Raw genomic sequence first — 113,025 nt, forward strand, 5'->3', positions numbered from 1 at the left:
GGATGTAAGTTAGGGCATTACTACTAGATCAACCTGGTCAATTCAAAATAAAATGTACAAAAGGCATTTATATATATGGTTTCAGAGTAGCAGGATGTAGTGAATTTAATTGATGGAACAGTTAAAATATTCTATTTCACATATGTTTCATCTCTCCACACATTTAATATTCAAAACCACATGTTCAGTTTCTCCACACATTTAATGCTCTAAACCACATAACAGAATTTGATGAAATGTGGCATGGGAGGAGTGTACACTAAAAGTTGGTTGGTTGGTTTCCAATGGCTGCATTTGGGATCATTTAACCCATTTTGCTTCATGCTTCCCAATAGAGAGCACTCAAGTTCTTGCTTTGTTGCATCTTGAAGAAGTTTGCACTTTTCTTTTGGGAAGCTTTGCCAGGTTTGCTGCTCATTTTGCACTACCCAGGGGACACATATGACTCCATTTTATATCAAGTTCAGATAGAAGTGTATCATAATTCTCAAGAACTCGTTTAACATGAAAAAAGCAGAAGTATGTACCTGATTATGTGAGATTCAAGGTTCTCACTGAAGTGCATATGAAGAATATGGCCTTTTAGGATGTAGTTTGAATGTAGGCACCAATATTTTGGAACAAAATGCTGCTTCTGTCTTCAGAGTATAAGAAGAAGGCAGCTGTTTCCTCTGAAATGATAACTGGTCTACCAAATCTCATGGTGGTAGGCCACGCCATAGCTCAAGCGGTTAGTTGCTGGCTTCCTACCACGGCGGCCTGGGTTCGATCCTGGGTCTGGTCAAATGGGATTTGTGGTGGACAAAGTGGCGCTAGGGCAGGTTTTTTCCGAGTACTTCGGTTCCCCTGTCAATCTTCATTCCACCAATTGCTCTACAGTCACCCTCACCTATCCTCTGGGGCTAGTACAATAGGCCAGAAGTGGCCGCAGTACGAGGGACTTAGTCCCACCCCACCATTAAAAAAAAGTATTGGAAAATGTATGCGTCCAAATTAGGATATGCTATTCATTTTATTTTGAATTTGTAGAGAAGTACTCATAAAAGCAGTGCTGCCTAAAGGGGACTGGGTTAGCAGACTTGTGTGCAGATATAAAAGAGAGAAACCTAACCTACAGTAACTTGTGTATCTGAAGGCAAGAGATTATAATGGAAGGTGCAGTGCGTACAATCAAGTGCGCGCCGCGGCTGCAATTTGCCGTGAGTCATACCACCGCAGAACGGATGCAGTCGCAGGGAGTAGTTGCAACTCCTCCCCGCGACTGCATCCGTTCTGCGGTGGTATGACTCACGGCAAATTGCAGCCGCGGCGCGCACTGTATTACCATCAGCACCCACTTGTGTTCATGGAGACCATTTGTTTCAAAAAGCATATTAATAAATTCATGGCTAAGAAACAGTCTGAGATTCAGAATCAACCCTGGAAATAAGTTATGGTACAGCTGCATGCAGCAAAGAAGATGAGTACATTATCAGTAAGTCTTCGTACAAACTCTCTCTTTGAAACACACCTCATGCAATTGTAATATGGAATATTTTTCTTTCCTTATTTCATGATTTCAGCTTGCACCTTTCTAGTTTCCGAGCCTTATTTTTCCTTGTACAGTTCAAAATCGTCCCTCCTTCTCCTCCTGTAGACATTGTTGCTCACAGTTTACTTGGAGAATTTGGCCCTTTAAAATACTATTAGTCCTCAGATGATTACCTTCAGGAACCACTATCATATAAATTTTAGATCAGTTTATTCTCAGTAACAATCTGGAGCTCTGTAAAAGTAGTTAATAATGTGTTATAAATAAGATTTCCTATTGATCACATTAAATAACACTGATCTTATCCACAGTGACCAACCAGTCTGCTTAATAAAGCAATACAGAAGGGAAACTGACCAAAAAGATCTTCAAATTCCGAATGAGAAGTTTCATTAGAACTGCATAAAAATTTGTCACGTTACCTTCGGTACATATATTGTCACGATTTATGTGTGACTATAGATGGGGTATGGATTGGATATTGGATTTATTGACCAACTGTATACACCACTGAACTATACTTTACAATCACTGATACACATAGACTAGTGTCATTAATCTGTTACAGTCCCCACTAACATTTCCTTGCAGCAGATTTAACACAGTGGAGATCCTTCACCTTCCCATGCTCAGGTACTCTTGTCACAGCTACCCATGCAGAACGCTTCTCAACTGACAACTCAGCTAATTGGTTCTCAGGCTGGTGGCCACTTCAAAACAACCTCCTAGTGTTATCTTCACAGGCTGACTTTCAACTGACCCACTTCACTTCACTCAACTGAACTGCTGAAAACTCTACTTCAGAACTCGACTGACCGTGCTTATAACATTTCAGCATGAACCACATAGAAAACACCGTTTCCATTGTTATAGTCCAACAATACCTTGATCTTTGCTGCAGGACCCCATTTACCAAGCAGTTGCCCAGCAATATGCTGGGTATGTTGACATGTTTACTTGCCGTTTCCAAGCAACGTATATTCCTTCTTACAATAGTTGCATAGCAACAGCTGTACACGCTACAATATGATAATTCACAGTAGTCTTGTGAAATCAAAGTGACTTACCTAAGTATCTGTAAATTTAATGTTGAAGTCTGATGTTTTTCTTCCTTATTTTGTGTCAAAATCATCTTCCCATTCAATGATACATAATATTTAGAGTTGAAAAACGTTAAACTAAGAAACAATACCCAATTTCTATGCACCAACAAGTTAGTTTACACTCTTCAGTTTCTGTATCAGTATTTGTGTCTTACTCTTCAGTCATCAGATTTTGTCATATATGTAGTAATTCCCCTTCCATGGCCAGATTCTCGTTTCATACGTCAGCTCACTTACATTCTGTGTTGCATAATACTTCAGAAATACAATTTTTCATCAAAACTGTTAATATCACTAGAGACAATAGATGAAATGTGTCAAAACACTGGCCCTCTAAGTTTGTCAGAATATTTTGGGGTGACTTGAGGACAAGGTTTGGACTAGAGTGAACTTGAGGATCTGATTTGGCCCTGAATTGTAAGGGAAGGGAATATTGCAAGAAATGAAGCAGTGGCATACAGCTCACCAGAATACCAGAGTGTTTTGACTTGTCCTATGTCATGTATAATGATCCATGGATGTGAAGTGAATAAATAAATACACTGGAAGGAAAATAATGAGTAAAACTGGTCATATACGAATGAATACAGAATGATAAAATATCTGCATTAATTCCCTTGAATGGCCTTTATATAAAGAATTATTTGTTTCCCTTTACAATCATCTGCCATTGAGAAAGTCTTTATTACTTGTTCAGTTTGCAGACAGATTTGTGCCTTAAGTTTACTGAGTGAATTTAGGAGTAATACATTTACATTTTACCAGAACACTCAGAGGATATGGATGTTTATTATTTGTTTCCAGACCTGAACTCACATGTTCCATATGCAGTTTCTTCAAAGCAAAAATGAAACCATTTGGCCGAAACATTAAAACATATTTTTAAATTTGTATGCAAGTGGATTTCATATATAAAAATATTTTAAGTTATAACAATAATGGAATGTTTTGATAGTACTCTTAGTTACTAAAATTGTGCTATTGTTGCATATCTAATCATGTAAATGGATTGCTCTCCCAAATGTATTCGAGCCCTAGTCTATATTTTTGTTGAAACTTCTCTCATTCTCCTCCTCAAATTAGGAGAATCTTTTCTATATATATGAGCCCATATAACAACTGTGCATATCAGAATATCTGTGTCTAATTATTATATCACTATTTCACGGGATGCTGCTGCATGTGGTTATCCAAGTAAAAATTAACTGCTAAATGTAATTCAGCAGTAGTGATACCCACATTTAAAATGACTAGCAATGAGAAAACTTTCTGAAATATATAAAGTATTACTTTTCTTCATCTGAATCTGAATCTGCTCCATAGCATGAGTTCTAGATATATATTTTGTAAAGTATTTCATTTTCATATTATTGTTCACTTACCATCATTTGTAATGCCCAAAATCATTGGTATTTAATGCAGCACATGTGGGAATCACTAATAAATCTGTACCATTGCTTGTGTATTCATTTAGAGTTTTAATGTGTGTTGTATCGATTTAAAAAGGCTGAACAGAAAGTTGCTTGTATTTAATTGACAAATACTTCTGCTTGATTAATTGTGAAAACCTAGGATTTTAATTGGAAGCTTTTAGGGCTTTGTTTACATGTCTGGCAGAGAAAAATAAGTGGTTTAGGGAGAAACATACTACTAATACTGTGATAATTATGAATATGGAGGGAGATGTTTAAAGGAAGTCATTTTAAATGGAAATGAACTATCTTAGAAGGCATGAATAGTTTTAAAATTAAAATTAAAATTACTAAGTGCCTCATCAACATAAAACACCACTGCCGAAACCTCCCAAGACACAGAAGTTGCTAACAACAGACCACAAAATGAATAGCCTGCGTTTTGTATAATGACATACCATTTTCTTATCATCTTGGTATTAACCATTTGTATGAAGGTTCATGGTTTTAATTTTGTAAATGTATCTCTTATTACCATTTATGTGTCTCATGTGAAATTGTTTATGTCATTGTTCTTCTGGTAGTATTTAAAAGTTTAACTAATTTGCTGTAATATAAAATGAAGCATTATTTTTCACTTCAAACATACTGTTTATAAGAGTTGCCATTTTACTTGGCTCAAATAGCCAAACTCCCATACAGCATTAACAGAAATGATTATTTCTGAGCTTGAATGGTAACACACTCAGCAGACAGATCACACAAGTTGTTGTGGAATTGCTTAGTAGAGAAAGAGTACTTTAGAAAGTAATGCCAACATTTTTTGTGTGTCCATAAGGCCTCAACCGCTGGATGTCCTATATTTCTCAAGTATAAGAAATGCTGCCTTTTCAGCTATTAAACATGGGAGCAATGTAATATTAACTGTATGGTAAATTTTCTTTAATGATATATTTTCAAAGTTTGTGTTTGTTTATTCAGAATACAGACGTGGCTTACGCTTTTATTTTCTGACAAGTTAACATTGTGGTATAGAATATATGTGCAAAGTCAAAGATACTTTTTTTCAAATTTAACTTTCATCACTTTCATCTGTAAACAGGAAAAAATCTGAAGAAGGGTTTTATTAGTATGTCTGCAAAGGGTTGCCAGTGATAAATTATAATTTATTATTCAGACCCCAGGTGTGTTTGTTGGTATGTTTGTAAAGGGTTCCAATATTATAGTGATAAATTATATGCACTTTAGAACCTATATACTTTTTTAGATTTACATACCACTCAGGAATTATTGTGTTATGTAATTTATAGTGTTTACATATTGGTAGATAAACTGTTGTTTACCAACCAGTAAAGAATGGTCATTACAACAGTTACTTGTAACAACTGTTTATAAGTAATTCCCACTCATATCAGAATTTCAGGAGTATGGGTAAATTGCATTTCCTTATGGAATCCATATTGTAAGATTTTAGGTTGTCATAGCAGTGAAGATTTGTGTTGTGGGATATGGCACTTGAGTACCATTGTTTTTGAGCAACATGCTGCTTCTATCTTCAAGGCTGAATTTGGGTTCAGTGTTCAGTCCTGAAGATAGAGATGTCATGTTCCTCAAAACCATTGGTACCCACCTACCATATATGACACAGTGTCATGAGCCAGATGACAGTATGTGTAATTCATGTAGATCTATTCAGAGAAGGACCCCACAGGCTAATAGATTTTCAATCTTTGGGTGTGGTTCAAAACAACTTGGTAAGAAACCATTTTATGCAGACAAGTTAAGACATCGAAGTATCTGTTACACCTAGATAAAAAAACTCAAAACTGGGGGAGGGGGAGAAGAACTGCAATACAAGATGTGGAAATTTGAGATGAGTTACTGATATAAATTGTCAAGCACTTTTATCATCTTTATTATTCACCTTTACATAAGAGAAGTGTGCTGCCATTATAATAAAATGAAATCATTCTACTGCCTTCAGAAATGTTTGTGTGTTTATATTGTGTGAATGCAGCAAGGAGTAGTGTTTCAGTTTGTATATATTACTGAGAGTAAGAATATAGTCTTTTGTATTTGTAACACATTATTTTTAGTCTTGTATCCACTTAGTATTGAATTAGGAGATATTACTAGATGACAGGTTTACTCAGAAAATACACCATATAATAATCCCTGAAATTAAAAAGGGAATAAAGTTAGATGTTTAATTCTTCTGCCATTAGATATAACAGACTAGTCATAATATATATTTTTACTTTGGTTTGTTTACAGGTTGGAGGTTGCATTTACATCTGTACTTTCAAAATTGGTAACTGTAGGGTAGTCCTAGATTCATTTACATCAGTGAGAGCAGGAATTTTGATTTGCCTCATATATTATCCCTTGTTCCTGGGTGGTGTACTTAATGAAGATGGTTACTTCCCCTTTTCAGGATTTATACTCATAGTGGATAAATACCCTATCGTGATTGCCATGCAAGCCAGTAATACACGTATAGTGGTACCATCTTTAAATGTATTTGGAATGTACATCCCTCTGAAGGTAGAAAAATTATATAAAAATTTTTTAATATAATTAGCCTTTAAATGGTTACCAGGTTAGATCCTATGTTATATAATGATGTATGTCATCTACAGAGGTTATTTAGCATTAACAAGAGGGGGTTTATGCATAGTGAATAGGAAAGAATTGATGAGTTAGTACTCGTGGGCGGTATTAAACTGCTGTTGTTTTTCACCTTCACAGAGAGATTGATAAAACCCATGAAACTCTTCAAGGTAGCTAGTTATAGCCCTGGGATGAAACTGAAACCTGGTACCTCAAAATATGAATTGCATGCTGTACTGCTTCAGCTGACTTGTACATTGACAAACAAAGTCCATTAATGTGAATTTGTATTTGACATAGGTAAAATGGTAAAGTTGTTTCTGTACTTAACTAATTAAGCCGTACTCCATGAAGGCGTGTGGGGGAGTGGATGTATAGACCCACATTTTCTTGACCTCGGCACTAGTTGGAGGTGAGTTGTCAGTTTCACACCCCATCCACTTTATCCCCAGGGAAAGAGCCCCTGGTACCCCTTGGATAGGAGGTTGGGTGGGCCCCAGAGCCAGTCTGGATGACGTGAAGAAGTGAGAAATCTTGACCCCCTTGGATTTGACATAGTCAAATCTTAAAAATGATACCATATTACTGTGAATATAAGATGCATGTTTTGTACATTTTTCCCCTTAAAAATGGAGATACATCCTACATTTGAGGAATATGCACCTTTCTGTTTTTCCTAACTCATACGTTCAAAAAGTGGATGTGTCTTATATTCATAGTAATACAGTTTTTGGCCTAATTGGGTGACTGAACTGTAGCGGTTTTGTCATATAGATGCTGCCAGTAGAACATCTCTTACAGTTTCAATGTTACATTATTTTAGTTTCAGAAAGAATTTTTTCTTTTTCTTCAGACATACTTTCTTTGCAGACTGTACTTATTTGTGTTAAACTCTGAAAGTAATGGTATGGATCTTAGGCCGCGCTATAGCTCAAGTGCTTAGTCGCTGGCTTCCCACTGCAGTGGCCCGGGTTCGATCCCGGGTCTGGTCAAGTGGGATTTGTGGTAGACAAAGTGGCGCTGGGGCGGGTATTCTCCGAGTACTTCGGTTTCCCCTGACAATCTTCATTCCACCAAATTATCCATCATCATACTCACCCAGGGCAGGCTACAATAGGCCAATCAGTGGCCGCTGTGCCAAATGGACCCAGTTGGACTCCATCCCCCACTAAGCAAATGGTATGGATACTTAGATGAACAGAAAATGGTATGCAGCTTAAAAACAAAGCACTGACAGTTTTAATTTTGCTACAATCTGGAACGTCAATTTTCTATGACCTCATTCATAGTGTGATTCTTTTTATAAAGTGGAAGAACAATATATGAAACGACTCATTTTCAAGATGAAAGTCCTAGACATGCACATTTCATCTAAGTTTGTATATGTGTCTGTGTGTGATTTCTGAAAATTGTTTCATTATATTTTATTGCTAGGAAATATCTAGTAATTGAAATGTTATAGTTTTTATTTAAATTAATCTTAATTTTTTTGTAATTTTACAGTTGTCAAAGGTCGAGATTTGTACGTAATATTTACTATATATATGATGTTATACTTTTCTAGAAAGAATTTTGCATAGGAACTGAACATCATAAATGCTGAAATACATTGTTGTTTATAAGAAATCTGAAATAGTAAGAATGTTGTGATATAAATTTCTGTAATATAGGTATCTTTCATTCTACCATTTAAGAGTTACTTAAAAAAAATGTGTATATAAGCTTTCACCTAGATGGTAGAGAACCAAAAGACTCAAAAATTTGAGAGACTGCAAACAAAATTAAGCAAAATTAGAATGATATACCCATAAGAGAAGTCGATAAGTGTCACCAGGGTTCACTGTAGATGCCAGATTTTGAAGTTTAAAAAATCACAGTATAACTACAGACATTTAAATTTGCTAAAGATGAAATTATTTCGAGCTGTTACACTGTATTTTATTTATAAACCACAGTTAAAATTAGCACTTACCAATTTCCAGAAGCTGTGGGTTTGTTTTTAAGTCTTCAAAGAACTTAGTTATCTTATTTTACAGATCATAGTCCAGGTACTAAAATGTATTTAATTTCAGTGGAATGCTGTGAAAATACTCTTTTAAAAGAACATAAATAAATATATACAGCTAGGACTTGATTCCCACATCTTGGAGGGAAACTGAATAGCCTAGTAAGCAAATGATAACAGAAATGGCATTTTATATGGACTTAATCCATTGTCTGCGATTTAAAATATAAAGGTGTAAAAGTTACTATGTCCTGTAAATTTGTCTCCCCCCCCCCCAGTCTATTTTAAGTATAATATTGAGAACGCTGGCATAGAACAGTCAGAAAAAGTGAAGATATATGGGAACAGCAACCAGTTCTCATTGGGAAGTAAAAATACTAAAACAAGCTACCATATTTTAAATCAGACAGTGAATAAAGTCCAAATAAAATATAGAAATACTAAGAACAATGATATACCATTTTAAATCAAATTTTTAGTTATAAAATTATTGCTCCATCGTGCTCACGACTGTTTATATTACCAGTTGTCAAAATTATTGCTGGCAATTATTTGATATATCATTTTACTACTTCATGTGGCATTTGTCTCCATACTTTAACTCCTCCTTATATGACAGAAGAAAGAATTTTGTTTGTGGCTGTCTTAATGTGAAGGGAACTGAGGAGTGTTTTATACCAGTCTAGGAGTTCTCAGATTATGGTACTCACACCAGACATGTTATGCATGTTTCTTTCAAGCAGCATATTGAAGCTTTAATTCTAACTTCCCAGTGGAATATTTTATATAAGACACCAAAGCAGTAACTTTTCTTTCTGACAGTGTGTTGTGATGATATAGCATGGTACACATATTCAGAATATGAGAACTCCTGAACAAGGTGGAATAGTGGATAACTCAGTGAAATAATGTGAACTTTGCATATCTTCTGTAGTATATCTTTTTTGTTAGGTGCAGATACTTGTGAAATAGAAAAGCATGTATGAACCAAAAAATTAAATTTTCATACTCTAGATTTAATACAGAAATTGTGTGCAATGCACATTTGTTAATATGTCTTTTTAATTATGACTTGGTGGTGAAGAGAATTATGACAACCTGTATTGTTACTTTGTTTCTTAATGAATAGTAGTAGTTTAGAATTATTTCTTTTTGGACACATAGCTGAGTGAGATCAGAAAATGTAAACAAAAATGCCTCGCAAACTGATATATTGTTGTAGACTGAAAAATAAAATAAGATGCACATTTTCTTGTATCCTGATTGCTAGTAATAATAAATGGAATAGTTTCCAGTGCTTTCTTTACTTAGCTGTTGTAAATAGGTGTTGTCCTGGTACATGTTAAAATTTTCTTCTTTGTATGCACAACATCATTTCACAGTACCTCGCTGGACATAAGTAATTTGGGAGATTCTGTTCCTTGCCTGTGCAAAACACTTTCTCCACCACAGACACTACTCTCTTTGCTTTCACTGTGGAAATATACTTCAGTCTCCTTTTCGTCTGTGACATTATGTGTGCTAATAGTATTGTTATTTATAACCATTCTATTACCAGACATGTTTGAATTGTACTGCACATCAGAAGTTCACATTTCCAGCATTAGATAGTGTCTGTGTGGATAACATGTGTGTAAGATTAGAATATGAAGTAATTAAAAGAAATTTAGAATGACAATAGAGTGAATCACAAGTTTTAAAGAAGGCAGTACCCCTCAGTCACTGCTGTGAGAACCTCACATCCAACATAGATTTTATGTTTGTGTATTATAAGTAAAAGAAGTCACTTTCAGGCACATGTTTGTTGAAATTCTGTTTTCTCTGTTTAAATTATCTTAGTTGAATACAAAATTATGGATACAGTTGTTACCATGGCACATAAACAGGTATGCATACTTAGGCTCATGATCTTCAGAAACTGCATATTTTGAGTACTTCTCCTTTTACATTTTGGAAGTGATTGAATCATAAAAATCCTCCCCATTGGTACTCGTGATTCCCGGACAGGATTAAACTAGAGATCCTTCCAAAGTAATTATATATGCATACTTTGTGTTACTGACAAAAAGATACTATTAATGACTCCATGAAGTACTTAGTCTATTAGTAACTGTGCTGCAAATTTTATAATTTTGGTTTTATGTTACAAAAGAGATAGTAGCCTTTCTTCTGGTCTCACTCATAAATATAAATATAAATAATAATAACCATAATTATAATAACAATAATAATAATATGGTGTTTGGTTATGTAGGGAAAAAGATGTATTAATGTGTATATTGGTACATTTTTAAATCATTATTTTATTATATTAAATATTTAAAGCAAAAAATTATATTATATAATGACAATTTTTCTTGGTTATTTTGATATAAATAAAATGAACATTGTGGTTTGATAGCCATTCATCATTATTATCACATACATCGCTGTATAATATTTAACCTCTTTATCTTAAAATATTCGTGCCGTACATTGGGAATTTTTCTTTTGTTTGTGTGTGTGTTGCAGGTATAGTACATAAATATTTGGCCTTTCGTATTCACAGTGGTATGATGAAAACATTGTGCTCTAATTTCATTTTGTGCCGGTTAATGACAGTTAACAAAAAAAGTGTTCATATGAGAAATAATTTGCATTTTTAATAGTTATTATCGTAAAGCAGATTTTGTGTATTGCTACAGAAGCACCAATAATGCACGTCATTAAAAATAATGTAACACAGTCGAGGACAGATATGGTTTTGCAGAACTGAGTTTCAGTATTGCATAGTCATATGCCCCTTGTATGAAAGATGGAAATGTTCATATATGCCAAGCCAAAATAGAACTGTAGCCTAGGCCACTGATATGCCAAACCACTACCCATCAAGTAACCAAGTGAACAGTCGAGCTAGACCATAAGGTCTGTTGCAAGATGATGTAGCTGCATCATTTAACTTTAGTAAAGCAAGACTGTAGTATTCCAAATGAATTCCTGCATTTCATATTAAAATTTAAAAATCAGTGCTTGTTTGTCACCACAAACTGCACATAGCAATTTCAAAATTGGTGAGTCTGTTGGTCAGTGGATAAGGTCAGTGCTTCTTTGCAGCCGGTACTCATGCTGGCAAATAGTTGATGTGTACTTACATTCTTGTCAAAAATCATACATATGCTATTGTACCGTATGCTTCAACCTTGAGGATACACCATAGGATGAAAGTACTGGAATACATGTTTTGAGAAATAAAGCAGCGAGTTTGACACTGAACTCCTGTTCCAAATTTCAGACTTGAGACTGACCATACCCAGCAACTGGTTTTTCTGCATCTCTTCCTCATCTCTTATAAGTCACTGGATTTCTGTGCCATAGGTCAGGAGTTCAAGATTGGCAAGATCACTGCAGGGTTTTCCTCATGCCATTCTTATTCTTCACTTCTGATGAAGTCAGAACTGTAAATGTGTGTGATATTGGGTCTGTGATGTGGCTTGGAGTCAGTGTTCAACTGTTGGTCACCTTTCTGGCCATAATCGTCGGCACTGCTTTACAAGTAAACACAATCCTGCTATGGGGGCTTTCACACTTCAGAAATGGATTCTTTTGCTCTGGTCAGAAGACTGTAACTGAAGGTATCAGAAACATAGAGAGAACTGAGCAAGTTAAGGCCCTTTAAATTTGATTTTTCATTCCAGTATAATTTTATATGTCAGATACTGGTTTGGCTATCTGATATTCTCATTATCAATCTACTTCTTGATCTAATATTTAAACATATCACAAATTTCCATCCAGTCATCAAACATCCATTTGATGGCTCCAGCGTAGTGATAGAACACTTCTCACAGGAAGAAAGAGTTTTAACTAGTTTAAACTTTTACTGCTGGGCAGGATAAATCATAGATTATCCTTGAAACAGGAGTAATGCAGCAGAAAATGAAGGAAGAACAGCAGTAGTATTTTTAATTGTTATATTACTTGTTTTCGGAACAGTTTGGAATGTTCAGCTCAGCATATTAAGGATATATATATATATATATATATATATATTGGCTATTTAGTTGTGGTTCATATGTTGTGAAGGTAGAGTTTACATTAAATTGATGAAGGAAAGAGTACAAGCTTCATTCACAGTTCAACATTCATATTACAGTTTCAATTAGAAAAAAAAATGTTGAATTTCTTTCACATAGGAGAAAATATTGAGGTGTAATGAAAACCTCACTAACTCAGGTATATGTTGACAACAGATACATGACTGCATTATTACATGATTATTAAAGTGACCTTGCTGAATATGTGTTTACATTAAATTCACTAATGCAATACTTGTGATAGGACCAAAACATGTGACAAGTAAATTATTTCCCTATTTAAGTTTGAAAAATGCTGCAGTTATGAACAAAGTATATTGTGGAAATAAAGTAGTGTTTCTTCCTGTGATTGACATAAGGTCTAAAAGTTTTTATCCTTTTCCCCTTAAATATATGTATTTGTCAAACTTAGGTTCAAAACAGAAACCTAACTGGTCACAAAATCCAGTGCATATATTTCAGATTTTACAATTCATAAACCCCCATTTTTTTCAAATTCATGGAATCCATTTCATGCCATATATCATTTTTAAGGAATGTATGGATTTCCCAAAATACTGCCTATTGTGCAAGGCACTCATAAAGTAATAGTATTAATATTTTGTATGATTGGACTAATAGCCTAAATGTATACGAAAGGCCAGACTTATATTATCACATAGCAATTTATTTAACCAACTATGACATTTGTACATTTAATACATAAGTGGCACTACAGAACTGTATAAAAATATGTTTATGTACTCCATAGGTAATATGTAGAAACAAATACAAGAATTAATGTAAATATATCATCACCCTCTTTGTTATATTTTACAAACATGCACTCTTTTACATTTCAACATTGCAATAATATATTAACATTATTCCTTTACATTCAGAAAAGAATCTGAATACATTTCCTTTCATGCAATTAATGGTATTATAGAAGTTTATACTAAATATTGTTTTGAGAATACTTTATTTTGAGGTATGTAGAATTTACAGATAAGCAATATTATCTGTACTGAAGACATATTTCAGTGCTTTCACATAAATCTCGTTTAATAGCAGGCATTTATTATATTTAGAAATCACCGTCTACAAGGGGGAGAGAGAGATACAAAAAAGAGTGTGTCTGGAACATAGCTGTATATACATAAACAATTTAAGACACCTTTCCCCCCCCCCATACCACAGTCTTGGCTGAAACAGAACTATTGGCAAGTAGTGAGGATATATTATGGAACAGTTAATCCTTCAACTGCTATGCCTGTGCTGAAGATTTATATATGCCACATTATGTTCATGGTGGTAGGGTTCATTTTATACCCTTCACCTCCTACTAAACATTGTATGCAGGAGTTTCTTTTATTTGGGTTTTAGAAGGAGTACATTAGCTTGGTGTATGTTCTTACAAATGTTACATGTTTCTTGTTTCTTAACAGATGAATTTTCAAGCAGCTTTGTTACAAAATTAATGTTTTAGTAGATAAATTTTTAAAGCAGTTTTGTCACAGTCATGTTTTAGTTGGCTGAGGCTTTAGTCGCGTTCATTTTACCCTGCTTACTGTGCATAAGACGACATCTATATGGCATAGTCCACAATTCATACTGAAGTTAGTCACAATTGTGTGGAAAATTCTGTGGTACATATACAAGTGGTAATTATGTATGTTCTTAGAAAAGAAAACCTAGCTACACAAAAGCACTTCAATCCGAATGGTCCCATTGCAATTTGTTTCAGTTCAGTACTGGAAAAAATAACTAACATAAACATCTGTATCATAGACAGTTTTTCACATTGAATCTGATCTGTCTTTTCTATGTTGTGATTTAATTTCAAGGGAGCTTAATTTTAATATCCTGTGACTTTTTTTCAAAGATGTTCTGCTGTTTTCTTTTTCTTCCTCTTGCCCATGCTATATTGTGCTGCATTTTGATTTTTAATAGATAGTTTCATTTTCATTTAACCACCATATCGTACTGTGACTTTATTTGGTCTCGGATTCATTTCTGACCTAATTACCAATGGAATATATAATATAATTAAGTGACAATTTCAATAATTGTTCATAATTGCTCATCCCATCTAGTGCAATATTACCGAGGGCTCTTTCCTTCGGGATAAAGCGGCTGCGGCATGAAGCTGACCACTCACCTCCAACTAGTGCCGAGGTCAAGAAAATGTGATGGATACATCCACTTCCCAGTAACTCACATTTTATTCTAGTGACGTTTAAGTACAGATTTGAGCTGTCAAATGGTGTACTTTTTCTAATAAGTTTCATATATTTTACTTAGAAACATAAAATATTTTATGACCTGCCTCTATTCATAAATGAAAATAAAGAATTTTAATGATTATATAAGATTTAAGGTTTTCACAGCAGGGACTATGAAGAATACCATCTTCTGGGAAGTTGCAGTGTAGATCTTATGTGACCCGGTGTTCTGGAGACTGCAAACTGACTCAGTCTGCAGCCACCTGCTCTCGGGTTCCTTGTTCAAAGATTTTTCTACCCTGAAGATGGAGGTGATACATTTCTCCAAAACATCGAGTCACACAAGATCAACACAGCGCCATACCCCAGAAGATGGCATTCTTCAGGTTTAATGATTGTCCATAAAACTACTGTAGCTTATGTAATTCACTGGAAAGAATTCTGCATCTCAATTATGCTCTAGTTCCTAGTTTTAAAGCTAATATAAGAGTATAAATAGTTTAAAGAGTTTTGCATATTTTTCCTTATGGTGTTACTAAAAATAAGAAACAGAGAGGTGTAATATTAAGTCTGCATATAGCGGCCTCCGTAGTCTAGAGGTAACGTTCCCACCTCATGACTCGTAGTACGCGGGTTCAAAAACCCGGCGGAGGTCATGGAATTTTTAAGGGCGGAAAAATTCAGGGAACAAGTCCTCTGGGAGGGACTTTAAGCCGTGGGTCCCGTGTCATAGATTTACGGCATGTAAAAGAACCTCATGTCTAATTAGGCAACATTTCCCGCCCAAGTAGTTTCCAGTTCCTCCGGTAGATGGGGGAAGTATTAGGTACCACTGCCAGAGGAGGGGGGACCTCTCTGACAGAAAGGGACTAAATATTAGATACCACTGCCAGAGGAGGTTGGAACCTTGCTGGCAGAAAGGGGCTGATAGTAAGCACCAGTACCAGTAGGGTATGGAGACAGTAGAAATTAAAGGGGGACGCACAATGGACCATTAACCAACCGGCCTAAGTGCATGGGGAAAACCACCCCCTCAATACGGAATACAGAAGTCTGCATATGGGTATAGTTAAACTTAAATCTACATACTGATTCAAACTAAAATCTAGAGTTAGATTCAAAGCAATCCCCCCCCCCAGTTAATTGCCATAATAGTATTTGTTTGAGCAAGACAGATTGGCACGCATTTCGTTACCTCCTCAACAACAAGCTTCCACTAAAGGTCCCACTCAAAACCAACTCTGATATAGAATCGGCCATCAAGATCTTCAATGACTCTATTCAATGGGCAGGCTGGAGCTCAACACCAGAGAACCCCACCCCTCACCAAATCAAGACTTGCCCAATACTGATCACCCAAAAGCTACAAAACAAAAGGAGACTCCGGAGGAACTGGCACCGCCTACGGACACCGGAGAGTAAACGTCTATTCAACGCCGCCACACGGGAACTCAAGCAACTCCTCACAGACTATAACAACTCAAGTTTTCAAGACTTTCTGCTCAACCTCTCCCCATCGGCATCAACCAATTACTCTCTGTGGAAAGCGGCCAGGAAAGCTAAACAAATCCCAATTTCCTCCTATCCACTTCGGATTCCATCAGGATCATGGGCCAAGACCAGCAAGGAAAAAGCGGAGGCCTTCGCAAACCATCTAACGGCCGTATTCCAGCCACATCCAACTACAAACCCACCAGAAGACGAAGAAGCACTCACCCACCACCTAGAAGAGCCGCATCAACTCGAACTCCCCCCCATCCGCTTTCGCAAATCAGAAGTCAACTCCATCATCAAAGGCCTCAAGTCCTCTACCTCCCCAGGATACGACCTTATCACGGGGAAAATGCTAAAAGAACTACCTCCTGTTGGAATACAGTATCTCACCCAAATCTTTAACGCCTCTCTCCTCACTGGCTACTTCCCCGCTCAGTGGAAAGTAGCAAAGATCATCCTTCTCCTAAAACCAGGGAAACCCCTAACGAACTCACCTCCTATCGACCAATTAGCCCATTACACATCCTATCCAAAGTCTATGAGAAACTTCTCCTAAGTCGCCTCCTTCCAATAGTCGAAACAAACAGCTTGCTACCTAACCACCAGTTTGGATTCCGCCAACGGCACTCCACGATTCACCAAACACACCGATTAGTTCACAAAATCAACGAAGCACTGGAAGCCAAGGAATACTGCTCTGCGGCTTTTCTCGACATCTCGCAAGCCTTTGATAAAGTATGGCACCCAGGACTTCTTTATAAGCTCCGACAGTCCCTTCCACTCAACTACTATCTCATCCTCAAATCCTATCTACACAACAGATTCTTCCAAGTCAAAATAGAAGAATCTTATACTAACCTCCACCCCATCAATGCAGGAGTGCCCCAAGGGAGTGTACTTGGCCCACTGCTCTACCTCCTTTTCACCGCGGACCTACCAACATCCCATGACTCCATCACTGCCACCTTCGCAGATGACACTGCGATCCTAGCGTCAGACCCCAATCCAACTGTAGCCTCACAAAAACTGCAAAACAACCTACAAGCAATCCATGAGTGGCTAACCAAATGGCGCCTAAAAGTCAACAGCATGAAGTCAACACACGTCACATTCACCACCCGAAGTCAAACTTGTCCCAAGGTCAATATCAACAATGAGGATCTCCCACAATCAGATGATGTCAAGTACCTCGGTCTACATCTGGACAGACGCCTCACTTGGCACAAGCATATCTTTACCAAAAGAAAACAACTTGGTCTCACACTTTCCAAAATGTACTGGCTTATAGGCCGAAAGTCCAGTCTCTCAATACACAACAAACTTCTGGCATACAAGGTCATCCTCAAGCCCATCTGGACCTACGGATTACAACTCTGGGGGACAGCATCCAACTCCAACATAGAAATACTGGAACGCTTCCAGTCAAAAGTACTGCGCCTAATAACCAACGCGCCATGGTACGTCCCAAATACGATCATCAGGCGTGATCTTCAAATCAACACAATCAAGGAAGAGATCAGCCAATGGAGCTCCCAATATAGAGCTCGACTACATACACACCCCAACGAACTTGCAGCTCAACTACTTCAACCACCAGACCTAAGGCGCCTCAAACGACACCAGCCAATCGATCTGATCACCAGATTCAAAATATAATCTTAGTTAGTAGTTTAGTTTTAAGTTTAGCTTAAATCTTAGTTAGTAGTTTAGTTTTAAGTTTAGCTTAAGTTTCTCCCCTTCTCCCACCAGGCCCCAACCTATTCACATACGGAGGGGAACTAATGAGCTCCCCTCCACACGTCATTTCACACAACTCACAACAATTTGCTAAATGTATTCATACAGATTGCAAATAAATTGGGATCTCAAAAAAAAAAAAAAAGTATTTGTTTGTCGTGCATGCACAAGTTTCTGCACAAATCAGAACACAAAGTAATATTGATATTAATAATTATCAGGTTATGATTAGTATAAATTCCAGATAGGATGGTTACAGTCATTTGTTATAACATAAACATCAGCTTTGAAACTTTGTTCAACTGAATTAATTTTTTCAGTTTACCTAATCCTTCCAGCAGCACTATGGCCCTGGGGCCGAGTCAGCCTCTAACAGAAATGAGTACCAGTAATCTTCCTGGGGGTGAAGGGTGGCAGGTGCATAAGGCTGACAACCTCACTGCTATCTGTGAGCTGACTGTCTAGAAAATGTGGCAGCCTCGATGACTCACAACCCTTTGGGCCTCAATGGCCTGTTACAGGCATAGCTTTACCTTTACAGTTAAACCAGGGACAGGTCATCCTTAAGGGCTGGGCCCCACAAATATCTAACACCTCATTGTATACAAAGTAGGTTGATGAATTTCTAATTTGTTTTCATTTCTTATTACATAAAATATAGTTTGAGAGATCTGTAATTATTCACACTTTATGTGTAATAAGGTTTTTCAAAATCTGCAGAGATGTTGCTTCAGTTGCAAGAAGGATCTTGCATTATGATAACTGCAAGCAGTAAAAGTCTTGACTACAGGGAATTAAGAAAATTAACATATCCTAGCTACTACAGTAAATCTATATTATTATGTTACTGCTTACAATAAGGTTTTGACAATCTTACCCTGTCTCAGAATCATATTCTTGGCAGTGTTCTGCATTTCTAACTAATTTTATACACCATGAATATAATAATATCATTGCTGATATATCATACAGCATTTGTATGTTGACTTAACATGATAAATAGTAAATGATGACAATGTTTTGCTGATTACAGCTCTGTTCTGGAGATTATTGGGGAAAATCTGCCTCATTTATTCTCATTAACAAGATTTAATAACACATTATTATAACTGAGTGATTGCAAATGAAGTGTCCTTACTTGTAGATATTAAGCGTTGAGGCTTGCTGATTCTGTGTTGACCGCTGCCTGTGCTGATAACCTCACTTTCATCACCACTTTCTTCAGGTGTAGCAATATGGCAATTCTGAAATAAATTTCCAGGAAATGTCTGTTGTACACCAATAGGAATGTTTACATTATTCTTGGAGCAATTTTGAGGTTTCTGGCACAAATTTAATGTTCAAAAAGCTAAACCGAATGTCACTGATGGATTATAAGTTTATAATATCTAAATCCGATAATAAATGTTTCGCGGGGCAATCTAAAAAGGAGTGTATGCTTTATGCGTTCTACACGCAACATCATTTTTAGTCTTCGTATACATGTAGTGTTCCTTGCTACATGTGCTTTAAGTTCTTTAATGTAGTCTCTTGAAAGACAACCGACGTTTCGTAGGAATACATCGCCTCCATCCTCAAGGTACAGGCCGAGCAATAAGCCAGTGTAAAACTAGGTGGCCAGCACAGCTCTGCTTGCCACAAATGTGTAGGACACACGTTTTCAGGCTGGGAACCAATTCAAATTTATGTAGCGACTTTGTGATTGGTTCAGTTTTTTATTACGGAAAAAATTATTGTAAATACAAAAATGGCCTAGGCAATGTCCACGCAACCTTCCATAACACATTCTTACCGTTCTTACCTTTCTTATCTTTCTCATGTATAGTACCTTCGAAAGTTCAAAACGTTCAAAGCTGATTGGTTCAAAGGTTTCAAATGAGCCGTGGCCACTAGTGACATCTTTCAGCAATAATTTTAATTATTTGCATGGACTTGGTTCACCTAATTAATTGCACTTCTACCTAGATATCGCTAGTGCATGTTCCCCCCCCCCGCACTGAACAAGACACGTGACATGGTGGTGAAGTGGTGAACGGTGGTGAATAGGTGAATAGTACGTTTACAAATTCTTGGTAGACTGAACTCAGCCGTAGAATAGCGATGTTTAGTAATCCGCTACAGATCTGCGAAGATCTACATTCCAGCGCAAAAGTGTACGTTACTAATCTTAGAAGAATTATGGCACAATTTAGTAATCCCTGGTGACACTAGCACATATCAGCTAAGTAACTTCATGGAGCTCAGTCCATAAGAAGCCGTCAGCTATTCAGCTACTGCTCAAGAATTTCCCAACATCTCATGGAGCCCAGAGGTTCATTGCTATGTTTACAAGAGCACGCCACTGGCCCCTACCCTGAGCCACACGAATCTAGTCCATACCACCTCAGCCTATTTCTCTAAGAACCATTTTAATAGTAATCTTCTATCTATCTATCTAAACATCCTCAGTCTACGTTCTTCCCGTAATATCAGAACCTAAGTTTAACATGCATGCGAAACTATGTACAAAAAGATTATTGTTTTGTATACTTAAATTTTTACGGTTTTTAGACTGCAGACGGGAATGAATTATCGAATTTGGTCCGGTCGTAATTTCCTCATTAATTAAATTTTGATTCATTGCTGTCGTTCTAAAATATTTGAACTTTGAAGAAAGCTTGATCTTTGTTACTTTTTCAAAGGAACTATTAGCTATCGTGATTTTGCCTTGAATTCTGGTGACGATACATATTCTTTCGATTGGGAATTAAATTTCCTACAAGAGGTTTATGAAATTATAGGTTCTCACGGCACTGAATATCAAGAAGGCGAGTTTTCTGCCCGTATTCCAAAACGTCCACGTTATTCGTAGGAGGACAGCAGGGGAAAGCTGTTTAAAACGAACCTATACTTCTTCGGATGTTTTCGATTAGACGTGAACGATTATACTTGTGTAATAGTGCTTCAAACTTCGATGTAGGGTTTCATTATGAATAATATGACTAGCCATATTCTTTCCTAGCAGCAGATGTGGATTAATTTTTTTTCTGATTTACTCTATATTCTTTTTAATTGAAGATCTAGAACATTTTGTATATTCATGTAGAGGAGTGATCTCCAGATGTCCATACGAGTACAATAATTGTGTCTAGGGGGAGAGTACAAAAGTCTGTAACGTCTGTAACCTCAGAGACCTTATACACGAAATTACAATTGCTACTATTAGTAGCAGTTATTTTAACAACAGCTCATCAAAATGTATTGTAAATTGTGCTAGTATCAATTTTCAGGGAGGTGACTTGATGAATTACGTTCGGAAATTATTGCGATCCCTCGATAAAATGAACACACCCAATGTTTGCCTGTAGGAAATGGCTGACCATAAAGCAAAGTGAGGAGTGACGGTCGGAAAATGGTTATTGTACGGTAATGTTGTTTGGTGTTGTTGCGATTGTATTTCATTATAATTGATATAGTTGAAGTCCTAATACCGACAGTTCCTAACGTCCAATTGGATACACAGGAGTCTAGCTGGTTGCAGGATATTACAAATTTCATTTTGTTTACAATGGAATATTTTTGTCCCTTTTTTATATGCGTGTTTATGTGATATATCCAAGGCAAAATGAAAGAAAGAGTAAGTCTGTAATAGTAAGCTGGTTAATCCGCTCTAGTTTGTTTAAAAGCTTTATCATCCCCACAAATGCCATATTATCCTCCCAGCAATGTAATAATCTATTCAATGCATTTATTTATAAAATTACGAAAGGAGGATGAGTGGTCTCAGATTTGTATAAATTGAGAAGTTCCTTCAGGTGTTGTACTTCTGTGTATCTTAATTGGAACATTTTACATTTATATTAAGGTGCATTTAAGTAGAGTGGAGTGTACTCATAAATTCTCATTTTAAATACCCATTATTGGACAAGGAGGTAACGTTACAGCATTCATACGCCTTTTTTTTGTTTCTGTGAATATATTGGTATCTCTTATTTTTGTTATTAATGTCGAGGTGTTTGAACACCAGAACTTATTATAGTTTGAAAGATTGTTTAGTATTGTTATGCTGATATTGTTTCCAACTTCAGTATCTGATGAATTATAGACAGTTATTTGTCACTGATGTATGGGAGAGGCAAATATATTGTGTTTTATTACAAAATTTTTATTATCTCTGTTTTTGAACAATGGATAGCCAATAAAAAATGTACCCAATATGTATGCAACAGTGATATTTTCTTAATTATTAGTTGATGCAATGTTTTGGCTTTGTTTGGTTCATCCTTGTTCTGAAGCTTTTTCACCTCCTTACATTGTGTTGTGTCTTACTTGTCTTATTTTATGGATTCTAAAATATCTATTGTACTGTTTTATATGTATTGGAAATATATATGTTCCACTGGTATTGTGTGTTACAATTTAACATATTGGCTCAGATTAAGATACTATCAGAGTTCTGAGGAGAATATTTGAGTCTGTAGAGGTCACATAACAAGCAAATGGAGAGACATGGGATATTTCTAAATTTATTTTTTAATACTACTGTTAATGTAAATAAATTGAGGAGTCTTGAGGTGTTGGGACATGTTACATACATATGGGAGAAGGAAGAAACGCAGAACATAATTTTGGTTTGAAAACATGAAAGAGCATGTTAGGACCATAGATGGAGGATTATAACATTTTATGGAAATTTTGAATGTAAGAAGGATGGGTTCAGGATAGAGTTTTGTGGCAGGCATGTGTGAGGACAGTGATCACTCTTCAGGTTCTATGACAGCAAGGATTATCTTAAACTCCTGATGCCTTGCAGAATGTCAGGTGTGAAAAATATTGTTGGATAATTTCTGAAATAACTTTTTATCATGCCATTCCCACTCTTTGTAATATTGTTGATCTCAAGTAATGGTTGTAGTTTATTCATTGGTTCTATGTCTGTTTCAACATTTTCTGCAGTGTCTGAAGGCCTTTGGTGTATGATGATAAACTTGACTCATTATATGGTAAAAGATATCTCCTGTAATCTTGGATGTAATTGTTTTCTTGTAATCTGAAATTCATTTTCTCTAACAGGCCTGCTGTTATAAGCCCTCCATCTCCAGCTTATGAATTTACTATGATGTTAATATTGTATGCTAGTATTATATGTTTGCTCTGTGTGTTCTTTAAAATCTATTCTAGTAATCCACACATAAAACCACATATGGCAGGAATTTTATATTTTCCTATAGCAAAGTTATTTTTTTTTTTAATTTTCATGTTAGTTAAATTATAGGTGGTAGACATGAGGTAACAAATAAAAAGGGTGATTTTTTTTTATCATATCGAGCTTTGAGTGCGTAATAATTTACAGTTGTTAATTTTGTAACAAGCGAAGAATATTGGCTCATATCCTTCCATTGTCACAAGAGTTCAAGTGTTACAAATTTTTTGTTCAGATTATTTAATAGACCATCTGGGGCAGATTATTGCAAACCCTTCCTTTCATTACCATATGTAGTGTTTCAGACTGTGAATGATGGAAGCCATTTTCATCATATTGGAAGTGTGTTGCATTATTGATTTCTTGTTTGATGCATCCATGAAAAAATAAAGTATGGTTATTTATATGTTTACAGAAAATAAATTAGAGCTATGCAAGAAGGCAGGTATAGTTTTAGTTTTAAGATAAATAAGGGTTAGTGAAATACAGCACTTCATATAACTAGTAGATAATCTTTTGCTCTTGAATGCTGCTGAAATCAGTTGTTGAGTAGTACTTTATCCTAGTGCGGGGACATAAAGTGGAAACTACTGCTTCCTAGAAATATTAATGCAAGAGTTGCTGTTGTTGTGTAAATAGAGGGGATTTTTTTTTTTTTTACTTATACTCTGTTATGTGTTTTCATTGTACAGACAGCAGATCACATTCTTAGAATATGGATGATGAGAGGACTTGTAATTATAATTAAGTCATAAACTTTCAAATTTAGATCTGCTCAGCATACATAGAACTTATTTCACTTACGGAGACTTAACTAGAATTGAGGATGATTTAAAATAGGCCTGCTCAATTTCTAGACACTAGGTCACCATGATGTTGAAATATTCATGATGGACCTTATAATCATCATCTTATATTATTACTATTCATGCATTCATTCATTCGTTCATTCTTAGTTACCTCCTTATTCCCTCTTCCTTTCTTCCTTCCCTCCCTATTCCCTCTTCCTTTCTTCCTTCCTTATCTTTTTCTCTCCTTTCTCCCTGGTTTTTATGACCGCTTTTGTGTTATCATTATCTCCCCCTCCCCTTCTCCTTCTCATCTTCACATTAAGACAGTTCCATTATACCAATTCTTCCCTTTATCTGCCTCCCTCCTTTTTTTAGTATTCCATTGACGTTCCTTTTATTTATCTTACTTGTCCTTGTATTATGGCAATAACAGGAGGCAATTTAGGTTCTTTCCCATATGCTAGCTCTCCCATAGGTAGTTTATGTTTTCCATGTATCCTAGCAACAGCATATTGAATTCCCCCAAGCATGACAGTAGATGTTTCAGTTGCCTCTTTATTGATAATGTCGCATGTAGGCGGGGTATGCGTGACTAAAGTAATGGGTTCTAGTTAGGATTATTGGATTTATTACCACTTATTACCAAAGTTCTCCTAAGTAAAACTAATACTATCTGTGATTTACAGAATTTACAGTTCACTGTTGCACACGCACTAGGATTATCAGTTTCCACTAATTGTGTACTAGCAACAGATCTGAACACAGAAACTAGCACTTTAGATCACAATGAAGTCTTCTTGCCATTTCTTATTAAATCACCTTGGTACCTTGGAACTCAACTAAAAATTCTGGTCGACTCTTTTAACTCCACTGCACTACATTAAACTGAGCTACAGCAGGTCTTTTGTTATATAGGCTCTGCATGGACAACGCAGAAAACACAAGTCATATGATTCGTAGCCGGTAATTTCATTGGCGTGCTGACTGTTGCCTAGCAGTGAGCTCTAACATTGTCCACTGAGACACATCTTCCATTGTTGCACGTTGGAACATGTTTACTGTGCTGTTGCCAAGAAATGCTTTGAGCAGGTCCATTGCAATAATAACACATTTCTCGTCCAGGTTTTTTTTAAGGTCCTAGTCTTCTGAGTTGGCTCCAAGATTTATAGGAAATTTTATGCATTGTTGATTTGATTTCTTTTATTGTTAATATTCTCAGAAAATCGTTATTGATGTAACTGTGGATATATTTACTCTTACCGGCTCATTGGAGCACAGTAATGTACCCCGTTGTTTTGTCAGATGTCCAAGTTGTCTGATCCTCTTGTCTTAAACGTGTACGCAGGTTATTAATCAGAAAGAGGCATAAATTTATATCAAGGTTTTGGAGGTTTCATCTGAACAGTAATTTACATGTTTGAGGAAGATAAAGGGAATATTGTAGCTGGGATATCACATTTGCAGTGAACTGCAACACTACTCAGGGATGTCAGCATTGTACAAAAGGTTTCACAGCAGTTTCTGATTCAGTTGTTCTTATGGGATGTTACACATCTATGGCCCTTTTCTATTGGTGACCTATCATGCCACAGATAATGTTATGTTTCACCATCTTGTTCATATTCATCCAGGTTTCTTACAGGTTGCTTTCTTTAGTGTTCATAAGTTCGAAACATGCCCATACTGTTGTTGAAAAGGAGCTAGCATGATGCATTTAAGATATAAAATGAAATATAAAAACTATTACACCACTGATGTTAAAAGTTTCAAGTGCAGTGTATATGACATTGCATTTTGCCTGTTTCTTTTTCTTGTTTTTTTCCACATGGATGTGAAATTCATATTTTTCTGCTTTTACATCCAAGGAAAAGTAATGTATTTAATTTATTCCTTGAATATCCTCATATTTATGTACCACAATTTGCTTCAATTTTAGGCCTAAGATACATACATTTGCGTGTGATCCATTCCTTTTACACCATCCAAACTAACATGAGTAATTGAAACTAATGACAGAATATTTTTGAAGATTTGTGACATGTATTTAGAAGTAAATGTTGTTTTAAAAAAGAGGCTTGGCATTCTGAGTGGAATGTTCAGTTCTTTTTGGCTTAGTAGGAGGGATCATTCATGTATAATTTCTGCCGTTCGTAATTCTGTTAAATAATAATGACTTTTTGGCTTTCCAGTCATAGTAATAAAAGATATAAGCAAGTACTGTCTCATTCCTAGAGTCATGACTTCTGATGAGTGATCACAGTAGGTACATAGCTTGCCTGGAGGTAGAATGTCCCTCAGGAATACTGTCCTTCCAGATGGCACTAACTCAGAGAAAGGGTGCCGATCACCATATGCTGAGTGAAGAGTCATGGCTACTAATACTCTTGTCATTGAAACAATAAATTAAAATGATATAAAGAAAGGTAGGAACCACACATTTAAAGAATTTTTAATCCTCTTCCTAATTCTGTATTTTTTTTTATTATTGCTAGTGGGGTGGGACTAAGTCCCTTGTACTGCGGCCATTTCTGGCCTATTGTACCAGCCCCAGATGATGGGTGAGGGTGATTGTGGATCAATTGGTAGAATGAAGATTGGCAGGGGAAACCGAAGTACTCGGAGAAAACCTGCCCCAGCGCCACTTTGTCCACCACAGATCCCACTTGACTAGACCTGGGATCGAACCCGGGCCGCCGCGGTGGGAAGCCAGCAACTAACCGCTTGAGCTATGGCGCGGGCCTAAACTGTTGTTGGTTCCGAACCTCGGAACTTCTCCTCACTACGCCGGTGGTTTACCAATTGGCCACCAATGCCACTTGTAATTCTGTATGTATTAGGAAAGTTCTTTCTAGGTATGGGATTTTTTGTTTTTAATGCGTTTTCTGGACTGGCTGTGTTTTACACACCAGCACTAAGTCATGGTATTACTTCATTGCCATACCAATGTTCTTTGATTATTTTATTTTTGTGTGAATAACCTTACATGGTTTATGAGTTTTCTCCTGTTGGCATTACTTACACTTGAGTTCTGAGGAGGATATTTATACCTGCAGTCTGTCCATGATTTAATGCTCCCTCATATCAGTGCTCAGCCCTGTCCAGCTTGAATAGAAGACAGTGACTTCAGTGGTTTCCATCTCCAGACAGCATTGGCTAGCATTCATATATATTGCCAGATATATGTTTTATTTGTGAGCTTTCATTAATCAGACTTACTGGTATGTGAAGAGTTCTGTCTTCTGGGATATAACGCCAAGTGGTCTGTTGAATGTCGTCTAACATTTCAGAGAAACTTGTTGCCTCCATCTTCATGTTCAAAGAATAAACCAAGTGAGAAACCAGTATGAAGCAGTAGCAAGTTTGCTTTCAATGGAATCACAGCGTGATATCCCAGAAGCACCACTGTGAGAACCTCAAATCTCACATGCCGGTATGTACTGTGAATGCTCCAAGCTTGCAACTCCCCTCTTTGACATCTGGAGTTGAAATGAAGATCCACAGTCTTATATTTTTCCACCTGAGTTGGGGTTTGCTATATCACATACAGAGGTGAGACCAGTGATGATTAAAGTTTGGCATCACTGTAGGGAATAATAACAGGACAAGAAAATCTTGCTGGGGTGTTTCAATCAAATCAAGGAGGTTGGAATATGGTGGTGCATGTGGCACACAAGGGGTGTATGAGGAACGAATATAAAATATTAGGAAATCTAGAGAAGTTCGTTGGGGGAAATAGTAGTAGGCATACATAGGAGGATATTATTGAAATGAAGCTTAGAGAAGGAAGGCACAACTGAGTAAGCATTAGACCTTTTGGTGCCATATGTGAATACTATAATAACCAACTATAATATTTTCAAGAAATATCCTGTACCATGTGTTTAGTTATGTACTTTTTTCCTTGTTAGATTTACTCCATATTTTGTACACCAAGTCTTCTGAAACTTAAAAGTATGTTAGATGTCTGCTGCAGTTCAAAATGTTCGTGCTGTTTTGATGTATGCACATCAATAAATCTGAAGCGTTTGAAATAAAAGTAACCTTTTTCCTGAGTCCCTACAGGTAAATGCTGGAATGGTAGCATGAAGCATGGCTGCTTCCTTCCACACCCTTTTCCGTTTATACTCCTGCCTTTTGTTGCTGTATAGTCTGAGCTATTGACAGCATTGTTATATAAATATAATTTCCATTTTAGCAGGTGTTGCGCAAAGTGGATACAACCAACGTCATGACAGCAGTGTAGCTGTAAAATACTACCAGATATATTTTGCAATATCCATTTTTCTTGTGTTTTGTCATCACCGTAGTTAATCAAATGATTAATATGTAATTGAAATATTGTTGTTTCTTCTGTATTTTACAGTGACTTCATTGAATCATTGTGGCGATACAGTATTCAATGATTTACCACAGGATCAAGGGACCTGGATCATTAAAATCCAGGAAATGGGAGAATCAGTGTAGACTGACTTCCTAAACTTGCATTTCTCCAGCACTGCCTGTCAAGTTATTTGCTCAATAGTTACACATTACATAGGTCAGCTACAGCATGTAATGAAATTAGGTAGGCCTGCATTTTGATGTATAGAATTAAGTAGGAACTAGGTTAATTTTATCTGATAATAAGTACATAGAACTGCTGTTTGCAGCCAAAAAGGAAGGACACATCACAGACACGGTACACAGAAACTACTCCCATAGTGGACGAACCATACTATATGCGAGTTTGAATTTAGACATATAGATGAATAATCTTAACAAGTTTTAGTATATACAAATTTTATTATAGTTGACGAATAATGTACTTTTTAAATAACTTTATGAAAGACACAAGATGGCAAACAATGTAATAGCTTAGCGTAAATAACGAACCTGAAGATGGCACTATGTTGCCGAAACATGTAGTAAGAAGCGACATGAAATTGAGTGCACTACAAGACGGCCATTACATATGTATCATGGATGTTAATCTTTTATCCTTGACATGTTTTGGTCTTAGAGAGCATCTTCAGAAGGAAGATTTACAAATCATGTGTCCATTGAGGTCAGCATATTGGGTTTCTTTTGTTCCTTCCAATGGCCAAGGGACAAGACATGTGTTATGGTTTAAATTATAAAACCAGACTGGTATACAGAGTTTCTGTTCTCCAGTTTGGATTTGTCAGCTATAAAAGAAACCTCCATGTTGGCAACTGCTTCAGGAGGAGAAGTATCAACATTTTTATCTGTACTTTTTAGTGATTCCAAAATTAATTTTATTTTTAAATTAGAATATTTGAGGCTTAAAGAATTTAAGCTTTATATCCTGATCATTTTACAGTTGAAGTAGTTTTGTTAGAGAGTCCCACCTCCCAATCAAAGATTTTTTCAGCTATGATACAGTTAATTGATTGTTGATTGTACTTTACCCTAATAATCTTTATATATATATATATATATATATATATATATATATATATATGCTTTGAAATAACAAGGTAATAATTTGACATTTCTTATACACAGTGATGAAGTTTATATTGTTTGTTATTATGGTTTGGATGACTATTTTTGTAAGAATCCAATGAAAGGTGGCCCATCCTGCCATTTGAAATCCCTTAGTACCTTTAAGAGTACCCCCAGGGGTGGGTTTATCCCACTTTGTGAAACCTCAGGTTATGGTACTGAGTGCTAAGAAGTCATATGTTTCGGGGATGAAAGTAGTAATACATTAAACCCCCATTTCTGGCAAGTAATGAAATGGGGTGTGTCAGTTGCATGAGAAAGGCCTTAATAGAAACCTGATGCAGAATAAAACAACAACATGAAATCTTATTCGACTATCATCTGTGTCAGTTATTTTAAAATTTTATAATTTCATGGACCATCTCTGCCCTCATCATCAGGGTCCGATGTGACATAAGATTCAAATTGTCCCAGGTTCCAGCCTGCGCCCTGTAATTGGAACTGGGTGCAAGCCGGTAGAGTGCTAGTGGGTGGAGTCATAAGTTTGTGTGTCCTGGGCCAACACTTCATTTGCTCACAGTTCCTATCACGGGCTGTCGGATACAGATGGGGCAGTCTGAATATACCTTGATGAAGGGGGGCAGAGATAGTTCCTGAAATGGTACTGACATGGCAGGTAGTTAGAGAAGATTTAATTAACTTTGGCCACTGTGAAAGCTTCAGATCTTGAAGGAAAAATGCTTTTGCTTTTACTCTTGCATTGGAATCTTCCTATTTAACATTGGAATTGAGTGGGTCTGGAACAGGGTCCAATCAGCCTCGTGAGAATAATTGAGAATCTATTTTAAGGAAATATCAGCTCCAGTCTAGAAAACTGAGATTAACAGCTGTGGGGATCTGTTGCACTAACCACGCAACACCCTCTATCCACAAAAGTTGACACTGATTTCTCCGACAAGTGGCAGTCGCTTGGTCAGTATTGTTTGCTTGCGGACTACAGGCCACGGAGTTTCTTTTAATTGATGTAGAAGGATTTTGGATGCATATACCAAGATGTGATCACAGATTCATATAGCTTCTACTGTAATGGCACGCACATACAGGAGGATGATGTCACTGCTAGAGCTTGTTGGACAATCTTCCATGTCGTTCATGAACATATGCACCTTGCAGAGTTTTTTTTTTTAATAATGTTGTAAAGTGGTAATTTTTCTTTAAAATTTTGCTGGTTGAATGGGAATTCTGGATAACTTGGATATTACTATATATGGTGATGCACAAATAATTTCATTTTATCAGGTGTAGATTTTTGGAGCGTTTTTGTCTTTTAAAATAGGAACTGTTGCCAATTTTAAATGCTCTATGAATTATTACTTTCAACTCTTGATATTGAGCCTTTTAAAATTACAGTAGGTTTGTTTGTTGTGCTTTTTAACAGTTGTAACATCTAATAATAGATGTTAACGGAATTCCAAACTAGAAGGATGAAGATCAAAAGGCAACTGTTCGTGTGACTTGTGCTATTGCTCGTGACCTCCCATTCATCTGCAGATGGCGCCTGCTGGAACCCTACTTCTGTTCCTCTGCACAGCATCTGCCTTGCTACGCCCAGCGTTACTATCTTCTGGGACTGATGTTTCATTCCTGGACCGTACTTTACTGGAGAAAGACATTGCAGCAGTGTTCAACAAGGTAAGTTCTGGCTTCAGTTGTTGCAATATGAAATTACATTTTATTGCCTCCTATAATTGCACAACATATGGCTATTTTCCAAGGGAAGGTGCTTTATTCAAGAGTTCTCTACATGCCAACTTCACATTAATGATGCATGCTGTCATACTATAGGAACCAAATGAGGAGCAGTGAAAAACTACCACAAAGTATAATTTTCCTCTTTTAAAGGTTGTCAGAAGTATATGAATATAGGAATTAATTGCCAGTGTGGATTATATGACTGGCTTCTTCATCTCTCTGAAATTAAAATGCAGTACAGTTTCTGTTTCCCATGATTCATATGTGAGATTTATTCAGTTGATCACATATCTTCTGAATTTTCTAAGTTTGCCTTTTTTTTTTAAATTCATACAATGTTCACAAGAGCATGCTGCAGGGACCCTGCCCTGAACTAGATTAATTCACCCCTCACCTGCCCACTCTGTTTCTTTAAGATTCATTTTAATCGTATCCCCTCATTTATGCCTAGGTCTTCCAGGTGGTTCTTTGGCAAAACTGTTCTGTGCATTTCTGATCTCTGCTGTGCATACTCAATGGCCTCACCATTGCTTCCTTAATTTTATTTTTCTGGTACTGTTAGATGGAGAGTACAGATCATAAAGCTGCTCCTTATGCAGTATTGTCCAACCTACTGTAACTTCTAAATATTCTGCTCAGCACTGATTTCTAACACACCCTAAATCTCAGTTCTTCACTTAGTGTGAGGTACCAGGTTTCACACCCATACACACTAAAAGTAATATTGTAGTTTTATGTATTTAGATAGCAGGTGGGAATTGAGAAGATTCTGAACTGAATAGGATTGTGCATTCCACAAATTTAATCTGCTCCTGACTTCTTTGTGAATGCGATTTTTATTTGTTACCCTTATTGCAGAGTATCTGTACTCTGCTGCATTTCTTAAGGTTCTGGTAGTTGTCTTTATAATGTTATATCATCATGGATCCTCATGGTGAGACAAGAACATGCACTTTGTTTTCTCCTAACTACCTACAGACCAACCTCCTTACCAGTATTTTTTTAGGAGAATTTATGTTTTTCAAAATTAATATCAGCATAGATCAGAAGCTGGGGATATGAAAATATTGAAGAATAATTCAGTGTTCTCGTTATTAGTGTATGCGATTTCTTTAGATGTTTACTTTATATGCATATAGAAGTGCATACAGAGTTGTAGTCCGAAAATCTGAAGGGAAGAAACTGCTTATAAGACATAGGTGTAGATGGGGGGATAATGTTGAAGTGTATCTTAAAGCAGTAAAGAAACAGGGGCCATTGTTGGGCTCTTGTGAACATATAATTAACCTTTTGATTCCATAAAACATGGGAAATTTTTTGTTCTGCATGGAAGACTGTTATCTTCTCAGTAAGTACTCTGCTCCGTGGAGTAACTTAGGTAGAAAACTTGGGCTTGTGTATTTGAATGCATTATAATTGAAATCTGTATGAAACCACTTCTGTTCATAAAGTATAACATTAGTATTTTTATTTTCCCAGGTGGCGTATGGCGGAGCAACGACTACAAAACGCAGCATCTCATCAAAATACTTTCCCGCTTCAGGTTCCCCTACAACTGTACCTCCGCCATTCACAAGTATTTCTCTACCAACAGTACCACCAAAGATTGTAACCCAACCCACACTTCCGTACACTAATCCGTCAAGTCATAAATCTCTTCCACCTGTTCCCTCTATGCATCCAACTACAATGCCTCCATTTATGCCGCCCAAGACATTATTTCCTCCTCCCTTTACAACTCCATCACCTCGTGAGGTACCATCATATATACCTCCAATACGATCCTATTTTACTCCACCTCTGCCCCCAGATTATGCAAATCCATTTGCTGATAAGCCAACACTCAGGGGGAGTAATTCTGATGGTGGAATTCCGAATGCAGGAAGGAGACCAATTCCACCACCACCTAGGCCTCCATCAGGAAGGGATCGTATTCCTTGGAGACCACCAGACATGGTGCCAAATTTAGAACGAGATGGGAGTGGGTAAGGAGTTCAGTTACACTGTATGAGGAAGCACATTCCCAGCGTAGTACTTATGTGTAGGTTGTATTGGTACAGCATCTTTTGTTGTTTTTCCTAGTGTTTTTATTGTTCCACATTGCAGCTGCATATCAGTTTGTCCTTTCATTCAACCATACAGTGAGGCCCAATAGTAGTGGTAGATGGAGTTCATCTAATCGGTGTACTGTAGAAGAAAATTCACATCAATGTGGTTCAAGGTTAACTTGAACATATTTTTTCCCCCCCTAGAAAACTCATGGATGACAGAATCACCAAAATATCATTCCTTTTTCTGTATATTCTTCTACACTGGTACATTTTTGTTATTATTGTGGCAGAGCACTGATGCTGGCAGCATAGAAAGATGTAGCATTGCGTCATAGCCAGTTCAGGACACCGTGCATGAGTTCATCCATGTTAAATTTATACCCTTATAGTGCTTCAGTGGCCCAAACAAGTGAAAATGACTGGGGGCTAAGTCTTGACCATAATATGGGTGTTCAGTGTTGTTAAACTGTCAAATTGTTATGCAGTACAGTGATCTTGAGTGACTGTTTCCCACATCTTTTGTTATGAATCCCTAGGCAAACAGTATTTATAAGAATGCTGCACATTTTGCATGCAATATCAAACAGTGTAATTCACATGTTGTCTAAAATAATTTGTTTACTGTCATGAATGTTTGCATCTGTGACAGCTGTCAGCTGATTATGAGCATATGGTCAGTTAGCAACTTTTTCTTGGCCTTCAGAAAATTTGTTGCACCAATCATATGCACTGGTACATGATCCGATCCCTCAGCATAATGTGCAGTTGGCTTGTGTGGAATTCTAGCCAGTTACGTTTTGTCTTTCACTAGAAATTTGATGACATATTACTGTTTGACACTCAGAGTGACTGGGTCTTAACACCATCTTGTACCTTCTCTTTATGTGCCCATGTTGGGACACATTCACATGTCAGAAAATGAGAGCAGTGTTTCCAGCATTTGAACAAATAGATTTTTGTTTTGTTGCTGACATCTTTTGAAAAAAATTGTAGTTCACCGTCACATTTCTCTATGGTGATAACACCATCTTTGTATTGAACTTACCGTATTAATTGCGCCCCTTGTCACCATGCCATGGCATATCCTTAGGTTGCAGATGGAGGAGATCATTGCCAGATATAGAGTAAGAACTCATGAACAGTTTTATTCATTACTGGATTCATGCCGCAGATTGTTTAAAAAATTACAAATATTGCCACTTCAGTCTCAGTACATTTGTCGTTAAGAACAGAAATTATTTTCTAGCTAATACTGATATTCATGATATCAACACGTGTTATAATCACAATTTATATTTACCTTCTACAGATCTGTCAATAATTAAAAAAGGAGTGCTTTTCTCAGGTAGCAAGATTTATAACCACTTAGCTCAAACATTAAATTGCTATCCAAAGATATTAAAGAGTTCAAATTTTTATTAAAAAGCTATCTCACTGAACATGCTTTTTATAGTATTGATGAATATTATAAATCAGCTTCTCAGTGAACACTTTGTCTTGATTGTCTCTCCTATGGATAATATAATTACACAGCTTATGTAACCACTACAACTGTATCAGTTTTTGTATTACTGTATATGACTGCACTAATTTATAGTGGTTCTTAGTGTTTTCATTTGTCCTTGTATGGGTTAGGAATATTTATTTTATTATCTTATGTTCAAACATGGTTATGAATGTATATTTTATTATTATGTTTAAACATGACAGATTCTATATCCAATAGGTTGGTTTGACCTTATATGGATTGACAGAATGCACTAAAGAAATGAAATGAAAATTTAAAGGGTGTTGATGATGGTGTATAATACTCAGAATTACTGGGTTTCTGGACTTTCTCTGTTGTCCAGTATTCTAAAAATTAGAAAATGCAACGTTTCAGAAACTGGATCTGTTTCCATCCTCAGGTGAAGGGAGACACCTACTCTGTTTTGTCGCTTACAAAGAGCTGATGTCAATCACTTGATGATGACTTAAATATAAGGCAATCCCACACTGGGAAATATGTTTACATAAAAAGACATTTTTGTGAATTAATTTCATACATATATGACAAAGCTGTGATAGAAAGAAAGGTCATAAAACATGTTACACATGATGTTTATCGAGTTAGTTTTCTTCTTGAAGTCACTAGCTGTTACTCGTCTTTACCCATCACACTCTTTTCACCATTTTTATCCTCTGCAACAGCTTTGGTGTCTGAACAGTTTGCGTTTCCTTTCTCACACTCATGTTCACTGCTAACTTTCCTAACTTCTTCCACATCTGCCCTGCCATCCACTTCATCAGATATATGACATCGCATAAATCTTTTGACTATCCCTTTTGGAGAAACTGTTGCCATGGTCTTGATCCATTGGCACCGCAGTTCTACACTGGACATCTATATTAACACATTTGGTGTTAGAACATGATTCACTGTGAAGAGCCATTCAAAATACAATTATGTCAAATGGTCCTTAAAAGTCTTATTCACTAGAACAAGTAGTTATGATGTCATCCTCGAGGTATGACCGCAAGGTCACTCACTATTCAGTACATGATCACAGATCTGACATCCAGTGTTACATGAAATTTGAAGGCGTCAGGCACAAGCACTCCTTATTTCTCAACAGTACTATTGGTCTTCTGTGCCAGGCATGAAACCAGTCTCCCAACAGTTTAGTTAGTCTTGAATCCCTTAATTTGGCACCTGATAGGCAGCTGTGTCTTAGGCATAGTTTTCAGTGCTGTATGCGGATAGTTTTGTATTGTGAGCAGTGGAGCGTGGAAGCAAACCAGTCATTTGTCCCCCTCCCACATTTTTTAAAAGAATAAAATCTTAAGAATGAAGAAATAACCCAAATATTAATAGTTCAAGTTAACAGCATATTAACAGCATATATTCTTTAAAGGTATTATTCTAAATACTCAGGGCAGACAATAAAATAGTCTTAAATGGTTTAACTGTAAGTTTGTAAGTATTGTCGCTTGGTACCTGGTAACCTACTTCTGTCTCCTCGGTAACGTGAGGAATAATTTCACGTAGGTCTCCGATTCAGCGAATATTTATTGAACATTCTTGTCCACACTACAAGTACTATTATCATCCACTATTAAACTGTTATAATTACTTCTTGCACCGCTGATCTTAGTGAAGTCTTTTATTTCCTTTTTTGGATTCGAGCTTGCTTTCGCTCTACTCGGAGCTACACTAAGAACTGACTGGCCTCAAGTCAAAGCCACATTGCAGCTGACGGTCAGTCAGTCAGTGAGTCTTGGTGAAATGGGGCTCATGACCACATATTAATTATTACTGTGTGACAGATATGGTCTTGCTTCTGTGGGGCGCCCTCTCTGACGAGAGGGCAGGTCTGTCTTTTGTATATACTGCTGGCCCTTGCCAGTGCAGTCTTTCTTGGGTCCAAGTCCCTTGGGACTTGTGACCATATTTTACTGTCTCAGATTTGAGACTTCCCTTTGCATCGCCTCCTACAACTCGCAGGGTCACGGTGGAGGTATTCGACCCTGCCTCCACACTGGGTTGTCTAACTGCTCTCTTGTCGAAGCTGGGCTTTTATAACCTCAGCTGTTGCTATGCAATGAACCTAATGTTGTCATTCAACGCTTCAAAGAATTCGTTCTAACCGTGGATACTCACTGTTAGAATTACAATATTGTGTTGCTTCCGTTGTCTAGGAATGGATGGATCGTTGCCTAGGAAGTGACTTAGGATATGCGTTCTTCAGCACGTTACAGTATGTTTTATGGCTTTCACCCTTCATGAATAGCTGGCTGTCTGTGTCTGGAAGAACTGGCAGTGTTCATGCTGCCAGCTTTGTTACCTTTACAGTCTCACGTTTCTTCATTGCCTGAGTTTTTTATGAGAACATGTTTTGGGCCTCCATCATTGATGGTCTGACTGGATAGCATATATAAGTGCACCCACAGTTTGTTAGTATTGCCTTGAAGTGTGATGACAAATGAAGTTCTTCATTGTAAATGAAACTGTTCGACCACATCATTTATACACACCCTGCTATACTGGACTATTTGTAGCACTCGTCGAGTTTAATGATGTTGGAAAAAATTGGCATTCATTTGTCTTTGAATCTGACAGTATTTGTGTAGATTTTGCACAAGTTCCTGTTTCTGTTGTTTCCACCGTTGATGTTTGCTTCAGGGGACTGTGCATAATCTTGCTGCTATGTACAGTAAAACTTGGTTATAGCAACATCGGTTTCTGCGACACCTTGTCTATTGCGTCAAATATTCAATGGTACGAACTAATTCCTCATAAAGCAACTGTTTTTATACTTTGCTTAGTACGACATGCACAAATGCATCAACCTCATATGTAACGTCATTTTCATTCCTGAATTTCTCTGATATTGGACATTGAACGTAATTTAGAAAGTGTGTATTGGGCAAGTAACAGGAAACAGATGAAGATAACTGATTACTGTACTCGTATCTAGGTACAGTAAGGCACAACAATTGATGTAATCTACTGTAATTTGGTGAGTAGGCCTACCTTTAATATACAGTATTAGTGCGGTGTGTATTGTCAGTGAAAAGTGCTGTAATATGTCTTTGATATTACACATTTGGGCAATTCCACGTTAATGTTACGTTAGTCTGTACTTAACTACGTATTTCACTAAAAAATGCAACATTTTAACTCGGTTTTTGGTAGATTTTTACGTGACTAACATAAGGCTACTGTGGAAGTGCACATTTCGGTTACGACATTCGTTTATAATGACACTATTTTTAGGTCCCTTTGATGACGTTATAACCAAGTTCTACTGTAGTTTGTTTGTTCTGCATGATTAATCACCATAATGTGAAAGTATGAATCATTGTGGCACCTGATATTTTCATACTATTACCTTTTTTCTTGATATGGTCTGCCACTTTTGTGATGCGGAACTCTTGTATTTCAACAGAATCTTCTTATATCATAAATCAGCAAACTACTACTTTTGTTTCCTAACGTCAGTGGAACTTTGTGTAATTGCAAGGCAGCTAGTGGCTTCTGATCTTGAATCATTTCTGCCTCTCTTGCTTTGTCTCTTGCTGTTGTAATAACATAGTATATCATGAGCTTTGGAATGGACACACTGAAAGCTTAAAATGGATTAGGAAAATCCAATTAATATTTGCATATGTATGTATATAACATTCAAATTCAGTATGACACGAAGTTTTGTAACTTTCAGAAGAGGGGAGAGTCTTGATGGAATACTCCAAAGAGTTTTATGTAGTTTTATTATTCTTTCTCTTTGTGTTATTGTTTTTGATTTGATTATTTTCTTGTGTTAATGGGAATATAAGTTTAACTGCCCTTTGTTTTTGACATGTTTTATAGTTTTTTGATCATCTTCAATTCTGGCAGATACAATACTGATCCCTTTTGACAATGCAGAAGCAGTTTCAAAAAATTTTTGATGTTCAAGACTGAAAATGAGCTTTTAAATCAAGTCATGATTTGATCTTGAAAATTTGAGGCTTACAAATGCATAGAATTTAGAATTGTGCAATTTTTTTTAATTTACTTGGTGGGGGGTGGAGTCCAAGTGGCTCCACTCGGCTTAGCGGCCACTGATTGGTGTATTGTAGCCTGCCCCAGGTGATTATGATGATAGAGAATTTGGTGGAATGAAGATTGGCAGGGGAAACTGAAGTACTCGGAGAAAACCCACCCCAGCGCCACTTTGTCCACCACAGATCCCACTTGACCAGACCTGGGATCGAACCCGGGCCGCTGAGGTGGGAAGCCAGCAACTCACCGCTTGAGCTATGGCACAGCCTAGCATTGTGTAATACTCAAGATTTGTTTCATTATAGGGTGCTAAGGCATGTTCTTTAGAGTGGCAGGTTCCTAGGAAAAATTTTGCTTCAGAGTTTAGTGTAGAAAACCGTATGTTTCAGATACATATAACACATGAACTTGGGTGAAAGAATAGTGCTGATATGTGTCATTTCAATTTTTTCAGCTCTGTGTCAGCTTCTTCAGATCGCAAGAAACCGCTCAATACTCCAAGCTTCAATCGTTCTCCTGAAGCTCCATACTCAGAACTGGATAAAATCCCAGGTCCCAGCATCCAGCGTCCATCGGCTAATGAATCTGATTTAGAGTTTGTTTCTATTCTTCAGTATCCTTCTGTTTCTCGCATCCTTTCAGGAAGTAATGGTCGCAAGCCTGAAGCTCAACCTCAACCTGAGGTTTTCCAGAGACTTAACCCACCAGAATCGAAAATTCCTCGTATGCCAGAAGTGTTTCCAGAACTTGCCATGGATCCATCAGTTACAAAAACATCAAAAAAAGATATCTCTCCACAGACAGTGCCTGCACCTGATATTCAGGCCCCACGTGTTAACCCAGAAACTGCTCAGAATCTATCAAATTCTCTTGATAACAAACCACAACCTCCAAACATCCCGTCCAATACAGATTCAATTATTGACCAGCATACAGAGGGAAAACCAGAACAGCTTCCTAATCCACAGCCTCAACCTCCAAAACCTGATGCTGGATCACCAGACACGCCAAATCCATCCCGAAGTTCAATTCGAAATAAGGCACGTCTTGCGTGGGATGTTCACGTATATCTGATAGCATCACTTTTCACAATCCTTGCTCTGTGTTCCTTGGTGAACATTTTTCGTGTCAACATATGTAAGCGTCTCTTGTCACGTGGCTATTACATCACCTTGCATGGCGTTTTGCTCATAATTGGTGTCGTACGTTCTGTATATCTCTTCTATGATGCTTATAATGTCAACAGTTCCTTTCCTGAACCCATCTCTCACCTTTTACTGAATATTGTGTTGCCATTGTTGACTTCGGCCTTTATTATACTCTTTATATTCCTTCTATATGCTTCAAAAGTACATATTTTTGGCCTTGGCCTACAAAGGCCTTTCCTCACAGGTGTGTTTATAATATTGCATATTTTATTATGCATTACAATGGATCTTGCAACAGGAATAGACCAAAATATGACGTATCTACCACTCATTTGTCAGTCAATCTTCATTATATTATGTATCTCCCTAGGGTTTGCATATCTTTATGCCTACAAACATCTGTCAAAATCTGCAGCTGTTAGAAAACAGGATAACATTTTTGGAAGTGGATTTACGAACATTGCATACCCGACATTGGCTGTTGCTGTTCGGGCCACTTTAGCAACAGCACTGTTAAGCCTTTTAATGGCAGCTGTTCAATTGTATGGAATATTCGGACCTTACAATGTCGCGAATCTGGGTAATGACAAGACGTTTGGATGGTTGTGGTGGGGTTATCAGTTCTCAGTGCGTGTCATAGAAGTGTCAATGTGTTTTCTCTTATCTTGGGCTGGGGTTCAGCCCCTTCGGTCGAACAATATCGAAGATGAAAAAGAATCACAGAATTCAGGGTTTGCCTTGTTTCGTTGTGGCCAGTGTAATAATACCCCCCAGAGCAGTGAGGCTACTGATGATATTTATCCCGCTGTCTGCGTTACTAATCAGGCCATTCATGATTACACAGTTCGAACAGGAAAGAAAGTCTATGATGACTCATTTCCTCTGAACAATTTGCATAGTGGACTCCCTTTACAAGAATCCACAATTAGCATCTCTACCTCTGAAAGACGCTCTTTGCGAAAGACTGGTTATGTATCAACTAATGACTCGCCATATCCTGTAATTGGGAGTGGCACTGTAGAATGCCGATCCGTGATGAAAAAGTCTGGAACTTTTGATATTGAAAGATCAGATTTTGATTTGCCATTCTCCACCACAAATGAAGTTCGTCGTTCATTAAAGAATTCAAGTGGTAATGGTGGTGGCAGTGGCGGAGGCGGCAGTAGTGGCAACAGTGGTGGGGTTGGGGGTGGTGGCGGTGGTGGTGGGACCTTAATATCGCTGAATGGTGATTGTGACCTGCCAGCAGATTCTGTCAGTGCCAGTAGTGGGACTGTGGAGAGGAGACCAGTGAAGAAATCTGGTACCTTGGATTTAGCCATTGGCTTCCCAGGTAGAGGGACTTCAGATGCGAGGCGGTCCATCAAGAAGTCCGGAACTATGGCATCATTGAATTCTGAAAGAAGAACACCTGTAAACCAACATAGGGGTGGCACACAGACTTTATGTTCGACAAGAGAGTGTTCATCACCTTCCATGTTAGTAGCGGAGAATGGATTTGTAAGATTTAGAGCACTTGCAGACCCAGAAGAACAGGATGTGCAAGATGTGGTTGGAAGATAAAACTAATTTTTCACTATGATGTTACGGATCTTTGAAGCATGACAGTTCATATAAGACTGAGTCCATTTCTTTACAGGCAGATGCAAGTAGTGCATAGTGCTGGATTGGCTTGAAATATGGTTATGTTTTTCTGTGATCTCATCCTTTCAATGTTATGCACTACCATAGTAGAGTTGCACTGAGAATGTCCATATTTCAAAGCCCTGCTGTGATAGCATTGATGCATAGCTTCTGTTACTGAAAAATTTTAGGGTTGGGGGATGTTAGCAGATAAACTTACCATGCAGATTTTGGAACTGTAAACGTTTTTGGCCCTTTATAAACCATGAAAAGTGTATAAAGAGCGCAGATTGGTGTGACCTAGCACCCAAAAAGTTACAGGTTATTTATTTGTTTACCGATGCAAAATTTTGAAAATGTGAAGAAGAAAAAAAGTAAGTTGTGTGGAAATGCAAATCTTATGAAATCATAAAAATGTAATTTTATTAGCTAAGTACAGATATTTAAGTTTTTCTTTTGTAATTTGTATTGCAGTGGAGCTTCATAACTTGTCCTGTTCACTAAGTATGATTAGAATGATCAGCTTGATGAGGATGAGATGGACAGGTCATGTAGCATGAATGGGGAGAAGAGGAATGCATATAGGATATTGGTGGGAAAGGCAGACAGGAAAAGACCTAGGTAGTAACACCAAGATGTAGGTGGGTGGATAATACTGAAATGGATCTTAGAGAGTTGGGATAGATTGGCATGGACGGGATCAGTCTCTTGCGAAAATGGTAATTACCTTTGGGTTCCATAAATTGCTGGGAATATCTTGAGTGACTGCATGATTGGTTTCTTCTCAAGAAGGTCTGAGTCCCATCAAGTTAAGTGTGTATTGTAACGTTTTTTACACCCTGCATGGAAGTGTGTGATACAGACATAAATAATTCCACAATTTTTTAAGAAGGTGGTTAAAATTCAAAATCTTCAAAATGCCAATCTGAATATCTAATATTTTTAAAGATAAACATACTTTTGTGGTTCAGTTAATTCCTGAAAGGTCACTTACTGTAGCTTCCTTATTTTTTATTGTAATTTATGAAGTATTCTTGCATAATTTTAGAACACCAAGTGTAGACCGTGTAATTGTTGTAATCTTTCTGCCTGTTGCACTGGACAAGCTTTGTACTTCTCATATGAATTCTTCTGGTGGCATCAAGTGCTTTCACTATTAAATAACTACAGTTCATTAGGCATATGTAATCCTCTCCTACCAGGTACAATTGAGTATTGAGTATATAGAGGTGGTGGGTTTCCCCATGCACTTAGACCAGTTATTGGTCCATTGTGCGTCCCCCTTTTAATTTCTACTGTCTCCATACCCTACCGGTACTGGTGCTCGCTATTAGCCCCTTTCTGCCAGCGAGGTTCCAACCTTCTACTGGCAGTGGTATCTAATAGTTAGTCCCTTTCTGTCAGAGAGGTCCCCCCTCCTCTGGCAGTGATACTTAATATTTCCCCATCTACCGGAGGCATTGGAAACTACTTTGGGCGGGAAACTTTTTCCAAATTTAGCTCAGAGGTCTCCTAGAGACATGAGGTTCTTTTACGTGCCGTAAATCTACGACATGGGACCCACGGCTTAAAATCCCTCCCGGAGGAGTTGTTCCCTGAATTTTTCCGCCCTTAAAAATTCCAAGACCTCCGCTGGGTTTGAACCCGCGTACCTTGAGTCATGAGATGGGAACGTTACCCCTAGACTACGGAGGCTGCTTACCAGGTACTATGCTGCACACTTTCAGGGTTATTTTCCTGTTCAATAATAAATGAAAACCCCCCATTTAAAATACAGGGTTAGCCTAAAAGAAATGTACACTTTCGAAGTTTACATGGGTAAGATACAAGTGTTCTATATGTGACCCTTTTGTAACATGACAAATATCAGTGTGATCTTCTAGTCCTTCCCAAACAGTTCTCAGCATGCCCATATCAACAGTTGCAGCAGCTACTGTGATGCGTTGTTTAAGATTATTCACGCTTGTAGGGAGGGGAGAAATCATTACTTCCTTCATTCTGTTGCTGCATGTCCATGCAGAATGAGTGATGGGGGATTTTGTTGTTTTCAGTGAGGTTCTGCAATAATTGCAACCGGTAAGGGAACATTCATAAACGTTTATGCAAGATATCCACACAGTCTTTTGTGGAACTTGAAGTTCTAAACTTGCATGTGTTGTCAGCTTTTTTGGGCTGCGCATGTAATTTTCACGAACATTAGTCATTTAAACTATTTCTTTTAGGCTAACCCTGTACTTTGCATTGGTAGATGAGAGAGATGTTTGCTTTAGGCAGGGAAATCTCTGCAGAAGATGAAACCATGTCGGGGTGTAGATGTACAGGAAATTACACATTCTTACATCAAGGTTTGTTTTATAATAAACTTACAGAGTTGACATCAGCACTTGTTTTAAACTGTTTCTTTAATATCTATTCATTTTAGGGCTTCAAATAATGTGGGAGCGATATGTTTTCATCTGATAGCTCTGTCTTCTCTCACTGCATTAAATTGCTGACCACTGTAAATATGACCAAATTAAAAATGAAAACATCAGTGATAGAAGAAGCAGGTAAAGGTCCAGCATGATAGACTGAATTCAGACCATGCAGTTGCAAATTATTTGTGTAATGTGTATAAAACTCTACTATTGTAGCAGGCAGCAAAATTACAAAAAAATCCCACTTATTCCAAATAACACGGAAATAACATAAATTGATGATGATGATTATAAACATTAGGAAATGAAAGTGGATGGGGAGTTAGTAGAACCACTGAATGTGCATTAGTTTGAGAAAGCTGGATTACAGATTTTGTTATTGCTGTATTTCTGAATGACACTATGTTGAAGTATGCAAAAACAAAGAAATATCACAGTTACTGCAGTATTCCACTTTTGTGATTTCAAAAGATATGGACTTGCAAATTATTATTTTCTGTGTTTTCAGAAATGTGCATCTTAATAGTGTTTTAAATTGAAATAGAGAGTCTCATTAGTTACATGATAAAACATCCTACTCAGATTTCATTTCAATTTAAAACAGTACCTTTTCTCAGAATTATAGTGTGTCTGCTAGAATTGAAATGGATTCAGTTCAAAAGAAATTATATCCCAAACTTCATGAAGGTTTCCATTATGTATGATACATGGTTCTCCAATCACATGTCAGTTCTGCAAAAACATTGATGGATAGGAGATTCTGTCATTTATATTTTCAGTATTATCCTGGTGTTATGCTTTGAAGATCAAGAACATTGTTCCTTATGTGTGATTTGTATATACAGTGCGTATTTTGTTTCTTTTGCTTGTAGAATTTATTTCACATTTCTATAACTGGTTACATTTCAGTTGAATCATATTTCATTTAGAATGAAATTTAATTGTGCATTATTACAAAGTAATGCATGAACACTGCTCTTTTGAAAGAATTTGGGTGACAATATGCAGCATATGCTCTTCAGAATTTGTTAATTAACATTACTGGTTGCTGGATAAGGAAAGTGTAATGTATACCAAGGCAAATATTAATTTTAAGTACCTTCTGTAGGCAGCAGTGCTTTCAGTTAAGGAAGTAATTAAACAAGACTTCAAGATGGATGTGAATTTAAGCTTCGTACTGTGTCTCATTAATAGAGCATAGGGATTTGTTGTGTGAGTTTGAGGCATCAGTCAATTCACATGCTTTTTAAATATGGCCTATCTTACGTCAGCCCGCTCCCTCTGTAAAGGTAAAAAGCCCCTGTGTTTGACTAATTAAGCACTATGCCATGAAGGCATATGGGGGAGTGGACGTATAGATCCATGTATTTTTGACCTCAGAACTATTTGGAGGTGAGTGGTCAGCTTCATGCCTCAGCCACTTTACCCCTGGCAAAATAATCCCTGGTACCCACTGGATAGGAGGCTGGTTAGGCCCCAGAACTGGTCAAGATGATGTAGAGAAGAGAAAAATCTTTCCCTTACCAGGACTTAAACTCCGACCCTCAGTCATCTGGCTTGTAGCTAGTCACTATACTGACTGATCCCTCTTTAATTTGTGGACGCAACCCTAAAATTTAATACCCTACTGTCAAATTTACATATAAGATACATAATTGAAACACCATTCAGGCCTAAAATGGTTTATTATATTTAGTAGTTACGTGTGATATTTTTTCTTGAAATTAATATGTTTATGAAAGCTGAGAACAAAAGTTCATTATTCTTGATATAAAATTGATGGTGCTTCATCATTTTACAAGAGTTCTGATTATTTTGCCTGCTTATTTTATAATTTCACTAAGCTATTGTGTTCATATTAGGAGGCATTTTAGTGTTGATAGGTTGAGAGTGGAACATACTTCTCAGTTATACCCGTTATGTGACCATCTTTTCATCTACCTTACCCATTTAGTGTACCCACTCTCCCAAAACATACCAGTGGTATCATTAAATTTGGTGTGGAAGTATTCAAATTTGATGGTAGGTTATAATCATGTTCTGTAGGTGACATATATATACAGTTGTCTTGAAAGTCACCTCACCAAAATTATGCTTATGTTGCAAGGAAAAACTACTTGATTTACAACAAAACACCAGCAGAAAGTTACAATGAGGAGCTGCAGAAATTGTTCAAATTGTTGTCCATCATGTTCAGTGCACTGATGATTCACAGATTGCTGCACAAAGTTTTTTATTTGTATTTAAATTTGCAAATTCCACATGAATGTGTTTTTCCTTTGGCAAAACACTAGTAGGCTTCTTGTTGTAATCGCTGTCTTTGATGTATCCCACATGGAAAAATTGCAAGGTGTAAGATGGGAGACCTTGTGGGCCACTTTACATTGGATATTTCTCGTCACTAAAATTGCACACCTTGCACCCGAAATAAGATGGACATGTAGCGTCAAAACCAGAGGTGGGGTATAAACCACCTCAGTTTTAGGCTTTAGCTTTCTGGATCCTTTCAACTAACGACTGCATGAAGTCATAAAAATTATCAATCAAAACAGTTTTAATCGTTCTGTTTTGTCTTCTTAAGAGTAAGAAGGTCGGTAATTACAAGTATATAGACTTTGTTCTTTCAGACCACGTTTTTGAGGACATGGTGCTTTTCATTTTCTGGTGTCACTGAGCTCTCTAGAAGTTCCATGTAACTGCAGTTACAGTGCCTGTGATGAGGAAGGGCCTGAACATACCTTGTGCCTTAAGAACAGGAGTCTCTGACTAGGGAAACAGAAGCCACCATCTTAATAACTAAAGATGTATAGAATAATCTCTTTATTTTACAAGGAACGATATTTCATTTTGATCTCCCACGGTTTTCACATCACATAAATACATTTGACAAATACCTCTCATTGAAGTTGATTTGAAAACATGGACACAGCAAGAAAAATATTTTAGCCCATGATCAGTGTATACAGAGACAAAACTGTAAGATCATAAGTGTGGTTGACCATAGGCTAATGACAGTTTTTAGGGTGGCAGATATGAACCTTAATCTCCACTCAAGTTTTAGAAACTAGGTAATTTCATATTGAATATGAGTAGTGTTTGGTATAGGCAGGTTTTTTGTAGCTGTATACCTACTAAGTTTCTTCAGTTTTATGTGAAAGTAATTATGCCTTGCTTGTAATGCTGTGAGAATAATGTGTCTTCTTTCCATTACTGTGGTTGAGAATGCTGAAGCCTTTCATGGACAGGTTGTTTGTTCCTCATTAGATTCCAACAAATTATGAAGAAGTAATATATGGCTCCCATAAATCCAGAATATTGAAGTTGGAAATGTTTCCCACATCCTAAGGTGCTGTGGCATGCATTTAGAATGGGTTTCCTTTATAAGAAGCAGGAAATACACTTCTGTGGACATGCTGAAGGGTTAGGAGAGCTCTATTAGTTTTCAGGAAGGAAGGCTTACATCAGTTACATTTTTTATGGTAATTTCATTAAGTAAAAATTGATTTCAAAGGGCTTTATATGGAAAAGTAATTGTAAACTGGAATTGATGTTAACTGAAAGTGAGGTGCAGCGGACATCAGTGACTGAGCCTGAAATTAGGATTACAATGGTTTCAATACACAGTTGATACAAATTTTTTACTTCCAATAATACACAATAAATCATTAATGTTTCCTGTATTTTAAAACATACATATATACAGATTAGTGAGTATTATATTTTGGACCGAGAAGAAAATATATCTTACAGTGGTTTGGGCACGTGTAACAGATTACATAATTGATTGAAACATTACAGTTGTTTGTTTCACGTGGACTTCAGTATGATTTCTGCAGTGTCTTACATTGTAAATTGGGAACATTAGCTAAAAGATATCTCCAAAGTTGTGTACTGCTAGTACTTTGTGAATGATGTTTCTTGCAGTTTTATTCATTCTTCTATGAATGGTATATATTAGTTGCTGTGTTATAATATTACTGAATGAGGTCTTTGACTGTAAAATATAATAAAACTTGCTTTTTTTCTGTGTTGGTATACATGATCACTCATCAGTAATTTTAGTCTTTATGGCCCCTGTTTGTGTAGCACTTAAACATTAATGTTACAACAGAATTTTAAGCTGTAGCATTCGAACTTAATACAAATCACACTGGAGGTTGTTTGCAGGAATATAAAGTCAGTTTTATCTTGCTTGAGGAGCACAGGCATGTGTCGCCAGCTAACAGCTGATACTATTGTACTATTGTAATTGTAAAATATAACGATTTTTTTCTTCTTTCTATGTGAGAATGTTTATTTCCTTTCAGAATATGATCACAACATTTGTGAACTGTGTAAACTTTAAGAAACATGTTCCCACAAGTCAGTGAAACTTGTGTTTGTAAAATGTATACAGACATGCTTTTTCAGTGGTTGGTATGTAGTGGTATCCATGGCACAACTTACTGATGTACATTCAACTTGCAGGATTCAGCTTATTTATGTAAATAGTAGCACACTGTTCTACTAATGTCATACACCATATTAAATTAAAATGGCAGCTTTCTCACTGTTTCATGAATCATATTCTGTGTAAGGCAACATGACAGCTATTTGTTATATGGGCAACAGCTATAATTCACTTGGAGAACTGCATAACTGGAAATATAGTGAAATGTATTCAGTTTGATTTAAAATTCAGACAGTTTGTTCAGAGTTTGTTTCTAGAGTTCATTTTCCCCTGATTAATAGTTGTGGTTTGTGCCTTAGCTTGGTATTTTCATATCTAAATGTGTTTAAAAGAATGAATTAAGTTTTCATGATACTGTTTTCCATATGAAACTTATTTTCAGGCTCATATTTCATGGTCAGCTAATAAGGTGCTTCAGTATATAATTTGTGCCCTTCCCCTGTACCTAATATTAATTGCGTAGTCCAAGAATGGGTACTTCTAGTATCATAATCTGAATGAATTGCACTGCTCATGTCACCATATATATGCTAATGAATGACCGCACCTTTGTGTGAGACTGCCCTATATGGTTTGTTTTAATAATTTGGATTGAAGGCTGCCAGTAGACTAGTAATTATGGGTATGTCCCTTTTATCAGTGGCATACAGAATTTTGCGGCATCTTCCCTCAAGATTAATTGATTATGTATACAGAAATTCTGGTTATCATTAGTATGAATTTTGACGTACTAGTTTTAACTACTAATCATATAGCCTGTTTTTGTCAGATTCTGAGATTGGAGGAGGGAATGCAGAGGGATAGTGTATTAGACACTGAAAAGTCTTCAAGAAGATCTGTGATTTATTCAGGAGAGAAATATGGTAAAACGTTTTCGTTAAATTCAGTATACACATGAGATCATTGGGGGATTACATTCTGTAAACAATGTTTAGATGCTTTATTGCCATCGTTTTAGAATATGCTATCAGTTAAAAGTCCAAGACAGTGGGGGGTAGGGTTAGGTTGAGTGGATCACAGCAAATTCTGGCATATGCTGTTATTTATTTGAGTGGCGGGGGGACATGCATAAAGAGAAATAGAAGCTGTGGTAAGGCCAATAGAGGGTAAAATTAAAACATGTTAAATCTTTTGTCATCTCATCTGTTGTGTAAAAACGTCAGTATTAGGATGTATGAAACTGTAATTATACCTATTTGCTGTGCATGTTTGACATACATTAAAGAAGGGGCATACTATGAAGGTGTTGGAGAACTGTTTGTTTAGGAGAATATATGAACCTAAGAGGGAGGAAGTAACAGGCTGGAGAAAATTGCATAATGATAACCTTTATAATTTGTACTCTTCTCCATATATTATTAGGATGATAAAATGTAGGATGAGGTGGGCAGGGCATGTAGCACACATTGAAGAATTCAAGTGCATTCAGGTTGCAAGAAAACCCAAAGGGAAGGCACCGCTCAGAAGTTACAGGTAGATGAGAGGAGGATACTAAGCTAAATATTAAAGAAATATGATTGAATTGTGCAGACTGGATTACTTTGGCTCAGGTTAGGGAACAGCTGGAGGGAAATTTCTTGAATATATGAGAGCAATAGTATCTCAAGAAGAAGTCATCTCTATGGAGTTGGTTAGGCTGCTAAATTTTTGGCCACATTTCCGAAGCGTTCATGCTGTCCTAATTTAAAGAGAGAGTATGTTGTTCATTGCATATTAATACAGGGCTAATAAATAAAGTTTTTGGATGAAATAAGTTCAAACTTTCCTTTCACTGCATATTCGGTATTTCACATGACACGGACCATGTAGAAAACAGCATGTCCAATAGCTGTTGGAGTGTGTTTGTCGGCCCGTTCCGAGCAGCAGACGTCTGTTTTGGCTCCACTATTTCAGTTTCAGGCGTTAAGAGTGGATATGCAGACGGGAAGGTGTTCTTGTTTTTTATTTTATTTTCAAAAATAAGATGAAGGGAAAAATTGGAGAATATAAGAACGTTGATTAGAAAATATGAGTCATCTCATTTTATATCTTTTGTCTTGAAATAAGTGTAGTACAAAAAGTTCTGGAGTGCAGCTTCAGTTCTTTAAACTGATATGAATTCTGACAGCTGACTATAGCACTTTTACAGATAGTAGCAGGAGCAACAGAAGAAACATCAATGCAGGGATCTGCATATATTTAAATTGGAAGTGGTAGAAGATTTCCTCAAAATGAATGAATGTGAAATATTTGCATACTTTTGCTTAAACAGTTCATATATATTGTAGGTTATGCTATGGATATTTCCCTGAACTGTTCTAATATGGAAAATGGCAGATTATATAAAGCTGTGTGTGTAGAGCTACGAAAGAAACAACCCACTCAGTATTACAATGTTCAGTATTTTATTTGAATGTTTTTAAAGAAACTAACTACTACCATTATTACCACATACATTCCAGTGTTAATATTAATGATACATACATATTAATAAGATTTGAGAATGGTGATATGCTGTGTTGCAAGGGAGCTGCTTCTTGATAAGGAAAGCTGTGATTGTAGTTTGGCTTCACACATCTGATTATGTAGTCACAGTTTAAAACTGTATTTTACTTTTCACAGCCTACCAATTGTGAAAATTGTTTGCAATTAGAAGAATCTATATTGTATGAAACTTGCCAGTGTATGCACTTCCTAATAGAGGTAATAAATAGCTGTGTCTGACTAAAGCTAAATTACAGTCACAGTTTTCTTTAGTTTTTTGCAAGTGTGATTATGAAACCTTCAGAACAGCTTCCTTTTTTCCTTCACCTTATAGAGTTAGCACACTTCTGAGACAAGTTTTGTCCTCATTTGTATTGTATGAATGTTCTGCATAATTGTACATACATCTTGTGTAACACAAGCGTGTTTGTTTCTGTAAACAAAACATTCCATCCTTTTCTACAAAGTATTTCTCTATTGGAAGAAAATTATACCGGGAACTGAGTGTTGCACATGTCAGTTTATTATAATGTCATTTCTCAGCTAAAACTGACTACAGTATGAACATTCTTTCTAAAGATGTATTTATGAATTTTTAGAGGTTTATTTATGAAATGATCTTAGTATTTTAGAGAAATTTGTATTGATCAGTATTACTCTTCTCCCTGTACTCTTAAAAGTTAACATGAAATGTGCAAAACATATTATGCTTGATAGAGAAGCAGACTTTTTTATCACATCTATATGACCAGTTGTAGCAATAATGTAAACAAATTAAAGATAGAATATTAGCATCTGCAGTTTATGCTATGGAAAGGTTTTAAAAACTGCAGAAATGTTTAATATGTCCAGATATGTTGGATATATTATATCAGTAACCAAGGAGAAACCATAGTATGGTGCTATTATAACTGACAGTGGCTGTAATTTGGTGCACTGTATAAAGCTGCTTCTGCTCCTGTGGTATGTATGAAGATATAAAGTATGTTGATTTTGTAATGAGAAGTTTCCAGTTTCATCATGCATCCATACCAAATATAATATACTATTATTTCTAAGTTTACAAATTAACTTCCCAACAGAGAAATCAATTGTAAATTCTGAAAGTATTATTACTCCCACATCCCATGATTCCCAACAAAGTAAACGTTTAAAGGATGCCCAAAAGAATATTTCAAAATCTTTAAACGTAAATAATTACTTCAATTTTTATAAGTTATTAAATATATCCATATATTTTCATTTAGGCATAAATTTTACTCTAGTACCTTATATTGTAAATTTCTTTGTAGTACAAGTGTTGACTTTTTTGGATATTAGCCATCATCACATTTTCATATAAAACATTTTGGAGACTGGACTCTACTTCTGTCCTCAGGTAAAAGGCCTGCTCAGTTGGGCCCAATCACTAGAACTAGTCACTATATCTGAAGTAGCTATATTGATTGGGCCCCTCTTAGTATGCTTTTTTCTGAGGATGGAGACAGAATGCAGTCTCCAAAGCATTGTTTTAAATAGAAACAGGACAATGGATAATGTCCATAAAGTCGGTAACTGTATTAATATGTCATAGTCACCAACTTTTTGATCTTATTCATTGTAGTACTTATGATAGTAACAGTACTTAGGCAGGCTTATCGTGAGAGTCGTCTGTGTGTTTAGAGCACTTTGAAGCCATTTTAAACACTTGGTAAACAAAGACAGTTCCTGTTGCAATTTCTTTCTCTAGAGGTGTACGTTTGGATTGTCCAGTTTCTCATTGTATAAAGGCAGCATTCTCTTCTTTCACACTATGTTGTTGTACAGTTATGAAAGAGAAAATATAGGTGTTTGCAATATTGTTTAATAATATTCTTTTGAAGATAATCACAAAACTTGATGGATTTAGAGTCACAATGCAGCCACATTTTTAGACAAATTCGTAAGACACTCTTAGTAGTATATTTTAACCCTGTTTCCCTATATACATATACTCAGTGAAGCAACATTATTGTATTGTCATTCTGTAGAGTGCACATTTCAGTGTGAGAGAATGGAAATAATCTGTTCCTGATACAAATTGCATTGTTATGTGTTCAATGATTCTATGTAGAACTTTCCAGATTCTCTTCAGCAGAATTTGAGTTTGGTCTTCATATCACGAAGTTGACTAAGATTAAGCATATCAGTTTGCACCTGAGATAGTTATTAGAAATTTTGGCTGGAGAAGGAAAGCACGAAAATAAAAACTGCATTCATACAGATACTTAAGACCTGTGGAAAAGTTTCAACATATGGCATTTACATGTGAACTATGGAAAACCCTTTGCCTTCACAGCAGTTAAGACTAGGTCCCCCCCCCCCATTTCAAGTCAGTTCTTTCAGATTTGTTTCAGTTATTACTCAAGAGTTTAATCTGTATTTAATCAGATTCTGTTTTTCAAATGTGGTTGCATAATAATATAATATAATCTCTTTGTCCAGCGATCAGGGGTGAAATATGTACATTCATTGCATTTATATAACAGTAAGTGCAGTTATTTATCACTTCAGGTGTTATCCCACTATTATATAAAAACAGTTTCAGTTTATTTGGGTCAGTGTGATTCACCATATACTTTCATATGAGTTCAGTATATTTAAACACTGTGGTTATTTCTATGCTCTGATGATAGGTGTCAAAGTTGACTTATGTTTCATATTGGATTGCAGAGAGTTAAAATTGATAACTGTGTCTCAATACATGAAACCAAACCTTGAATTACTTTTGGTAGTTGAATATTTGCTTTATGTATTATGTTATTATTCATGGTAGACCCATAGGTCTCCTCTCATACAGGCCTTTAAATCAAATCACGTTTTCTTGCTCCGCCGCATGTAAGAAACAATTCATAGACGCTGCAGGCCAACCCTAACCTATAATGTAATGGGATTCCGACCTTCAGCTTTTCTGCTGCCATCCTATGCAACATGCAATTTCTCTCTTTAACTTGAAGTAAGTAGGGATTTTGGCTGCACCATAGCTCAAGCGGTTAGTTGCTGGCTTCCCACCGCGGCGGCCCGGGTTTGATCCCAGGTCTGGTCAAGTGGGATTTGTGGTGGACAAAGTGGCACTGGGGCAGGTTTTCTCTGAGTACTTTGGTTACCCATGCCAATCTTCATTCCACCAATTGCTCCACAATCACCCTCGCCTACCATCTGGGGCTGGTTCAATGGGCCAGAAGTGGCCTCAGTACAAGGGACTTAGTCCCACCCCACTAGCATTAAAAAATTATTCATGATACTTCATTTTCTTTAATCTTGGTTTCCATTCTCATAAAGTTCTAGCTATAGGAGGAAATGGAAAAAGCATCACAAAGTTCAGCCATAAGGAATGGAAAATGAAGAGAAATTAAGTAAAGTGTCACATTATTGCAATTAAAATTTGTGACATTTCTTTCTGCATTCAAAGATTTGAGAATTATCTTTCTTTGTTTCAGTCTCCTTATTAATTGATTAGTTTATGGAACTGCTACTCCAGTTGTCAATCAACCTAAAGTATTTGTGAATAATATTTCATATGAACTTCACATGAAAAGTGCATATGTATGCACTTTTATTTTATGTGTTGTCATCAGCACCCTAAAACTTGATCTGTTGGGTTTGTAAAATTTCAGCTATCATTCTGGTGAATGATATATTTATTTTATTCTTCACACAGTGAAATTTTTTGGTAATTCAGAGCTGAAATGCTTACACAGCATGTTATATGTGTCAATTTAATTTATGAAGTGTTCTTTTGTATATTACAGTAGTGATGCATAAGCATTTTCATATTTCAGGGGGGAGGAATCTTGGACCCATGTGGCTAGAGCCCATATTATTCTCTACGTGCATGTTGTACAGTGTCAGAGCAATCATGTTAAAGATGTTAGCCTTGTGAACACTTTGAAGATAGAATGAAATGTGTTATTTTTGCAGTTCACTGCTACTGAATATACTGGCAAGAGAGGCAATCAGATAATGCATCACTGCCACCTCAAGTCATCCCATCACAGGTGTTATCAGCCATTTCCTTCAGGGTTGTGCTAGCCATTTGTGAGTGCAGGCAGGGTTTTAAGAGGCATGATACAGTATGGGTATGAGGGGAGGAGGGAGCGCATAACCTAACAAACTGTCCCATTAGCTAAAAGAGGAGTGTTAACACACTTCAGTTGCTTGAGCACTCACAGAGTGTAGAGCATTGAATAGCCAATACTTTTGAAAAATCATTCTTTACCGCTGATACACTATTCCATTAGGCCTCGTATATCATTCTAATGGCAGTATACCTTAAGCTGTGAAAAACAGATTAAACTAAATCTCTCATAAGGAATGTGAAATGAAGGTATTACTTTCAATCTACAGATATATTTAATTTGTTTTACTGAGTGATGTGTGACAATTAAGAGGGTTATGTTTTGTTAACAAGAGTAAATTGTTCACAGGATTTTATTGAAGTGGATTGATAATATTTGTAATACCACATTTGCTCACAGTTTTGCTCATGATTTTAGTATGACTTTTCAGTCTCATGTAAGGTTCATAAAACAGTACTAAATCTGAGGGTCTGAGGGATGTACCATTTATTTAGCTTGATTTGCTAACTGAAAAATTTTTTAGTTACATTCCATGTGCACACTTATTGGACAAACAGACCATTTGTACCATTAGCTACCTCCCTTTCACACACTGTAACATAATGTACTTCTCTTGCACGTGTTGGTATAGGTACTTACTAGCTCCTCCAAAAAGAGATACAGATGAGATCATTAATTCCTCACATAAAGAGGAACATTATGTATTTTGAATTTAATATCATTTACATGAGAAATACGAGTTTACTGTGGTCATTGTTTTACCCAAAATCAGTGTTTATGCCACTCTGAATCAGAGGCCTTCTGTATCAGTAATGGCATTCAGCCACTCACTCACACACAGTTGTGGTGGTTTTCTTAAATAGTTTTTCAGAAAATCTAAATCAGTGTTCTTAAGATCCTCCCTTAGCTGCATATATTTTCTTCTGACATGGGTGTGGTGTGTTAATTACATTAGGATTTTCTGGATATATCCTTGTGTCTGTCATGAACATTATGAACTTCAGGTGAAACCTCTCAACTGTTTGGTGCACCAAAAGAATACAGAAGCTGCTGCATATAAATGTGGGAGTGCTCTTAGTTGTACATAACCTCACCTTATCCATCAGAGTGATATTAAACATCGAGAATTAGTGTGCATTAATTCAGGTTATTCGTGGTTACAATATTTGTGGGCATTTGCCCTCCCCCCCCCCCCCCCCNGGACACGAAAATCATTTATAATTTAACTACTTTTCTTTCTTGATTGGATAACTTTTTACTGCACACATCGTTTATTCAATGTTAAACATAATTCTTCTTAAACTACCAGATGTCTTGAGATTGCTGTACTCTATGCCATTACCTTGATGTTAAACTATGTGAAAACAATTTGTGTATCTCCCCTCCAACCTCAAAATTGTCTTTCTAATCAGAAAGTGATTACAGTTTATGTTAACATTTGTGTACTACAGAAGTGGTTCATGAAAGTTGTGCTAAAGTAACTTTACAGGCTATTGCAGGTGTTTTATTTATGTTTTAGGATTTGAACAAAAGAACGAGGATTTACAAGAACTTCCTATCCTGCAAATACTGGCATGCTTTTAGTAATAATATGGAGAAATATTCTCATTAGTTTCTTTCACAGATCCTACCATTCTGATAATGTAAACATTATATATATGCAAATGGAGCTTTGTGGGGAAAGAGTGCTGTAGAAGATAATTTTAGTTGGTTTTATATTTTCATCACAATGAAAGACTATAATAATCAAGATCTACATAATGTGACTGTGATGCAGAATACGTTTCTAAAAACAATGCATTATTTTCTACAGCAGTTTTCATTTTATAATTTGTGTTAAATTTTCAAAAGTATGGATTTAAGTAATGAAGGTTTTAAGTGTAGAGTCAGACTGATAAATTTTAACAAGGTATGTCCTATTCATAATAAATCATATATCATACACAATGTGATAGTCCTTGAAGTATCTATGAAGGCCTAATTTTCGTTCTGTATTCAGCTAGGATCTGTATGGATAGTCTTTGGTTGATTGCTGTTTTGGTATTTTTGTAATTACACACTGACCCAAATTGGTCGCTTTTCCTTTGTGATACACAGTGTTTCAGTATAGCAATGAAAAGTAAAAAAGACTGGACATGCCATATTGTTGTGAAATTGGCTATAATTTTTTATATTTTTTACCATGTATCTTGTATGCTTGTTTTGGTATATTTAGGATTGTTCACGAATACTCATTTTTAAACGAATTCCTGATGTTTTAGGCATAGCTAATCATGACATACTCTGATGATTATGTTAAAGGATTTGGTTGTGTTTGAATATGTTGATCCATTTTCATGTTTCTCAACATGCTTTACAGTTGTGAAGTGCAATGATTTTTTATTTGTGTTGTGCAAGAATTTTGTGTGGTTCCCACATTAGAATTCTGAGTACTTTAATAAAGATTAGCCAATTTTTTGTATGTGTGTTTATATACTAATTTAATACTTTATTTGAAGACTGAAGGACAGTGGTGAAAGTTTTGTGTTGTAATTTAATGGAGGTGAACAGTACTTCATCTGAAAGAAATTGATTTGCAGAAATCAGTTTTCCAAACAATACTGAGGAAGAGGTTGGGTGTTCATTTCACAGCACTTCTTACAAGAATGTATTGCTGTGTTGAAATCTCTGTTCATATTTCGAAATATGACAGTGTTGTAGCATCATGAGGAGAAATATTTCCATAAATATGAAGGGGGCTTATTTCAGTCTTATTGGAAATTGATTGATGGTAGTAATTACGTGTTATACATTTTTTTTTGCACTTTAGGCATGATCACTCTTAAGGACTTGTCTATATGAAACAGATTTTCTGCATTTCCATTTGATACTCAAATCTCACGACCAACAAAAACACACCAATATTACATTTTAAAACTTGTTTTCATGTAATGAGGTATGAGACTGAGTCCACTTGGTACTTCGGCCACTACTGGCCTGTTGTACGAGCCCCAGATGATAGACGATGGTGACTGTGGAGCAATTGCTGGAATGAAGATTGGCAAGGGAAACCGAAGTACTCAGAGAAAATCTGCCCCAGCGCCACTTTGTCCACAAATTTCACATGAGCAGACCCGGGCTGGAACCCAGGCCAACACGGTGGGAAACCAGCAACTAACCGCTTGAGCTGTGGCTCGGCCTTTAACGGGGTGTTACATCAACATGTGATATTGGCAAAGGAATGGGAGATTTTGGATTCTCGCAGCAGTAACTTTGAAGATTACTGTTTTCTGGGGTGTGACATGTGCACTTTGGTGAAATCTACTCTCTTGATCTTTAGAGCTGAAGAGTGTTTTACCCTGAAGATTGAATGAGCAGATTCCTTTGAAATATTTTCACCAGTCTACCAAACTACACAATATCACATCCATGAAGACAATAATCTTCATTGATACCATGGGTTTATATTAGTTTTTGTTTATTGTGTCCTATTTGAGAAATAGGATTACTTCTATCTATAGTTTGTTGCCTGCAGTGACTTAAGTTGTGTGGAAGGAATTGCTGATGCAGGAGAATATGAGAGCTCTGCATGTCATTGAGATTTCCTCTCTCCTACAGCTGTATAAAAAATGTTTTTATGGAGTACATCATAAGTGAATTATGAATTTAGTGGTGTGCGGAAGTTAGTATAAAGATAGTTTACTTCCTTCTGAAGAAATGCAGGATGACGGTCTTAATAAATTTGGTTTGGAGTGTATTTTATAAAGAAGAGAATTGAATTTGTATGAAGTATTCCAGATTGGTGCATTTAATACATGTTCACTTGAATTTTGAAATTGCTGTTAGTCATGATATTGAGTGAAATATCTTAATTGTTTCTCTTTCCTATTTAATAATTCCAGAACACCAGCATGTGCTACCAGGATCAGCATAGTCCACATATCACATTGGAGTATGACATGAAGCAGTTCTATTTTAATGAAAATTGCCCTGTTACTTTTCACTTGCAGTGGTTACAGTTGGTTAAACATAGGTTTTGGCCCCTTTGTTTTAATGTGGTTAGTATTTAGTGTAATCCTGTGTGAATTTCACATAGCCTACCATTTTAAAACTGTATTTATTACATTCAGGGAATGTAAGGTAAGGAGTAGACATATTTTAAGAAAGTAGTTATTATTTCATTTTGCGTTCAAATTTAATTAGAAGTTTTTCAGAGAATCTCTTTTTTTGGGCGTGTGGGGGATGATTGAAGTGATAACACAATATGCTTCTTAAATTGGTGTCACTTAAATAAAGTTAATAGTGATATACAGTGTAATACAGATGCAAACTGCGTCAAAAATGGGATGATCCTCCCACTAAGGCACCAGACTTTCAGTAGTAAAACCACTATTTGTGCATCGATGGTGAAAAGTTTTAGGTCATTGAGGAATTGCAACCCATTGTATAAGGTGCAGAAAGTAGTTGTCCCTGATGTCCATGTACAGATGGATTCATTGCTCAAAATTGACAGACTCTGCAACATTTTGACATGAATGACTGCTGTCTGCTGACAAATGTTCTCTTAGAGTTCAGTGGTTCAAGGCTTTATCATGCAGACGTGTGCCCCACAGGGAGAAATGTGGTGTTAAATGTGGGGACCGTGTTTGCTAGAGGTTTTTTTTTTGTTTTTTTTTGTTTTTTTTTTTTAGGTAACCTGATCTCCAGGAAAGCTTTCAGTTTCCCTTGTTCTTGCATTTCATATGTGAAATTTTCTGACACACATATATATATATATATATATATATATATATATATATATATTGAGGTTTTCATTGCACTGACTCTTGAGTGATGCCTTTTGCAGTGTGGCATTGTAGCCATGTAGGTTGATAGTCACGTTTCAGGGCAGCATCTACGTGCAGGACTACATAGTCTCATAACCCAGAAAGCCTAAGTTTAATCTTGTCCATCTTGCTGCGGAAGCAGGCAGTAATTTGATCCTCATCTGTCAAGTGGTTTACAAATGCATTTAAAATTTTGAGGTAAGTGTTTATGTTCACAGTGCAGTTAAAGAAAGTAAGACCAATTGTGTGTGTGTGTGTGTGTGTGTAGGAAACTGGATCAACAGCTAGTTTTCATGAATATAGATTGCTTGTGGATTTTGTGATCCCCACAAGAGTGTTTTTTTGTTAATTCATATGTTTACTGAGGTGAAACCATCCTTGATCTGTAAACCATGTGATATCTAGAAACCCAAGGTGTTTCACTATTGTTTAAATCATGAACAAAGCTGCATACCGCTTTCCTTGTCCATTGCTAGTGACTCCTGAACCACTAACACAATAAGGGTGTAATTCAGCATTGTTATCTAGTGTATTGTAATTTTATTTCATGAGGAAGCATATGTGATAATATGGAAAGTAAGGCCAGCAGCCACTCCATTAGATCCTGTAACATCTGATGGAACAGATTCCAGCCCCTTGCTTGCTATTTATTGAGGTGTATTGTTCTCTAATTTTTTCGCCGATTTCAGAATGCAGTATGCTCATTCTGTAATGCCCTCTGTGACTCCTCGAATGACCTGTATGTGCAAATGAGGAACATGTACTCTTTAATGGAGTACATCAGTCTGTCACAAGAATGAAATATGGACTGGCTATCATGCAGTGTGCAATGAAACATTCCAAGAATGGATTCAGCACTTCACTACTATCTCAGGATGACTTTCACGATTACTTGTATTGTGCATTTGATCATCTTCAGTGCTGAGATAGTGATTTTATTGCTGTCTAGCAAGAGGATCATCGTCTTCTATGTTTCCTTTTGTTTCACGTTTATCCATGGAAAACATTGTCCAGAACGAAATATTTCACTTTCCTCATCTTGATCATTATAAAGAAACATATCCAGTTTGGAAGTAATGAATGATATATTTTATTCATTATTCCAAAAGCAGTTTTGATATTTGTGTGGCAGATTGTTGGGAGAATGTAGTTACTTCTGAATGAAAGCCATCCACATATATAAATCTGGGAATGTCTTGCAAAGTGTCATAATGTGGTTACAGTTTATCATTCTGAATATGAAGTTGAATTTTAATTATGAATAGTAATTTTCAGACACTTTATTTCTTAGATTGTAATTTAGGGATGTAATAATGTAGATATTTGTTCTGTAGTGAATTTATTTGGAACTGCTTTCTTTGAATCAAAACTGTAATCATTGCAATTTTATTTCACAGTATGAAGGCATCCTGGGATGCCATATTGTACAGGTGAATACTGACCTAATTCTTTGGAAAGCTGAAGTAGTTGCATGTCACTCAGTTTGAAACTCAAGAAATGCCTGCCAATCCACAGTGAAACAGAAGCTGTAAGATTACTGAATTTTTTATGTACAGATATTTTATGTAAGTAAATGCTGTATTCCATAGTGTTGACAATTAAGTATACAATATTCATATTTTAGTGTTGTATTTTTTTAATTCCTTTGATATCCTTTTCTTTTGCAAAAGAGGTACAGAATTGCAGTTTTTGAGTAAGTAATTTGCATATAGTAAGTAGGATTCATTTAGAACATAGTACTTAAGAATCTATGTCAACCTATTTGCACATGAAATTGTGAGCAGTAACATATCCTTGCTTGTTGGTTTTATACTTGATATGGGAGATATATCAGCACAATGCTTGTCTTTAAATATTTGTGTTGTATGGGCTCTTAAAGGAAGGATGACAAATTCACATTTCATTTCATATTTATTCTCATATTCTTTTTGCCTATGGGAGACCTTTGTATCGTGGGATGGATTTTTGTTTGTTTGAATAGAACAGCATCCACTGCACCTCTGGACACTTTTAAACAGATGTGAAGTCGGAATGTGTAAATCCAGTTTTTAAAACAAGTCATGTGGCCATATTAGGCATTGTGCTTTGGGCCGCTCATTAGATGATACTTGTACACAAGATGACAGAAAGCTTTGAATCTGTGCAACACTTAATACAATTTTTGTTCCACAATTCTTAGACTGATATTACAGTTTTGTAGGATTTCCAGCATACCAAACAGTGGCAGGTGGCATTAATGCATTGTAATAGAACTATTTGTGAGCATCTCTTCAAGAATTCAGAATTTTTGGCTGGAAAGCAAAGAGAAGTTATTAAAAATTGAAGTGTTTTCAACTTCCTTTGTAGTTAAAAGGATTTTAATGTACTGTTGACAAGGTTATTTATTAATAACAACAAATATTAAGGCAGTCCTGAAATTGATATGCCATTCCGTCAAGCCTTGTGCCATGTCTCAAGGTATGAATGTGAAACAAGATTGAGTAATTTAAGCTTCTTATAGTAAATGCAGCTTTTCTGTTGTTAACTGTTTGCAATTAATAAACAGATGGCCAGAGCTATTAAAAAGCTTTTCTGTTTGTTTCATTAGCAAAATGTATGCAAAGTTAAAGGGAATAGAAGTCCATATTTTCATTTGCCTAGAAGTAAAGATCCATGCAAGCAGCCGCCAATATCCATACCATGTATTTCTTTGGCTATTGAAGCTGTGCATAAAGCAGGGAAACATTTTAATGTTGCATGCACAACCAGAAACATCTTGATGATCACAAGGGAAGTAGCAATGAGCAGTTCTACAGTAGTAAATGTGCAGTATGGGAAGTCAACAGATGAGGAATCAAGCTGATAGATTATATTGCCACAGAAATAAGTTACTATGGATTAAGAAAGACAGAAGTACTTAAAGTAGTTTGTCAGTATGTGAAGGAACTGAAAAGGAGTATCCTAACTTGTGGGACATAAATGGCCAAAGGGATGGACAGTGGCTAACTGATTTGATGGGTGGGGAAATAATTCTGACACAGAATTTTGAAATGATCACAAATTAGTTGCAAGAAGACTTGGGTAAAGTGTGAATGCCCACAGTTTAACAGAAACATCGTTTCTTGATAACTTTCTGAGGTATGACCTGCCAATGTAAAGTTTCCATTATACATTTTGGCGCAGTTCTTGAAACTTTCATCAACTGGATTACTGGAGCTGGAATTTTTATTCTGACACAACTCCAAACACATGATCTGACTGATATTGTCTCAGACTACCTGAATGCTTCACTAGTATAGAATCTGAACAATCATGGAGCTGATGGCCAAGAAGAGAAACAGTTCATTGTCATTATCACCCTCCAATATGTTATTGTCTCATTAAAAGTGCCTTTTTTTTCTGCAATAGCAAGTGAGAGTGAGTGGACTAGATGCTCTGTCAAAGCAGATTGGAGACTGTGAGAGGAAGAAAACATTGCATAAGAATATACAGATGACATTTACATACTGGGAAGGCATTCACTAATATTTCAATATGAAAGGGATATTCAGTGACATATATAGAAAATAATTTGGAAAACATTTCTATAATTTTATTAATCATGAATTTATATTCTTATATTTTAATTAGTGTATCTTTTAATGTTACCATTTGTATATACAACACCATTTACAAATATATTTTACAGAATGACAAAGTCTTTATTGTTATCTTCTGGTACCAAGAAAATGTTGGCTACATAAAAGAAAGGACAAAACTTGTGGAACTACACTTCTCTCAGGTATCATACCTACAGACATTTTAAAAGAGCTATTACACCACTCATCTTTAGTTGTTCTATCCTTATTACAAAATGTACTTGATTTTAAAATTCATTAAAAACCTAGTTTAGGTGTAAATAAGCGTTTATTGGAGGTTTTATACAGGGAATGTTGTGTTTTTTAATTAAAATAGAATGTAGAATGATTAGCAAATTTAAGACACCATTTTCCGTTTTTTTCTAAGTTGCTGATTTATACATATTCTATTGAAATAAACTAGTTTTATCAGGGACATTTAAACAAAATAAATTTGTTACACTTAATGGTAACATGCAGACATTAATAAATTTGGTGTAGACACCGTTACTTCCACTGGTGGAGAAACCTAGTAGCAGTGGGTGCACAAGTATTTTCAGAACATTTTTGTTTACTTAAACACTTAACATCAATAGTATGACAACAAATGTGTAGTCCTGATGTATTGTAATGGATGATACACTAGCAACATATTAAGTTTCTCTGAAACTTTTTACTTATTTGCTCTGTTAAGTCCATGCTTATATTTATCTTGTTGCTTTCATATATTAGGCCAAATAGTTGGTTATCTAACTTTCACTGATAATGCAAATAGCATTCTCATGGAAGCTAAGAACATTTAAATTGCAGTTTCTGATAAAGTGATGTATATCTTCAGCTTTAGAAATAATTATGGCCATGCCAATATCTCATATGTCTAGTCAGGGAGGTATGAAATCTGTCAGTAATCAGAAGTCAAATAGGTGACAGCAAAGGAAGCAAGAGTAGGCAGGTGCTTTTTGAAAGCCTGTAATTTTCATATTGTGGTACCCCAAATAATGGGTACTGATCATCACAGTGTATTGATTAACATCCTTGTTATTCAAGAGGTCATATGTCTGAACCCTGGCTCAGAGAGCAGCAACTGTGACTGAGATTTCTTGTGTTTTTAATAATCTAGTAAAGAAAAATTCTTGAAATCCAAAATACAAGTGTCAACAGTAGAGGAAATAAGTCTTAGAAATCACAGTATCAGTTAATATTGTAAGTTAACAGCAATGAGAAAATACCTGACAATTCCAATGGACGCTGAAAGCAGAATAACTGCATTGCTGCCTTCGACATTTAGTTTCATACACAGGAATTATCCCACTTTCTCCAGATATTGAACACTTTATCATTTCCTACAAGGAAAAGGTTGTTTTAGAATGGAAACACACCTCTATAGTGATTCATTCGCTGTTTCTCTGATCTTATTCTATGCAGTAAAAGAAAGTGTCAAACAGTGGGATAATTTCTTTAATACAAATGGGAGACATCATCAGTAATTCAAATAAAAGACGTTATAAAAAAGGAGTTGTGGTATAAATTGTGATTTTGTTAAAATTAACATTTGTTAGAAAAAGTGTGATGTCCTCCAAGAATATTATTTTTTTTAATATTCTGTTGTGACTTTTCTTCTTGCTTCATAATGTGTCCATATGCTGCATATAATCTTAACCATTTCCATCATATGAATTAGATAAATCAATCTGAAGTGAACTCTTCTATTGTCATTAATTCTTATTTGTTACATCATGAGTAGAAAGAAATCTTTCCAGCCACCCTTCAACAGTTCAACTTTGAAATGAGAAACTTGCGAACTGCAATTTCAGTGACCTCAAGTCTGTAACTTCAATGTTAAATTTTGTGTTTTTAAGTTTTTCTTAGTTTACTACTGTCCATACACCCTGCTCCCCCATAAAACCTTAAATGGAGGTTTCACTGTGTATGGTATTATCAGATATTACATTCAAATCCTGTGTCTTTTCCAACAAATTGCATTTATCCACACCACATTTGTAATGGATATGTAGTGTTTTCTAGGAGGTATGAGCTGAATTTTAAAATATTGTTTAAATTAACGTAATGTTTCAAAGAGTTATGAAAAAGTTGCCAGTATTTCATATTAACATGTATTTACAGATGAAGTAGCAGAATTGAAGGGAATGAATTGTTAATTAAGAAATATGTAGGAAAATATGAACAGAATTTATGGTGGCCTGAATTAAAATATTAAGAAGGTAACACATTTCAATCCCTATATTACAGATTATTTTTTATCTTTGCATATCTTCTCTCATTTTATATACTACAGTTTCACTATTATTGTTACTATCATCCTCATCATCAACCTCCTCATAATTATTGTTCTTGCTGCTGTTATGTATAAATCCTCTTCAAAACTTCATAAATTTACAGTGTCCATCATCCTTGCCTGCTTTACTAATCTGTATTTATTTTTTACTCTAGTTCCAAAAATTTAAATAATTAGAAAATTAAATTTGGAGATGAAGTACATTTAAATATCATACAAATTTTGTAGTTGAATTTCCTGTTTAACACTTTTGCCATTAGTGATAAAAAACATCAATCACCTGAGTCTTTGCCATTATTCACCAATTCCTCAGAGTCTGGATACTAGTGCAATATGTCATTAATATACATGTTAAATTTTAAAACTGAATTTGTATCCATAACAATTTCTTGCACTTCACTTTCTAGTACAAAATTTCTTGAAATCAGTTAGTGAACAGCACTCTGTATTTAGTTGAACAGTTCCATCTACAAAGTTCACTTGATTATCAGCAATGTGAGATTATTGTAATCACAAGACTATCATGTAATAGAGTGACTATAGATGGGGTTTGCATTGGTAATGAGATTTATTGGGCTCTGCAACACACAACTCGTGACTACACTTTACAAATCACTATCACACACGGACTAGTGTTCTCAGCCACCATCTTCACTGAGCTGCTTTGTAGCGGTTTCCAATGGTGGACGCTCCCCATCCTCTGGTTTCCTGAACTGTCCCTAGCCTCAACTACCAGCTTCTGCAACTGTCAACTGACTGCCTGCAGACTACATATATATATGATCTCAACATGGACTGCATAGGAAACACTTCTCCCAACAGTTGTTCTATTGTTGCATCACGTAGCTACCAGCATGGATCGTGTCGAGAACACCGCTTCTCAGTTACTCAATTGTTGCATGTTATGAAGCTGTTGCCTCACAACAAGCGTTTTTTTCCAGAGCCGTTCCCTAGCAACGGTTGTCTCTGCTGGCTTTGAGCAAATATGCCACAATACTAAAAGGGTTGAAAGAAAGAAATTGCGTTCTGTATTATTTATTATGTTTTGTCTACTGTAAAGATATTTAAACAGTACTGCAAAAAGTACCAGATTTAAATTAATTGCGAAATTGTATTTCAGAAAAACAAGTTGTTTCCTCAAATTAAAATTCTGTTTATATGTTGGTAATTCTAGCAAAAAACTACTAGTCATTTAACAGACAATATGAGATTTGAGGTTCTCAGGGCAGTGATTGTCAGGTGACTGTATACATTGTTTCGCTCCCAGAAAACACTGAACTTCAAGCAATAAATGATTTCTTAAAATATTCTCAAGAAGAATCCCAAGTACACAGAATTATATAGAACAGATGAGCAGAAGTAATAGCTTAGCTCACATATAAGATACACTCTTCATTATTCAGGTACATATTATCCAGATAGTGTTATCTATGAATGATTTTTTTCTTTACTTGTTCTATATATATGTGTAATATCACACAATTTTTCAGTTGCAAACAAGGTGAACTAAGGCTTCATCTTTTTTTCCTCCTTGAACAAGTAATGCAGTGATTGGGGCAGAAGTGGATAAAAAATTGAAAGTGAAATGGTAATAGTGGATGCCATAGTCAATCAGCCATACGCATGTAATACAAATGTCACTATGAGCAATGAACACTTGAGTCTTCATGCCAAATAATGGTTGCTGATATGGACAGAATTAAAGAGAAATGATCATAATGCACAAAAAGTGAAAAATAAATTTAGAGATTAAGTCCTTCTCATCTAGATTCACAAGCAAGCAAAGCAGATAACAAATGGTCAATGGAAAAAGTGTGAATCATTCTGAAAAGTGGTATTAACAGCCTTACTGGGCAGTTATGTTAAAAATGTATTTACTTTTGAATGTACAAAGTATAAATTACACATCGTATTTATTAACAGATGAGAATATCATGCCATGTTACTTATTAGGCTTCTATGAATAGTCAAGCTGAAAAGCATTCTGCAATTTGTATTTCATTGGGTGTATGCCCCTGTTGTATCCAGTCTGCCATTCACCTTCATCTCAAATACTTTTGTACATTGTAGACTACATGGATCAGTGAATTTAATACACGGATATTACAGTGCAGGAAAATTTGATCTGTTGTGAGAAATTTAAACAATTCAGAAAAGCATTATGGATTGTTTATCAAAATAAGCGTCAGTTGTATAATAACCTGTTAAAAAGGATTAAGTAATTTGTGATGTGCTGTAATACTAAATAAATTATCTTGCATTATCTGTGTAGCTTATCCGGTTCATTAGCCAGGATAACTGGTAGTTAACTTAATTGACCTCAGTAAGATGTACGGGACATAATTAACAGCATTAATACTGAATCACAAATTATGGAAAAGTTAGTTTCAATAAACTATTCATCATAAATTGGTGTAAACATGAAATATTCAACTGTTTATGTCATAGTTCACAGACATTCGTTCTAGTGCTTATATGAGATGGTATAGCAACAGGCCACATGGTGGATGGCTGAGAAATTAGGGTTCATTTCTTAGAAGGGACAGGGGATTTCTCGTTTCCACAGCATCTAGATTGGTCCTGGAACCCACTGGAGACTCTCCCCTGGGTTAAATCGCCAGAACATGAAGGTGACCACCAATATTCATCTAGTCCTGAGGTTAAGAATGCATGGAACTACATCTCCATTCTTCACTGCATCTTCATGGTATGGTGCGTAATTAATTAAACAGAGGGACAACTTTACTATCACCTTACCTTCAGGACAGAATCTGGGCTTTGCATTTTTAGCCATGTGATATGACCATGGGCATTGGCAGGGGAAGACATTGTTAGGCATCTGCAACTACATCCCACCAGGATTTGTGAAAAGAAAGAAATATCCCGAATATTAATATGAAAAATTAAAGTTATATTTAAAATGGCACCATCTGCATTTCAATATGGAGACCCTCAAGATTTCTGGCTGCTGCCTCTTGGAAAAAATCCTGGTGGTCTTCATGGGCATGCCTTATGTGACAGGAGCATTTCCAAAAGAGAAAGGAGGCTGATTTCGACTTCAGCAGAATGATCTAGATTTCTTCACCTATTCTTCGCCTATGCCATACAAATAAAGGAAAAGAAAGACATTTTGAAGAAACTGGTCATTGAATGTTTCAGCTGACCTAATCCTTCCAGCCGCACTATGGCTTTGGGGTCAACTCAGCCTCTACAGAAATGAGTACCAGGAATCTTTCTCCGGGATAAAGAGGTCGGCGTGTAAGGCTGACAACTTCACTGCCATCTATGACTGAACTGTCTAGGAAATGTGGGAGCCTTGATGTCTGATGACAACCCTGTGGGCCTCCACAGCCTGTTACAGGGATAGCTTTACCTTTTTATGTTATCTTTTCAATCTGATACCACTGTCACACAATGAAGTGTAGTGTGCACCATGAGTAGTGTTGTCTCTCACATTCTGAGCCGTTTCATTACAGCTGCAAGTAATATTGTCATGTGCTAATATGTATAACATATAACCCAAACTGTGAAAGTAGAGACATGTTTACACTTTTATTTTCTGTGCTCATATGATTCAAGTCACTGAAAAATTACAACCAATGCTTTTACAGCTCATATGCAGTGGTACATATAACAGGTAAAATGGTATGGTACAATAAGCTAGAAGTGGCCACAGTACAAGGGACTTAGTCCCACCCCACTAGCAATAAAAAAAAAAGGTAAAATGGTAAAGTTGTCCCTGTGCTTAATTAATTAAACATGATGCCATGAAGATGTTTGGGGGAGTGGAGGTACTGCTCCACTATTCTTGACTTTGGCACTAGATCGAGGTGAGTGGTCAGCTTTGTGCCCATGCTGCTTTACTGACAAGGAAAGAGCACCTGGTACCCATTGCATAGGAGGCTGGATGTTTTGAAGAAGAGAACAATCTCTTGCCCCTGCTTGATATCAAATCCAGACCGTTTAGCCTGTAGCTCATCACTGTACATACTGAACTATTGTGGCTCAGAAGTTGTACATATATTTTAACCTTGAGGCTTAAACCAAGAATGATAGTAATGGCAAACATGTTTTTAAAAAATCAGAATGGTGATTGTAGCTTCTTTCCTATCATACACCTTCAAAATAAACTTGCTTCCACCAACTACTGGTTTCTTCTTGGAGCAAGCACTGCAAAGAGAAGCTACATGGTCTAACATATTTAATCCATAAATTGTTCTATTATAACAATTAAAATATAAAATTGCATTAAATGAAACAAAATCAGGGCTGTACACTATGAACTACAGTATGTATTTACACCTTCTCTGACCCTTATACTCGTACTTCAAGGCATGGAACTTTATTAACACAGAGACTACTCATATTCAACATATTCTATATAAGCTCAATAAATTCAGACTGTAATATTTTTTTTACATTTCCAGAACCATATACTTTTATATAAAATATTCATCAGGCCCAGATATTTTTATTTGAAGTTCACTGTCATACTCAATATGCTGTTGGACTGAAGTGTGACTTTCCAATTGTCAGAGTGGGTCTGATAGTAACCCATTTATTTGAACATGTAACAAAATACCAGGTACAATTTCTTCACTTTTTTATTTTAGTTTAGTCATAAGGGTGTCTGGATTGTTGGACTGAGTGTGACTTGCATCACAATATGGTGTACAAAATATCAGACTCAGTCTGACAAAGAACCTGAAAGGGTTCAAGGTAATCACTGTTGGGATTCACTCTTAAGTATATTCTGTAAGAAAATCATTTAATTCCTTTGAATATGTTCAGATTTAGTTCACACTTAGATTCAAGTGTGTTGAGAGGTGCTTAACATAACAGCATGCTAACTGCTTTGTACATATATACAATGCAAGATCTCAGGTTTTCACTTGCATCATTGTTGTCTTATGGTTTTGCCTTTTAGGAAGATATCAGAATTTTGGAGGAGAATCGTTCCTTCATTCTCAGGACCAAAGTGAGTTGGATGAGATTGTGGTTAGGTTACATAGGCAGACTGGAAGGAAGCAGGTCAGCCAGATCTGCTGGGGGAGAAAATGAGACAGAATCTAGCCCAGGGCAACAGGATGAATGAACAGAAAAAGTGAGAAAATTTACCCTTCTAGAGGCTACAGTTATCACCATGAGAACCCCTAATCTTAATAACATCTTATGGGAAGGATGTGGAATTATAAGAAGTTATGACCCATCTCAAGTACCATAACATTATTGTCACAGGAGAGAGACTGGAAAGAAATGCAGCCCTTCTCAAGTCACTGTGGTCTAAAAGTGGGGAGAAAGTTGTTTCACAGGAGCAAGTTACTATTTTGTCCTTGGAGGGAGAATCTTCTTCGTATTTTCTTTTAGGGAGTGGATCTGAATGAGAGGTAGATTTACAGTGTACCCAAGAATAATAGATGTATTGCTATTAAGAATTATATGCAATTTTTATGTTACATATTTCAGACTTCATTCTGCTTATAGGCCTATTATATATTCTGAATCATTGCATCTGTTGTAAGTCAGAATGAAGTAAAAATGTTGGTGGATGTAAACATTCATACAATACTATGTAAATCTGTCCATCGGTCACAACAATTCTTCACTTCTAATAAATAACTGATGGGCTCGAATATCAATACGATTTGTTTGTTTATTAAGATGTTATTTTTTGCTACATGTTTTCAGCCATTTATAACCATCATCAGGTGTTTATAAACAGTAAAATGAAACTATATTCATCACTGGACTGCGTGTTGCAATGGATCCATTGCTATTATTCATTCATGTACCAGTTTTTACATAGGATTACAATATCGAAATGTACTGAAATACTTATCTAAATTAAGGCTTGTTTAAAATCACTGTTAGTTCCTAAAAATTATCCTATTATATATAGAAGGGGATTTTATGGGTGGAACGGAGTAAGGAGAATGGTGAGTGCATATTGCATATCAGTGGTTCTCGAACTTTGTGAGAAGGCAGCTCAGTAAATTCGTTTTTTATAAGACTAGGACCCAATATAATTGATGCCAGGGCCCAGTGCTGGACTGCGGCCCAGCGGTTAAAGAAACACTGTTGTATATGATGTGTTTTTTTAACTTTGTCCCTTATTAGGACATGGGTATTATATGAGTGTGCACTGTTGGTACTAATGGTAGCATGTTGTTGCTTTGGGTGAAAATGGGGTAATTCGAATTTTTGATCTTTTGACATAATATTGAATATTATGTCCAATATATACCGACTGAGCGATCGCCACTTGTCGACGAAGTTAGTGCCAACTTTAGCGGTTAGGGGGTGTTGCGTGGTCAACGCGATGAATCCCCATGGCCGTTAATTTAGGTTTTCAAGACTGGAGCCGCTATTTCCTTGAAATAGCTCCTCAGTTATCCTCATGAGGCTGAGTGGACCTTGTTCCAGACCCACTACTACTCAGAAAATCTGATAGGGCCGGGAATCGAACCCAGACCTCTGGATTTGTAGTCAGGAACTCTGACCACTAGACCACAGAGAGTCGGCTTGCGGACTAAAAACACGGAATATTTTTTAATATGTCCAGTATGTAAAAGCATACTAATATAGAACAACAAATGTGAACACAACCAAGGAGTCCACCACAGAATGCATAAAAGCACTATCAAGAAACAGGACAGCACATCTTAAACTAACTAATTTTATCGGGATTCAAGCCTATCAGTTATTTGCTGGAAGTGTAGAATTGTTGTGATTGATGGACAAATTTACATACTAGTGACATACACATCAGGATCAAAACATACAAACAAAGATTCATACAATGTGTAACATTCTTAAGATTTGTAATCTATAGTTGGTAGTTACTAACATATATTTGAAATAGCCCACTTATTACGAAAATAATTATTTACAAACATTCTGTTCAGTTTTTAAATATCTTTGATTTGAATTTGTCCATGCTTAAGTGGTTTAAAATTCCTTATTGTTAAAACTCAGCTATCAATCTGTGTTTCCAAAATGCTGCCAACTACATTACTCGTACACGTATTAAGTGTTACATATCTTCATATAGTTGTTTCTGGGGGCGGGGGAGGGGGATAAGCAATATCACAGTTCTTGACTGCAAATCAAACTCTGAATTTATCTATACATATTGTGAAGTTACTGTTATTACTTACTTCCTTACTTGTGGAGCTGAGCCCTTCTTGAGGAACGCCCATTCTGCAGTTACTCAAAAATTTCCCAGCATCTTATTGAACCCAAAGTTTCATTATCGTGTTCACAAGAGCCCTCCACTGGTCCTTATCCTGAGCCAGATCAATCTAATCCATACCATCCCATCCTATCTCTCTTAAGATCCATTTTAATATTGTCCACCTACCTACGCCTTGGTCTTCCCAGTGGTCTCTTTCCTTCTGGCTTTCCCACCAATATACTATATGCATTCCTCTTTGCCCCCCTTCGTGCTACATGCTCTGCCCACCTCATATCTCCTTAACTTAATCATTCTAATTATACTTGGAGAAGAGTACAAGTTATGAAGCTCCTCATTATGCAGTTTTCTCCAACTTCCTCCACCTCCAACTCCACCATCCCAAGACTGTACTGCTATGCCACTGGCCTTGTAGCCAGGGCCCAGAATCTCCTTTCTCAGACTGTTAACCACTGACTTTCGACTAACTCTGCTGTCTCAAGACTCTTCACTCTCGTTTGCTTTTCCTGTTGGCGTTCATGATACAGCCATGGGGTGGACCCAACGTAAAATACCTCTTCCCACAATTCCCCTAACATTACAAGCATAATTATTTCTATGCTGACATGGTATTTACTGTGCCATACCCCAGTAACAGACATCTCTTGTGATTACATTGTTTTGGCTTTCAATGGGCATTCCACAATACGAATATTTTACTGAAAACAGCAACCCTTCTTCCAAAAACGTACAATCTATTGACACAAATTACAGCAGTAGTTTCAATATTTATGATTTATTTAAAAGCTATTGGGGATTATTGGATTTGGAATTTCCAGTTTATGTAGCCATGCCATATAGTTAAAAATACAAAATTTGCTTTCACAAAAATCTTTAATATAATCAACTTAAAACATTTTTTGGTGCTTCCAGATTATTTCGGTAATGGGACTTGTCTTTCTACTGACTAACAGAAATAAATTTTAACGCATAATATATTCTACAGCAAATCAGTAAAAGGACTGCTTTCTGTAAAATTTTAGAACTAACAAATAGAAAACAACTGCATTTCTCAACAGAATGTTGACACTGAAACTTCTCTGAATTCACTGTAAAATAAAGATTTTCTTTGTGTATATTGCTGAAAATAACCATCCATCGCAACCATAGGAAAAGTGAATTACAAATTTTATCTTCCCACAAGTTATTTATGTTTCTTTCTAGTAATTCTGTATCATTAAAATCCATTACTGAAACATTCATTACTACTTAAGTGACAAACTGTATCAAAACTATCTTAATCCTTGAAGTATTTGTCATGGCATGTACACATCCTTTTGTGGGTTACCTAGTGACAGTCAGTATCTAGGTTATATAGTGTTGAATGGTATCACAATGCATGAATGATGAACTGAAAAGGATTTGAAAGGAAGTAGTCAAGACCTAATCCAGCATATTTGTATGAAGGGACTGAGGAAAATCATGAAACTCCCACTCAGAATAGCCAGTGCACCAGCTGAGATTCAGACCAAAAATCTCCTGTATACAAGTCTACAGCATTACAGCTATGGCATCTTGTTTGGTCCTGTCATGGTATATGACATCAATCTGAAGGAACAAATAATGGCACAGTGTGGAAGTCTGTCATCCTCAACTTCAAGTTCTGTAGTTAGAGTGTTTGGAATTGAAAAGCATGAACAAAATTTTCTGAATATATCTTTCAGCATTCAATTCAGATGTGAACTGAAAACCAATCTCTTAATTGCATTCCGTTACTTTGATGTAATATAATTCCATAATTGGCACATAATTCAGTACATTTGCTTAGTATGTTTTATTTTTGCCCTTTGTCAAACTTACTCATGTTTATGCCAACCAGTAAGTGATATAACTTCAGTTTAATTACAGATATCATGTCTGTCCACTAGACATGCTGGTTGCTGGGCTTGACAACTGACACGTAGACTGGGCGATATAGGACAACAGTATCACGCTGTAAATCATGACTGTTGGTGCCATCATAGACTTCTCCAAGAAGGAATTCTGGACCAATGTATAGACCACCTTCAACGTGCTCACAGCTCACTTCTGTAAGAATAACACATTATTCCTTACTAAATTAAAAAAATACAAGTTCATATTTCCCAAAACATTAGTAATCAAAAAAGAATAATAAATTTTTCCAACTTTCTGCTGCACATGAGATGTGAGGTTCTATATATTAACGGTTTTTGGAGTGTGGCACCATGCAATACCCTGTCTCAACTGCTTCCTCTGAAATGTTGATATCTATCTACAAAACTGCATGGTGTTACATCCAGAAGACTGTCATATTAAGGTTGCTACTCATTCTTATTTGAGTTTTAAACTGACAATCAATTCAGTGGAGTGGCATGACAATAATATGGATATTTTGTAGATACCTAGTGTGAATCCAAATGAGACTTCATTTTTTTTAGTTTTATTTAGTTCAACCTTGTAAATTGTCATAGATTTCATTTAACTTTTAAGTCAAAAACACTAATTATTCAAAAGAGCTCTTCCCACATTCAGTACACATTAGACACAAGAACAAGACAGCTGAGTTCCATATGCTCAGAAAAGGGCAGTACTGAGACTTAATTGAATTGAATTTAATTGAAGTGAAGTTAATTGAATTGAAATCCATCCAGCCAAAGGCATCTGGGATTTTAAAAATCCCACCCCCCTTATTATTGGCAGTATCACATGTATCCCGTTTATATAAGATTAAGATACACAGGAGAATTGGCTCATTATATACACATTACATTTCTGATACATTACTACATTTATTTAAAGCCATATTCATGAACTAATATTTTCTTCGAAAGATAATGGGTGAAAACCTTCCTTAATATTATTAGTGATATTTGTGAATAATTTGAATCACTGAAAATATTATTTTATATAAGAGAAGTTAACTGATGAAATAAGACTTAACAGGAGGCAGGATTTTAAATGCATAGGAATCACTGTGACAAATTTTAGTGTGTTCAGTGTGTATTAAAACATCATTCTTGTATTTTGAAATGTAATAGTAGTTTAAATATTCTTTCCTTCAGCCACTGATGAAGTAATGGAGCAACAGTAACCACAGCATGAGAATTTCCCTACCTGTTTGAACTCATAGCATTTCGCATTATGAAACTTAAATTCTTGTTTCTGAACTTACCATAGTGAATGTTTGGCTGTTGACTGGAGTTTGGGATTCTGAATGGAACTGTTGCTATTGTAATTGGAAAGTGCATTTGGAGGTCATCACCAGACTTTTCAAATTCCAGATTAACCTAAAATTCAAAACTGTAAATTAGTATAATTAAATATGATTCCTCTGATATAAACTTAACGTCCTGATTCTGTATTGAGCCTAGTGGTGGAATAGAGAAGAAACCCCAACCTAAAGAGGATGTGATAAAATGCTGCCTGGCTAGAGTTGTTGCATTCTTCAAGAGTCAGTGATAAATGTGTATGGAGCAGTGTTGGAATAATGATTGGGAGGGGAAAATTAAAGAATTCAGTGAAGAACTTGTTCCAGTGACATCTGATCCACTACAAGTATTATATGAATTTATCCAGGATTAAAGCCAGCATCTAACCACTTGATCTATCGCTTGGCTTTAGAGCAGGAAAAACTTTTATGGTGTCTTGCTTTTATTTATTCTGTAAGATAGAAGATGGTTCACTGTTCACTTTAAACTGCCAAAATTTCAGATAAATATGAAATTGGTACTTGAGGTATATGTTCTAATTGGTTCAGTTTTCAAATAAAAAAATTATTTTCTTCATTACCACACATGTATTCCCTTTGACTATTATCATCATTATTTTAAAGAAACTTTAAAATCTAAGTTATGTCACATCATGATACATTTTGCTCTATTGTTATGCTCCATATTAATTAAAACAGGATCCTATATTTCTTAATTGGTTCACACCTTGAATATTGTGTTAATATAACATGAGCAGCTATGTATGTTGAGATGTCACTTTTTTTATTATGTCACAGCTATCAAGATGCCTCAACAATTACAAAGTGTTTATATAGAGTTTTGGAAGGTTCTTCTATTTGTAATAATCTTCTAAACATAAATTAAATAATCAGAGTTGATACAATTTCTGTTATAAACATGCCGTCTGTTCTGGCACAGATGACAAGGGACAACATTTCTTATCACATAATCTGTGATACTAAGAGCTATCTGAACCATTATTTTCATTATAGTATTAGTACCTAATTTATCTCCATTTTTACTTAGTGTAGATGAGCATTAACTCCTAGACCAACAGTGGATTAGATTAATTTTCTACTTCCATATTCAACATTTATGCTATGACTCACCTTGAGTACATAATATATCTGTAGAAGCCTACACACTCCAACTAGAGATGGAGGCATGACAGGTACAACCAAGCTCTGTGCAGAATCCCACTTAGAACGGGTATTTGGTCTGACTGCCTCTCCCTTGTACTCTAGAACCAGGTGCTGAATTTCCTTGTTGACACCAAGTACTCCTCTATCAATGAAGTATTCCACATACTGCATTGCACAGAACAAATCATATCAATTGATACTGGTGAACATTATGCCATTAATTTCCACACTTAGTTTAAAGTGAAGTATAATATCACAACATGTAATCCTGTGCAAATATAAACTACGTACATACTATTTATTCAATCATAGCAATGGTCATAATAGTGGTGATGATAACAAAAATTTCGGTAGTTACTAAATCATATACTCTTCTTTTATTTAAGGAAGATCTTGGTATGGCCTCACTCTAAAGTGTATTTTTTTATTGCTAGTGGGGTGGGACTAAGTCCCTTGTACTGTGGCCACTTCTGGCCTGTTGTACCAGCCCACAGATGATAGATGAGAGTGATCGTGGAGCAATTTATGGAATGAAGATTGGCAGGGGAAACCGAAGTACTCAGAGAAAACCTGCCCCAGGGCCACTTTGTCCACCACAAATCCCACTTGACCAGACCTGGGATCAAACCCGGGCCGCTGCGATGGGAAGCCAGCGATTATCTGCTTGAGCTATGGTGCGGCCTATCTCTAAAGTGTAAATCATTATAGATCTGTATATACAGAATACAAGTTATGGATTATTAATGGCTAGAATTACAAAATTTCGATTCACATATCGGAGTGAAAATATATTTAAGTGTTCAGACAGAATTTATTTTTTATTTTATGTGATAGAGTATAGCTTTAAGCGATGTAATGTTGTTAAAAGTTTACCTACATTCTGATAAACACCTTGCGATGTTAAAATAGTCTTACTGATGGTGTAATATCTGTCATTTTACATAATTCCCTGGAGCAGAATGGAAAGTTCCACTACGAAAAGAAACAGATCCATATGGTGTGAGATAAAATGCCAGTGTTTTGTGATAAAGGTGACTGTAAATATTTCTGCTAAATCTTCATATAGTCTGCATGACTGAGCCTGAATATGTGACTGGCAAATGTCTTAAAGTCACACCATTGTTACTATTGCTTTCAAAGTTTCCCAAATTTACTGAAAAGTTATTTTTCTCTTGTGTATTGAAGAAAGAGTGTCAACCTTCTGGCTCTAATTTGGGAAGTTTGGGGTTGTGTGCTTACAGTAAAAACACTGCACTGAAGAGAAGTCCTTTGTTCTTCATGTAAGGTTGTTATATGTTCACACTTGACTAAATTCTTTAATATTTTTCATCGATACTTTTATCTATTAAACTGACCTGAATTAATTTCACTTTAAGTCTAACCTCTTCTTCACCCTGGTTGTCTATGCTGGCTCGAAGTTTTATGGACTCACCACATACATAAGCTGATCGTTCAAGCTGTGTTCGAAGTGCAACAGGGCCCTTCTCACAACAGAGACAGCATGTAGTTCGTTTGTCCTGTCCTACCATTGGTTTCTGCAAAGAAGATTTTGTAACTTATACTTCAAAGCACACACAAACACACACACATGAAAAATTCAATATATGACTTCTAATTTCTAGGTTTTCAGACTTTGTCCATTGTATGGTATTCTAAAAATTTAGAAAAAATCCTTTTGTAAACTGGATCTGTTTCCATCCTCATGTGAGGGGAGAAATAGAGTTAGTTCCAAATGTTATTTTTTTATAAATTAAAAATTAAGGAAGAAGCAATGTTTCAAACTTGATCTTCAGAGTTGTATTACAGGGAAGTTCTATCAGAGATACCTTGGCTTTTATAGAAATGTGATTTACTTTATCATTAATAGTGATTGCAAATGGATTTCATAACCATTCTTATTGTTAGTTGTGTAAACTACACAACTAGCAATAAGAACATACAACCAAGAGAAATAATCGACATCTTCTGCCATCCGGAAGAAAAACAACATGACCCAATGCTGGTTCACGATTTTTAACATAATAACTAATTTTTTACATGCAAAAGATTTTTAATACAATTTTAAATACATAGGGGAGCTATTTTATGGAAAAGTGAACATCACATTGCGTGCAGTGGGAAACCCCAATCGAATACCCAGTAAATATGCTTAAACGAAACATCACACGTAAATCTACACGTCAACGTGGCTGCATAAGGCAAACTATGATATAGTGAGCACTATTCATAACCTAAGTGCATAATGTTAAAACATCTTATGTGACAGTGTTTCCTGCTCGTAGTGGTGTGCCTCTGAATATGATTCTTTTGAATCAAAACATGTAAGGTGAATAAAGACTGAAGTGTTGTAAAACCTGTATGTCATACTGGACTGAAAGTTATCTACTTTGTGAAGGGCGGCTGTTGAGTAAGGCTGACAACCTTACCGCCATCTATGAGCCTATTGTCTAGAAAATGTGTGAACCTCAACATCACACAACCCTATGGGCTTCCACGGACTGTTACAGGGATACCTTTACGTTTTTACATACTTTAATGGTATTTTTGCAAGAGGTCCATATTTCGTTGTTAGGTGTCTATGAAAATTTCTTGTTCTGAAAACGTTGTTTGTGAGAAGTTCACTGCAAACAACTCAGTGGGGAAAATTTTCCCACTCCCAAGTTCTTACTTTATTTTATTTCATTTTTGTGTAGGAGTATCATCTAATGTAGAACTGTTTGCACCCAATATATCAATATCCATTTCGACAATTTTGCATTTTTTATACCCATTAATTACTGCCACCAACAATCACACCACTATCCAAAAGAGTGTAATGGGAACAGTATCATTAAAAAAAATGACACATGCAGAAATTAAATTCTAAGAGTACCTATTCTTAAGGCATCTGATGCATAATTACTGCTCCACAAAATGTTTTAATTAAATTTGTGTTGTAATTGCTTTTATAGGTAATTTCTTCTGCTGGTAGTTCAGTTTGGAGCATTCCTATAAATCTTATGCACTGCTTTCGATGTTTCCTGTACCACTTCACTGCACGCCACCTAGTTTGGGAACAACTGTCCCAAAGGATGACTAACTAGTGAAGTGATCAACCCTGTCACGTATAGTGTACATTTTTCCATTGTGAATACATAAAATAATCTGAGAATGTTTTTGATAATAATAAATAATCTTACCAGATAGTGCTCATCCATACAGTCAATGTGAGGTCCTATTATGGTGAAGTACTTCATGCCCTGTGGTGGGGAAGCGTATGGAATATCCACTGTCACCTGCATGCACAGAATATATGAGTCACAAATCATTTTTCTATTTCTGATTAATTCTTTGTTTTATTACCTTATACGTAGATATATATTGTGTCATGATGGCTCAAAGCCAGAATCGTGGAAGAAGAAAAGACATCCACTTCTAGGATCCAGAAACCTAAACAGAAGGCCATTGCTAGGCAATGGCTTTTTAAACACATCTCATTGGCAGTACATATGAACATCCAACAATAGAAGAAATGCTGAAAGTGGTGCTATCTGTGAGGCCTGCCCTAAGGCTATATATTGGGAACTGAAACTGACAGTGGGTTAGTTCTGAAGTAGACAGTCTGAGTCTGAGGTTGTTGTGAGGCAGTCACCCCTGGCAGAGGCGTGGGATGTGGAGGGGTTCCCATCGTTGGAAGCCATAGTTTAGCAATGTATAGAGAAGATGTAGAAGACTTACCGTGTGATAGAGCAAACAGTAGAATGTGTGAATTAGTGAAATGGTTATAATTACTCACAGTTATGATTTGTAAGAGTCCAATAAATCAATTTATCAATCCAAACCCTATGTCTAATCACCTAACACATGGCAATATTTTAGTCAAGTCACAAAGTATATTTCCTCCAACTTTTGGACCTCTACCATATTCATCAGCAGGGTCCATTATCATCCCTGAAATGCTGGTAATACAGCATACTTACACATGGGTCACTGACAAATAAATTATATTTTAATCCTATTTGCAATTAATTATTCTCCACTATTTGTACCCTGTACAGGTGGAGATAAATCTAATGGTGCCCCCTTTTCTTTTTCCTTCTTATGTCTAATCTTGTAGAATATGATCAACCTTCTGTACAGATAATGGAACCCCCATTCAACATTCTTCAGTTTAAAGTTTCTCCTCATTGATACTCAGAAATTTAAAGAACGAAAACTGTAGGAATGAATGGGGACTGATGTAATATATTAATGTAACCTACACTGTACCATGGATTTAGTGATTGAGTGAGTTAGCCAATAACATAACGTACCTTAATATAATACCGTATGAAACCTGGTTTACTCTCAAATGAGCATGGGAGTGAACTCTCTGGTAGTTGAAATTGAAATGGGAATTGGTGGAGACCACGAGGTAGAATTGGTACATTGCCTTCTGGTTTGTCTGGAAGAAAGTTAGAAAACAAGGATTTAAATTAAAAACTGGTAATTTATTTTAATTTCTAGATTAGTTATTTATAATAATTATCAACTTCGCTGCTGTTTATAACATTATGAGTTGAAGAAAGCAGTCTTCTGGGATTTGGCACCGTGTATATGTGGTGTTAACCGACGTTTCGGAGGAACGTATCGCCTCCATCTTCAGGTAGAAGAAAAAAAATATATAAGAAATCTGCAAGCAAAGGGACCGTGAGAACCGGTAAAAGCAGACTGGAAAAATATGAGTTATCAAAATCAAATCTAGATATAAAAATTATGAAGATTATGACAGAACTAGTCTGGGCAAGCAGATAACTAACATTAATGTAGGATTTCAAATTCCTTGTAAATTGATGGATGATTGTTCATATTATTGTTTCTTTATCAGAGCCATGTTGACTATAGATGTTATAAAATGTTGAAGGGCACAGAGAAGATGTTTACAAACAGTAAGTTGGAAAATATATGGGAGGTTTTAAAGTACCATACTAACATACATGGTCATACATGGCCAGTAGTTGAACTAGGGACTTCATGAATGTATAGAAGCCCTACACTTTGATGTTCAACATAGAAACAAAGATTTTATGAGAATCTGCTAAGGCTATCGAGAAAATTATGAATTGCGCTACGTATTTCAGTATGATTATTTTCACCCTTTCATTCACATCTGAACAAGCTACAAATACATAAATATATAAGAATGCGAAAGTGAATTTGAGCCATGTGATAACTAGTGAAACTAAACAGTTGTAACAAGAGGACACTGTAATCATTGCTATGTTCCTGTGCACATCTATGGACTAAATTTTTATTACATTTCGTCAACATACACTGTGTATCAGTGGAAGCCAGTAACTCAGTTTTCATTGTCTTATTCTTTCTACATCATTAATTGGTTAACAAATTTCTGAGAATTAATCAGCTTAATTCATCTACAGTTGAAATTTTAATAACATAGTGAAATTTCAGTAGTCATATATCTAATTTGGACATGTAAACTTGATTTCATAATACTATAGTCATAATTTTCGTGTTACTCTGTTACTGAAAACTGCTGATATTTAAGAGCTTAACTCTTTACAAGCACAAAGAGAACTGATATATTCAAAAGATAATAATTGATGGTTTGATCATATACATAGAAATTTTTAAGGCAAATAAATAAAGCTATCTCCATTGTAGGGAGTCCATATTAACCATGTCATCTCAGTTAACACCTAGAGAAATAAAATAAAATAAAATAAAATCTGTTACTTTCATAGCTGAGTTTACTGCAATACAGGCATGAGAAGCAATTAAATACAAACTCATCACAGTTGATGTTAGCCAAACACTTTTGGCTTATGCTAGATGATTGTGAGCACAGATACAATTAGAATAGACATGATACACTATAGGCTTGAGGGGAGGAGGGTGTGCATAATATTCCCAAGATGCATGTTAGCTAAACGTGATATGGTAACAAACTTCAGTTGCTTGCATGCTTTAGCAATTTTAATTACAAATCTTATTGTAAGAGTGTACTATGTTGTGAGTGCATCATGAGAGATGAAGTTTCCTGTGTTGTAGAGAACTTATTAAAAGTCATTCTAATGTAGGGATTTGCTTATAAGAAGACAATCAAAATAGATTGATCAATGTTTTTCCTCCCAAATATGTTAAAGAAATCAAACAAGAGGTTAAGCCCTTTTTCTCATTCTTGGTACAAATCTGATCTTGGCTGTGTGATAAGAGTAATCATCATCATTGTACTGATGGTCATATCTCCTTTTTCTCACCTGGAATAAATATTCCGACAACAAATGATACTCATTACAATACTTCCTTCTATGTTTTGAAGAAAGAGATATGAAATGTAAAGAATCACGTGACTTCAAATATAGCTTTAGTAAAGTTTTGTATCAATCAAATTGAAGGTTCATTCAATTTTTCACATAAAACACAATATGAAAAGCATAATGAAAGAGTCAGAGTTAACAGGTGTATTGTTGAAATCTTGGCAGGTGCTATTTACTACCTGGCTCAGGAAAACTTCCTTTTAGAGGACATCTGGAAAACATAGAATCTGATAATAGAGAAAATTAATTAGAGTAGCTTGATTACAGGGCCCAGTATATCAAAAATTTTGTGTTCACTTGGAAACTTCAACACTTTATGGGAAATTCTCATGATATTAAGAATGATCAATTCAACTGTGATGATGAACAAGATACAGAAGATGTGAAACATGTTTCCTTTTTATTTGTAATTGAAGATGAGATTGTAGGTGTACCGGGATGATTTTTGCTATGTGACTCATTAGGGCAATGTACAAGAACAATTTATCAGATATTCAGATATTAGCGGTGATTGCTGCCTGAACATGTTTTAACATAATAAATTAATTTGGCTGCGCCATAGCTCAAGCGGTTAGACGCTGGCTTCCACCACGACGGCCCGGGTTTGATCTCGGGTCTGGTCACATGGGATTTGTGGTGGAAAAAGTGGCGCTGGGGTGGGTTTTCTCCGAGTTCTTCGGTTTCCCCTGCCAATCTTCATTCCACCAAATTCTCCGTCATCATTATCACCTGGGGCAGGCTACAGTAGGCCAATCAGTGGCCACCATGCCGAGTGGGCCCAGTTGGACTCCACCCCCTCACTGTGCGAATTAATAATAAATTAATTTAGTAAGGAAGAACTTAGTAGCTCAGATACATGATGGTGCAGTGGTTATGGCACAAGCATAATGAACTGTAAAAATTAATTCATGACAAATAAGAAACAGCCTTATTTATACACTGTTATGGTCACCAGTTAAATTTAGTGCTAAGACAATTGGTTGAATGTATTTCAGGGTGTAAAACCTCCTTCGAAACATTGAATGATTTCACCACATTCTTTTATAAAACATCAAAAAGTACCTGTGTTTGACAAATTTGTCACTGGATGCTGGTCTTCAGTCTCCCCCACCATATACATTTACACAGAAAGATCTGCTGAATTGGTCTCACAGCTCAAAACAGCACTTATTTGTTTCTTCAAATCAGTTTTCAATACAAAGAAAGAGTGAGAGAGCTAAACACATATTTCTGCTTGAAAATGTCGTGATATTCTTCAAAATTTGACTTCAGTTTTTATTTGAAAGTATTTTCAGGAGTACATGATGAACACAAGAACCTTTCCAAAATTATTCAAACCAACATTAATGACGTCAGTTACTGTTCCAAAAAGTGGAATAATTCAGAACTTTTTAGCAGACAAGGTTTGGTCAGTAAGTCACAGCTGCTCTAAAGGAGATAAAGATCACTCAACACTGCCAGCTAAGATACAATGAACCACACTGATTAATAAAGATAAAAAAACATCTTATTACTGGCTGTGCTGTGAAATAACACTATGACAGGACAGCTGACCAATCAGTTCTTCAGAATTCTTAGACTAAAATTTGTATCACAGACTTCGGGAAATTTAAATATTACTCTGAAACATGTCTGGTGCCTGCTCATGATTTATTATTGAAATATCATACAAGTGATATTTTGATTCTCTTCTTATGTAAACTGAACTTTCCATTATTTATGTCTCAAAAAAATTTTACAAAATAATATTTCAGGCCTGCTCAAATATTTCATAGTTTCAAATCTGAGTATGGCATTATCAGAAGTCAAAAAATTATCTGCCTTCTCATTAGCCATTCCAGCAAGCACTATTGCATCTGTTGAGCAGTTACTCACTCCTCTGAAGAAGGTCCTATTTAAAAAGGACCTTAAAATGTTTATAAAGGACACATTGTAAGGAATTATATAAGTGTGTACAAAGGAACTTGTAATACCATGAGCATATGATTGACCTTGATGAGTAAAAGTTTAGCAAGGATACTTTTACTGAAGAAAGAATTAAAATAGCAAACTATCTTTATTATAATAATTTTTATGAAATATGAATAAACATTTGTCAAAAGAGAAAACATATATAATAAAATAAGCACTTAAGTACGTCCAGTTTTTCTTTAGCCTATCCAATATTAGATCCATAACTTTACATTGTGGCAAAATTCACAGCAGTCTTGTCAAATGTGATAACTTGAATTTCATTCTATTGTAATTAATGCAAAGCATATGAACCTTTTCCCCAGATAATGGCTCTGTCATCAATGAAGTACTGATCATCTTTAACTGTCCGTCTGTCTCCACTAACAACTACCTTCCACTCTGCATGTGCCTTCCCTCGCAAGACAACTCGAACCGCTGAAACAAATGACATTTTGCTTCATTATTTGCAGTACCATAAATCCCCAAATTATTCTTTTCTAATCATGATGAAAGTTCATCTCCAAGCTCCACAAATATTTTGCAATTCCATGTCATTAGGCATGCTCAGTCTCTGTGCTTAACACCATGCAATGGAGGAAAAAGGGGAACATAAATTTAAAGCTCTGTTTAGTCACAATCTTGTGACTATGTGATGTGACAAGGTGTGGTTACTGAAATATGACAAACTGGCTATATCTGAAGAAATGACAGGAGCAGCAGCAGCAACAACAACAGGGACAATAACAACAACCACAACAACAACAACAGCCAGAAGAACAAAAACAACAGCATCAGAAGCAAGAACAACAGGAATTCACTTCCATTTAGTTTTTGTTTTTATGTGTTAAGTCAACAGTTACAGGAGTCAATTACAGAGTTAGGACCTTCAAATAAAAATTAAAGAAAATACTGAGAAAATTATGACAAACATGTATATCTAAGATATTAAGATATTTCATTGCACAATAGATGCAGACAAGCATAACTTTATAATGACACTGAGTTTAACAAAGTGCTGTAAAAACATAGACATAACTTATATTTATTTTTAAACTAGTGAAACCACTAAACTCATTTACTGGACAATACATATCAGTTGTTGTCTGGTGACTGAGGTTAACTCTTTCTAAGGGACCCAACAAAATAAGTATCTCCCACCCCCTCACCTGATGATGGAAACAGATCCCATTTCTGAAACGTTGTGTCCTCTAGTTTTTTAGAATAACAGACAATGGACAAAGTCCAAAAACCCAGTAATTCTGAGTGTTAAAATAATTAAATTGATTGTCTATAATAACAATCTTATGAAAACATATTTCTGGTGACCAAAAAAAAAAAAAACAAACAATAATGTCAATTTCTTGACCAGGACTTTCTTAAAAATATGTATTGAATGATAAAAATGTTTATTTATTATGACAATTTTATGAGTACATATTCACACTGACCAATGATCTATTATTTACCAATGTAGTGTCTCATAGCCATTGTTTTATGCATTAAAAGGACACAAAGCAACAAATTAGCTGTGGACCTAGATCACTTATGAAGGGACACTGAACAGTAATCAAGCTATGCTTTTGCACCATAAAATTGGTTGTATTTCCCTAGAGATCAGATTAGTCAAAGACAGAGAAAACTGGATAAAAGTATTTAAAAATTGTTGTGTCTCACTTCAGTAGTATGTAAAGGAAAATAAATAAAATATAATAACTCGGTTTTCTAAACCTGTAGCCACAAGTATGAAATCACATACCCAGAATTATGATTCAGTCACCTAATTTAGGAAAGATGTTTCAAAGAGTTCATTTGGCATAGACGTTCTCAAAATAATTATTTATTACTGAATTTATTTTGTGTTAAGGAGAGAAGTATTCCCAATATTGCAACAAACCCTGAGAACATCCCTAAATCTCAGTATTGCTGACTTTCCTGTATTTTTTTGAAATTAGATTATGTCATTAATAAATATTAAACACTAAACATTTAACATGCAGTATGCCTGTACAAAAAGTTGTGTTGACGGAAACCTATGCGATAGGTAATATCAATTTCAGATAGCTGAGATAGTGGAAATCAAGGGTGCCTGTGTGCCAGACTTTCTCAGAAGTGTTAACCATGCAATGCTCTGTGCTTTGTGAGAATGAAGCAACTGCAGTGTGTTAACATTCCCCGTTCGGCTAACATGATAGCTTGGACTGTCATGCACTTCCTCTTCTTTTAAGCCTATACTAATTGTGTCTGCACTGATAAGCAGCTATCATAAGCCTAAAACAATTTCTATAATGGGCTGGTTGGAGGTGGCAGATGATACATTATTTGATTGAATCTCCTACCTCTATATGGAATACCACTGAACTACGAATGTAACAATTTTTATATTACTACTCAAGTATTTGCTCAGTTAACATGGTTAATACACAAACTTCACTACTGACCTAACCACTACACTTAAGCTAAAACAGTCTACTTAGTGATTACCAAATATAAGCTAAATTATAAGTAGAAAATAAAAGTAAGTTCAAAGCTTACCATAAGCAAAGTGATTCACATAGAAAGTAATCATAACAAAGAACACTTACCACGAAGTTTGAAATTTTCAACTGTGTCTAGAACCACATGACCAGCAAGAGTTTCACCAGCATAATACATTTCCCGATCCAGTCGGATATCAAACTCACGTATGTAATCCATTCTGGATTAAGATATTGTTACCGCACCAACATAGTTATATCACCTATAATACAGAGAATCAGCACACATCACTAAATACACTGTAACCCATTTATTTGCGATATTAAGTCTGTAAAAATTGGAAATTAGGCTATAATGAGACAATCTTTCCAGCAAGTAACTCTTAAATAGCGTGTGAAAAGAAAAAAAAGGGTAAAGCTATCCAAGTAGCATGCTCTGGAGGCCCATAGGGTTATGAGACATCAGGGCTCCCATATTTTCTAGACAATCAGCTCACTAATGGCGGTGAGATAAATAGCAGGTGAAACTCCATGATAATGCTTCCTTTAATTTAGAGGATGCCTTGTTTGAATGCCAGGAAAGGCAGAGGTGTTTGTTTTCTTTAGTCCTTTCATGCAAACAATATCTTATAAGATTATTCTGATATATGAATTAGAAACACTGTGGAGGGAAACAATTACATATCTTAAGGTACCTTCCCAGCTAAAGCACTAAGGAAAGCCATAAGAAATATGATTCAAGGCTTTCACAGCAATCAGCACTGTCAGACTACTGTATTCTTGGATGTGATGCTGTGTGTTTTTTTTTCTGTTGGTACCTACTGGCACCTATGCCCTCACCTTCCTTGTGCAATGTTTTGTGAAGGCCATATATAACTATTCTCCAAACAAAATGGCCCAAAACAAGTGTTGGTGTTTCATCATGCAGTGGGTACCAGGGACATATGATTTCTGTGTGAAAAAGTTAAATCCGCAATATTTTAATGTATCCATTCGCAAATTTGTATCCACAGTGGATGAGTGTCTGGAAACAGACCTCCATTCCGAAAATAGCGATATGGATACTATTGACGGTCATGACCTTGGGGGGGGGGGGATAGGGCCAGTTCTCGTCCGATATCGCTTGAGCTTCTCTATTGTTCTCGTTCCACATTTGCAGCCATGACAAATTTTAGTTGCCGTCATCCGTACAGCCCATGGGCCAAATAGTGTTACGGTTCCTGTATCACGGATACCCTGCTCCAATTGTTGAAATACATCAGTGCCCGAATGGCTCGATGAAGATAACTTAGCGCGTAGTCATGTGAAGTATACCAGCTTGACTATTAATGGTAACGAAGGTTAAAAGCATGTCGCAGTATTCGCCTTTTGCGTAGTCCATGATCATTCGACGTCAACTGATTCTTTTTGTGTGCTCTGTATGTCTTGAGTACACCTAACAATGCACTATGGGCCGCGCCATAGCTCAAGTGATTAGTCTCTGGCTTCCCACCGCGGCCGCCCGGTTTCGATCCCGGGTCTGGTGGAGAAAGTGGCGCTGGAGCAGGTTTTCTCCGAGTACTTCGGTTTCCCTGGTCAATCTTCATTCCACCAATTGCTCCACAATCACCCTCACCTATCATCTGGGGCTGGTACAATAGGCCAGAAGTGGACGCAGTGCAAGACACTTAGTCCAACCCCACTAGCAATACAAAAAAAAATGCGCTATGTATCATCGTGACAGGTGACAGAAGTATATTGTCCCATTTGACGATGAAATGTACAATATCTTCAAAAGTAAGCGTCTCAGAATATATGTTGATTAACTTTCTCGACTTTGTGTACAAATTCGTAATGTGGAAAGCTCAATTTCACATTATGTGTAATGGGTTGCAAGCAATCGGTGAATTAAAAATGAATACTGTTAGGCATATTTTATCTAGGGTTATTTTGGGTCGCAATTCAAATCGATGGTAGTGCTAATCGGCAATATAAAGACAATTTTTCGTTGTTCGGTACTTCCTGAAATGATGTCCAGGAGAACTTCGGTGTGCTTTCTTTGGCATGGCGCAACCTGAAGAATTTGGAACAGAATATATACTTGAAGCTGCGATGAAAACCTGTCAGCCGTTTCAGTGCAGACAAAGAAAAGTGGACCAAATGTCCGTAGACATATTGTCTGGAAACCTTCACAAAAAGAAGCGGTAAAAGTTGTAGCTTATGACAGCTACGAGAAGAATATAAGTAATAAGCGAATGGCAAAATTAGCAACAGAAGAAAAAGACATTCATTGTCCTGTTTTGTTCAGTATAAATCCGCTGAACTTCGCGATATTGTGGTCAATGCCTGTTTCTCAGGTCCTAGGATCGATTCTAGTACAGTGAACAGTTATCCTGCATGGTTTCTTCAGAGGGTTTCCTCCGTTGGATGAAACAAATGCTTCGAATGCCTTTTATGAAGCCAACGCTTCTTCCCACATCCTATCCAATTTATATTCACGGTTACATATTATTCTTCCAGTTACAAAGCACAATAAAGCCTCAACCCTTCTGACATGTAAGAAATACGCTACTCTTCACTGAATTGTGTATGCTGATCACAAAAGTGATAGTCAAAATGTCGTGACGCTGACGGCGTTTATGTTTTTCATTATTTATATTAGTATGCAAGACATTACACAGTTTGAAGTAATGACTTTATTTAGCCAAGAATGCATTCAACCATCGACGAATCGTCATATTCCCACGTCACTTTTGACAAAAAAAAAATGATAAGAACAGCAAGAAATACCACAAAAGCGAAAAAAAAAATACGATGCTCTGGCTCTACAATCAATGTCCAGACCAGAATCATAGTGTAAAATAGTTGTGTCCAGATTTGTAATCAGGTTATCAGGTTCACTCAATCACTCATGGAGCTGAGCCCTTCTTGAGAAGCCGCCAATTGTGTAACTACTCAAGAACTTCCCAGCATTTTATGGAACCCGAAGGTTCATTACCGTGTTCACAAGAGACCTCCACTGGTCCTTAACCTGAGTCAGATCAATCCAATCCATACCATCCCAGCCTATCTCTCCAAAATCCATTTGAGTATTTTCCACCACCTTCATCTTGGACTTCCAAGTGGTTTCCTTCCTTCTGGCTTTCTCAGCAATATCCTATATGCATTCATCTTCTCCCCATTCGTGCTACATGCTTTTCACATCTCATCCTCCTTTACTTCACCATTCTAATTATACTTAGAGAAGAGTACAAGTTATGAAGCTCCTCATTATGCAGTTTTCTCCAACTTCCTGTCATTTCGTCTCTTTTCGGTCCAAATATTCTCTTCAACGCCCTGCTCTCAAACACCCCATATCAGATTCACTTTAAAAATAATTTTATTTCATGTCACTGTACCCTTGTCGACTAATGTTATCGGGAGTTTAGTGAGACTGAATCTCTTGGTGCTTTTTCTTCAAATGAGCCCTACTGTACCAATCCCTGGTGATAAAATTCTCAAATAAATATTAAAATATGGAAGAATGGTGATTGGCACCGTCAAACTGAAATGCTCACAAAAGACTATGTCCCAGTAACATCTTTTCTACCAGAAATCGTGGAATTGCTATTCGTTTTAATGCTATTATAATTTAAGTAGTTCAGAAAGTATCGTTAAATAAACTAAGAAACCTGAATACAAACTCCAGTCTATCTGACCAAGACTCGAATGTAGATTCGTTCAAAACCGACCACAAGATAAAAACACGATTCAGTGTCTGCATCCCAACTCCAATTCTCCTGTCCCTTAGTCTCCTTTCACGCCATTCATACTCGTATATTCATAGATGTCATTATTTTGCACTGACATTTAGGGGGAACATTCAGGTACCAACTCAATTTATCCCCACGCTAGCACTGATAGTATTGACATTAGTATTGCATTAGCTTCCAGGCATAACGAATACGAAACAAAATTGTTGTTCGATTTCGTGGGATTTTGGCTCTTGTATGTTAGTTGAAACTATACTTGGTTGTGTTTGATTTGCATCCATCATCCGGCATGTCATAACATAGACAGTGTAGTACGTATTCCGTGTGCATCAGTTTTACAGGAAATTCCCAATTGCGCTCTTTCCTCTAAGACTGAGTAAATTATCTCATGTTTAAGTAAATCGATAGGCCACGAGGTACGTCCTAGGACAAAAGCAAGCACTGATTTAGTATATAACAGGAAAGTATATAAATGGTATGACCTTCTGCATGATAGTTTCAATAATCTTTTAGGAGTTCCATTATTATAAAATATAGAATATAATTTATACTAGCGCAGGATATGTGGAGTATCTGTTTCTCTACTTTATTACGCACAGTTACATTCGAGTACTATAATGAATAATAAAGATAGGTTTTGCATGCTCTTCTACGCGCTCAGGCTCGAAACAATACGTCTGCGAACATTGAAACGTTAGCTCATAATTTGCATGACTTTGTTTCTAAAGTTGTTCCCAGAATATCTGATTAAATATACTGATTTTGTACCCAGTGGTATTCCAAAATTTATGATAATTCACAATAGTACACAAACATAATTCCCTTACCTGGCATGTCTTTCACATTTTGTGTTCGATGCGTGTCACTGTGAAAAGATAAAGGCGTGATTCTTGTCATTAGGTGTCAGTGTATACCACTTGAGCGCATCGCTCGATAATTTCCCATCCCTTCGCGCATGGAACAGAAAATATAAGAGCAGGGCAGTCCATTCAGAGGGGTTAAGGGTGGAATTATAGGCTCCATTTCAAGGCATTTTGAGACTTAAAATGGCCAATGTGCGTGGAACATCATTTCTGACTCTAAACTGACATAAAATAAATTCGGGTCTATATACACGATTCTGCAAGTAATTTTTAGTATGTTGAGGTAGGCTATTTAGAAATATGACTTATCTAGCAGTATTCGTGTAATGAACATCACAGTTATCACCGTTGCTCATTCTAAAGGTCTCTGGATCGAGCCTCAGCCCAGTTTTCTTAGCATTCCACAGTTCCTCTCTGCACATACTGGGAGGACATGTTGAAGTTCTTCAGCGGCGTTTCCTCCAAATACATATCTACGTTCATCATTCGTATTCATTCTGTAGTGAAATGCAATATAACCTACGCAATTAATGAAGCGTAGTTAGCATACGCTAAGTTTAAACCATCAACATAAGTTACAGATCTCAGTAGCGTTTGTCATCGAAACTCCATTAGTGATCTGGGTATGACTTTTTGTCTGTTCAACTACCGATTTCAATTTTACATCACTGATGTGTGAACTTCTGATGTGGAAGCAATCCAAGCGTCATTCAACGAATAATCCATAAGCTTTATAAATTACGCCATTTTTTCATTAAGGTTTTCGTTTCAGGAATATGAAAAATAACATTACGCGAACTGACATTTTATTGTGATGACGAAACTAATGAATCATTATAACCTGATGCGTGAAAATGATTTGGTTACTTAACCACATTTACTAGTAGTGTTAGAATTTAATATTTTAATCTGTCATAATCCTAATTTAGCCACACTAACCGTAACTGCCTTAATCCCTACTGACTAATCTAGAATTGACAATTCGAAATCAAGAATACCGGAACAGATATTGTCTTGGTAATAATTTATTAACTCTCATTTCCGTCTTAGCCTAAATAGACATGTGATTCTTATGTAACCTTGCAATGTTTGTATTCATGAAATGTCATTTATTCTTATGGAAGACTAAAGGATATTTACAACAGTAAGTCTGTAAATGAAATTATCAGAACATGGCAGATCCGCGAGCTGAACTAAAGTCAGTTTGTAAAGGCCGCTTTTTGTTGTCAATTAATTATAATAATATATCGTCCGTAAGTACCAGGAAGAGTACTGGAGATTAAATGTATGATAGGCCGATTCCTGGTGCAAAAAGTTGGTACTGCTAACAAGTTAAAAACGGAGCCTTATGTGTTGAACTGTAATACAGCTGCAAAGGGCATAGAAGCATGTCATTTGCTAGAAAACAGAAACCTGCTAATCTGGAAGCTTTTCAACAATTTTTTTTCTATATACTTCTATAGGGGCCCCGTTGGGACCCATGACCTTGTATATTTGTTCACTTCCAGGACTATTGTGTTTTGTTTTCTTCTTCCTTGGACCTCCTTATCGACAATAGGATCCACGATCACCATATTTTCGGATTTTATCAAATTTATTTCAAGCATTTTAAATACTGCTGTGTCCATATTTTTAAATGCTGTGATATTAGAATGTCAGAAGTAACGTCTCGCTTCTACCAGCAGTGCCATGACAAGGCAAAAATAGGATTCTAGTATTCATATTAGTTCAACAAGAAAAGCGAGATAAGATGTCGGCAGTAACTGTCAACAGTAAAGTCTCTGTTGTTTATATATGGACATACTGAGCATCAATATATCAAGCGAAACGGTAAAAGTCTCCCCAGAATGATGTCGATGTTTACATCTTGTGCAGTAGATGTCAGCTGGTCTTAGATAATTGCCTCGCCTTCCCTTCGCTGAAGACTAAATTAACTTGGATATGATACATACCAAGTTCCAAGGCGGCATTTAATCCTAACCAAAATTGCTCCTTTCTATAAATATGAGATCTCAGAATCGTGGTTTCCACGGCAGCGAATATTCGTATCGTGGCACTCACTTGCAGGCTAATATATTGAATATTGTCTGTCTTTATTGTTTGTATCCAGTTGCGCCATGATGTGTTTTTTTTTTGCCGTAAAAACACAAAATATATCAAAAATTAAACCAATCTAATATCACTGTGTGGGCCTCGCCATAGCTCAAGCGGTTAGTCGCTGGCTTCCCACCGCGGCGGCCCGGGTTCGATCCCGGATCTTGTCAAATGGGATTTGTGGTGGACAAAGTGGCGCTGGGGCTGGTTTTCTCCGAGTACTTCGGTTTCCCCTGCCAATCTTCATTCCACCAAATTCTCCATCATCATAATCACCAGGGGCAGGCTACAATAGGCCAATCAATAGCCGCCGTGCCGAGCGGACCCAGTTGGACTCCACCCCCCACTAAGCGAATTAAAAAAAAAATATATATATATATATATATCACTGTGTTATACTGGTTTTATATAACGACTGCTACATGTATCAATCCATATTTGGATCATCAGACAGTATTCTTAAATATGTCACTCATTATTGAATTATCCTAATATGGATCCATATTAATTGTTAAAATCATTATGATTCTTGTAATTTTGGCTAAAATTTTATATATTTTTTGTCCTGTCAATATGATGTTAATTTCTGTATTTTTTGTGTATGGTGGATGATGGTATCTTCTAGGATTCTTTGTTATGTTTTATATGTTATGAGCAATGCTCACATTACGCGTTATTACTAGTTTTATTATACAGGGTGTTTCACGACTTTAGGGCATAACTGCAGGAGGTGATTTCCTAGGTCTTTGTGATAAAAAAAAAGTTCATATAAACGTGTGGCCGATTTTGGACGGTTACAGAGTTATGACAGTTTTACACTCAGAATAGAAGGTAACGATTACTGACAATAAACGGAACAAAATAATAAACCAGCATAATACATGATACATTTAAAGTATGAATGTAAAGTTAACTTCGTGAGATTACCTTTAATCTGAATTTATTGGTGCTTAAAGCTGATTTTCGAAAATGCCACCGCCGGCCGCAACACAGGCTGCCGCTCGGTTGTGAACCGCGCCGGAAATACCAACCCACCTCGCCTTAGGTAGCTCTCATGTGTCAAGATAACGAGAACGCTCTGTCTGTAGCTGGCTAAAAATAGCGACCTGCCAGATGACAGACGCGGTTCACACGAGGGCGTGTACAGGAATGAAAAAACGGTCATAACTCCGTAACCGTCCAAAATCGGACACATGTTTATATGAACTTTTTTGATCACAAAGACCTAGGAAATCGCTTCCTGCAGTTATGCCCTAAAGTCGTGAAACCCCCTGTATATGTTTCTCCTTGATTTCTTTATGTGCTGTTGTAATTGAATTTCTCTCTTCGGAGTGTGTGCTATACCTCTTTATGTTAGGCTGCTAGTTCTTAAGTTGTTCCTGTTCGTGGTTTGGTGTGTTGGCTATTGTCCATTGTCTGAGGCACATTTAATATATATACAATCTCCCAAAGACTGGATCCTTGCCATAGGCAATCATAGTCAATCACATAAGTGGGGAAAGTATCATGCTTAATTGGTCCTTGGTCATGCCATGCCTCAGACGGTTAGCCACCGGTTTGATTCCAGGTCAGGATGCTGGATTTCTGGGTAACAATGAAACACTAAGACAGGTTTTTCCCAAGTACTTAAGCTCCCCTGCCAACCCTCACTCCACTGATTGCTCCAACTCATCTATCATCTGAGGCTGGTACAATTGGCCCACTAGTTGCCAGCATATGTAATGGATGGAAATCCAACGTTTCTTTTCCTGCAGGAACACCTGAAGGGTCACATTATGCAGTCCCTCCCAGGACTATCTAAGACCTTGAGGTAGGACTTCGAGTATCTGTGACAATGGTCAATGAGGCTTATTCTAGATAATGCATGCAGTGCACTGCCATCTGCCTTGAAATGGATGGAGGCAACTTCACACACCTAATATAACTACAAGGTGCCCATGATTTGATCATCTGATAGCCTGTGTCCTTTGATAGTGACATGTGTCTTGAAGACTAAATGTCATAAGACACATATTGTACATTTTTTAACAAGGAATCACATTATAGGAAGCTTGTGCGCAAAGACAGTGTCACTCTGTATGTGTGTAAAACAATACATTTTATGTAGTGAAGTCTTTTTACGTGATCAGCCCTGTCAATTTAGAGCTGGGGTCCAACATTTCAGAGCTGTCTGTCTCAGTTGTCAGGGTTAACAAAATTGCAATATTTTATTCATCAATTGAAACAGTTCTTTTTACACACAAGTGAAAAAATTGTTATGTGAGAAACACTGCACAATGATCTGTAGTTCTATATACATCCCATCTACAGTCCACCTCTTGCCAGACATATTGTAACATCTGTGACTGTTGCAGTGACAGTGCTTTGAGTTCATGCATTGTATTAATACTTTAGCTGTACACCTGGTCCTTCACATTGCTGCAAAGAATGCCTTTGTCATCATGTGGCCTCCCTCCATATTCATGTCTAAATTCACACTGAACTCAAATAATGGAATGAAATTTTGCACACAACATAGTCTGTACTTTCTACTGCATGGTAAACAATGATTATGCAGAACACATAATCAAGGCTGTTGTCCAGCATACATAAGTTAAGTCAAACTATTTGAGTTTTCAATTACACTGCAAGTAACATGATCATCACATATGTTTTTAATCTTTATGGTATGCATCCTGTTAAATATAATTCACTAAAAATGTATGATTTGAGGTAGTCTACACAACAATAACTTATTGAACTTATTGTTGTGTAGACTGCCTCAAATCATATTCTTTTAGTATATCTGTTTTTGTTCCTGAACTGCAGTGCTTGAAATTTCAGCATTATTTTTGTTAGATCCTATATAAGCCCATTAACCAATAAAAAATTAAAACTGCATAGAACTACAGGAATACTAATTATCTTCCTTTCAATGTAATTATTTTATGTAGTATAGCCACGTTTTGGTTCCACATTATTATAGTGTAGCTTAGAAATTTATGTATAACATAAAAAAGACATATATGATGTAGAGAGGATCAGAAAACTGACAAGAGTTTGAATTGGTTAACATCTGTGAGTAGCAATATTAACACACTAGTATGGCTCATGTTGACCACTCAGACATCCTGTCTGAACACAATGTGTTAGTCAGAGATAACCCCCTTCTTTTTACTCACATATTAAGCCCTGTGTACTCAACACTTTAGTGTGACGCCCAACAAGGTCAACCTCAACCTAATGAAGGAAAATCAGCTAACAAATATTTATAAATAGTTATACTATAATACAAATAAGAACACAGAAGGATAATTGGATTGGTCATATCTTATGCAGTAACTGCCTCCTAAAAGAAATTATTGAAGGAAAGATAGAGGGGCGGATAGAAGTGACCAGAAGACGAGGAAGAAGACGTAAGAAGATGCTGGATGACCTTGGGGACAGAAGAGGATATTCTCATTTGAAGGAGAAAGCTCTAGATCGCATTAAGCGGAGGATTGTTTTGGAAGAGACTGTGGACCTGTCGTCTGACATATTACTGATGAATGAATACTATACTTACTTACTTACTCATGGAGCTGAGCCCTTCTTGAGGAGCTGCCAATTCTGCAGCTACTCAAGAATTTCCCAGCATTTTATTGAACCCGAAGGTTCATCACCGTGTTCACAAGAGCTCTCCACTGGTCCCTATCCTGAGCCAGATTTATCCAATCCATACCATCCCATCCTATCTCTCTAAGATCCATTCTAATATTGTCCACCCACCTACGCCTTGGTCTTCCCTGTGGTCTCTTTCCTTCTGGTTTTCCCACCAATATCCTATACGCATTCTTCTCTCCCATTTGTGCTACATGACCTGCCCACCTCATCCTCCTTGACTTGATCATTCTAATTATACTTGGAGAAGAGTACAAGTTATGAAGCTATACTCTAATACAGTATAATTTAGTCTGCAGTCCTTGAGAATTCTATGCTCCAAACAAATTAATTATAATTAAATGCTCGGTGGCAATGGTTTCCTTAATAAGGCTTGCAGATTAGAAAGCAAACTCTTATAGATCTGGCTGATCCAACATGAATGCATCTGATTACAGGCATTCTTTAGCTACTTGTGAGCATGGCTGCATGAAGACACACAGTGCATGTTCAACTGAAGAAACTTTTCCAGAAGTTTATGCTGAGGTACTGTCAAATATTTCAAGTACCTGATGATAGTATGCCAACTAGAGATAGTATAATTGTTGATGAGAAGGATCCTACAAGTAGCATAAAATTACACAATAGTAAAAATAATGACCCTGAGTATGACAACACTGACACAGATTAAAAACTGTAGTTTACCTTCAAAACTGTATTGCAAGCATGAAGCAAAGTGAACCTTCAAAACTGTATTGCAAGCATGGAACAAAGTGAACCTTCAACACTGTACTGCAAGCATGGAGCAAAGTGAACCTTCAGAACTGTATTGCAAGCACAGAGCAAAGTGAACTGTATTGCAAGCATGGAGCAAAGTAAACCTTCAAAACTGTATTGCAAACATGGAGCAAAGTGAACCTTCAAAACTGTATTGCAAGCATGGAGCAAAGTGAACCTTAAACACTGTACTGCAAGCATGGAGCAAAGTAAACCATACTCTAACTGATGGTCCAATTTATGGAAATGCAGGAATCAGTAAACTACTAAATAAATTACACAGTACTGCTGTGACCATCCACTTCTTGACTGGTGATAATATAATTCAAACTTCCACAGAAGACTTAAACCTCACAACAAAATTTTGAAAATGGAGATCTTTTCCTAAGAAGCACTCAGTACACGTGCATTATTCACGCACGCACTTACTAATCTTGTTCACTTGAAAGGCATAACATCTGGTGTGATATTATTCTCACAAACACTGACAGACTTTTTTTAATAATCCACAAGATGAATGAAGCTGTCATACACAAGGGAGTTAAAGATCAAAACCATGTGTTTGCTTTGCATAATACTTCAGGGACAGCAGCATTAAATGTCCCAAAACTTGGGGTATTTAAATTAAAAAGAAACATCACAAAGAAATGCAAGAATAATTTGTTTATAAATGGAAAGTAATACATACTGTGACATGTTGCGCAACGGAGGACCCCTCCCTCCCCAGCGGTATGTGGCGGCATCGTAGCGCTGTTGTTACTACAGTAATAGGCGAGTCAACACCCCTCCCCTCTCCGCACGGTGACGTAACATGCAACGCAGCTGTGACACGGGTAACAGGCAACAGCGGTACCCATTGTGTAACAGGAGGGCACTGCGACTATATAAGAGAGCTACACTGCCTACGAAGACAGTTGAGTTGGAATCTAGCCAGCGGCGAGTTATGAGTTACGGATGCGTGTGTGAGAATCAGTGATAGTTCGTGATAACCGAGTAATAATTGGGAATGTGTGATACAGTTGCACTTGTATAACTCCCGCGTTATAAAAACGTGTAGACTACTGACAATAGAGTGAACTGAATATTGAATAGGGGTTGTAAATTGTGAAACCCCGCAACAGCGTTATAGTTAATTGTAGCCGATACTTGTAGGTTGTTAAATAAATCTGAACGGCGTCTTCAGTAAAGAAACACGTTACAATACTCATAAAATCTTAAAGTTCATTGTTTATAAAAGCTTGTGATTAAAGAAAAGTCAAGTTGGATAAATGGGTTCCTACTGTCATACACATTAGCTGAAACTTTTTACAAATATTAAATAGTATATTCTCAGATACTTCAATTTTAATGTGCACAATCCTTTCTACAATTTGAACACACAATTAAAACTGAAATTTCCACACTCTTTGGCAACAAGAAAAATAGTAGTCAACTATGAAATATCACTTTTCACATATTATGACCAACATTCTAAACTTAATTTATTATGAACATGACAGGTCTTTTAACACCATTAGTAAAAAAAAAAAATCTGTATTTGTTATCATTCACTGAAATTTTACAAGTCACTTTTTAGAGTGTCTTGTTGTACTAACAATAAAGTGAAAACTTATCCAACAATGAGAAATGAAAAACTTAAATAATTTATAAATATACTAAAATATACAACGTATTGTCAAACTGAAAAGCTTTCACCACAACCACAAGTTCCTTTAATATTTGGGTTATTAAAAACAAATTCTGATGACAGTTTTGTTTCCACATAATCCATCTCAGTGCCAAGAAGTGTCAGTTGGGCCTTCTTGTCAATGATAACCCGAACTCCTGTAATGAAAGCAGAAGAATCTGTTATGTGATACACTGTAGATTGTAATGCTGAAAAGAGTGAAATCTGTTTAACAGTTTATTTAAATACTTCAGTGGGTCCAGACAGAGATGCAACTTATTTACATGTATAGAAGCCTTTGATCTACAACAAATCTAGCAGTAAAATGCTATGTAAGGAACGGAACAAATGGCCATCACAATATTTTACCCCTATATTATGGAACTGAAATGCCTTCTTGAAATATATGTCAAAGTGTTTGCTGCTGTACAGATTCTCACTGGACACACTGCATCATCAAAATGAAAATTATAAAACGAATATTTGGACTGAAGAGAGATGGAGTGACAGGAAGTTGGAGAAAATTCCATAATGAGTAGAATCATAACTTATACTCTTCTCCAAGTATAATTAGAATGATCAAGTCAAGGAGAATGAGGTGGGCAGGGCATGTAGCATGAATGGGGGAGAAGAGGAATGCATATAGGATATTAGTGGGAAAGCCAGAAGGAAAGAGCCCACTGGGAAGACCAAGGTATAGGTGGGTTGACAATATTAAAATGGATCTTAAAGAGATATCATGGCATGGGTTGGATTGGATTGATCTGGCTCAGGATAGGGGCCAGTGGAGGGCTCTTGTGTACTTGGTAATGAACGTTCAGGTTCCATATAATTTTGGGAAATTCTTGAGTAGCTGCAGAATTGGGGGCTCCTCAAGAAGGGATCAGCTCCATGAGTAAGTAAGTAAAAAGTCCAGTAGAGGGGTGGCCCTCCAGCTTGGGGGTTGGGCGTGGGGCTAACAACTCCTCACCATAAAAAAATTACTTTGTTGCAAAAATGAACAGAAAGCCTCAGACCTGGCCAGATTCCTTGGATAAATGACCTAAGCTAAAGAAAATAGATACGAGATTTGGCACTTGGAATGTTCGAAGTGTGTATAGGGCAGGTTCGCTCAGGGCAGTGGCAGAAGAAATCTTAAAATATAAGTTAGATTTAGCAGGAGTGCAGGAGGTCAGATGGGATGGAGGTGGCATTGCACATGCAGGAGAATATACATTTGTCTATGGAAAGGTGAATGAAAATCATGAATTAGGTACAGGTTTTTTCATACATAAGAGAATCGTATCTGCAGTTAAGAGGGTAGAGTTCGTTAGTGATAGGATATCATATATAATATTAAAAGGTCGCTGGTGTGATATCATTGTTATGATGTTCACGCCCCAACAGAAGATAAAATTGATGACATAAAGGATAGATTCTATGAAGAACTAGAACATGTATTTGATAAATTCCCGAAGTACCCTACGAAAATTTTGTTAGGAGATTTCAATGCCAAAGCAGGGAGGGAAGACATTTTCAAACCAACAACTGAGAAGGAGAGTTTGCATGAAATTAGTAATGATAATGGAGTTAGAGTAGTAAACTTTGTCACATCAAAAAATCTTACTGTCAAAAGTACAATGTTCCCACATCATAACATTCATAAATTTACTTGGATATCCCCTGATGGGAAGATACACAGTCAAATAGACCATATTTTGATAGATAGGAGACGACAATCAAGTATATGTGATGTCCAATCACTCAGGGCAGCAAATTGTGATACTGACCACTACCTGGTGGTGGTATAGTTTAGGGATCCATTACACAAAGCTAATCTTCATCAGGAGGCCAATTATCATTTCAAAATTTGACAGTGTCAAGAACTTCACACTGCCACAAACCTCAGAGCAGAAAGGGGTTCCAAATTTAATTTAAAACACTTCATAAATATAACCATTTCACATGCAGTGCAGTGGGAGACAGATTAAATGCATGCTGCATCTATCATACAACAGCATAGTATGAGGATGGATTAAGAAAATTACCGAAATTTAGCTGTACAGAGATAACTGTGCTTCCTGGTAAAACAAAGGGTGGAATGCACAGAAGTGGAATATTTGCTTACTGGGGAGCACCTCGCAACAGGCTTAGACACATTGGTGTTCTGCAGTCAGCTGGATCCTGCACCATGACAATGCACTCTGCCACACCCCCTTACAGTGTGACAATTTCTGGAAAACAATCAAAGGTGTCTATGGCGGAAATTCAATAGAATCTTACAGCAAGTCAAGGAGAATGAGGTGGGCAGGGCATGTAGCACGAATGAGGGACAAGAGGAATGCATATAGGATATTGGTGGGAAAGCCAAAAGGAAAGAGACCACTGGAAAGACCAAGGCATAGGTGGGTGAACAATATTAAAATGGATCTTAGAGACAGGCTGGGATGGTATGGATTTGATTGATCTGGCTCAGGATAGGGACCACAGGAGGGCTCTTGTGGACATGGTAATGAACCTTCGGGTTCCATAAAATGCTGGGGGAATCTCATGGAACTGGGTTGGAATGAATACAAACGGAGCCTTGAAGAATTACAGTAGAGTTTCACATTCCCAATGGCAATTACTGAAAATGTGAAACTGAAAGGTATAATACACAAAATGTTTGGCTACAGAACTAATACGTATACTAAATTAAACCACAATCGGAGGTTGTGAGGTGAAAAGTTTACTTTCAGGTGTGTTAGATTTCTATGGAATGGCTGAACTTCTCTTCACTATTGCCCTAGTAAATACTTAAAACTGCTACCATGAAGAGAGCTTATGCATTACATGCCTGTTGGCTGTATGCCAAAGCCCCAGCAACAGTCATGTTGCTTCTTGTGTCCAAATGGAATGACAATTACCATATTTAAAGAAATGTTAATGTAATATACCTATGCAAACAGCAAGGAGAGAATTCAGGCATCAATTTCACAATATTACAGTTCATACAAAAAAAACAAAAAAATAAAAAATACAAAACAAAACAATACAAAAACTATTCATACATCTGTAAATAAATTCAGATAGGCAGGGTCTCTGTTTAACCAAAGAACTGAATGAAATCTTAAGTGTGTTCACTGAAGATAAACTGGATGAAATCAGTGCTGGGCATGCACATTCTCATCAAAAAATAAAAATACCTTACACATTTTGTGCAGTGTGCCAGGGGTTAATGCTTCAGGTTTCTTCTTTTTCCAAACAGGAACATGAGCGAGGAATGTTTGCATAAACAGTGGCCATTTCAAGCAGCTGGTGTGATCTAGACAAACTTTTGTTTTTTGGTTTGTTGGCCTATAGGCTTGTTTTTTTTTATTTGCTAGTGGGGTGGGACTTAGTCCCTTGCAATGCAGCCACTTCTGGCCTATTGTACCAGCCCCAGATGATATGTGAGGGTGATTGTGGAGAATTGGTGGAATGAAGATTGGCAGGGGAAACCGAAGTACTCGGAGAAAACCTGCCCCAGCGCCACTTTGTCCACAACATATCCCACTTGACCAGACCCGGGATTGAACCCGGGCCGCCACAGTGGGAAGCCAGCGACTAACCACTTCAGCTATGGCACAGACTACAGGTTTGTTACCTGTGCTGCGAATTCAAAGACTTGTGAGGGAGGAGCTTATCTCTCTTCTGTTGGACCAGCCAAATAATTCATGGCAGGCTCTCAAATAACCTCCAAGCAGTAAGTGTACAATGTCTCAATGAACAGTTCTATCACTATGATCAGTCAAAATGGCTCCTAAAAACACAGAGCAGTTACTTAAGATGTTCCAGCACTGGTCATAAAGTTTCAACACCAATATGAAAGTATTTTAACTTGTGAGGACTATGTAGAAAATTACTCCATTTCTAATTCCACACATTCGTATCCCATAATATAATTACTGTTCATGTACGGTAGACCACGCACCAGCACGAGTCAAGACATGTAACAGTCAAGACACGTCTGCGACATGATGAAAAGAAAGCACAGATAAAACAAATGTGATTATGAAAACTGCCGCACACCGGCCTGAGTCATGATGCTTACGAATCACAAATGAAGCAAGACTGCGTCTTTTGTCTCATGTCTTGATTCATGTCTTGACACAGCTGGTGTGCGGCCGCCCTAAGATTTCAGATTCTCACAGCAGTAGCTATGAAGAACACTATCTTCTGAAGCACGATGCTGTGTAGTCTGGTAGAAGTTTACTGATTTCTGGAAGAACATCTTCATGGACAAACAGCAAGTCAAGCAAGTAGTGCAGATCAGACATACAAAAGGGTGTTATGGGCATAGGCCAGGGTAGGAACCCTGAAGAAACTAAGAAAAGCAACAAGAAGAGCGAATGAATAGACGTCCTTATACATACCATTATTCATCCCAAGAGGGAGATGGGAAAATAAAGCATGAACAATCAATGGGAGATGTAGGTAGGCACAGAGAGCAACAACAGCAGTAGGTACAGTATGTACGAAAGACAATGCAGAAAAAGTAGGACAGCTCTAGTATGAGTAGAGGCATTATCAGGGTCTCAAGGCAAGGCTTGAAGAGTGATCAAAAGCTGAAAAGAAGGACAGTACTGACCCAGGCGGAGAGATGGACTAGATTATAACTGATGCAGGAGGACGGAAAGCAAAAAGAATGGACAGCACTGATGTAGGTGAGGGGACTAACAACTAACTAACTTGGACTGAAAGCAGGGTATAGAGGATGAAGGGAGGAAGATGCTATACAAATCGGCAAACATCTGTTATAAAAATGTGGATAACTGTTGTAACCATAAGCATGGTACTTTTTAATTGAGAGGTTAAATTATATCTTCGAATGTCTTTACAAACTGTATCATACCATCTTGAACCACCTCCTCATCTAATTTCCCTTTTTCTATTGCATATTCCAATGTGTAACTCAGACCATTACATCCTCTTTGTCGGACACCAACTTTCAGTCCAATCTGAAATATCAAAGCAAGTTACAATCTTAATACATACCACAATAATAAAGTAATGAATTTCTTTTTGGAGTCAGGCCATCATGGACAACCCTATGATGTCCCTCCTCCAAGAAGATACTGTCATGTGATGTGTGACTACATACAGCGTTTGGATTGGTAATTGAATTTATTGCACACTTTAACATGTAACTCATAATTACACTTTACAAATCACTATCATACACAGAATAGTGTTCTCAGTCACGGTCTTCACTGCACTGCTTGGTAACGTCTTCCAACAGTGGATGAAGCTCTGCTCCTTGACTCACATCCTCGCAGGATGGTGGCCAACTTACACCAATCTCCTGCCCTCCTGACTGCCATCTCAGGAACCTGTTTGTGTTTCCAAAAAATCTGAAGGAATATACATATGCTCAAAGAGTTCTTTGTTGTCCTTTTTTCCCAGTGTTTTACATTTTTTCATATATTCCAACATCTATGGTGCAGTTGGTAAATCAGTTTTATGTTGCAAAACTGATAATCATTATGTGATGCCACAACAGTACATAACATATCTCTGGTAAACAGCAATATATACTAATGACACTGTCACTGTTTCACTAATGTTTACTTTAAAACAAACATAAATGAGGAATTGGTGTACCATTCATCAAACAGAATTTGTCTCTTAATATCACCTGTTTCTCATCCAAACATTCTGAACTTGCTCTTACATAATCAGTTTAAAGAACAGACTTGACAATAAATAATTCACAGTACTTCTTAGAAAGAACACAGCTGCTCAACTAGTTAAAAAATTGTTCACCTTACATACTAAAAGTTCATTACTATGTTCACAAAAGTCTGCTATGATCCCTATTCTGAGCCAGATGAAACCAACAACACCCTTCCACTCCATTTCTTCAAGATATATACTTCAGTACTATTGTCAGTTGCTTAGGTATTCTAAATTATCTGTTGAAGAATGAGACCTGGTGTAACATGTCATAACCCTCATGCTGGAGGATAATTTATTTTTAGCTGTCCACAGCTGCTTATTCAACATATTCTCAACTATCAACTCCATACCATTAGAAAATCATAAATTAATGGAAATAAATGTAGCCAAAGATATTAAAACCCATCAGCTGTAGCACAACATTCAATAATAAAAGTACATAAAGATACAACTCAGAACATAATGTGTAAAGGTTATGGCAATTCTCTACAGATAACTTCACTGTTTTATTCTGTTACAAATTCATGTACACTTCACTTGTATTGACTGATTTACATACAAGAACACCATGCCATAATTGAGGTGGTTAGATCCTGGCTTCTCACTGTGGAAGCTCAGCTTCAGTCTCAGTGCAGTGTGGGATTTGTGGTGTACAATTTTAGTGTATTGTACTAGAAAGTAGTTGTATGTGATGTGACAAACTTGTCATATACAATAGGTCTTTTTAACAATTGCTTTATATAATTGACAAGATAAAATAAACTGTTTCGATGATATGGCTTGCCAATATGTGTGGAGTGGAAGGTTGTGGATTTGACAGTGGTTTTCCCACCACCTGTGTGTGTTGTCCTGACAGCTTGGTCTGTCTGTGTGAGGCCTGAGTATATGTTTTATTGAACTGGGGACGAGTGATGTGTGGTCATCATGAAATTGTAATTTTGTATTTTTATAAATGTAATGTTTTTATATCTTGGATTTGTTATATATGTTTAAGCTATATGACCAAAATATTCTGTTACCTTTGATAGAACCTTTTATCTTAAATTTTAATGTATTACGCTAGAGAGAAATTGTATTATGATGTAAACATACATTGTCTTATTTTATAAGTCTTCTTGACAATTGCTTAAGAGTATTAGCAACATAAATTGACACAATTCTGTATCTAAGGCTTTTGCCTACTATAGATGTAATGGAATAAGGAAGAAATAATAATAATAATAAAAAAAGAGCTCACTGGTTTCCTTCAAATTATCATTTCATCATTCCATGCCACCACCACTTCATACACAGACCCAGTCACCCCAAGACTTCTCACTCAAGTTGCTAAAGGAGACAGACCACTTCAGATCAGCACTTGGTAATTCATTTCAGTTAATAAGCACTGGTTTTCCACCACCTTCCAAAATTACCTCTGGGCTGAGAGAAAGAAACAATATATTTTCACACTGTGCAGTGTGAAAATGTTATAACACCTTTTTATTGTGTGCCATAACATTCCAGAAACATGGTATATCACATTCTACATGTTTTGGAACTGACCTCACTCCATACATGGTAAGCCTCAGTACTTGATAGAGGTGTGTGGTCATCTTCATGCCTTGGCTACTTTACCCCAATGAAAGAGCCACCTATACCCACTGGAAATCAGGAACTGAACCACAATTCCTTGGTTATCCAGCCTAGTTATTACACAACTGAGCTATGGTCATTCATAACTGTATGTAATCATGTATACCACTTTGAACACCTTATCATCCCGCAATTTTGATGTTACACTTACTAAACCTAACACCATTCTAACTTGCTGAATGCAGCTGGTCACTAGATAAGGATGCACTTTGATCTGTTTCATTAACCCTATCAATGTTGAGTAAAATCTTCAACAATTAAATACAGTAATGGTGGATACATGTTTGTCAAAGCTTGAAATTTGGTGTTTCAAGTCATCTGTCAACATTGTATCCATATGGCAGAATTCTACTGGGATGGAAATTGTCTCATGTGCCTTTCTTGCAGTACTCTGGTAACTATGAGGTTTCTCAGAAGTTATATGTTAGCTTGATATCTTCAATGTATAAGCTGGTTTCAGCAACAGCTAATCACATCATTACACACTTTGAGATGCACAGTACACTTTCATGAATCTGGCTTTGTATTCAGATTGGTGGTAACAGAGCAAGGCACTGTGCAATCCAACATCTAAATTATGCTCTGTATAAATTGTTTCTTAACCAATAACATGAAAAAAAATTGCAGCACAACACTAGCGTTAGATGGTACACACTTAAACCAAACACATCACCAGCAATAAAACTGGTTTCATATACTAATGTGCGTGCCATGATATACGTACTTGCCATCTCTTTAGTAAATATATAAACAAAAGAAATATATATATATATATATATATATANCTGTTTCAGTCAAAGAAAATTATTCTGGATACATACACTGTCCACTTTCTGAGCCAGGATCTCCTTTATTTTTTTAACAGCTGCTGGTGTCTGAAAAATAAAAGCGCTCAAGTCATCCAAATGTACACACAAAAGGTTAGGTTAGGTTCTTACATATCATATGCAAAAACTGTAAATTTCTCTTCACACACCAAAACTAAAGCAGCCCTAGACTGCATAAGCCGTCTTCCTTTTACCGCCTTAACTGTAGCAGACGAAACAATGCGGCTGGCCATTTTACCTTTCAACCAAACAATATATACTTCGACTTTTTAAACTGACAAACAAAAACGGCACGGCGATTAAAATGCTCCTTTGCACCGCAACAACATATTGACGATATTGACATTATTATACGGGTTATTACCTATGGGCATATATCGCATACATCAGAACAGATGACATTTATCGACCTGAATAGCTTACAAAACCTCGCAATGTTCGCAATTCATGGGACCTATTTCGCGAGAAAGTCGCAGCTTCTACCACCAGAATGCATACTTTCAAATAGGCATATCACAATTACGCTTGGCTAGATTTCATCGGAACCAAGCTATCTCCATCGAGCTCCTCAAGAAATTTCCAGCATTTTAAGAAAAGAATCAGGAGGTATATTAGTGCCCGAAGAGCCGGCCACGGTCCCTGTCCTCAGCCAAATGAATACAGTTCACTCCCCCTTTCCAGCTAATTAATCTAAGATACATTTTAATATTATCTTCCCATCTTAGTCTACCTTCGGGGTTTCCTACAAAAATTCTGAACGCAGTGTTCTCTCCCGTGCGTGAGACATGTCCCATCTCTCATCCTCCTTGAACTCATCATTCTGTATTTGGCGATGAATATAAGTTACGGGGTTTCTCATTATGCAGTTTTCTCCAGCCTCCTATTATTTAATCCCATTTAGGTCCAAATATTTTTCCTTAGCACCTTGTTCTCAAAAACACTCAGTTTAAGTTCTCTAATTTGAGCATTCGTACGAAACGGATATCATTAAAAATTCTTGCTTCAAGACAACTGTAAAGAATTAATTATAATGTTTAGAACCTTTTCAACATAGTAATTAGTAATGACAAATAATTGTACTTTTCGCGATGGATAAAGCAACCACTTCTATATGAAACATAAAATGTTAAGATGCAAGAGGTGAACAAAATATACAATCCTTCTGCCAAAACGCAGCAATTCGGTGTTGTAAACTCCACGTCTTCTTAAGCCTGTTACGTCAGAATTACGGTATGGTATAATTCGTTCATTATGTCCACACAAAGAAATATCTAGTACACTTTCGTGTCTGGGGGCACGCGGTAGCGTAGTTGGTTGAGGTACTATGCTACAAGCCGGAAGGTAGTGGGTTCACATCTCGATGAGGTCATTGGATTTTTTTTAATTGACCTAATCCTTCCAGCCGCACTATGGCCCTGGGGTCTATTCAGCCTCTAACAGAAATGAGTACAAGGAATATTATTGGGGGTAAAGGGCGGCCGGCGAGTAAGGCTGACAACCTTGCCACAATCTACGCGTATGAGCAGATTGTCTAGAAAATGTGGGAACCTCAACATCTCATAACCCTATGGACTTCCACGGTCTGTTACAGAGATAGCTTTACTTTACTTTTACTTTCGTGTCTTGCACGTACGTTCTGTATATATCCAATAATGGTCAAACACATGAAAACAATTTAAAATCACCAGGATGAAATCTAAGAAAGTTACGAATGCAGTTCCTTATTAAATCAAGGTACAATATGTTGCTTTAAGTTTTGGTTTCAGGACATCTTAGTCAGATAAAAAACGAAATGAGTATTAAAATTAAGCTTAAAGGAGGGGTGAAGGTCGGTCACTTGTGAACACGATATTTAACCGTCGGTAAATGTCGGGTATTATTGTACCAGCTTCTCAGGAAGCATTATTCTCCGAGGAATTGGTTGTGTACAGATTTTGACTGTTCATGTACTTCTGAGTTGTCATTCCCTTGCTTCGTTATGAAACTTCATTTCGTGAAAATAAACCGGTTGAAAACAATGTGTATTATGGGAGATTACGCTGTTTGGGAAGAAGAGAATAAGGATAAGGTAAGGGTCCCATAGTGACGTTCCCACGTCATGACTCAAGGTACGCGGGTTCAAATCCGGCGGAGGTCGTGGAATTTTTAAGGCCGGAAAAATTCACGGAACTAGTCCTCCGGGAAGGACTTTAAGCTGTGGGTCCCGTGTCGTAGATTTACGGCACGTAAAAGATCCTCATGTCTCTAGGAGACCTCTGAGCAAAATTAGGCAAGTCTCCCGCCCAAGTAGTTTCCAATGCCTCTGGTAGATGGGGGAAGCATCGGGTACCGAGGGCCGATGGCTGAATGGGGCTGATAGCACGCACCAGTACCGGTAGGGTATGGCGACTGGTAGAATATCAAAGGGGGACGTACAAAGACTATTATTCGCGGTGCATGGGGAAACCCACCCCCTCCAATAATAATAATAATAATAATAATAATAATAATAATAATAATAATAATAATAAGGGTCCCATAATCATTAATACACGTGATGATACACGTATCATGATGCAGAATGCTGAGCACGTGGGGGATGCTTCGAAGAAGAGCTTCAGTGTCAAATGGTTGAGATTCGTGTATGGGGGTCCCGCCATGAACAGGGTGCTCTGGTATATATACGCTGACACTGGCAAATGCATTTATCGTGTTCTTGAGCACTTGCTTCATACCTCTGTCGGTCTTTTGTCAAATTGTACTATATCAGTGAAACACGATAGTTTTATTAAGTGCTTGCGATTTTGGAGGGGAGATTTTAGATATGTATCAACTGCGTCTGTGATTATGGAATTTGAAATGTAAACAATATTCAAATGAGAAAATACTTAAGGTATCCTTCATGAAAGTATTCTATCCTTCTATTATCATTCGTATTAAACGTAGCAGATTTTGGAACGATTAACTATTCGCTACTGGTCAATTTTGAAAAATAAATTTCCCAAGTAAAGGGTAAAGTTGTCCGTATGCTTATTAATCAAGCACTATGCCATGAAGACATACAGGGGGAGTGGAGGTGTAACTGCACCATTATTAACCTCGTCCGTGGTGGTGAGTGGTCAGCTTCACCCCCGGTACCCATTCGATATAAGGATGGGTGGATCCTAGAGCCGATACGGACGCTATGGAAAATACAAAGATCTCACCCCTGCCGGAAATCGAACGCCGGCCTTCCTGCCCGTAGCCCGTTGCTATACCGACTTTCTTTCAACAACTTCGCAACCGCGTTCTTTGATTAGCTAGACATGTCTTTGACCACTTTTATTTTTAAGCATACTCGATATCAACACATGTTTAGAGAAAGTAGAAGGCTAACTTAATAGATTTTAATGAGATAGGTATAATATTGTGACGTGGACGGTGCAACGCTCGGTAAACATCCTCCCGCCCCCCGGTTACAACGCAGCAATAAAGAACTCTCAGCAGCGTTTCCCAGAAACGCCTGTAAACACGACGTTACCCAACAGTGGTATCACGTAACTGTTTTCTGTGTCGTCAGTTCGGAAGCTACATAACGAGGAGAATTACCGGAGTAACCAGTCATTGCATTCTAGCATTCGCTGGAGTGAGTTAAAGTCCACTGTTATTGAGTTGTATCGAGCGAATGGCAGTGACTCCCGCAGGAGAAGTAAGTGTGATACTGCTGATGGCAGTAGTTGTGAGATTGTAAATTGTGTAAATGTAAGAGCGAATGTGCAATAAATTCACTAGATCCAGAACGGCGTGAAGTTATTTATCGCGTCACATACCCAACACGCAACAATATTATTTTTCATAAACTTTTTATTTGTTTTACATAATTTCCATGTCCCATTTTGGGCCCTAGGTCGAAATAAACAATGCGTGGGAAGATGCGCAACTTTTGACAAATGTGCGGGACAATATGCTTAACGGCTGAAAAATTCGACTTATTTTTCTGCGCAACAGTGACATATGGCAGCTAATGTTGATTTCACAGATTGCATTACATTTTGTATCGACGCATGTATCCCACTGTGATACA

At 36.6% G+C, this 113,025-nt stretch overlaps 3 protein-coding genes across 9 annotated transcripts; 1 reads left to right on the plus strand and 2 right to left on the minus strand.

Annotated features, from left to right (window-relative positions):
* Nucleotides 1-21,121: 21,121 nt before the first annotated feature.
* LOC111872046 lies at nucleotides 21,122-42,161 on the plus strand. Of its 3 annotated transcripts, none has more exons than XM_023865544.2 (5): nucleotides 21,122-21,574; nucleotides 28,506-28,706; nucleotides 31,026-31,279; nucleotides 32,819-33,324; nucleotides 39,369-42,161. In XM_023865544.2, the coding sequence occupies exons 3-5, from the start codon at nucleotides 31,139-31,141 to the stop codon at nucleotides 41,623-41,625; spliced, it is 2,904 nt and encodes a 967-aa protein (XP_023721312.1). In that variant the 5' UTR covers nucleotides 21,122-21,574; nucleotides 28,506-28,706; nucleotides 31,026-31,138; the 3' UTR covers nucleotides 41,626-42,161. The 3 variants fall into 3 exon arrangements, with proteins under 3 accessions (XP_023721312.1, XP_033610404.1, XP_033610405.1); XM_033754513.1 differs by lacking the exon at nucleotides 21,122-21,574 and adding an exon at nucleotides 21,586-21,785; XM_033754514.1 differs by lacking the exon at nucleotides 21,122-21,574 and adding an exon at nucleotides 27,512-27,572.
* A 21,312-nt stretch (nucleotides 42,162-63,473) lies between these two features.
* LOC111872064 (arrestin domain-containing protein 2) lies at nucleotides 63,474-92,746 on the minus strand. 5 transcript variants are annotated; one of them, XR_002844165.2, is made up of 10 exons: nucleotides 92,658-92,746; nucleotides 88,208-88,362; nucleotides 85,938-86,060; nucleotides 81,666-81,796; nucleotides 80,553-80,648; nucleotides 78,729-78,908; nucleotides 77,341-77,538; nucleotides 76,174-76,288; nucleotides 74,841-75,068; nucleotides 63,474-66,805 (listed from the first exon to the last, which is right to left on the minus strand). XR_002844165.2 is itself a non-coding variant. In XM_023865585.2 (9 exons), the coding sequence occupies exons 2-9, from the start codon at nucleotides 88,317-88,319 to the stop codon at nucleotides 74,905-74,907; spliced, it is 1,119 nt and encodes a 372-aa protein (XP_023721353.1). In that variant the 5' UTR covers nucleotides 88,320-88,362; nucleotides 92,658-92,746; the 3' UTR covers nucleotides 74,695-74,904. The 5 variants fall into 5 exon arrangements, 3 of the variants coding, with proteins under 3 accessions (XP_023721353.1, XP_033610403.1, XP_023721354.1); XR_004513862.1 differs by lacking the exon at nucleotides 63,474-66,805 and adding an exon at nucleotides 69,591-69,979; XM_023865585.2 differs by lacking the exon at nucleotides 63,474-66,805 and having other exon boundaries at nucleotides 74,695-75,068.
* A 7,760-nt stretch (nucleotides 92,747-100,506) lies between these two features.
* LOC111872048 (iron-sulfur cluster assembly 1 homolog, mitochondrial) lies at nucleotides 100,507-109,478 on the minus strand. The gene is made up of 4 exons (XM_023865546.2): nucleotides 109,133-109,478; nucleotides 108,978-109,031; nucleotides 105,701-105,806; nucleotides 100,507-101,006 (listed from the first exon to the last, which is right to left on the minus strand). Exons 1-4 carry the CDS (start codon nucleotides 109,214-109,216, stop codon nucleotides 100,858-100,860), a joined length of 393 nt encoding a protein of 130 aa, XP_023721314.1. The 5' UTR covers nucleotides 109,217-109,478; the 3' UTR covers nucleotides 100,507-100,857.
* Nucleotides 109,479-113,025: the final 3,547 nt, after the last annotated feature.

This window comes from Cryptotermes secundus, unplaced genomic scaffold, assembly GCF_002891405.2.
Source record: "Cryptotermes secundus unplaced genomic scaffold, Csec_1.0 scaffold162, whole genome shotgun sequence".
Lineage (NCBI taxonomy): Eukaryota > Metazoa > Arthropoda > Insecta > Blattodea > Kalotermitidae > Cryptotermes > Cryptotermes secundus.

Bases quoted from the DNA above. Each gene is read 5' to 3' on its own strand.
- LOC111872046 (XM_023865544.2), top strand. From the start codon at position 31,139: ATGGCGCCTGCTGGAACCCTACTTCTGTTCCTCTGCACAGCATCTGCC. The intron at 31,280-32,818 runs GTAAGTTCTGGC...TTATTTTCCCAG, and splicing joins TTGCAGCAGTGTTCAACAAG to GTGGCGTATGGCGGAGCAAC. The intron at 33,325-39,368 runs GTAAGGAGTTCA...CAATTTTTTCAG, and splicing joins TTAGAACGAGATGGGAGTGG to CTCTGTGTCAGCTTCTTCAG.
- LOC111872048 (XM_023865546.2), bottom strand. From the start codon at position 109,216: ATGGCCAGCCGCATTGTTTCGTCTGCTACAGTTAAGGCGGTAAAAGGA. The intron at 105,807-108,977 runs GTATGTATCCAG...TTGATATTTCAG, and splicing joins TGGCTCAGAAAGTGGACAGT to ATTGGACTGAAAGTTGGTGT. The intron at 101,007-105,700 runs GTATGATACAGT...CTTTCATTACAG, and splicing joins TGAGGAGGTGGTTCAAGATG to GAGTTCGGGTTATCATTGAC.
- LOC111872064 (XM_023865585.2), bottom strand. From the start codon at position 88,319: ATGGATTACATACGTGAGTTTGATATCCGACTGGATCGGGAAATGTAT. The intron at 86,061-88,207 runs GTAAGTGTTCTT...CATTTGTTTCAG, and splicing joins TGAAAATTTCAAACTTCGTG to CGGTTCGAGTTGTCTTGCGA. The intron at 81,797-85,937 runs GTTCATATGCTT...ACTTTCTTCCAG, and splicing joins AGCCATTATCTGGGGAAAAG to ACAAACCAGAAGGCAATGTA.